This window comes from Schistocerca piceifrons, chromosome 9 (genome assembly GCF_021461385.2).
Source record: "Schistocerca piceifrons isolate TAMUIC-IGC-003096 chromosome 9, iqSchPice1.1, whole genome shotgun sequence".
Taxonomy (NCBI): Eukaryota; Metazoa; Arthropoda; class Insecta; order Orthoptera; family Acrididae; genus Schistocerca; species Schistocerca piceifrons.
Genome location: NC_060146.1, coordinates 177,046,465 through 177,182,904, shown reverse-complemented (window position 1 = coordinate 177,182,904; position 136,440 = coordinate 177,046,465). Strand labels below are relative to the sequence as shown.

General features: G+C 41.4%; 1 protein-coding gene across 1 annotated transcript; it reads left to right on the top strand.

The window, feature by feature from the left end:
* The first annotated feature begins 30,614 nt into the window (after positions 1 to 30,614).
* Positions 30,615 to 117,110, top strand: LOC124717061 (BTB/POZ and MATH domain-containing protein 4-like). The gene is made up of 3 exons (XM_047243744.1): positions 30,615 to 30,710; positions 74,379 to 75,469; positions 114,979 to 117,110. The coding sequence occupies exons 2-3, from the start codon at positions 74,451 to 74,453 to the stop codon at positions 116,042 to 116,044; spliced, it is 2,085 nt and encodes a 694-aa protein (XP_047099700.1). The 5' UTR covers positions 30,615 to 30,710; positions 74,379 to 74,450; the 3' UTR covers positions 116,045 to 117,110.
* The last annotated feature ends 19,330 nt before the right edge of the window (positions 117,111 to 136,440 follow it).

Here is a 136,440-nt window from a genome sequence, read left to right as displayed (position 1 = left end):
AATGATCATCATAATAAAGTAAGAGAAGTCAGAGCTCGAACGGAATGATTTAGGTGTTCCTTTTTCCCACGCGCCATTCTAGAATGGAATGGTAGAGAAGTAGTATGAAAATGGTTCGATGAACCCTCTGCCAGGCACTTAAGTGTGAATTGCAGAGTAACCATGTAGATGTAGATAGGGACGGTTAGTGCTGTTTCTGGATGACTCTGGAGTTGTTGTCCGATGATGTCTGTATGTGCTCCATTGGAGACAGATCTAGTGATCGAGCAGGAGAAGGCAACATATCGACGCTATACAAAGCAAGTTGGGTTATAACAGCAGTATGCGGACGAGCGTTATACTGTTGGAAAACACCAGTAGGAATACTGTTCATGAATGGCAGCACGACAGGTCTAATCACCAGACTGGCGTACAAGTTTGCGGTCAGGGTGTGTGGGATAGCCACGAGTGTGTCTAAGTTGTCATATAAAATCGCACACCAGACCTTAACTCCAGGTGTAGGTAATATGTATATAGCACGCGTACAGGTGGTTGCAGGCCATCAACTGGCCTCCTAACCAACACACGGCCATCACTGGCACCGAAGCACAACCAGCTTTCGTCAGAAAACGTAACAGAGCTGCCCTCCAATGAGTTTCCGCTTGACGCCACTCAAGTGGCGGCGGTTTGGCGTCAGTGGAATGCATGTTACAGGGCGTCTGGCTCGAGCTATTCTCGAAGTAACGGATACGTGACAGTTCGTTGTGTCACTGTGGTGCCAGCTGCTGCTCAGACTGCTACTGCAGATGTACGCTACTGGCCATTAAAATTGCAACACCAAGAAGAAATGCAGATGATAAACGGGTATTCATTGGACAGATATTTTATACTAGAACTGACACGTGATAACATTTTCACGCAATTTGGGTGCATAGTTCCTGAGAAATCAGTACCCAGAACAACCACCTCTGGCCGTAATAACAGCCTTCATACGTCTGGGCATTGAGTCAAACAGAGCTTGGATGGTGTGTACAGGTGCAGCTGCCCATGCAGCTTGAACACGATACCACAGTTCATCAGGAGTAGTGACTGGCGTATTGTTACGAGCCAGTTGCTCGGCCACCATTGAGACCAGACGTTTTCAATTGGTGAGAGATCTGCAGAATGTGCTGGCCAGGGCAGCAGTCGAACATTTTCTGTATCCAGAAGGCCCGTACAGGACCTGCAACATGCGGTCGTGCACTATCCTGCTGAAATGTAGGGTTTCGCAGGGATCGAATGAAGGGTAGAGCCACGGGTCGTAACACATCTGAAATGTAACGTCCACTGTTCAAAGTGCCGTCAATGCGAACAAGAGGTGACCGAGACGTGTAACCAATGGCACCCCATACCATCAAGCCAGGTGATACACCAGTATGGCGATGACAAATACACTCTTCCAATGTGCGTTCACTGCTATGTCACCAAACACGGAAGCGACCATCATGATGCTGTAAACAGAACCTGGAGTCATCCGAATCAATGACGTTTTGCCATTCGTGCACCCAGGTTCGTCGTTGAGTACACCATCGCAGGCGCTCCTGTCTGTGATGCAGCATCAAGGGTAACCACAGCCACGGTCTCCTAGCTGATAGTCCATGCTGCTGTAAACTTCATCGAACTGTTCGTCTCGCGGTTCTAGGCGCGCAGTCCGGAACCGTGCGACTGCTACGGTCGCAGGTTCGCATCCTGCCTCGGGCATGGATGTGTGTGATGTCTTTAGGTCAGTTAGGTTTAAGTAGTTCTAAGTTCTAGGGGACTGATGACCACAGCAGTTGAGTCCCATAGTGCTCAGAGCCATTTGAACCATTTGAACTGTTCGTGCAGACGGTTATTGTCTTGCAAACGTCGTCATCTGTTGACTCGGGGATCGAGACGTAGCTGCACGATCCATTACAGCCATGCGGATAAGATGCCTGTCATCTCGACTGCTAGAGATGCGAGGCCGTTGGGATCCAGCACGGCGTTCCTTATTACCCTCCTGAACCCATCCATTCCATATTCTGCTAACAGTCATTGGATCTCGACCAACGCGAGCAGCAATGTCGCGATACGATAAACCGCAATCGCGATAGGCTACAATTCGACCTTTATCAAAGTCGGAAACGTGATGGTTCGCATTTCTTTTCCTTACACGAGGCATCACAACAACGTTTCACCAGGAAACGCCGGTCAACTGCTGTTTGTGTATGAGCAATCTGTTGGAAACTTTCCTCATGTCAATACGTTGTAGGTGTCCCCACCGGCGTCAACCTTGTGTGAATGCTCTGAAAAAGTAATCATTTTCATATCACAGCATCTTCTTCCTGTCGGTTAAATTTCGCGTCTGTAGCACGTCACCTTCGTGGTGTAACAATTTTAATGGCCAGTAGTGTGGTACAGTGCGCCACAGCCTTACGCCGAACACGGTGGTCTTCCCTTTCGTCCAAACATGGTGGTCTTGCGACCGTACGTTCTCCTGACACAGCTTCCAGTAATCGTGTACACGGACTATATTCCTGAAAGGCTTTTCTGCATATTGCAGAAGGAAAATCCGCTTCTCGTAGCCCTATTACACCGCTTTTTTCTTGCTCATTGGGGCGTTGATAAAGGCGCCTTTGCCGCCTTAAAAGCATTCTTGAGTAACGTCTACTCACCACGTCCAATCTCAAAAGTCTCTAATACTAACGACCGTTACAGCGTGTATTTAAAGCAAATCTGATTTGCCACACTTATGCGACTGGCGCGAAATTTGAATAGATATCTTTCTCAAGTAGAAACACGCCTACCAACTTTCATTCATGTCGCACAACTCCTGCTAGCTGTTGCAATTTTTCTTTTACCAAAAACTATTCGCTTACACCATTGGCGACGAATCACAGGAAACAGTTACTGCCTTAAAGTGGCTAGAAGTAACCATGCGAAGTGATCTAAAGTGGAGCGACCACATAAAAGAAATAGTAGGAAATGCAAATGCCAGACAGATTCATTGGGAGAACCGTAAAAACAAACACCACTCACAAGGGAACATTTCCAAGTGGCAATAAATCATCTATTATTAAAGATGGTGGGTGTATAGAGGGGAAAAATATTGCAATACGTATTTTTTTTTATTTTGTCCAATTTCACTTTTAAGGGGTAAATCACACACAGAAAGGTACTCGTAATTTGGCAATTAGATTCAGAGGGAATGGCTTCGAAGCCATGGAATATAAAAGAATGTGTTTCATTTAAAAGTTAAAATGTAACTGATTTTCAGGAAAACTGCGCAATTAACTTCTGAAAAAAACTGGAAATTTGCAAATTATCCTCACAATTAATTAATTTTGTAAAATAGAAACTTTTGTCACACGTAAATTAAATAAGCTTTCGTGCTACATACATTCATGAGCAATAAAGCTGTTTTTTTCGAAAATAAGTTATACAAGATATGCTGTCAGAGCATGTGCAACATACCTGATTATTCTGATTATTTGTTTTACTTTGGTTCAAATGGCTCTGAGCACTATGGGACTTAACATCTGAGGTCATCAGTCCCCTAGAACTTAGAACTACTTAAACATAACTAACCTAAGGACATCACACACATCCGTGCCCAAGGCAGGATTCGAACCTGCGACCGTAGCGGTCGCGTGGTTCCAGACTGAAGCGCCTAGAACCGCTCGGCCACTTCGGCCGGCCCACCGTTCAGAACTTATCATTCGATCACAACCCTGTCGTCAGCTGCATTAGCTAGGCACTAGACCAAACCCACCACACCACCCAGTAAGTACTATTATCAACTGGCATCCGTCTAATTCCTGGCTGAACAACAATGTTCAACCGACAGAATATGTATCAGCCCCGGCATCCATCGATGACGCCATTTCAAACCTGACTGCCAAGATCAGGAGAGCATTTCAGTAGGCATCGCTTAGAACGATACACACACTAAACATTTTCTCCACTGTTGTAGGATCTCAAGTCGCTCAAAAGTATAGCTCAGAGTTGCTAAAAATCCTCTGGGCAAGTTTTTGCGGCAACATATGAGACTCAAAACACCTTAGACCTGGATAATGGTGAAGACTCAATGTCTCGAACTAAACACTAAGCACATGCACTCCGAGATGAAGTGTAACAGCTAGAACCAGGCCTTACTACCCTGGCAGAAGTAAGAAAAATCATCGCTCACTTTGAAAATCACACAGCGCCAGATCCAGACGGAATTACCAGTGAACACCTTAAACATCCTCCGAGGAAGCCAACTGTGCTCTTAACGCGCATCTGAAATAACTGTATGCTGGAAAGATATTTCCCTACTACATGCAAGGTAGCCCAGTTGACGCCAGTACCAAAACCAGGAAAGGACTTAACACGCCCGGAAAATTACCAGCCAATAAGTTTACTCTCGACCGTTTCCAATATCCTCGAAAGGCTATTATTGAAGACAACGATATTTTACCTCCAGACCAATTTCTCTTTCAACCTTCATTGTCTGCAGAACTGCAACCAATCTGGGTCTGCGAATTTATCACATACAATCTTAATATGTCCATTTATACAGCGGCAGTTTTCTGGACTCGAAAAGACATACGATCGAGTCTGGTGGGAGAAATTACTATTCAAACTAGCGAACTTGGAACTACTCCTGGACTACAGCCTCAAGACTATCGACACATTTTTGCACAACAGGCAGGTACTAGTGAAGATCGAGGGGCAGTAGTCTAGCCCCAGACTCCTCACAGACGGCATCCCTCAAGGTTCTGTATTGTCCCCACTGCTCTTTATCATCTATGTCAATTGCATTCCGCTATTGCCTCGGGTGGTGCTTGCTCAGTTCGCGGATGACGCCATCTTGGTGACAGGTGGATGGAGGGTCAAAGCGGTCATCACTCACCTACAACGTTAGCTCACGGTGGTAGGAGATTGGGCCAAGGAAAACAATTACTGTCAATGCACACAAGACGAGAGCTGCGATGTTTACCCGATGCCACTCCGATATGAGAGACAGGCTGATTCTCCACTACCAGGAAATCCTGTAGGGCAACAGTGTGAAGTACCTTAGGGTCATATTCGACAGTAAATTACTTGTCAAGCGGCACGTATGGGATAAGAGGATCAAGATTTCACAACTCATCTACCAACTGGCCAGCTCGCAGAGGAAGGTCAATATGAAACTTTGTTTCACAGGGTAACAGTGCTCCCAGACGTTTTATATGGTTGTTCCACGCGGGAGACAACCAGCCGTTCTAATTTGAAAACCATCCAGACTTTACAAAATTGATGTCTTTATGGACAAAACAGAATCCATACCACACACGTCACATCACGTCGAATGTGTTGCATGAATAGCTCCTGACCAGTGATACTGGCTCCAGGTGCCTGGGGCGATTATCAAAGTCCGACAGCAACTAACCACCTCACCTTTCACCTACACGCTCTAAGGGCTAAAAGACAAATCCCAGTGTGCTTATCAAGATTATAATAAAGATAAAGTTACACTTTGACCATCCACAGGGGAAGTCCAACCATTAATTTGGTAGTGTTTCGTCACAACCATAAGAAAAGCCCTTGCTGCTGCTGCTACTACCACAGAACTGCACATCGCTGCACGATCTATGGACCTCGCTGCACGCCTCAGGACTTCTCTCTCACGAAACGCTCTTTGGATTACTACGCATCGCACGGATTTCTGGACGTGGCCATCAACAAGAAAGTTTCTGCAGATTCTTCTTCGGACGGCCGGTACTTGTCAGTTTTCTCTTTACCTGTGATGTTGAACAAACTTGTTGCCGAACTGACATGAGTCATTTTACTGTCTATAAAGTACATCTGTTTACCAAAAGGGAATATGGTTCAAATGGCTCTGAGCACTATGGGACTTAACTTCTAAGGTCATCAGTCCCCTAGAACTTAAAACTACTTAAAGCTAACTAACATAAGGACATTAAACACATCCATGCCCGAGACAAGATTCGAACCTGTGACCGTAGCGGTCGCGGGGTTCTACACTGTAGCGCCTAGAACCGCTCGGTCACCCCGGCCGGCTCAAATTTCGAACATAAGAACTATACAGTTGAATTTTAGAGAAACAGAAAGCAGGGCAAAAGGTCACATTCATTTATGCAGCATAACCAATACAAAGTTACGTCAATGAAATAGCTGTATCACTGGGTAAAGTATGTTCCTCATGATGGTTCGGTACGTTGTAAGATTAAAGTAACGCAGCGCTGGACGTTACAAAACTGGAGGCTATGGATCATCGACTGGTTATCCATGATACTGACCTTCAAAAGTGGGCCTTGAAATAAGCAGGGAAGTAAAGTGGCATAATTTCAAGGCAAGCCCCAAATGGCTATTGAATTTTAAAAAGAAGCACGAAATTATATCTTTGAAAGCAGCAAATTTTATAACCAGACTCAAACGATAAAAAGTATCCCTACGAGGTAATTTTACCAGTTATAGTCCAAGTTAAGGAGCATATCAGCGTTTTTGTGGCTGAGAATTTGTACGACTCTGTATTATTGGTAAATTTTTAGGGTAGTCAATGTCAAAGAACTGTTTCGAGTGTTGTAACTGAGGACATAAAACTTGCTCATCTGGTGACCCCAAAAGGCACGTCTGCGCAGGTACAGCCACTGGACGTATACGGCTTTCCATGAGGGAAGAAATGTATAAGAAAATTTTCAGATCTACAATACTGGCCATTAAAATTGCTACATCACGAAGATGACGTGCTACAGACGCGAAATTTAACCGATAGGAAGAAGATGCTGTGATATGCAAATGATTAGCTTTTCAGAGCATTCACACAAGGTTGGTGCCGGTGGTGACACCTACAGCGTGCTGACATGAGGGAAGTTTCCAACCGATTTCTCATACACAAACAGCAGTTGACCGGCGTTGCCTGGTGAAACGTTGTTGTGATGCCTCGTGTAAGGAGGAGAGATGCGGACCGTCTCGTTTCCGAATTTGATAAAGGTCGGATTGTAGCCTATCGCGATTGCGGTTTATCGTAACGCGACAATGCTGCTCGCGTTGGTCGAGATGCAATGTCTGTTAGCAGAATATGGACTCAGTGGGTCAGGAGGGTAACACAGAACGCCGTGCTGGATCCCAACGACCTCGTATCACTAGCAGTCTAGATGACAGGCATCTTATCTGCATGACTGTAACGGATCGTGCAGCCACGTCTCGATCCCTGAGTCAACAGATGGGGACGTTTGCAAGACAACAACCATCTGCACTAACACTTCGACGACGTTTGCAGCAGCATCGACTATCAGCTCGGAGACGATGGCTGCGGTTACCCTTGACGCTGCATCACAGAGAGGAGCGCCTGCGATGGTGTACTCAACGATGAACCTGGGTGCACGAATGGCAAAACGTCATTTTTTCGGATGAATCCAGGTTCTGTTTACAGCATCATGATGGTCGCATCCGTGTTTGTCGACATCGCGGTGAACGCACATTGGAAGCGTGTATTCGTCATCGCCATACTGGCGTATCACCCGGCGTGATGGTATGGGGTGCCATTGGTTACACGTCTCGGTCGCCTCCTGTTCGCATTGACGACACTTTAAACAGTGGACGTTACGTTTCAGATGTGTCACGACCCGTGCCTCTAGCCTTCATTCGATCCCTGCGAAACCCTACGTTTCAGCAGGATAATGCACGACTGCATGTTGCAGGTCCTGTACGGGCCTTTCTGGATACAGAAAACGTTCGACTGCTGCCCTGGCCAGCACATTCTCCAGATCTGTCATCAATTGAGAAAGTCTGGTCAATGGTGGCCGAGCAACTGGCTCGTCACAATACGCCAGTTACTACTGTTGATGAACTGTGGTATCGTGTTGAAGCTGCATGGGCAGCTGTACCTGTTCACGCCATCCAAGCTCTGTTTGACTCAATGCCCAGGTGTATCAAAGCTGTTGCACCCAAACTGCGGGAAAATGTAATCACATGTCAGTTTAGTATAATACATTTGTCCAATGAATACCCATTTATCATCTTCATTTCTTCTTGGTGTGGCAATTCTAATGGCCAGTAGTGTAGTTCTGATGCATGATTTGATATCAATCACTCCTTGAGAAACAGTAGAATAAAGCTGCAGTTACTAGTACCTAGCCCATTCTCTTCACCGAGGTTTTCCAGTGTATTGAAATACGTTTGGTACAAATCAGGATGTTTAGAGTATCGCCTGCCATAATTTGCGACTCCTGCTGAATTTAGTTGTCATTGACTTGTACATCGTGTGTTTTATGTGAAGAAATGTCGCTCATTTTGTGTGCATGACGTACAAAAATTTTATCTTATAAGAATTTCTTTCCAGATTATCATTACTGTAACGAATTTGTATCATAATAATGACTTACCTATTATTTTAAATTAACAGAATACACATTTGTGAAACAGTAAAATAAAGAAACAGACGCATAAATAGAAAACGTAAAGTAAGAATTACCACAATACAACAAAAATATGCGCAACAAATAAGTAGAATAATAATGAAAGTTTAGATGTTTTAATTAGGTATGTTGCACCTACTCCAACACAACCTATTTCCATAAAGTGCTATTACAGTAACCATCTTTACTGCACATGAATAAGTGTGGCGCAAAACCTTCTTACATTTACGTTGTAACAAAGTTTCTATTTTGAAAAATTCATTTATGGTGGTGAGATAAATTGCAATTTTTACTTTTTTTTTCAAAAGTTGATTATACTGTTTTCAAGAACATTAGTTACATTTCAGCTTTCATATGAAATACAATTTTCGTACAGTGCCGGAAAAAAATCGCAACAATAACAGTTGTGTGATATAAACAAAAGTTGGTAGGCCTGTTTCTGCATCTGAAAGATGTGTCTTCAGATTTCGCACCAGTCATGTGAGAGTGACGCTATACTATGAGGAAGCAGATCAGGTTTGCTGTAAACGGTCGTGAGCTTTAGTTATCTTTTGAAACTGGACGTTAGTCAACAACGCCTCTAAGGCCACAAAGACGCCATTATGAACACCTCACTGAGTTTGAACGAGGTCGTGTAATAAAGGCTACGTGAAGCTGGGTGTCCCTTCTGCGACACTGCAGAAAGACTTGGCAGGAACGCAGCCACTGTACATGATTGCTGGCAGCGGTGGCCACGGGAATGTACAGTCGCAAGAAGCCCGGGCTCCGGACGGCTACGTGTTGCTACCGAGAGAGAAGATCATCGTTTTCGCTGTTTGGTTGTGGCGCATCGTACTGCATCTACAGCAGAAATTTCAGCAGCAATTGGTTCAAAAATGGTACAAATGGCTCTGAGGACTATTGGACTTAACTTCTACACCTACATCTATATTTATACTCCGCGAACCACCCAACGCTGTGTGGCGGAGGGCAGTTTACGTGCCACTGTCATTACCTCCCTTTTCTGTTCCAGTCGCGTATGGTTCGCGGGAAGAACGACTGTCTGAAAGCCTCCGTACGCGCTCGAATCTCTCTAATTTTACATTCGTGATCTCCTCGGGAGGTATAAGTAGGGGGAAGCAATATATTCGATACCTCATCCAGAAACGCACCCTCTCGAGAACTGGCGAGCAAGCTACACCGCGATGCAGAGCGCCTCTCTTGCAGAGTCTGCCAATTGAGTTTGCTAAACATCTCCGTAACGCTATCACGGTTACCAAATAACCCTGTGACGAAACGCGCCGCTCTTCTTTGAATCTTCTCTATCTCCTCCGTCAACCCGATCTGGTACGGATCCCACACTGATGAGCAATACTTAAGTATAGGTCGAACGAGTGTTTTGTAAGCCACCTCCTTTGTTGATGGACTACATTTTCTAAGGACTCTCCCAATGAATCTCAACCTGGCACCCACCTTACCAACAATTAATTTTATATGATCATTCCACTTCAAATCGTTCCGCACGCATACTCCCAGATATTTTACAGAAGTAACTGCTTCCAGTGTTTGCTCCGCTATCATATAATCATACAATAAAGGATCCTTCTTTCTATGTATTCGCAATACATTACATTTGTCTATGTTAAGGGTCAGTTGCCACTCCCTGCACCAAGTGCCTATCCGCTGCAGATCTTCCTGCATTTCGCTGCAATTTTCTAATGCTGCAACTTCTCTGTATACTACAGCATCATCCGCGAAAAGCCGCATGGAAATTCCGACAATATCTACTAGGCCATTTATATATATTGTGAAAAGCAATGGTCCCATAACACTCCCCTGTGACACGCCAGAGGTTACTTTAACGTCTGTAGACGTCTCCCCATTGATAACAACATGCTGTGTTCTGTTTGCTAAAAACTCTTCAATCCAGCCACACAGCTGGTCTGATATTCCTTAGGCTCTTACTTTGTTCATCAGGCGACAGTGCGGAACTGTATCGAACGCCTTCCGGAAGTCAAGGAAAATAGCATCTACCTGGGAGCCTGTATCTAATATTATCTGGGTCTCATGAACAAATAAAGCGAGTTGGGTCTCACACGATCGCTGTTTCCGGAATCCATGTTGATTCCTACAGAGTAGATTCTGGGTTTCCAAAAACTGCATGATACGCGAGCAAAAAACATGTTCTAAAATTCTACAACAGATCGACGTCAGAGATATAGGTCTATACTTTTGCGCATCTGCTCGACGACCCTTCTTGTAGACTGACTACCTGTGCTCTTTTCGAATCATTTGGAATCTTCCGTTCCTCTAGAGACTTGCGGTACACGGCTTTTAGAAGGGGGGCAAGTTCTTTCGCGTACTCTGTGTAGAATCGAATTGGTATCCCGTCAGGTCCAGTGGACTTTCCTCTGTTGAGTCATTCCAGTTGCTTCTGAGGTCATCAGTCCCCTGGAACTTAGAACTACAGTAAAAACTCGATTAACCGTCACTCTTTAAACCGTCAGTTTGCGTTAACCGTCACTGCTGTAACAGCATAATAATACTGTAATAACAGAATGCTCTAAGGTGCGGTGACGCGTTCACTTTGTTTATTTACTCTATTTTAGTGGGGAGTGAACGTACCCGCCCGCCGTAGAATGGTACATAAAATATACCTTCAGTTGACGTGCTAACACATCTCCCCCTTTTCTTGTCTTTGTCTCACTTGTGAGTCAGCGATCACCACTGGATCGGTTTCCAGTTGTGGCGAGAAGACAAATTGTCGTAGTGTATCTAGCGGGCTGTGCCGTGTTACAAAAAAACGTGTTTTCCACTTGAATAAGCTTTATTGACTAATATTTTACACTACCGTATTTAGTGCAGGTGTGTGTGATACAGTGACTTGATAAAATATCTGAAAAACGTAAACGTGTTGTTTTAGGACTTAATCAAAAACTTGAAATTATATAACGCTTAATAAATGGCGAAATTGCGACAAGTGTAGCGCTGGTTTATGGTACTGGACAGTTAACGATATAAAACGTGATGCTGATAAAATAGAACAACATGTGTCAACAATGCAGAGCATGCATGGAGATGTGCGAACAAGAAAGACAATGGAACCTGCAAAATATGATGAATTGGACACTGCAATGTACCGATGGTTTATACAAGGAAGAAGTCAGGGGATTCCACTTTCAGGGCCTATAATAATGGCCAAGGCTGTTGAAATGAACAACAAACTTGATGGTGACTCGTGTTTTAAAGCAAGTATCGGATGGCTCGACAAGTTTAAATTTCGTCATGGCATTAGCCAACTTGATATCAGTGGAGAAAACCTCAGCGCGGATAGCTCTGTAATTGCTGAGTTCCGGGAACAATTTAAAGAAAAAATGGCTGAATTGAATCTTGTTAGGAAGCAATTTTACAATTGTGATGAAACTGGGCTTCATTGGAAGGCTTTACCACAAAAGACATTAGCATCACTGTCTGAAAAAGCTGCTCCAGGTTTCAAAGTACAAAAAGATCGCATCACTGCTATGGTTCGCGCAAATGTGACCGGCAATCATAGGCTACCCCTACTTGTGATTGGGAAATCAAGAAAACCTCGTGCATTCAAGAATTTGAATTTGAATGCTCTCCCTGCTCAATACTACGCCCAGAAGAGTGCTTGGATGGATCAATCCATTTTTTCTGACTGTTTTCACAAATCATTTGTACCTCAAGTTAGAGCACATTTGGCTGAAAAAAAGTTGCAACAGAAAGTGCTATTGCTATTAGACAATGCCCCAACGCAACCTACTTGTGAAATGAAAAGTGATGACGGCAACATAACATGTCTCTTCCTTCCAGCAAACACAACTTCACTTATACAGCCCATGGATCAGGAAATCATCGAAAACATGAAACGATATAGAAAAATATTTATCGAAAGTTTGCTCTCATCTGATGAATCAACATCCATAAAACAGTTTTGGAGGTCTTACAGTATTAACGATGCCATTTTTAATGTTGCCAGTGCATGGAGTGATTTGTCAGTGTCAAATCTCAAGAACGGCTGGAATAAACTTTAGCCTCAACGGAGAGGTGAAGAATCGGAGGAACCTGAGTGTGTGACAATTGACGAGGTGGTCAATTTGTGCCCTAATTTACAAATCAGCACAAATTTGACGTCAGAAGAAGTATCAGAGTGGTTAGAGTGTGACAAAGTGGACGGGGGTTCTCAAATTTTGAGTGATGACGAAATTGTTGCCAGCATAAGTGCCACCAAAGAAGAAGAAGAAGAAGAAGGGGCTGATGAAGACGAGTGTTCAAACCATGAAGAAAAACAAACTGTTAGCCATTCAGAGGCCGAAACAATGCTGTCCAAGTGTATAGAATGGTTTGAAAGTCAAGTAGAGGCTAATGCAACGCAGGCACTACTGCTCCGAAAAATACGAAATATTGCCGCGGTGAAAGCTCGAACATCAAAAAGGCAGAAGAAATTGACTGACTATTTCCAAGCTAGATAAACTATTTCACCTGTAAGTTTATAGTACAGTACAGTACTGTACATTACGTATTTTGCAACTTTTGTAGCTACTGTACGGATGTTTTTATCACGTAATAAATAGTTTTATTTGCTATTATAATCGTGTTTAATTTGTTTTCGCTCCGAAATATTATTATATTACTGTGAGAGTGATGTGTGTATACATAAAATAATTGATTGAGGTTATGTTTTGGAGGAATACAGTGTTTCTGTTATCCGTCTATTCGCTCAACCGTCACGACCACGGTCCCGAAGATGACGGTTAATCGAGTTTCCACTGTACTTAGACCTAACTAACCTAAGGACATCACACACATCCATGCCCGAGGCAGGATTCGAACCTGCGACCGTAGCGTCGCGCGGTTCCGGACTGTAGCGCCTAGAACCACTCGGCCACCCCGGCCGGCAGCAATTGGTACCACAGTGACACTAGGAACTGTTACAAATCGGTTATTTCGAGGACAGCTTAGTACCAGACGTCCTGTAGCGTGCATTCCGCTGACATCAAACCACCGCGGTTTTCAACTTCAGTGTCGTCAAGCGAGAGGTCATCGGAGAGCAGAGTGAGGGTCTTGTGTTTTCTGGTGGAAGCTGCTTCTGCCTCGGCCGTTTTTTTTCGGTTAGAAGGAGGCCAAGTGAACGCCTGAAACGAAACTGTCTGCGTGATAGACACACTGGATCTACACCTGGAATTATGGTTTTGTATGACATCAGAAGCACTCTCCTGGTTATCCCAGGCATCCTGACTGCAAAATTGTACGCCAGGCTGTTGATTCGACCTGTTGCGTTGGCATTCACGAACAGTATAGCTGGGCGTTTTTTCCAACAGGATAACGCTCGCCCTTCTGCCGCTGTTGTAAGGCGACATCCTCTACAGAGTCCCGACAAGTTGCTTTGGCCTGCTCGAGCACCAGCTCTGTCTCCATTCGAGCACATATGGAACATCATCGGACGACAATTCCAGCGTCATCCACAAATCGTCCCTGTATTGACCAACCAAGTGCAACAGGCATGGTATTCCATCCCACAAACAGTCAACCGGCACCTGTACAATACGATGCATGCAAGTTTGCATGCTTGCATTCAACATTTTGTGGACTACATCTGTTATTATTGCCAACGGCCTTGCCGCAGAGGTAACACCGGTTCCCGTCAGATCACTTTAGTTAAGCGGTGTCGGACTGGGCTAGCACTTGGATGGGTGACCATCCGGTCTGCCGAGCGCTGTTGGCAAGCAGGGTGCACTCAGCCCTTGTGAGACAAACTGAGGAGCTACTTGATTGAGAAGTAGCGGCTCCGGTCTCGGAAACTGACATACGGCCGGGACAGCGGTGTGCTGACCACATGCCCCTCCATATCCGCATCCAGTGACGCCTGAGGGCTGAGGATGACACGGCGGCCGGTCGGTACCTTTGGGCTTTCATGGCCTGTTCGGGAGGAGTTTTTTTTTACATCTGTTATTATTGTACCAGTAGTTCACTTCTGCAATGGCTTATCTCGCGGTTACATTAACCTGTGATCTTGCAATGTCAATCATTTAAATATGTTTCCTGGAAAAATGTATTCCCGAAATTACATTCGACTGGCCAACTGCTGCCTGTAAGGCAGTACAAGGAGCGATCTGTGATCATGGGATATGTGATCAGCATGTCGTCAGTCCCTTCAGCCATTATTGTCAGGAGGTGAATCCTGGTAATGTCGCTGATTCTATATTCAAGCCTCTGAGCTTCAAGAAGTCTGAGTAGACATGGTGCAAGACCTCCCTATCTTAGGGGACGTACCAGGTATCGAAACCGGCTCCTTGCGCACGAAAGGCAGCTACGCTATTCATTTTCTCTTTTATGGTCTTTCTTTCTATCTATTTCTTTGTCGTTTTTCTTTAGTGGGTCTGTGAAGATGTCACGTGAGAGCTTTCAATTCTGTAGATGAGAAGGTCACTCAGTTTTCTTTTTGTTTTTTTTTCTGCAGAAAGTGTCCAGTTCCTTGACCAACCACGCTGATCTACCGTTCGGCTTACTCTTGGCTGTCAGTTCTTAACCCGTTACCAAAATTCGTAAATAAAGTGGGATCTGAGCTATGATACTGTAGCGAATAAGCACGATACCACTGCTCTTCACATCCTTGGTCAACTTCAGTTCTGGTATCAAGTTGTTAAGATGGCTGTAAAACGCTTCTTCAAAGTTTCGCGGAAACCTGAACGTATTTGTAGCAGCGAAGTAATAATCAAAATACACTAAGCGCTGTGCGGGCTAAAATACGGCGTCCCAAAATCTATTTACTTTAGCTACAGGAGATGCTGCGGACAGAATTCTAGTTCTGCGCTCCCGAATGGTCAGTCCATAGATATACAGATTGAGCACAAAGTCTCGCCCTGATTATAACAATATAACAGAGAATAACCGTTTGACATAATAATTTACATTTGATGCCATTACATAGGTTAGTGTTACCAGTTTTTTTTTTAAACCACTTACGTTAGTAAACCTCAACGTGTGCCCAGTTGGGAGGGGGGGGGGGGGGGGGACGCTCCATCTTGCTAGAAAATTATCCATGGTTGATATTCTTCTAACTGCGGGGCTTTGATAATGCTTGATTTCCTGGATGAAACATTTCCGGATCGGTGGATTGGAAGGAACGGTCCAACACCCTGGCCACCCAGCTCTCCAGACATTACGCCCCTTCACTTTTTTTTCTGGGGCTATATTGAGGACAGAGTCTTCGTCACACCAGTTGCTGACCTCGACGAACTGAAAGCTAGGATACAAGCTGCTGTGGGTACTGTGACAGAACACATGTTACGAAACACCTGGCAGGATCTAGAATACCGCCTCGACATTTTCCGAGCTACAAAGGGAGCACATGTTGAGGTTTACTAACGTAAGTGGTCTTAAAAAAAAAACTAGTAACACTAACTTATGTAACGGCATCAAATGTAAATTATTATGTCAAACAATTATTCTGTAATAAATTGTTATCATGAGGGCAAGACTTTGTGCTCACCCTGTGTATACTGTATGGTCATAGCAGCAGTTGTTTATTGTTCGAAAGTGTTATGTCTTTTCGTCGTTCTCTGAGTTATTCAAATAAAGTATGCCGCATCTAATCCGTGAATGAATGGGTGCGTGCAGTTGAAGTTTACATCTGTACTGGTTCATTTAAGGAAAACTCCTGAAATTTTTTTTCTTGAAAAAATCTTGATCTCCATTACTCCTCCTAAAAGAAATGCTCAGACGTTATAACGAAATGGTGGTCCAGTGGTTGATACCTGTAATTCTAAACGTAACCGTTAGCCTTCAGTTCCAATAGCGGAAGTTGTTGCAAAAATTACGTAGAAAATTATTGGCAATGGGAAAGAAAGAATCCGTCATGAGGGTTTCGATACTAGCCGATGTCAAACGTACATCTTGTCACCCGTAGATAAGTTCTTAAATCTGACACCTTCCAACCATTCAGGTGTTACGTCTGCTAGAGAAAGAAAGAGGGTTAAGCGTTGCAAGTCGTTGTTTAAAGATTATTTATGTCGAACATCTGCTATTTCACTTGCACTGGCAGAAGTGCAAAGTTTGTAGCCTATCAGTCCCTTTTCTGATAAACCAGGTACCGAAATGTTTGGAAATACTAACAGACGGTTCAAGGGAAAATGGTTACCATCAAATTACGATAAGCCACAGTACACACGATTCAGTACTTTCATATAACTCCAGAACCGATAAAAATAGTCACCTCAAGCACTGAAATAATAAACAGAAAGTGTTTACGTCTTTGATGCTATAGATAGATCACAACCTTAATTCAAAAACCTATTTCCTAGAGTTAATAAAGCGTTTTAGTTCAGCTGCACAATTGCTACTGATGACTTAAAAAGTGAGAAGCTAGTTTATTCTTCATTTCTCCATTCACTAGTGACTTTCAGAATTATTCTTTGGGGAAACTCAATTTACAGGGATAATATTTTCAGAATATAAAAGCGTTTTGTTAGAACTGTATCTGGTTTTACTTCCAGAACATCCTTTTAAGGCCATATTACATCTGTCCACTGTAGTTATAAGCTACCATTTGCTGCTTTAAGGTGATAGCACTGGTAACCTTTTTCGGAAAACTAATCGTAAAAAACACGAAAATCTATGCCTTGTCCTTTGTGTTGTATGAAACTTTGTACATTCATGTGTAAATTACATAGCAGGGAGCATGCAATGCAAGGAATATGTATGGAAAGAGCCTAGTGGACTGCACATTGTAGGCATGTAGGATCCATAATCTCATTTCTTAGTATATTCCTTCTACTTTTGTTGGCCTAAACACATAGTCTCAATTTTTAGCGAAGTTTGTTTACTGCATCTACTGTAAATTCGATTTAGAATTTTATTTTCTCGTAATTCTCATGTTCTGTATAAAAATATACACTACTGGCAATTAAAATTGCTACACCAAGAGGAAATGCAGATGATAAACGGGTATTCATTGGACAAATATATTATACTAGAACTGACATGTGATTACATTTTCACCCAATTTGGGTGCATAGATCCTGAGAAATCAGTACCAAGAATCACCACTTCTGGTCGTAATAACAGCCTTGATACGCCTGGGCATTGAGTCAAACACAGCTTGGATGGCGTGTACAGGTACAGCTGCCCATGCAGCTTCAACGCGATACCACAGTTCATCAAGAGTAGTGACTGGTGTATTGTGACGAGCCAGTTGCTCGGCCACCATTATCCAGACGTTTTCAGTTGGTGAGAGATCTGGAGAATGTGCTGGCCAGGGCAGCAGTCGAACATTTTCTGTATCCAGAAAGGCCCGTACAGGACCTGCAACATGCGGTCGTGCATCATCCTGCTGAAATGTAGGGTTTCGCAGAGTCGATTGAAGGGTAGAGCCACGGGTCGTAACACATCTGAAATGTAACGTCCACTGTTCAAAGTGCCGTCAATGCGAACAAGAGGTGACCGAGACGTGTAACCAATGGCATCCCATACCATCAATCCGGGTGATACGCCAGTATGGCGATGACGAATACACACTTCCAATGTGCGTTCACCGCGATGTCGCCAAACACGGGTGCAGCCATCATGATGCTGTAAACAGAACCTGGATTCATCCGAAAAAAATACGTTTTGCCATTCGTGCACCCAAGTTCGTCGTTGAGTACACCATCACAGGCACTCCTGTCTGTGATGCAGCGTCAAGGGTAACCGCAGCCATGGCCTTCGAGCTGATAGTCCATGCTGCTGCAAACGTCATCGAACTGTTCGTGCAGACGGTTATTGTCTTGCAAACGTCCCCATGTGTTGACTCGGGGATCGAGACGTGGCTGCACGATCCGTTACAGTCATGCGGATAAGATGCCTGTCATCTCGACTGTTAGTGATACGAGGCCGTTGGGATCCAACACGGCGTTCCATATTACCCTCCTGAATCCACCGATTCCATATTCTGCTAACAGTCATTGGGTCTAGACCAACGCGAGCAGCATTGTCGCGATATGATAAAGCGCAATCACCATAGGCTACAATCCGACCTTTATCAAAGTCGGAAACGTGATGGTACGCATTTCTCCACCTTACACGAGGCATCACGACAACGTTTCACCAGGCAACGCCGGTCAACTGCTGTTTGTATATGAGAAATCGTTAGGAATCTTTCCTCATGTCTGCACGTTGTAGGGGTCGCCACCGGCGCCAACCTTGTGTGAATGCTCCGAAAAGCTAATCATTTGCATATCACAGCATCTTCGTCCTGTCGGTTAAATTTCGCGTCTGTAGCACGCTATCTTCGTGGTGTAGCAATTTTGATGGCCAGTTGTGTATCTAGCTTCTTAACCGAAAAAGCTTCCATTGCTATAAATAGAATTTATGAGACCACCCATATCAACATTAAACTGCCACGCAACATTTAGCGCCTCTAATTGCGTCTTGGCCTTAAATTACGCACAGTGTGTCTCGCTTTACGTGAGACGCGTTACACAATTTTATCTGAATAAATGGAGCACTAAAAAGATTTAAGGTCCGGATTTGGCGAGTGTTCCACACAGACTGAGAGGTATATAGCTATCCCTCAAAACTTGGCTCACTAATCTGTAATGTGCTTGACCTTAGAAGTGATGACCAGTTGCTTCTCCTGCAAGTTCTGTTACCATTACTTGCAAACTGATGACGATCACATGTTGGTGAGAGAGCACACCATCAAACTCTTTAGTGTCCATCATTATTAACAAATTATACCAATTTTTGCAGGCATCTTAGCCCACTTGCAGTTCAAACAATTATGTAAACGAAGTGTCCACAGCCAACACAGAACATGCAGTATTTTGTTTTTCATACTCAACAGAAATTATCGAAATAATTTGTTTCCGAAGAAGCGAACATCCCAGTTGCAGATTGTCTGTCGAACGTCTTCCAGTGACAACGAAGGTTTGATTTCCAGCATTTCGAATAACTACTGGCCGAATTTAAAATGGCAAATGCTGTTATAATCTACTCATTAAGAGGTATAAGTCAAAGATTTAACACAGTAAGTCAAATACTAAAGTTACGGATTGTGTATATGTCACGAAGACTGACCACGGCCGAAAGAACGGTAAGCTGACCACATGCCCTTCCATATGCGCTTTCAGTTACGTCTCTCGCTTGAGGATGACACGGTGGTCGGTCGGCGCCACTGGACCCTCTGGAGCCTGTTCTGACGGAGTCAGTCACTCACACTCATTTCAAGTATTCGAGAGTGAGCGCACTTAGCGACTTCCAACAAACTTCACCCATAATTTCAAATCTTAACTAAACTGTTTCCTGTTGGCCTACCCTTGAAAATGATTTACTATATTGTTGCTGTTCATGCGGTAAAACTCAGCATCAGACATAACGTTTCAATTTATTACTGCTGTACTACTATATTCGCCAGCATTTTGCACACAGTATCCCAATGTACTACTGTTTGTACCTACAAAATTATATCATTGAACGACACACAGTCTTGAAGACTGAGATGCATGAAAAACTAGCCTTTGCTTAAAATGGAGCGCAAATTACCCCGACTGCTCTCATCCAGTGTTTCATAATGACAGCATTAGCGATTTCCAGCAAACTTTAAACAATTTCAACCTGTTTAACAGAAATTTCCACCATTTCTCTGTAAATTACTAACTTAATGACTCAATCACAACAAATGAGAGGTAGACGTAGTTGTAGAAATCGGTTGACATATGGACGTGACGAATAAGGTCACAGTAATGTGATAGCTGTCTAATACGCAACACAGCTTGTCAATGATTATTCGCCGTGCACATTGTTAGCCATATTGGGTAATTTCCAAGAATGATTGCCTATCGAAGTCGCTGGGTCCAAATGATACATATCGAACGTGCGATCGGAAATCGATCATGCGACTCCGATGACGGGCGTTGTGATCAATTATTTGTGATCATTTTCATATGTTTTCCATCGTTCCCTTACTTGCTCTAAATTACATACCTCCGCGATTTATTTGTGAGTTACTAGGGAAACCCAGGCTATTTATGTCGTTAGTGAGTGGAATGTTTGGTGTTCTTGACGTTTCTTCGGCAGATTCTCTCACATGGAAGAATCTAATTCCATGTTTAACCAGCGTAGAAAATTGCTCGACTTTTTGTCGTAAATATGGAGTACTACCGGACGAGGAAAGAAGGGACTGTGTAGAGCGTCGTGATGCGAAGTGTGTAAAACTTCGTAAGAACTGTTTCGATGCTGAAATACCGTTACAATTTCATTGCGGAGAAAGAGTATCAGGAAGAATGCATAGTTCGACTCTTCCAAATTATCCATCCAGACCACCATAATGGGCTTTCACATGGCGACAACGACGACGACGAGTAAGGTAAGTCGTCTCCTTTGCAATTACAAGTATTTTTGTAACTCTCTTCTTATGTCGTAGTTGTAGTGACCAACATAAATATACTCATAACGCTCGCCATTAGAGTCTCATGATCGATTTCCGATAGCACGTTCGTTATGTATCGTTTGGACCTAGCGACTTCAATAAACAATCATTCTTGGAAATTACCCCATATTGTGTGTCTTTGATTCGTACTCAGACCCTGTAATATGAAGACTGGATTATCAGACCAAGTATATGTTATTTCGACGATACATGTTATTCAGGCAAATTGAACATATTAGGCCATTTCAAACTTCTATAAAGCCGAAATCATGATTGTATGAAATAAATTAACAGTAACTTACAGTTAAACGGCGGAAATTTCTTTCAAAAGTTTTTCTCGCTTACATGCAAAACGTCAAATATTTAACAAAAATGGTTCGAATGGCTCTGAGCACTATGGGACTTAACTTCTGAGGTCATGTCCCCTAGAACTTAGAACTACTTAAATCTAACTAACCTAAGAACATCACATACATCCATACCCGAGGCAGGATTTGAACCTGAGACCGTAGCGGTCGCGCGGTTCCAGATTGTCGCCTAGAACCGCTAGTGCAGCAGGGGATACAACCCTTCGGCTTTGACCAACGACGTCATACATTAGTCATAGATAGTAATGTCTTCACTTCGAGGCATAGATAATAAAACAGTTCTGTGTTCCGGATAAGCACTATCATTGTACATTAAAATTATTCGCAATGATATTGAGGTAATTTGAAGTATTAGTTTGTTATTGTAGAACAATTTATACTGTCTTATTTTCGTTTTTAGGAATGGATTTGTCTGTTTGTGGGTATGTAATTCTCGTTACTGTGTGTCTAGGCGAGCTTCGGTTATTCCTCGATATTTCCGTGTGGTAAGTTCAATTTTCCATTTGCTTCTTTCACTGTATTTCACTATTTTGACATATTTCACTGGTTTATTCCACCAATATGAGTATTTTCGTGTAGTGAAGTACGTAATAGAAATTTCTCAGCTGTCGATCTTCTTTCGTTTCCCAGCACTAGTATCAGTACGACATTTTCGAATGCCAAATAAAATTTGTATCCCGTCCTTCACTTCGCCTTTACACTGACGACACAACTAAAATTTGTATCCCGCCCTTCACTTCGCCTTTACACTGACACCATATATGTAATTGGCGAGCAAGATACAAATGTTGCGTATAGCTATATAGCTCAAGTAACGAATGGGATACTATTAGTGTCCGAGGCAACAAGAAAACTGTACCCCATAGTGAAGTACGGGATACAAATACTACATGTGTCGTCGTCTTGTCTCCGTGTAGTTCAGTTGTGGTGTAGATTGCAAATGTAACTTACGCCTATTTCCATCTTTTCGTTACCAGTGTACATATATAGAGGTCAACGGAAGTCTGGTATACATATATTACATACGTAGGTCCTTCTGTCATCAGTAGTACTGATTTGTACGTAAGAAAGGACTGTTAGTAATAGCGGAGACGAAATAAACAACTCATCTACAATTTGTATCCCGTGTTCCACTTAGGGTTTACTGAAGCGGAGGAGGAGGAGAAGAAGGAGATTAGTGTTTAACGTCCCGTCGACAACGAGGTCATTAGAGACGGAGCGCAAACTCGGGTTAGGGAAGGACGGGGAAGGAAATCGGCCGTGCCCTTTGAAAGGAACCATCCCGGCATTTGCCTGAATCGAATTAGGGAAATCACGGAAAACCTAAATCAGGATGGCCGGAGACGGGATTGAACTGTCGTCCTCCCGAATGCGAGTCCAGTGTACTGAAGCGGAGGATACATCGTTCAAGTGAAGAACAGGACAGTAATGCTAGTGATAACTACGAAATCTACTTACGACAAACTCTTATTCCGTACTGTACTTAAGCAACACACTTCGAGTGAGCTTTTAATTTGTATCCGGTGTTTCATTTACGGTTTAGTGAAGCTGGGGATGCATAGTTCATGTGAACAACGGGACAGCAATGCTAGTTGAAACTAAGAAATCGACGTACGCTGAACTTGTGTCCCGTACTGCACTTAAGCAATACAGTTCTAAAGAGTTTCGAGATACAACTGACATACATGTAACGTGATGTATTCTTTGCTAGTAATATATTTCGTTCATTTCTTTCCGTTGTATTTTTCGGAGAACAACCATCGCACCCCCCTCAGATTTAGTTATAAGTTGGCACAGTGGATAGGCCTTAAAAAACTGAACACAGATCAATCGAGAAAACAGGAAGAAGTTGTGTGGAACTATTAAAAAAATAAGCAAAATATACACACTGAGTAGTCCATGCGCAAGATAGGCAACATCAAGGATAGTGTTAACTAAGCAGTGCCGTGGTCCCGTGGTTAGCGTGAGCAGCTGCTGAATGAGAGGTCCTTGCTTCAAGTCTTTTCTCGAGTGAAAAGTTTATTTTTATTTTCGCAAAGTTATGATCTGTCCGTTCGTTCATTGACGTTTCTGTTCACTGTAATAAGTTTAGTGTCTGTGTTTTGCGACCGCACCGCAAAACCGTGCGATTAGTAGACGAAAGGACGTGCCTCTCCAATGGGAACCGAAAACATTTGATCGCAAGGTCATAGGTCAACCGACTCCTCCACAGGAAAACACGTCTGATATATTCTACACGACACTGGTGACGGCATGTGCGTCACATGACAGGAATATGTTGTCGACCCACCAAACTTGTATACTTGGCGAATGGGTAAAAAGATTCTTCTACCTTGCCCGATTTAGGTTTTCTTGTGTATGTTTTAATCACTCCCAAAAAAGTGATGAAAACATGAGTTGTCGCATAAACTGCAACAAATGAATGCAACAGTTTCACATTCGCACAGTTTTCCCTGTGCTCTGTCAAAACATATGTTTTTAACGTTTTCAAATTTTTCCGTTTGTAGACCGTCAAGTTCTGCATATGTCCAAGCAAATCTGAACATGTCCTGGAATTTTGGAGAGCGAAGTTAATTAAGTGTGAGTGCGTGAACTTCGATAATTGTCCGAAAATAAAAAATTAAACTTTTCACTCGAGAGAAGACTTGAACCAAGGACCTCTCGTCTCGCAGCTGATCGCGGTAACCACAGGACTATTTTTTTTTTTTTTAATCTCATTTTGTTCGCTTTTGTTCGTCGCAACTGCTCGGGACGGACGTCGTAAAACACCCTTTTAAGTTCGTTATTGATCGATTAACTCAGTTTTTTTTTTTTTTTTTTTTTTTTTTTTTTTTTTTTTTTTTTTACAGAGGGCAGCTACCCCTCTGACCGAACACGCTGAGCTACCGTGCACGGCGCTCCTGAGCTAACAAGATCCTTGATGTTGCCTGTCTTGCGCATGGACTACTCAGTTTGTATATTTCGCTTATTTTTTAAATAGTTCAACACAAACTTCTTCCTGTTTTCTCGATTGATCTGTGTTCAGTTTTACAAAGCCTATCCACTGTGCCAACTTATAACTAAATCTGAGGGCGGTGCGATGGGGAGGTTCCCTTGTAAGATACAAACACGCGATATCGTTAACGTGAAAATAGTTCTGGCCCTTATATATGTGAAGTACAGTTTTTGTCTCTTGCATTCCTTTGTTTCTGAACATTCTTCTCAGCTCTTTCATCTTTGTAATACATGCTCTCTGGCCAATTCTGACGTCATTGGTCAAAGCTGACGGGTTGTATCCCCTGCTAAACTAGACCCCGGCCGGAAAATATTTAACACTTTAGCCCATTTCTAAAGTAGGTAATCAGAAGTTTGAAGCTTTGCGTTCGACTCTGTAAGGAATCTGGGGTTTGCACAATAACAAAAACCACTGTTTAGGCAGAAAATCAAAAACAAATACCATGACGTGACGTCACAGTGAACACACCCACTACGCCGCTGCTTAACCTCTCGAGTTCCAGGCCATCAGCATCCTATTTATCCCTCAAATAACCTTGCAGAAGGTAAGGAAAGTATTGGCGCCTGTCTCTTGAGTCTTCCATATTTCACTTTGGAGTTACAAAGGTCCTGTAATAAGATTAATGACCAGTTCCACGTCTCGTATTTACGACACGCTGAAAGCGAAGAGGTTCAGAGCGACGAACAGTATTGCGAATTATCCCAGGGCGTTAGCTACAACGGTCCTTTCTATGTAATATGTGAAAAAATGTTGTTGGCTGTAGTTTTTAGATCACTGCCACTTACCTTCATGATATCTGGTAGTGTCGCCTGGGACACACGAAGCAGCCGTTAGTACGTATCGCCTCGCCACAATGGTCCCACTACATACGGTCCCCACCGCGTCCGATTTGATTATGGTTAGCACTGCATAAGTGTGTTCGCCCAATGGCACCGTCGTATAGTTCTTATTGTCGACTACCCTTCCATAATCACATGGTAGTTGTTTCTCGTCGACGTCTCGGAGGAACTGAATCGCTTTCCCGACCTCGTATTCAGTATTTAGCGCGAGAGATAACGCTGCGGAGCACGTCAGCAATTGCCAAAACATTGTCACGGCATTCCAAGCGCCCGGCCCGAAATGGAGGACGAAAATGGGTCCGCATGTCACACCAACCTGACGGCTCCCCGAGAACAGACTACGCTGCACCGCACAAACAACACTTGGCGCTTGGGATGCGCGTCAGAGAACTTACATTCTTTAATACACCGGCAGTTGTTTCTATATGCAGTAGCGATCCCTGGTGTGAAAATTGTTAAGGAAACGCTCGTTTCGCACTAGTTCCCGCGAAAAAGACGTCATTTTGACGTCGCACCCAATATCGAAGTCCGCATGGTCGTCTATCGAATTTCGTTAGATTACATTAGATTAGATTAATACTAGTTCCATGGATCATGAATACGATATTTCGTAATGATGTGGAACGAGTCAAAATTTCCAATACATGACATAATTAAGTTAATTTAACAACATAATTTAATATAACAACTTTTTTACTTTTTGTTTTTTTTTAATTTTTTTATAATTTTTTGTTCGGGTTTTTTTTTTCTTTTTTCTTAATTTATGTCTAAAAATTCCTCTATGGAGTAGAAGGCGTTGTCATTCAGAAATTCTTTTAATTTCTTCTTAAATACTTGTTGGTTATCTGTCAGACTTTTGATACTATTTGGTAAGTGACCAAAGACTTTAGTGCCAGTATAATTCACCCCTTTCTGTTAGATTTAATCTTGAATAATGAAGATCATCCTTTCTCCTAGTATTGTAGTTATGGACACTGCTATTACTTTTGAATTGGGTTTGGTTGTTCATAACAAATTTCATACGATAGTATATACACTGAGAAGCTACTGTGAATATCCCTAGATCCTTAAATAAATGTCTGCAGGATGGTCTTGGGAGGACTCCAGCTATTATACTGATTACACGCTTTTGTGCAATAAATACTTTATTCCTCAGTGACGAATTACCCCAAAATATGATACCATATGCAAGCAATGAGTGAAAATAGGCGTAGTAAGCTAATTTACTAAGATGTTTTTCACCAAAATTTGCAATGACCCTTATTGCATAAGTAGCTGAACTCAAACGTTTCAGCAGATCATCAATGTATTTCTTCCAATTTAATCTCTCATCAACGGACACACCTACAAATTTTGAATATTCTACCTTAGCTATATGCTTCTGATTAAGGTATATATTTATTAATGGCGTCATACCATTTACTGTACAGAACTATATGTACTGTGTCTTATCATAATTCAGTGAGAGTCCGTTTACAAGGAACCACTTAGTAATTTTCTGAAAGACATTATTGACAATTTCATCAGTTAATTCTTGTTTGTCCGGTGTGATTACTATACTTGTATCATCAGCAAAGAGAACTAACTTTGCCTCTTCATGAATATAGAATGGCAAGTCATTGATATATATTAAGAACAACAAAGGACCCAAGACCGACCCTTGTGGAACCCCATTCTGGATAGTTCCCCAGTTTGAGGAATGTGCTGATCTTTGCATATTAGGAGAACTGCTTATTTCAACTTTCTGCACTCTTCCAGTTAGGTACGAATTCAACCATTTGTGCACTGTCCCACTCATGGCGCAATACTTGAGCTTGTCTAGCAGAATTTCAAAATTTACACAATCAAAAGCCTAAATATTGACATGTGAGAGACTTTGCGCTTTTTTATGGTTCAAATGGCTCTGAGCACTATGGGATTTAACATCTGAGGTCATCAGTCCCCTAGAATTTAGAACTTCTTAAACCTAACTAACCTAATGACATCCCACACATCCATGCCCTAGGCAGGATTCGAACCTGCGACCGTAGCGGTCGCGCGGTTCCAGACTGACGCACTTAGAACCGCTCGGCCACATCGGCCGGCCCAGCCTAACGATCGATACGGGTCTTTCACAAGACCTTACTGAAGATTTACAAAAGAACGTTAATCCTGAAATGATTTGTTATTGCCATATTGAAATGCCACATAATGATTTATCCACGGTTAATGCTATCATGTAAGAGTGCTCTCTCAGCAGTGAGTTATTACCGTCTATAATATACCAATTAAGCATGAAACGCGCTTGTTTTATAATTTGCAGTACGCTGTTACGAGTTAACGTAATATTGAAAATATATCACAAACACGTCACCATTATCATTAAATGTCACTTAAAAATGCATCAACGATATAGCCTTCCACATTATTAAGTGCTATCGTAATAGAGAACTTTGTGGTTACTGGGTTCGCATCGCATCGCTTTTTTTTTTCCACAAACTGACAACCGGCACCTGTATGACACAAAGCATGCAAGTTTGCAAGTTTGCATGCGTGCATTCAATGTTCTGGCGGCTAAACCGGTTGTTAATGTACCAGCAATAGCCTGTCTCACACATACATTAACCTGTGATCTTGCAATATTAATCACGTATGTAACCACAAATATATTACCGAAGTATCACTACTCTACATCAATTATTTTTTGGTGATGCGATTTTTTTTTCAACAATGTAGTTGGTGACGACTTTAACCTACGGAGAATATGTGGACCGGGAAGTTTATGAATTCATTGCAAGGGGTGCAGTACATACACTACTGGCCATTAAAATTGCTACACTACGAAGATGATGTGCTACAGACGCGAAATTTAACCGACAGGAAGAAGATGCTGTGATATGCAAATGATTAGCTTTTCAGGGCATTCACACAAGGTTGGCGCCGGTGGCGACACCTACAAAGTGCTGACATGAGGAAAGTTTCCAACCTATTTCTCATACACAAACAGCAGTTGACCATTGTGGCCTGGTGAAACATTGTTGTGATACCTAGTGTAAGGAGGAGAAATGTTACCATCACGTTTCCGACTTTGATAAAGGTCGGATTGTAGCCTAAATCGATTGCGGTTTATCGTATCGCGACACTGCTGCTCGCGTTGGTCGAGATCCAATGACTGTTAGCAGAATATGGAATCGGTGGGTTCAGGGGGGTAATACGGAACGCCGTTCTGGATCCCAACAGCCTCCTATCACTAGCAGTCGAGATGACAGGCATCTTATCCGCATGGCTGTAACGGATCGTGCAGCCACGTCTCGATCCCTGAGTCAACAGATGGGGACGTTTACAAGACAACAACCATCTGCACGAACAGTTCGACGACGTTTGCAGCGGCATGAACTATCAGCTCGGAGACCATGGCTGCGGTTACTCTTGACGCTGCGGTTGATAAGATCTTAATAAGTCGGCGGTAACAGAGCACTGTTTGTCCGGGAAACACTAGATGGATCCCGGCTCAGACCTCTAAATATTGGGACAGCGTTATAAGGGAGGCTATCCAAATTCGCACCAGGGAAGATCTTATCAACCGAGATTGAGGCTACAATCTCAGCAAGGCTTGGGACCCGGCATTGAATGTAATTAAGAAGACTCTCAGCAAGAAGTACGAACTGGCGACTAGGGCGGACGTAGCAAGCACATCGACCCTACGGCAGACTCCGACGCCCACGTCTTCGCGACCGCCGGCGCGCGGGCGCGGACGGCGAAGAGAGCGGCCCGCGGGGGGGAAAGCATTTAAATCGGCCGCCAGCCCTCAGGAACTCATTTCGTCAGCGCACCTGGCGATGGCGCCATGTCTGATCGCCGAAATATTGTGCCCGTTGGACACTATGAACCGGCAGTATACCCATGGACTGTTCGAGCGACATGTTTCCTGTCATCAACAGTCCAATGCAATGTCGGTGTTGACGGGCCCAGGCGAGGCGTAAAGCTTTGTATCGTGCAATCATCAGGGGTATACGATTGGGCCTTCGGCTCCGAAAGCCCACGTCGATGACGTTTCGTCGAATGGTTCCCACGGTGGCAGTTCTTGATAGTCCAGCATTTTTATCTGCAACAGTTTGCGGAAGGGTTGGACTTCTGCCACGTTGAACGATTCTCTTCAGTCGTCGTTGGTCCCGCACTTGCATGATCTTTCTCCGGCCGCTGCGATGTCGGAGATTTGATCTTTTACCAGGTTCCTGATATTCACAGCACACTCGTGAAATGGTTGTGCAGGAAAATCCCGACTTCATCGCTGCCTCGGAGACGCTGTGTCCCATCGCTCGTGCGCCGACTATAACACCACGTTCAATCTCACTTACAGCTTGATACCCTGCCATTGTAGGAGCAGTAACCGATCTAACTGCGCCAGACGCTTGTCGATTTATAAAGTCGTTACCGACCACAGCGCCTGCCTGTTTACATATTTCAGTATTTGAATACGCGTGCCTGTACCAGTTTCTTTGGCGCTTCAGTGTATAAAAGGCAGTGTCCTGACTTAACTGATTGACTCTCCGTCACCCAGCACAAAACGCTAAGAACAGAAACTTGAAATTTGAATAAGGTGTGGATCTTATATTGTAGGCGTCGTTTAAGAAAATATTTTTCGAAATTCCAACCCTAAGGGGGTGAAATAGGGGATGAAGGGATTGTTGAAAAATGTCGCTATTAAGGCAATTTTGAAGCTAGACCTATAAAAACTGGTATTTGGTTTCTCGGTCAGCAGTAAATAAATAGATGCGAAATGAGAGTGCTTTTGCCGGCTGAGGTGGCCGAGCGGTTCTGGGAGCTATAGTCTGGAACCGCGCGACTGCTACGGTCGCAGGTTCGAATTCTGCTTCGGGCATGGATGTGTGTGATGTCCTTAGGATAGTTAGGTTTAAGTAGTTCTAAGTTCTAGAGGATTGATGACCTCAGCAGTTAAGTCCCATAGTGCTCAGAGCCATTAGAACCATTTTTTGATAGTGTTTTTAAAGTGACAGTGATTGTTTGAAGTTGCATGATAGGGCAATATTGCAACCGATTGAAATATCGATAACAGTTTCCATTCCGCAGATTTATAAAGCCAATTATGTTGTGAATATCGCATGGTAAATAATAAGTTATCAAAAGATTTTTTTACTTTTGGTGTGCTATAATAATGAAAACTTACCGGTACTCCTTTACTCCTGCCTCCGTCACACTGTTGATGTGTGACATATTCAGCACAAATGTGGAAAACGTCTCGTCATAGTTCAAATGGCACTAAGCAATATAGGACTTCACATCTTAAATCACCAGTCCGCTAGACTTAGAACTACTTAAACCTACTGGGCCGGCTTCAGTGGCAGAGCGGTTCTAGGCGCTACAGTCTCGAACCGCGGTCGCAGGTTCGAATCCTGCCTCGGGCATGGATGTGTATGATGTCCTTAAGTAAGTTAGATTTAAGTAGTTCTAAGTCCTAGGGGACTGATGACCTTAGCAGTTAAGTCCCATTTCACACACATTTGAACATTTTGAAGATGAAACAAGGAAAATCGGAGCTCTGGGCGTACGGGGAAGTACGTGCTTCTCTGGCAGCGAGAACTGCGACGTTTCCTGTATGGCGAGATTAGTTCAGCTATCATATTTCCTGGTTGGCGTTACATGTTCTCAGTCGTCCTGCTAGTGAGTCTCTCTTCATCTCTGTCTCTTTACACGTGTGCAAAACACGCCTACAATTCGGTAAGTGCAAACAAAAAGCTCTCATGAGTTCATTACGGTAATTACATTGTTTCACATTTCGATAGACGTTTATACGTACCATGTTCTCGTAAGTACGATACAAATATGGCATTTATCGAAACGCCTCGAAACAATGACGCATTTACTACTACCCTGTAAAACAAAGAATTTTGTTGTATACGCCCACAATGTGATCTTCATTATTACAGATGTAAGTCTGACATTTGGGCCTTGGCGTTGTCTTGAGGTTTCTGTTCAGCTTTAGATGTCTACTGAAATAATAAGTGGTCTAGCCAACTGCTAATAATGCCACTAGCCTGTTTACACTCTTGTACGATTGTGAGTGTTGTTTTAACTTCGTATGCGCGTGCCTAGCGACATAAACTGCTCTTTTGAAACATTAGCATTAGCGAAACATTGTACGATAAACCCACGTCAAGTAGTCTAGTTCCAGAGATGGTCCACGTTAAGGTTTTCCGATTTTGTGTGAATGTTTTCTAAACGACCCGAAAAAGATGCATTTCTAGCGCATAAATTTTAATACCGGTATCGCAGTTTCCCAAAACTGTGGTTCAGTGTGTATTATACTTTTGTGGGACAATATGTAATTACAATACAGGTCATTAAAATTGCTACACCAAGAAGAAATGCAGATGATAAACGGGTATTCATTGCACAAATATATTATACTAGAACTGAAATGTGAATACATTTTCGCGCAATTTGGGTGCATAGATCCTGAGAAATCAGTACCCAGAACAACCACCTCTGGCCGTAATAACGGCCTTCATACGCCTGGGCATTGAGTCAAACAGAGCTTGGATGACGTGTACGGGTACAGCTGCCCATTCAGCTTCAACACGATACCACAGTTCATCAAGAGTAGTGACTGGCGTATTGTGACGAGCCAGTTGCTCGGCCACCATTGACCAGACGTTTTCAATTGGTGAGGGATCTGGAAAATGTGCTGGCCAGGGCAACAGTCGAACATTTTCTGTATCCAGAAAGGCCCGTACAGGACCTGTAACATGCGGTCGTGCATTATCGTGCTGAAACGTAGGGATTCGCAGGGATCGAATGAAGGGTAGAGCCACAGGTCGTAACACATCTGAAACATAACGTCCACTGTTCAACGTGCCGTCAATGCGAACAAGAGGTGACCGAGACATGTAACCAATGGCCCCCATACCATCACGCCGGGTGATATGCCAGTATGGCGATGACGAATACACGCTTTCAATGTGCGTTCACCGCGATGTCGCCAAATACGGATGCGACCATTGTGATGCTGTAAACAGAACTTGGATTCATCCGAAAAAATACCTTTTGCCATCCGTGCACCCAGGTTCGTCGTCGAGTACACCATCGCAGGCGCTCCTGTCTGTGATGCAGCGTCAAGGGTAACCGCAGCCACGCTCTCCGAGCTGATAGTCCATGCTCCTGCAAACGTCGTCGAACTGTTCTTGCAGATGGTAGTTGTCTTGCAAACGTCACCATCTGTCCACTCAGGGATCGAGATGTGGCTGCATGATCCGTTACAGTCATGCGGATAATATGCCTGTGTTCGCGACTGCTAGTGATACGAGGCCGTTGGGATCCAGCACGGCATTCCGTATTACCCTCCTGAACCCACCAATTGCATATTCTGCTAACAGTCATTGGATCTCGACCAACCCGAGCAGCAATGCCGCGATACGATAAACCGCAATCGCGATAGGCTACAATCCGACCTTTATCAAAGTCGGAAACGTGATGGTACGCATTCCTCCTCCTTACACGAGGCATCACAACAACGTTTCACCAGGAAACGCCGGTCAAATCATGATAAATCGGTTGGAAACTTTCCTCATGTCAGCACGTTGTAGGTGTCGCCAGCGGCGCCAACCTTGTGTGAATGGTCTGAAAAGCTAATCATTTGCATATCACAGCATCTTCTTCCAGTCGGTGAAATTTCGCGTCTGTAGCACGTCATCGTCGTGGTGTAGCAATTGCAATGGCCGGTAGTATATACGTGTCGGCGGGTTGCGCGGCGCCTTCGCCGGCTGTTGCCGCTGCATCTGCCGGCTATCGCTATAGTTCTCGGACACAAATACTTCGCGTATGCCTCCTACTCTGAGAGACTGAGTGTACTGGTGTTCTCTTTTGAGTTTATCTGTGAGGTTAATCGCTTCAAATATTGTTGCTAGACGTCATTATTGCAAATGCTAATATTGCCACTAGCTTGTTACATTACGCTGCTCTTGTATGAATGTGATACCGTTATTTTAACTTCGTATGCTTTCCCTGCCCGGATGTCGCTGGGCCGGGTCCTCAGACAGATACACCCTGCTCGTAAGACCTGAGTTTCTCCTGGCGTATACAATATTCAGATACCTTACGTTGCAGTTTGTGCCTTGAAAATGGTGGAGTGTACTTCCCCAGAAATATCGGCGGTCGCTGTAAATACACTACTGGCCATTAAAATTGCTACACCACGAAGATGACGTGCTACAGACGCGAAATTTAACCGACAGGAAGAAGATGCTGTGATATGCAAAAGATTAGCTCTTCAGAGCATTCACACACGGTTGGCGCCAGTGGCGACACCTACAACGTGCTGGCATGAGCAAAGTTTCCAACCGATTTCTCATACACAAACAGCAGTTGACCGGCGTTGCCTGGTGAAACGTTGTTGTGATGCCTCGTGTAAGGAGGAGAAATGCGTACCATCACGTTTCCGACTTTGATAAAGGTCGGATTGTAGCCTAAATCGATTGCGGTTTATCGTATCGCGACACTGCTGCTCGCGTTGGTCGAGATCCAACGACTGTTACCAGAATATGGAACGCCGTGCTGGATCCCAACGGCCTCGTATCACTAGTAGTCGAGATGACAGGCATCTCATCCGCATGACTGTAACGGATCGTGCAGCCACGTCTCGATCCCTGAGTCAACAGATGGGGACGTTTGCAAGACAACAACCATCTGCACTAACACTTCGACGACGTTTGCAGCAGCATCGACTATCAGCTCGGAGACGATGGCTGCGGTTACCCTTGACGCTGCATCACAGAGAGGAGCGCCTGCGATGGTGTACTCAACGATGAACCTGGGTGCACGAATGGCAAAACGTCATTTTTTCGGATGAATCCAGGTTCTGTTTACAGCATCATGATGGTCGCATCCGTGTTTGTCGACATCGCGGTGAACGCACATTGGAAGCGTGTATTCGTCATCGCCATACTGGCGTATCACCCGGCGTGATGGTATGGGGTGCCATTGGTTACACGTCTAGGTCACCTCTTGTTCGCATTGACGGCACGTTGAACAGTGGACGCTACAGTTCAGATGTGTTACGACCCGTGGCTCTACCCTTCAAAATGGTGCAAATGGCTCTGAGCACTATGGGACTTAACAGCTGTCCCCTATAACTACTTAAACCTAACTAACCTAAGGACATCACACACATCCATGACCGAAGCAGGATTCGAACCTGCGACCGTAGCGGTCTCGCGGTTCCAGACTGAAGCGCCTAGAACTGCTCGGTGACAAAGGCCGGCTCTACCCTTCATTCGATCCCTGCGAATCCGTACATTTCAGTAGGTTAATGCACGACCGCACGTTGTAGGTCCTGTACGGGCCTTTCTGGATACAGAAAATGTTCGACTGCTGCCCTGGCCAGCACATTCTCCAGATCTCTCACCAACTGAAAACGTCTGGTCAATGGTTGCCGAGCAACTGGCTCGTCACAATACGCCAGTCACTACTCTTGATGAACTGTGGTATCGTGCTGAAGCTGCATGGGCAGCTGTACCTGTACACGCCATTCAAGCTCTGTTTGACTCAATGCCCAGGCGTATCAAGGCCGTTATTACGGCAAGAGGTGGTTGTTCTGGGTACTGATTTCTCAGGATCTATGCACCCAAATTGCGTGAAAATGTATTCACATTTCAGTTCTAGTATAATATATTTGTCCAATGAATACCCGTTTATCATATGCATTTCTTCTTGGTGTAGCAATTGTAATGGCCAGTAGTGTATTACCTGGCTTAATTCCCTTAAGTTGTTGGAAAACCGAGCGCGTGTCTTCTGTACTGTGCGACGTAGTGTTTAGGTGCTTCGTTATGTTTCCTGTCGAATTTCCATTCAGTATGGAATACACGAAGTATTAACAAGTGTTTATTGCGTTGAACTACGCAAAAACAGAATCGTGTGTGGAATGTAGGCTTGAATTCATACGAGAATTTCCTGGTGTGCATATTCCCGATGATTCGACGATACGTAGATTAGTGAAGAAACTTAAAGAGATTGAATCTGTGTTACAGAAACGATGGACTAGAGAACCTAGTGTTTTAACCGAAAATAAATTAGACGAGATAGAGGAGGCCTCGGAAAGAAGTCAACTAACTCTCTGCGCCGTTTAGACTTCAGACTGGTGTGTCAAGAGCAACTCCTCACAGAGCTGTGTACAGACTGAAATTGAAACTATACAAAATAACGGTAGTTCATCAACTGAGGAACTCAGATACTGTTGCTCGGGGTCGATATTGCAACTGGCTGTTACAGTCTGTGCACGATAGGGAAGTTGATCCCGAGATGCTTTTTTTCTCGTGAATCATGACTGTGTAAGCTTATTTTGACCGTCGCTGACACATGAGACCGCAAACCTTCTTTCCTTCCCGCCTGGGCAAGCTGTGCAGTGACTAGAGTACATGTAAAGCTTACTGGGACATGGTAAATGCTAGCTACAATGAAGTCGATAATTCGATTGTAATATTGGCATTTTAATTTGATATCGCCCACAACTGACAAAATTTACAAAAAAAATGGGAATTTCTTTGTCCACCCACACACTCCTGAGAATGGCACATTAACAATTTGCAATTACGCGCCCCTATTACCGGCAGCTGCGTTGATAAATACTCGGCACCTCTCAAGGATAACTACCAGATCAAGAATATTAGTGGAAGTGGTTAAGCGTTGGTGAAAATCTCGCCTCTGAGCACACAAAGAGCTCTAACTGCAAAACTCTACACGGAACACGCGTTGGTGCAGTGCTGCGATACAGACCGTATATCTCCCTTCGAAGACGACGGCCAAGACGCCGTCTCCAAGTCTGTACCGCTCGATGGCTGAAGGCGAAGTCCCCTCTCACCACAATTCTCCCGTCTCACACGCATACGAAAACGCGGCGAAACAATACCCCGTTTCGGCCAATGTCGAACGCTCTATCATCGCCGAAATCCCTCCAACGGCATTTCTGAGATCTACCCAATGATCGAGTAGGTTATATCGCCCCCAGGCAAACGAAATTCCCGTCTTCGCCTCGTGCTGCCCAGCACAGGTGGCTCCGGATGCCGGGCCATCCCCAAAAGCGCCGTATTGTCCCGCGTTTCCGGTGACCGCTACCTGCCGCCCACGGCAGCCCGGCGAGCTACGGCCAGCTGCAGACTTTATATTCCACAATTCTCAACTTCCGACACTTATCACCAACCCTTTAAGTTTGCGACTTAATCATGAAGACATGCAGGGAATACTGCTCGAGGGTGCCTCACATTTATCATAATTCAATAGAGTCATGATCTGATGCCCTTGCCAGTCCCTTTATTATTAATACTAATGTTGGTAAGATAACGTTTAAGTGCCCATGTCCTGGCACCTTACAACTGCGTCAGTCAGAGTACGTTGGAGCTCCGAAAATCCTCACGAATTACATCAACAACCTCGGCATGATGTGGAAACAGGAGTGTGATGAGCAATTAGTGCAAGAGGAATTATTTGCCCAGTCTTTTACCACGAAACAGTACTTTCTGACAAGTATCTGAACAATTCACTGCATCACAGAGTGAAACTTTCGCTCTGCAGCAGAGTGTGCGCTGATATGAAACTTCCTGGCAGATTAAAACTCTGTGCCAGACCGAGACTCGAACTCGGGACCTTTGCCTTTCGTGGTCAAGTGCTCTACCACCTGAACTACCAAAGATAGTAGAGTGCTTGTACGCGAAAGGCAAAGGTCACGAGTTCAAGTCTCGCCCCCACACACAGTTTTAATGTGCCAGGAAGTTTCATATCAGTGCACACTCCGCTGCAGAGTGAAAATTTCATTCTGGAAACATCCTCCAGGCTGCGACTAAACCATGTCTCCGCAATATCCTTTCTTCCAGAAGTGCTAGTCTTACAAGTTTCGTAGGAGAGCTTTTGTGAAGTCTGGAACGTAGAAGACGAGGTACTGGCCGAAGTACAGCTGTGAGGAGGGGTCATGAGTCGTGCGTGGTTAGCTCAGATGGAAGAGCACTTGCCCGCAAAAGGCAATGGTCCCGAATTTTAGTCTTGGTCCGGCACACAGTTTTAGGCCGCCAGGAATTTTCAATACACTGCATCCTTTTTTTTTTTTTTTTTTTTTTTTTTTAAAGAAAAAAAACTAAGGCTGTGTTCACAGTGGCACCGACAACAGTTATCAGATCCGATAACATCAGCCGACAGCGTAGTCATAGTGTGTTCGATCTCCTTCATCAGTTTTTGGCAGGATCAAGGAGGTTAGGTGAGGTTAGAATCTATTCACCTCGTCGTCGGAGCTGAATCACTTTCCGGCCAAATGTTCTTTTAACCTAGGGAACAGGAGATAGCCACTGGGCACCAAGTCAGGACTATAGGGTGGGTGGGTGATTATGTTCCACTGAAACTGTTGCAGGAGAGCAACGGTTTGCCAAGCGATGTGTAGGCGAGCGTTGTCATGGAGAATGTGTACACCCTTGATCAACATTCCTGTTTTCAGGCTCTGAAATGCCCATTTAAGTTTTTTCAGAGTCTCACAGTAACTGTCAGCATTAATTGCGGTCCCAGTGATTCAGCTCTGACTACGAGGTCAAAGAGAAGGGGTTCATAACTTTCTGAACAGCGTGGCGGCGAGCTGGTATGACATGGGCACACAAAAACTGCCACAGCATCTACAAAAATGCATCAACAGAAATGGTGATTATGTCGAAAACTAGCTAAATGTTCAAGCTGTAAACTTATGTAAACCATTGCAGAAATAAACAGGTCTATGTACTTATAAAAAAAATAGGAGACCTTACCTTTGGGATTACCCTCGTAGTTCGTTTAGGAAGGTCATCTTTCATGCCCCTGATGCCTACTAGCTTGCTTACAAAGTATGCAAGTTTGATCCCTTCTATTTTTATATAGTTGCAGGTTACCAAGAATACTCTTGTATCTCATAAGGAACAACTGACCCCTAGTTGCAAGAAAGTTATTATCAGCTGAGAATATAAATAGCCATTAGCTGTGTAATGGAATGACAGTAGCGAAAATTTGTGACGGACTCAAATCCAAATTTCCCGCTTATCGTGCAGTCGCCTTACCATTATGCTATCCGAGCACATCTCACAAACAGACCCAGACTTTCATATGTTGTCAACTGTGTGTCTACAACCTGCACTCGTACAATCATCGTGTATGTTTCCGTACAGGGGAGACATTTTAATTGAAAGTCACTTGCTCGGTGTCGGTGGATAAATACTATATTGCAGTGCGTGTGTTGTTCAGAAGTATGATGCACTGTGACAACTACAGGCATCGTGAAATACATAAAAAGTAAGACGACCAAGCGAGAAATATGGGTTTGAGTCCCAGTCCGACACAATTTTCATTGTTGTCATTCCCTTATACAGCTGATGGTTGTCCATATTTGCAGCTGTGGATATATTTCACTTGTTTATTTGTTTCATAATGGCTGAAGTAGCTGCAGAAGAAACATTGCATCATACTTCTGAACAATACTGGCACAGCAATATATCAGATCCATACTTACACCGGCCACCATTTGAAAGACTTTTCTTTGCATTACAAAATAATTAAGGCTTTATTAAATATTGCCTTCTTCCCTGAAGGTACACGATTATAAAGCAAAATTTCTGAGGCAAAACAGTACTTCAGAGAATAATATTATAAGATTAAGTAATTTGCTGCAAATCAGTAGTAAATGTGTGCGCCTACTAAGTGTGCATTTAATGAAAAATGATGCACGAGGTTCCTTTAATTTCTTTAGAACACTGTTACATAAGAAGAAAGTGATAAACTGTCAAAAGATACATGTGTACTGAGTCTTAAGCATAAAATAATTGTTACTGTAAGAGAAAGTTTTCAAAATAAATTTTTATATGGATTTATCTTTCGTTAGAGTAATATGAAATTAGCAAGGTGTAAGATTCATTCTGCAATACTGCAAGAACTAAAGAATCTTCTGTGCATCATTACAAGGTGTTCATTATTACTGTAACAAAGGAATATGTTGTTAGTTAGGTAAAGCCACAGGACACAGTCTTGTTCAGAAACCCCAAAGAAAAGGGAGTTACACTTGACATTGAGAGTATATTGTCCCAGGAATACTGTCTTTGTAGTATTTTCCTGTGTGTGATATTATAGCTCTCGTTTGGGTTTTGTGTTGTCATGCAAACATTTTCACAAGAGATCCCTGTATACAGGTCTTATAATCTCCATCGCAGCAATGTCAGCTATATAGCTTTCGCTGAAGTCACTCAGCAATCTATAAAAGTGGCTAAGAGTAAGTTGAAGATTGTCACCAGTTAAAATCTGGGGGTCACACTGCTCTCCTCATAGTTTCCACACTCTTCTCAGCATTCCTTACAGTGACAAAACCATAAGCAAACTGCAGCTGATCAATTGCACTGTCAGTAAGTCTACCCTTTCATGTTGCTGTTTTGCAGTACTCCACTTTTTCTCTTTCAAGGTTCTTTCATTTCTGAATGTATGCACAACACTCCAGTTCCTTAATTTCAGTATTTCCTTACTCCCTTGTGTGAGTTACTCTTTGGATAGCACTGGAATCCTGTTACATGTTGTAAATGCTGTGAATGTATCTCTCTAAAATTTTTAATATTAGTTCACTCTCCAAGCTTTCAGTGAACCCACTAACACTCATGTAGAGGTAAACCAGCCATAGGCTTCACAGAATTATATGAGCTATTACACCTAAAATGTCTCTCTTGGTATTCTGCTTTTGCCAGTATAATTACATCAGTTCATACACAAGCCTCAAATTTACTTCATGTCATCTATTACTGGTGGATATTGACTAATAGCACATGGTGCAAAAGCTAATTTGGAGCAAGCCCTTTTCAGCTACTGCTTCAGTGGCAGGTGCAGTGTTACGTGGCTTTATGCTTAATTACAGACTTACTATTTTATCAGTTGATTTGTTTTCACCACGTAACACCCGCTGTCTACGTCCTTCTGCATTGCTGAGCGATGTATCACTTTTCCTTCTGACGCCGCAACTCTTCCTTTCCTATATCTTTACTACTTTTTATCTATAAAAATGATGAACTATTGGTTTTTGCCATTTAACAACTTTTTAATAACTGTGGAAGTATTACAGGCATGGGGTCCCACCTAATGTGTCACCCATCTATACGTTTTACATGAACCTTTCAAGATTCGATCGATCTGTTTACAAAAGAAAGCAGAATATCTCTTCCTTTGATGTTGTCCAACAACGGCCTAGGAAGCCATTCGTTTTATTCCTTGCCCACTTGCCGCTACGTTGAACTTTCGTGGTGATCGTTGGGCGACGTCTTCCACATTATCTGCAACATAAATAAACCTTCTTCCCACAGTATTTCTGAAAACCCAAAAACAAACTTAAAGAACATAATAATAATAACTGTTCTTACAATTATTCGTATAAGTCTTGGTCGATTTAATGAGGGGTGGGACAGGCCTAAGCCTCGTGACACCACACAGGATACTGAGAAAATGCAGTCAGTTTACACTGAGGTGACAAGTCATGGGATAGCGATATGCACATATACAAATGGTAGTAAAATCACATACACAAGGCATAAAATGGCAGTTCAAAGGTGAGCTGTCATTTGTATACGTGTCATTAGTGTGAAATGACTTCCTACGTGATTATGGCCACACGACGGGAAGGGTTTGAATGTGGAATGGTAGTTGGAGCAAGACACATGGGACATTCATTTTTGGAAATAAGTAGGTAATTGAAACTTCCTGGCAGATTAAAACTGTGTGCCGGACCGAGACTCGAATTTGGGACCTTTGCCTTTCGCGGGCAAGTGCTCTACCAACTGAGCTACCCTAGCACAACTCACACCCCGTCCTCACAGCTTTACTTCTGTCAGTACCTCATCTCCTACCTTCCAAACTTTACAGAATCTCTCCTGCTAACCTTGCAGAACTAGCACAGCCTGCGGGATGTTTCCAGAATGAGATTTTCACAGTTTTAATCTGCCAGGAAGTTTCATATCAGCGCACACTCCGCTGCAGAGTGAAAATCTCATTCTGGAAACATCCCCCAGGCTGTGGTTAAGCCATGTCTCCGCAATATCCTTTTTTTCAGGAGTGCTAGTTCTGCAAGGTTAGCAGGAGAGCTTCTGTAAAGTTTGGGAGATAGGACACGAGGTACTGGCAGAAGTAAAGCTGGGAGGACGGGGCGTGAGTCATGCTAGGGTAGCACAGTTGGTAGAGCACTTGCCCGAGTTTGGGTCTTGGTCCAGCACACAGTTTTAATCTGCCAGGAAGTTTCATATCGGCACACACTCCACTGCAGAGTGAAAATCTCATTCAAGTAGGTAATTCAGAATTCTGAGATCCACAGTGTCAAGAGTGTGCCAAGAATACCAAATTTCAGGCATTATGTCTTACCACGGACAACGCAGTGGGCAATGGCCTTCGCTTAATAACCGAGAGAGTTGTCAGTGCTAACAAACAAGCAACACTGCATGAAATAGCTGCAGAAATCAACGTGGGACATGCAACAAATGTATCTGTTCTGACAGTATGGTGAAATTTGGCATTAGAGGACTCTGGCAGCAGACAACCAATGTGAGTGCCTTTAATAACAGCACAATACCTGCAGCACCTCTCCTTGATTCGTGGCTGTATCGGTCGGATCCTGACTGGAAAACTGTGCCCTGCTCAGTTTCAGTTGAGAAGAGCATATGGTAGGGTTTCGAGTGTGGCGCAGACCCCATGAAGCGATGGACCCAAGTTGTCAACAAGGCACTGGGCCAGCTGGTGGTGGCTCCATAATGGTGTGGGCTGTGCTTACGTGGTATGGATTGGTCATCTGGTCCAACTGAACTGATTGTTGACTGAAAATTGTTATGTTTGGCTACTAGGAGACCATTTGCTGTGATTCTTGGACTTCATTTTTTCAAACAGCAATGAAATTTTTATGGATGACAGTACACCATGTCACTGGACCACAATTGCTCATGATCAGCTTGAAGAGTGTTCTGGAAAATGTGAGCAAATGATTTAGCTACCTGGATTGCCTGACACAAATCCCATTGCACATTTATGGAACATATCGAGAGCTCACTCTGGAAACAAAATCCTGCACTAGTGACACTTTCGCAACTGTGGACAGCTATAGAGGCAGCAGGGCCCCACTTCCAATAACTCAGCGAGTCCTTGCCACTTCGAGTTGCTGCGCTACACCTGGCAAAAGGAGGTCTGACACGGTATTAGGAGGTATATCGTGAGTTCTGTCACCTCAGCATACAAAGGAGATTGCTTAAAAAAATACTTACGTGACCCGTATTAGAATATTCCTCATGTTTATGACTCATACCATATGGACCTAAAAGGGGACATTGAACATATACAAAAAAAGGGCAGCACAAATGGTCAGAGGGTTGTGTGACCCACTTAAGAGTGCTCAGGAAGTGCTGCAAAAGCTGACTGGGAGACACCTGAAGATATATACCAACTATTCCCAAATAGCTGATTTACAATGTTTCAAAAAACGTCATTGAGGTTGAAGAGTGCACACAGAGACAGTTAAGCCATCATTTTCTGTGCTTCATGTTGAAGCAGAATGGGATTTAATCCTAATACATAGTGCAGTGGGAAGTGCACTCTGCCACACACTTCAGAGGCTTACAGAATACTGACATAAATTTGATACGGTTTTCTGTTTGCAGCAAAGTTGTATCTACAAACTTTGCACATCATGATGTGCTGAGCCATAAAATCAACAATGGTAAAGCTTTTTGATGCTCACTCACAATACTGAAACTGTTGTTGTCCTCTTATTGTGAACATGAAAATTTTATGACTCAAGCCAAGAGGTTACTGCTTTCCGGTAAGATATGCTTGTAGCTGTATCACTTTTGTGGATATTTCTTAAAAAGTACAGGTTCCCAATTTGCCAAATGGTCTCATCCTGTACATGCTATTAGGAGAATGCAAATGCCTCTAAAATAATGAAATAAAAATAGATATATAACAAGCTACACCACAGTCACTGTAAACATAAAACCAAATAAACTGCTATATGTAGGTAGTGTTCCAAAGATAGATTGCATACGGCTCTCCATCCTAGTCTTCCTATTCTGTGCAACCCTACTTCCTTTTATACTGCTTGCTCTACTGAAGCCTAATGTCTTCCATCTAATATTTACTCCAGCTGCACATGTGCACCCACGCGCATGCACATGCGTACACTCACCCGCACATTACCCAAGTGCGCACGCACTCACCTGCCGGCGCATGCACCCAACCTCCCAGGTGCACATGTCCTCACGTGCACAGACATGCACATGTGTGCCCAAGTGCATGCGCGCGTGCGTGCACTCACTCACACTCACACTCACACACACATACACACACACACACACACACACACACACACACACACACACACACACACACTACCAAATAGACTTTTTCTTGATGCCTCAGAATGAGTCTTACCAACTGATTCCCATTTTTAGTCAACATGTGTCATAAATTTCCTATATCTGCTGTTTAGTTCTGCACCTTTTTGTGAGTCATTCAGTTTACCCACCTAATCTTCCATCATTTTTCTGTGGCACCACATTTCAAAATCTGCTTTTCTTGTTTGTTGTCCACATTTCACCTCCATAGAAGGGTGCAATCCAGATAAATATTTTCAGAAAAGACTTCCTAATAGCAACATTCACCTTGAAACCACCTTTTCAAGATACTATCACTTCCTTACAAGCAATCTTCCAAATGCTTTGCCACCTCTGATGAATAAAATGTAATTTGCAAACTTCCAAGTTTTTCTTTCTTCTCACCGAGGTCACCAAACTTCTTAATTGCTGTAGGGAATATCAGACATCCTAATGTGGCCACATTGACAGTAGATGTACAAATTACAGAAGTAAACAATGGAAAATGCAGGATGGAATAACAACAGTGTTATGAAAAAGATAGATTATGTAATTTGACTGATAAAAAGTGCAGCGGCAGAAGAATGTACATATAAAGCCATTAAATTTTGCAAGCTTTCAGAGCCAGTGGCCCGTTCTTCTGGTAAAAGAGCTGACAGGAAAGAAAGAGGGGTGAAGGAAAATGAGGCGAGATTTAGAAATAGAGTTCACAAAGGACTGTTGAGGTTTAGGAAAAAGGGTAGAGTTCGAAAAATTTACCCGGAACTCCAGGTCAGAGGAGACATACTGGATGGGATGAGAAAGAAAGACTGATTGTTGTCGACGGCACTGTATGGTATTTGAAAACCTGAAAGCTTAAAGACTGAAGATAAAATGCAATACAGAGATTACTCCCAAAACATCATTTATGAGTTAATAACAGTGGAAAGCTAAGTACATAGTATCTGATGGAGCTGGGAGGGGAGCGGCAAAAATAGAAGGGTCAGAAAACGAAAAATGAAGTAAACTAAAAGGGAGTGAAGAAAGGAATAGTTACTGTGAAGAAATGCTGAGACCAAAGAAATTATCGTGAATTAAGGTGAGGTGGTTGGCGAGAATCAAGGACATGTTGTAGCGCCAGTACCCACCTGCTGAGTTCTGAAAAATGTGTGACTGGGGGAAGTATCCAGATGGCATGTGTGGTGAAACATGCACCAAGGTTTTACAGCATGCTCTGCAACAAGATATTGTATGTTACCAGTATACACCCTCTGCCTACTCAGTGTTATCGTGGTCTCGAATGTATTAATCGACCAGAATAGGGGAGAGTTACCGGACAGGATGAGAAAGAAAGATTGATTGATGGGGACTGCACTGGTCAAGCTTTGAAAACCTGAGAGCTTAAAGGTGGAAGATAGGGAATACACAAGACAGAGATTACTGCCAAAACATTGTGCATGAGTTAGTGACTGTGGAAAGCTAAGGGCATTGTATGTGGTACAGTTGGGAGGGGTGGGGTGCATGAACAAATAGGCAGGTCAGAAAATGAGAGATATAAAAAACTATAAGAGAGTTAAGAAATGAGTATTTACCGTGAAGAAATGCTGAGACTGAAGAAATTAACATAAAATAAGCGCAGGTGGGTGACATGAACTGAGGGCATGTTGTAGTGCCAGTTTCCACCTGCAGTGTTCTGAGAAACTGATATCTTGAAGAAGAAACCAAATGTCACGTGCAATAAAAACAGGCACCACAGTCATGACTGTCATGTTGTACAGCGTGCTCTGCAACAGGATATTGTGTACTGCTATTATACACATTCTGCCTATGCCTATTCATCCTAGCTGATAACTTGGCAGCAGTCATGCCAATGTAAAATGCTGAACAATGTTTACATAATGGCTGGTATACGACATGATGCCTCTCCCTTTCATATTATACGATTTTCCAATTATAGGGCTGGTATAGTTGTAGCAGGAGGTTGCATACGACAGGTCTTACAGTGAGCAGCCATTATGTAAACATTGTTCAGCATTTTACATTGGCATGACTGCTGCTTTGAGAAGGCTGTGACTTCCTAAAATCATGCCCTGAAATGTGGGCCATTCTGTCTGTCATTTTGCCACCACACATAGAATAGCTTTTCATCACCTTTCCAGTACCCGCAATATCCTTGTCAGACTCTATGTTCCTTCTACATTCATCTGCCTACCATATGGCTCCTAACACTGTGATAATCTCACTGTAAGACCTGTCGTATGCAACCTCCTGCTACAACCAGACCAGCCCTATAATTGGAAAATCGTATAATATGAAAGGGAGAGGCATCATGTCATATACCAGCCATTATGTAAACATTGTTCAGCATTTTACATTGGCATGACTGCTGCCAAGTTATCAGCTAGGATGAATAGGCATAGGCAGAATGTGTATAATAGCAGTACACAATATCCTGTTGCAGAGCACGCTGTACAACATGACAGTCATCACTGTGGTGCCTGTTTTTATTGCACGTGATATTTGGTTTCTTCTCCAAGATATCAGTTTCTCAGAACACTACAGGTGGAAACTGGCACTACAACATGCCCTCAGTTCATGTCACCCACCTGCGCTTATTTTATGTTAATTTCTTCAGTCTCAGCATTTCTTCACGGTAAATACTCATTTCTTAACTCTCTTATAGTTTTTTATATCTCTCATTTTCTGACCTGCCTATTTGTTCATGCACCCTGCCCCTCCCAACTGTGCCACATACAATGCCCTTAGCTTTCCACAGTCACTAACTCATGCACAATGTTTTGGCAGTAATCTCTGTCTTGCGTATTCCCTATCTTCCACCTTTAAGCTCTCAGGTTTTCAAAGCTTGACCAGTGCAGTCCCCATCAATAAATCTTTCTTTCTCATCCTGTCCGGTAAGTCTCCTCTATTCTGGTCGACTTTTCCGAACTCTGACCCTTTTCCTTAGCCTCACTAGTCATTTTCCTTCACCCCCTCTTTCTTCCCCTTCAATCTTTCTGTCAGAAGAAGGATCCATTGGATACAAAAGCTTGCAAACTTCAATACTTTTATATGGGCCTGCAATCACTTGTTGGATAGATTTTTTATCCATCCAATTTCATTATATTTTCAAAAATTGAATATTTTCATCTAAAAAGATAGGTAGTTATTCTCCATGTAGAGGAAATGGGTCACAGGTAGGCACCCATCACAGTCACATCTGCCAGAGACAGTATTTTTTTTTTTTTTGGGGGGGGGGGGGGGGGGGGGGGGGTTCGTGCGCGCTTAAAAGAAGGCCTTTTGGCTGAAAGCTCAACATTATAGCAGTCTTTTTGTTGTGCCCATCTGTGTTTCAACCTCTGTATGGTGAGTAGCTATCTATCCTTTATTCATAATTGCAGAAACAAAACACACACCTCGTCAGTACAATGAAACAAGTGACAAACTAGACACTGTCATTTCAAGTTGGACTGGCTGCACACACTCTGTTTTTAAATTGCAGTTTTATGAACTTCAAAAAAATCTTGACATGTGAGGTCATGAATATGACATTTAAATAACAGATTAAACAAATTCATTTCTTTACTGCATTTTCATGGCCCATTTGCCTACCCTAATCAGATTTTATACTTTCAAGCTAGTTTTCATACTGTTGCTTAGAAAATCTGCTGAATCCAGCAAATGGAGATGATTGTCAAAGTGTACCTTTGGTGAGTTTGTTGCTTCATGTTGCAGTTAGCTGATCTATAACTCCATTGAAAATCTGTAATATATGGGAGACTTTTCTCCTGAACCACAGCAACTGTTAATGATTCATTATATGTCTACATACATATTCTGCAAGCAAATGTAAAATGTGTGGCAAGAGGGTATGATGTACCACTGCTAGTCATTTCCTTTCCTGTTCCACTCTGATAGAATATAGGAAAAATGACTGTCTATATGTCTCCATATACTAATTACTCATTTCTTATTTTTGTGGTCCTTATGAGAAATGTCTGTTGGCTGCAGTATGATCATTATGCAGTCAGCTTCAAATGCTGGTTCTCTATTTTTTTTTTCACTAGTGTTCCTTGAAAAGAACATCACCTTCCCTCCAGGGAATCTGGTTTGAGTTCCCAAAGCATCTGCATAACATTTGCATCTTGTTCGAACCAACTGGTAACAAATATAACAGACCATCTCTGAATTGCTTCAGTTCCTTCCTTTGATCCAACCTGGTGAGGATCCCAAATACTCAAGCACTATTCAAGAATAGGTCACACTTGCATCCTATATGCAGTCACCTTTACATCACACTTTCATAGAATTCTACCAGTAAACTGAAGTTGACCATTCATGTTCCCTACCGTAATCCTTCCATGCTCCTTCCATTTCATGTAGCTAATGCAAAGTTACTCAATCAAAGTGACTGTGTCAAGTAAGATACTACTAATGCTGTACACAAACAGTACAGATTCGGTTATCCTACTCATCTGAATTAACGTACATTTTTCTACATTTAAATGTAGCTGCAGTTTATCATATCAACTAGAAATTTTGTCTAAGTAATCTAGTACCTAGTACCTACCATCTCTCAGTGGCAACATCTTCCTTTATACCACAGCATCAACAGCAAACACCTGCAGATTGCTGCTCACCCTTTCTGCCAGATTGTTTATCTAACTAGAAAATAACAGTAGTCCTGTCACACTTCCCTGGGGCGCCCCTGATGATACCTTTGTCTCTGATGAACACTCACTGTTGGGGACTACTTGTTGTTGTTGTTGTTGTTGTTGTTGCTGTTATTGTAGTTGTTGCTGTTGTGGTCTTCAGTCCGGAACTGGTGTGATGCAGCTCTCCATGCTGCTCTATCCTGTACAAGCTGCTTCATCTCTGAGTAACTACTGCAACCTATATCCTTCTGAATCTGCTTAGTGTATTCAACTCTTGGTCTCCCTCTACAATTTTTACCCTCCACGGTTCCCTCCAATACTAAATTGGTTATCCCTTGCTTCCTCAGAATGTGTCCTACCAATTGATCCCATCTTTTAGTCAAGTTGTGCCACAAATTCTCTTCTCCTCAATTCTGTTCAGTACCTCTTCATTAGTTACGTGATCTACCCATTTAATCTTCAGCATTCTTCTGTAGCTTCTACTCTCTTCTTGTCTAAACTATTTCTCATCCATGTTTCACTTCCATACATGGGTACACTCCGTACAAATACTTTCAGAAAAGACTTCCTGGCACTTAAACCTATACTCAATGTTAACAGGTTTCTCATCTTCAGAAACGCTTTCCTTGCCATAGCCAGTCTACGTTTTATATCCTCTCTACTTCAACCATCATTAGTTATTTTGCCCCCCAAATATCAAAACTCTTCTACTACTTTAAGTGTCTCATTTCCTAATCTAATTCCTTCAGCATTACCTGATTTAATTTGTCTGCATTCCATTATCCTCATTTTGCTTTGGTTGCTGTTCATCTTATATCCTCCTTTCCAAACACTGTCCATTCTGTTCAACTGCTCTGCCAGGTCCTTTGCTGTCCCTGAGAGAATTACAATCTCATTGGCAAACCTCAAAGTTTTTATTTCCTCTCCTTGGATTCTGTTTCTTACACCAAATTTTTCTTTTGTTTCCTCTACTGCTTGCTCAATATACAGATTGAATAACATTGGGGATAGGCTACAACCTTGTCTCACTCCGTGTTCGACGACGGCTAACCTTTCATACCTCTCGACTCTTATAACTGCCATCTGGTTTCTGTACAAATTGTAAATAGCCATTCTCTCCTTGTATTTTATCCCTGCCACCTTCAGAATTTGAAAGATAGTATTTTGATCAACATTGTCAAAAGCTTTCTCTAAGTCTACAAATGCTAGAAATGTAGGTTTGCCTTCATAGGGTCAGTACTGCCTCACGTGTTCCATCATTTCTATGGAATCCAAACTGGTCTTCCCCAAGGTCGGCTTCTACCCATTTTTTCATTTGTCTGTGAAGAATTTTTGTTAGTATTTTGCAGCTGTGACTTATTAAACTGATAGTTTGGTAATTTTCACACCTGTCAGCACCTGTTTTCTTTGGGATTGGAATTATTATGTTCTTCTTGAAGTCTGAGGGTATTTTGCCTGTCTCACACATCTTACTCACCAGATGGTACAGTTTTGTCATGGAGCCTGTCCCAAGGCTATCAGTAGTTCTCCTGCGGCCTTGTTTCAACTTAGGTCTTTCAGTGTACTGTCACATTCTTCATGCACTATCATATCTCCCATTTCATCTTCATCTACATCTTGTTCCATTTCCATAATATTGCCCTCAAGTGCATCGCCCTTGTATAGATCCTCTATATTCTCCTTGTGGTGTCACCGCCAGACACCACACTTACTAGGTGGTAGCTTTAAATCGGCCGCGGTCCATTAGTACACGTCGGACCCGCGTGTCGCCACTGTGTGATCGCAGACCGAGCGCCACCACAAGGCAGGTCTCGAGATACGGACCAGCACTCGCCCCAGTTGTACGGACGACGTTGCTAGCGATGCACACTGACGAAGCCTCGCTCATTTGCAGAGCAGATAGTTAGAATAGCCTTCAGCTAAGTCAATGGCTACGACCTAGCAAGGCGCCATTAGTAACATTGCCTGTATCTAAAGAGTCTCACTTGTATCGCCACAATCTCCAGATGTACCAAAAGGATGGATTAAAGTTAAGTACTCCAGAAGCTACGTACTTTTCTTTATAGCATTCATTACGTATCCTGTTTCAGACCTCACGCCCATCTGCGTGAGCGTAGCGCGTACCTTTCGGCTTCCTCTCATTGTGTCTAGGCTGTCTTGTCTAGACACAACACTCCTTCTACGTTTCTGCTTTCCCTTCTTTGCTTAGAACTGGTTTTCCATCTGAGTTCTTGATATTCATATAGATGGTTCTCTTTTCTCCAAATAAAAAGGACTACTTACTAGCTTTTATTACTTAATAAGTCTTTGAGCTCCTCTGAGACCCTATTCCATATGCCTGTACCTCCATTAACAGTCTTCAGTGGGATACCATGTCAAATGCTTTTCAGAAATCTAGAAACATGGAATATGCCTGTTTCTCTTCATATGTAGTTTGCAGGATATCTTGTGAAAAAAGTGCGGTGGGAGTTTCACATGAACAATGTTTTCTAAACCTGTGCTGATTTGTGGACGTATGCTTTTTGGTCTATAGGAAATTTACTATATACCAACTCAGAATGTATTCAAGAATTTTGCAGAAAATCAGTGTTAAGGATATTGTCTCTAATTTTCTGGGCCCTTTCTTGTACTGTTCCTGTATACAGGGGTCACTTGTGTATTTTTCCAGTTGCTTGGGACTTTGCACTGGGCAAGAGATTTATGATAAATGGGAGCTAAGAAAGGGGCCAGTCCTATTGAGCGCTCTTTTTAAAACCGAATTTGGATCTCATCCAGACGTGGCTAGTTAGTCGCTTTCAACTCTTTGAGTCATTTCTGTACGCCAGCGATTCCAATTACTATGTCACCCATATGGAACTCTTGTTGATGGTCAAAGGATGGTATGTTTGTACAATTCTTGTGTGTGAACAATTTCGTAAATGCAGAGTTTAAGACTTCAGTTTTCATTTTGTTATTTTCAACTGCCACTCCAGACTGGTCAATGAGTGACTGGATGGAAGCCTTAGACCCACTTCATGATTTTACATAGAACCACAGTTTTTTTGGGCTCCTGGCCAGATCTTTCACTAAGGTATTACGGTGGCTGTTGTTGTGTTCTTTGCTCATAGATCTTTTCTCAGATTCACAAATCTCTAACTTTTGCCCGTCAATTTAGCTGCTAAACCATGGTGGGTCTTTAAGGTACATATTTGTCAAAAGCATGATTTACAATCTGTTTAAACTTTGCCCAAATTCGTATATGACCATCCTACTGGAACTAAATGATTACACTACATTCTTTAAGTGAGATGCTAATAACTGCTTATCTCCTCTTCCTAAGAAACAATCTCTTAGTCTTCTTGCCTGCTTTATTAACTTTAGTAACCATTGTTGCTATGCTATCATAGTCACCTGAGGTTCACTGGTGAATGTAATTGTCATCTTCATGACTCAAAATTAGAATATCAGCAAAGAACATGCTGTAAACCTTTTTCAAAGCTGAATCAACATATTAAAAAAATGTGGTGGGGTTATCAAACTCAGCTGCTTAGCAAAAGGAAGATTAAGTTCTGTTTAAACTGTCACATGCTACTTTGTAACTAACTGGCCTCTGGTACAGAAAGGAAGTGTGTGAAAAGTCCACCACTAGTTTGTGTTCTTTCGGAACTTCACCTCTTGACTATGGAGGGTCAGTAATTGTAATTTAAAAGACTGCATCAGACACAATGTTAATCAGGGACAAATCTGCATAAGCAGTGAAGTGACATCTGCATGTGGCTTTAACCCCAACAGCAGCAGTCTCAGGCAAGTAAGAATGCACAAACTCTTCTGATATACTCAGCTATTGTCAGATGTGCAAGAAAAAATTGCACACTTCTACTCATGCTGAGAAAATTTAGATTTTCACGCTGACACAACAGCAGTTGGCACTCTTTCTATCATCATCATTTTGGGGGGGTGAGGGAGAGGGAGATGGAGATGGATGAAGAGAGAGAGAGAGAATTTTTACTCTTAGAGGGTGGTTAAAAACAGCTAGAAAGTTGAATTGTGGAAATAAAGGTGTGCTAGTACCAATAGGGATAAACCAGAGCAATGTTCTGTCTGACCAAATAAAGATTGGAGTACTTGAATTTTTTGAGGATGATCAGCTCAGTAGACTCTGCACTAGTGGAATAAAAGTTCAGAAACAGTAACATCTACTGCTAAGCAGTTAGAAAGAAATGTAATTGCCTGTCAAAACAAATGTGGGCAAGACATTTGCTTTTTTAGATTCTTTAAGCTCTGAACAAAATGTTGTGCCACAGCACGAATATGAGAGAAGTACTGCATCAACGTTGGAGCCGCCTGGAAAGAATAAAATGCATACGAATCACACATCTGATTTGCACAAGGGTGTGAATCCTGATGAAAGAGAAGTACAGCAGTTTATACAAATGAGTTCGGCATTACTCAGAACTAAGCAACTGCCAATGAATGATTTTGTCACAGACATGGCATCAAAAACCACTAACCTGACCATCCATCACTTATTTCCAAAAATTAGATGTTGTCTCTCAAAAGTTAACCAAATCGTGCACTGTTTGATCATCTAGAGAGTTATATCTTTCTCATCCAGGATTCTGTCCAAGGGTTTCATTGGAAAAACAGTCAAGATACTGTGCACACCACTGCGGTCAACTTTGTGAGAAATGAGCAGATACACAGCAAAAGCTTTTGTTCAATTAGTGACAGCCCTACTGCATTAGATGATTGCACGTCATGTTTTTCTGACTAAATGTCTGCAACAAAAAGTGACAAAACTGTAGTAAATCATATACTTTAGTGATGGGTGTGCAGCCCATTACAAAACTGTCAAGAATTCCAGCAACCTATGCTGTTGCCTCTAAGACATGAATGTTAAATGCCGAGTGAAACATTTCTGGGACTAGCAAGGGAAAATTTATGTGTGGTGGGACTAGAGGCATCATGAAATGATTGGCTGCATGAGCTAGCTTACACTGCCTGAATGAAAATGAATTCCACACACTTTTGGGTTTGTGCACTTTATGAGCAAATCTTGGAAGAGAAATTTAATTTCTTTTTGTCAAGAAGGCCCAATTCAGAGAAAGATTTACCATTATGTTGTATGTGAGTTGGGGGCAGGGGGGAAATGAAAGTAAATTACAATTGCCGGGGGGGAACTTGTGATTTGTTGGCAAAATATCCAAACTAACTGACAATCCCTTATAATGTATGGTTTTGACACTGCAACCAACAATGCATGTATGACAATACGTGATGGTCAACTGGTTTTACAAAATCTCATTTGGGGGGAATGACACAGTGATAAAAATGATGCATCCTCATGGCCCTTCAAAACTTTTACACTGATAAGTTTGAAATTATATGAACAGAATCCCTGATCAAAATATCATGACAAATCTGCTCATTCCTTCCACATCATCATTGGGCAAGTAGTAGCACAGTTTTCCAGACACAATCAAAAAGTCTCTCATCCATGGCCAGTTTTATGTAGTTACCGCCCATGAGCCTTGGGTGAATGGGGTATCTGGTTTTTGGTACTAGTGGAAAAAGCTACCATAGACTAACACAAACTTTTAATCTTAACGTAACTGACAACTAATTTAAGAATCCTTTGTCTTAAGATACTCTGAAATATCGATCTAAATGAGAAACTTTACTGGATAGTTGTTTAATTTCAAGTAAAAAGCAGTTGTGGGAATTTGATACTTTGTTGAAAAAGAAAACTAATTCAAATTGTGATTAATGCAAATATAAGTGGATGTTTAAAAGGCACTTATTTTTCCAGAAGTTTTATTTGGTCAACTGCACCCCCACATATATAAAAAGGTGTTTTTAATGAGCTATATGACAACAAGCTCATGAAAGAGCAGCTTCCTAATCCAAACTAAAGAAGTCAAAGTACTAAATTAGAAAAATTTTGTCGCAACATAATTTATTGTCAGCTTTGAATGCTGCTTGGAGCAAAAATAGTTAATGAAAGGATGAAACCTACAGAACAAACCATTGTTTCTATTTGCAAACACAATCTGAATGAAAACAGAGATATTACAGAGGGAGTCTCTAGAGCATGTCACGTGGAATCACCCAAGTGTTATTTAATACTAGCCAAAACTCAAAAATGCATTTCAGTTTTTGCAATCACAATGAGGAATGCAAATTCTACAAGAAGAGTAGTAGAAATTATCCACAGAACTACCATTTGATATCCATGACATAGATTTGTTGTAGAATCTTGGAAGACAGTCTAAGCTGAAACATAATGAGGTATCACAAACAGAATGATCTAGATGGTAACCAGCAAGGATTCTGAAAACATCAGTCATGTTCTTTTCTCAGGTGATGTACTGAAAGCTTTGGATGAAGGGACTCAGGTACATGCAGTATTTCTTGATTTTCAAAAGGCATTTGACTCTTTACCACCACTACACTTATTATCAAAATTATGATCATATGGTGTATAAAGCAAAATTTGTGACTAGACTGAGACATTTTTGTTAGGTAGGATGCATCAAGTTATCTTAAATGAAGAGTCATGGACAGATATGGAGAAGTAACTTTGGTTGTGTAATGCAGAAATGTGTTGGGACCCTTACTGTTCTTGTTTGAAATTAATGATCTTGCAGTAACCTCAGACTGCGTAAATATCCAGTCAGATTTGATAAGATCTCACAGTGGTGCAAAGATTGGTAACTTGCTTCAAATGTTCAGAAATGTAAAATTGTGCATTTCACAGAATGACAAAACATAGTGTCCTGTGACTGTAGTATCAATGAGGCACAGTTGAAATTGATCAACTCATACAGATGCCTAGGTGTAACATTTTGTAGCAATATGAAATTGAATGAGCATGTGGGCTCAGTCATAGGAAAAGCAGTTTGCAGACTTCAGTTTACTGGCAGAACACTGGAGAAATGCAATCAGTCTACAAAGGAGATTGCTCACAAACCACCCTTGGAACACAGTCTAGAATATTGCTCAAGTGTGTGGTACCCATACTAAATAGTAACTAACAGGATATTGATTGTGTACAGAGAAGAGCAGCACAAATGGTCACAGGTTTGGTTGATCCAAGGGAGTGTGTCAGAGAAATACTGAAGAAACTAACTGGCAGACTTTGGAAGAGAAACATAAACTACCCCAGAAAGCATATCTTCAGCATCCCAAGAACCAGGTTTAAATGATGAACTTAGGAACATACTGGAACCCCCTACATATTGCTCAGCATTTAAACAAGCTTCTCCTTGCACTCCATATGTGAATGGAATGAGGAAGAAATCATAATACCTGGTACAATTTGACATACCCTTCTCCCATGCACTTCTCAGTGGTTTTCAGAGTATAGATGTAGATGTAGATTAATGTTATGTGTCAAGTGATGAACAAACAGCTTGTTATTGTTATGAAGAACAGAAAATGCTGCCAGGATGAAATAGTTGTTCAAAGATAAATTTCCATTTAGTTATGTTGGTCAAGAATGTAAAGATGCATAAAAAGATGTGTGTGCAACTGACAGTGAAATATACCTGAGTGGTACATACATCTCACTGGAGGAAAGTTCACTTGTTGTAATTGATCTTCTTAATAGATAGGTGTCGGACATATTCACCTCTGAAAGCCATCAATGTTTGGTTTTTCAAAATTTTGAATATTAATATTCAGTGCTAAGAATTATTCTTCAGAATAACAGCTGCCAACTACATAATTTCTAACTTGATGCAATTGTACTTATGTGATTGCCTTTGAATACACTCAGCTATGATTTGTGTGGCCCACTTTTGTAATTTATGGGTCTGTTATTACTCCAGAAGAGTTCCCCATCTTGCAGTAAATATTGTATGAAAGAAAAATAAGTGTTCAAGCATTTCTGCATTGCAATAATTTGTATGTATACTTAAAATTTTACATCATATTTTTATCTGGTCTTTATACATGGTTTTCCATCTTAAATTACTCTCAAACAATGTAAAATCCAAGATGTGAAAATGGCAATAGTATGAAAATGATAGACTGATACTCACTACATAGTGGAGATGTTGAGTCGCAGAGAGCACTGCAAAAAGACTGACAGACAGCTGTCTCCAGTCACCAAGACCAGACCTCAGCAGCCAGAGACGTTGGCCAAAAGCTAACTCTTTTAGCATTGTTTCTGTTGTGCCCATGTGCAACTTGAATTACTCTTAGGTCATACAACTAAGAATTTTCTGAGGGAGAGACCTCATGAATGGTATGGCTCCTAAACTACAGTTCTATGGATTCTTCTCTGCATCTTAATTGGCAGAAGTTCATCATTACTGTTTTCTGGCCAATTATTAACAAACACATATTACTAATGAAGTAACAAATTTTAAATGCCAATCTAAAATTATGTTGGCACTTCAATTAATAAATTCTGTAAACACCACACAGAATTTCACCATATCATGTTTCATCTGTTATCATGATCAAACATACAATAAAGTATTAAATAATAAATTGTGGAAAATCTTTTTGTGATGCAGTGTGTTGGTATCTACCTGATATATCGTAGTAGAGTTGTGACTGCTACTATTGCTCCCAGATTAGAAAGACATAGAAGCAGTGGTTGTAAGGCAGTTGCTAAAGGTACCCATTTACACTGTTCAAATTAAAGTATTGTAGCATATGTTATATATCTAATGTGAAAACAAAGTATCTACTCCTACAAACAACAAGGGTTGGAACTTGAGTAATGGCAACTATTTATTTACAGCTCATACAAAATAGATACATGTTTCAAAGTTTTACTGACCTTCAAAGTAGTCACCAGCATTGTGTATAACCGGTTGCCAGCGATGTGGAAGTCATAGGATACTCTTAGCAGTGCCAGTTGTGTTGACAGTTCGAGCCCGACAAATTTGTAGCAGTTCTGAAGCGAATGCCATGAAGTGTTTCCTTCAGTTTAGAAATCAAGTTGAAGTCATGAGGGCTTAAGTCAGGAGAGTGCAGTAGGTGGTATAGCACTTAGCAGCCCCATCAGTCAAACAAATCAGTAACAGCTTGCACTGTACATGCTTCAGCATTGTCCTGCAAAATTAAGGTCAGGTCCTGCAGAAAGTGTCATCATTTCTGTCTCTGTGCTGTTCATTTTTGGAACACAACCTACTACCAGCTTAGAGAAAGAAGTGATGACACTTTCTGAAGGACCTGAATATCATTTTGCAGGAGAATGTCAAGCATGTACAGTGCAAATTTGAACGAGATAGGCTGAAGGGGAAAAAGATGGTTGGAACTGTGTAAAGATAACAAGCAATGTGTGAAAGGGGAACAGCTCTTCAACTTCATCTGCATTTGAACTTGCAGTAGTGAATAAACTTGACTTGTTACCTGGAGTAGGAGAGGAAGAGCCTCATCCAGTTGTAGGTCATAGTAGGTTGTTGCAGACTTCTAGCAAAGAAACTAAGTGTAAGTCGGTACCAAAAGGGAGTAGGAAGGAAAGAGTCCTGCTGCTAGGCAGTAGACCTGGGAGGGATGTAGGCCATTGTGCAGAACAAATTAGGAACAGGGACACCAGGTCACAAGTATTGTGAAGCAAAGTGCTAGCCTTACTCAGGTGACAGAGGACATAGAGAATTTGTTCAAAGACATTGGCAAAGAGGATCAGGTTATTCTAGTAGGTGGAGTGGGGAACAGCATGGCTAAGGACAGAAATTACTACATTAGGAGTGATATGGATGAAATAGGAGAAGCAACTACACACACAAATGGGAGTTTTGTGGAGCTCCTGCAGTATCATGACCAGCCCTGGATTAACACGGTTGTGAGCCATGTGAACACAGAGCTGAGCAGGCTGCTGCTGACTGAAATGAAAACTCATATGAGTACAGTGCCTGTTGCTAAAGTCAGGAGATGGATATATATTAGGAACGACCTAGAGCTGATTAGGAAAGACAGGTGGGCTAAGCTTCTTGCAGAAAATATACAGGGGGACTGGCACCATCACACAAGATAATTAACAGAAAATGTTAACATTTTCATAATAAAAAGAAGGTGTGGATTTAATGAATATGGTTCCAATGGTCGCAATAAGACACATTGGCAAAATATTTGTGTTCGATATACAACAATCTACATACAAATTTGAGTAGATCATTGTAGTAAATTACATTGTTATTATTATTGTTGTTGTTACTAATTTTTTGTAAACTTTGGAGAAGCTTTATCTATTGTATTATGCTGCATATTAATTGAAGTTGTTCTACTTTGAAACCTGTTTTTTTACTTTAAAATTCTACTTTTCCCACTTTTTTGGTGAAAAAATTGCTTTGACATCTGTAGATAGTAACAGTTCACATATTAATAGTCTACATATTTCTGTTGTTCAAACTGCCAAATTGTTTTCCATGAGAATGAAGTCTTTTGAGATGGCCCTGTTGTATAAAACATTCTCGGATCTTTTGCCACATCAGTTTAGGGTAAAACCTTGAGCTCTCAATGATTTCCACCATTGTCTTCATCAGTAATGACTGACAGCTGTTTCTGTCAGAAGAAATGGTGGAAATTGTCAAAAGCTTGAGGTTTTATCCTGAACTGACATTGCAAGAAGTTCAAGAATGTCTTTCATGAATTCTTCAATGATGTAGTAACATTTTTCTACTAAAATGCTATAGAATAATCTTTCCAAAGAGCCAAGGACTATGTTTTATATATTCCTACCTTGTAGTTTGTTATTTATATTTTAGCATCTTGTACAGCTGGGTCTGAGGATAAAGCCTTAAATGATGTGAGGGAAGTTTGAAGTTCTTGTGATGTGTAGGCCTACCATAGCTACAGTTAAAGCAGTACTTTTTTAAGTTTGCATAGGTGACATGACTCATTTTTATGGGTAGCCACGTTTATAATGATTTTCTTCTGAAGAATTAATATCCTTGTGCTGTTTGTAGAATTTCTCCAGAAAATCATCCCATACCGAATAAATGATTCAAAATAACTGCGACTAAGAGTTTTCTTGTTTCCAAACGGGTGATACCAGATAAGAAAAACATTACAAAAGCTAGAGTATTCAATATATTTTTTAAGAAATCTGTATGAAAGTTTAGACTTTTGTGAAGGATTAGGCTCAAGAATTTCACATGGTTAACTTACGTCATCTATTGGTTATTATGAGCTATTTTTACAGGATGCATTGCTGATTATTTAGATACAAACTGCTTTATCTGGGTCTTTGTCACATTGGGACTGATGACCAAGCAGTTTGATTCCTTCCCCCCTCCCTTTAAACCAACCAAGCATCTTTGTGACATTGTTTTAGTCTATTTTTATGGAACCAAGTTTCAAGTTTTCGTAGAGCATCTCGTGCGTTATCGGGAATCTTTTGAGCAGTGTCATTTTCTATCAGGACCAAGGTGTCATCTGCAAACAAGACTGAGTGAGCATCAATATTTAAATCATTTACACACAACAAGAACAGTTGTGGACCTGGTACTCAACCCTGTGGGACCCCTGGAGAAACTGTTTTCCATTTGAGTGGTAGTTAACTGAGTATGATGTTAAAATTACTCTTTGGTTCCTTTCTGTCAGATGAGAATGCAGTATCCTTCATTCCCTAGCTCTTAAGTCAGTTTTATATATTTGACAAAACTCCAACAACTAGTGACCGATAAGAAACTATAGTGCAGTGATTGCTGCAAGAGACATTGTTGCAGACATTAGTATGACAAAGCTGCTGCTCTATTTGCCTGTAAAAGAAAATAAGCCTGTGATATAGGGTAATCAATCTGCTGTCTTATCACTGCTATTTCAGCACAGTTGAATTGTGAAGTGTATTTGCAGTTTGTGAATAAAGTACCAGCATAGCTATACAGTTTATTGGAAATAAATGAAAATTGGTGCTGGATCATGACTTGAACACATATTTCGCAGTTTTCCATGACCAGCTGCCTTAACCATTTCAGTTATCCAAGCAAGCTTCACAAACAGATAAAAATTTCATATACCAGTGTTGCTATCCATAGTGCTCACACAGTTATGTGATTCCCACACAGGGAGGGATTTAGTTTTCTCTCAGGTTGCCTTGGCTTTGACATGAAATACTGGACAGTCCAAATAAAAGTGGCCTGGATGGGTGGATATGACTGGATGTGAACGTATACCTACACTACTGGCCATTAAAATCGCTACACCATGAAGACGACGTGATACAGACGCAAAATTTAACCGACGGGAAGCAGATGCTGTGATATGCAAATGATTACCTTTTCAGAGCATTCACACAAGGTTGGCACCGGTGGCAACACCTACAACGTGCTGACATGAGGAAAGTTTCCAACCGAGTTCTCATACACAAACAGCAGTTGACCGGCGTTGCCTGGTGAAACCTTGTTGTGATGCCTAGTGGAAGGAGGAGAAATGCGTACCGTCACGTTTCCGACTCTGATAAAGGTCGGATTGTAGCCTATCGCGATTGCGGTTTATCGTATAGCAACACTGCTGCTCACGTTGGTCGAGATTCAATGACTGTTAGCAGAATATGGAATCAGTGGGTTCAGGAGGGTAATACAGAATGCCGTGCTGGATCCCAACAGCCTCATATCACTAGCAGTCGAGATGAGAGGCATCTTATTCGCATGGCTGTAACGGATTGTGCAGCCACGTCTCGATCCCTGAGTCAACAGATGGGGACGTTTGCGAGACAACAACCATCTGCACGAACAGTTCGACGACGTTTGCAGCAACATGGACTATCAGCTCGGAGACCATGGCTGCAGTTACCCTTGATGCTACATCACAGACAGGAGCGCATGGGATGGTGTACTCAACGATGAACCTTGGTGCACAAATGGCAAAACCTCATTTTCTCAGATGAATCCAGGTTCTGTTTACAGCATCATGAAGGTCGCATCCATGTTTGGTGACATCGTGGTGAACTCACATTGGAAGCATGTATTCATCATCGCCATACTGGCATATCACCCGGCGCGATGGTATGGGGTGCCATTGACTACACATCTCAGTCACATCTTGTTCACATTGACGGCACTTTGAACAGTGGACGTTACATTTCAGATGTGTTATGACCCGTGGCTCCACCCTTCATTCGATCCCTGCGAAATCCTACATTTCAGCAGGATAATGCATGACCACATGTTGCAGGTCCTGTATAGGCCTTTCTGGATATGAAGCTGTTTGACTCAATGCCCAGGCGTATCAAGGCCGTTATTATGGCCAGAGGTGGTTGTTCCGGGTACTGATTCCTCAGGATCTATGCACCCAAATTGAGTGAAAATGTAATCACATGTCAGTTCTAGTATAATATATTTGTCCAATGAATACCTGTTTATCATCTGCATTTCTATTAGCTGTAGCAGTTTTAATGGCTAGTAGTGTATAATCACACCCCATGATGTGCACACTCTGTGTATGCCTGCCACGTATTTCACACCAGTTCAGAGTGTAGTATAGGCTGTGTCAGTGTGAGTGGAGCAGTTTAAAGAGAATGATGGTATGCACAATGAAGCAGCAAGTGTTTATTGTGGAAAGTTACATGACAACAAAGTCATGGAAACAGTGCGGTCAGTTGTTTACTGAGAAGTTTAGTGCTGTCAATGTGCCAGCAAAGAATCCTGCACAACACTTAGTCTGAAAATGTCATCAAACAGGATCTGTTTTGAACAAGTCAAAAAACATTCCAAAACAAGCCCACACACCAGAAACTGTGGCTGCAGTTCAGAGTCCTACCAAATCACCCCTGTGCCTGTCGCAAGAGATCAACATATCACAAGAGATCACTATATCATGTCGAACATGTGGATGAATACTCCACCTGGACCTGCACCTGCTTCCCTACTGAGTGTCTGTTATTCATGCATTAAAACCAGCAGATGCTCCTCTGCCTCCAGTTTTGTGAGTGACTGTTTGCTGAGGTAACAATGAATGGCTTGGACATGGATCTGTTCTTTGTGGCTGATGAAGCCTGGTTTCACCTGAGTGGTTATATCAGTTCACAGAATCACAGGTTCTGGATAGAGGAGAATAAACACAACTTCCACTAAACACCAATGTGTGATCAGAAGATTGGGGTTTAAAGTGCAGTGTCTGCACACTGCATTATTGGTGCCATCTTCTTTCATTACATGCTGACTTTGGCACATTACATTGCCAACATTTTGAAACCATTTGTGGCAGCATTAATGGAGGAGGAAAAGACCTGTAGTTACTTCCAACTGGATGGAGCAACTGCCCATATAGTGACCAAACCTTGGAGCACATTTACACAATCTTCACAGCTAACAGAGTTGTTACCAGAGGTCACTCTAGCCACCCAGATCGCCTGACCTTAGGTGTTTGATTACTTTGTGTGGGGAGCCCTCGAGTCTAAGGTGTATTGCAACAGCCCTCATAGTCCTCAAGAACTGAAGCAGAACATGTTGGATGAGACTGCAGCAATTCCAGCAGTCCAGCTTTGATCCGCCTTCGGCAGCTTGGTGACCAGAGCACAGAAGTGCCAAGGAATGAAAGATGGCCACTTTCAACATCTGCTGTAGCACCTGTATTTCCTTTCCTCTGCTGCATTTCTTTGTACCCTGGAACTCTATTTTCCAGGCCACTTTCATTTTCCCCAGCCTGTACTTTAGTGCAATGTCTTTATTTCGTATTGTCTGTAAAGTTTGTGTTATAACTTCAAGCTGAACAAATATATTTCAAGGAAGACGCAATACATGAAAGTCACAGATCAAGTAAACAGAGTAAGATGTGTGTACACTTTAACAGTCAAATCATAACTGAGTCCAAGTCTAGAGGCCGCTGGCAGGCTGGCCGCTTAGGTGGTACAGCTGCTGCATGGCTGGCAGACAGCGCCGCATGTAGTGGATGCGCGTAACTGCACAGCGGCACTTTGAAAGATCGGCGAGTCACAACACTTTTCCCCCCTTTGAAGTTTTTGCACGGGTCTTGATGGAGGTGGCCTGTAGATTGCTAATGTCCATAGGTGTTGTTTGACTGGCCGTAAAGTCTCGAGGAGGAGGCTTCCCGTACGGATGGAAGTGTCCCCGATGATAACAGGTCGAGATGACAGGAGACGTGGGGGTCAAATCGGCTGGGGGCCCGTGCACCAATCTGCCCATTGTGGCAAGTCCACTTGTTATAACAGGAGACATGGGTGATGTGTCCGCATCCGTAGGAGAAGGAGGCGAGTAGAGTTGCTCCGACAGATGATGGTCATCTGGTTCCTGCATGGGCACGTCTCCTGGTGGTGTCAGTTCTTGTGCTCACACTGATATGATTGTGAGAGGACTGCGTTGCAAGTAATGAGAGATTCCAGTATCCCAAGCGTCAGGTAGAGCCAAAGGTGGTGTAGCGGCATCCGGAACAGGTGTTGCCGGCACACGAGGCCGAAGCTGGTCTGAATGACGCACTGCAAACCCGTGTCCATCTGGATTTCATACAGGCGTTGGCCATGGTGTCGTAAGATGCGGCCAGGACTCCATTTTGGCCGCCTGCCATATCCCCGTACCCATACAAGGTCGTTGGCGGTGAACAGGCCAAGTGAAGGCACCCGCGGCCATGAGGTGGAAGGCCGCAGAAGATGAAGTAGCGTGCAGGGCTGTCGGCCATGTAAGAGCTCAGCTGGGCTGTGGTCGCCCATGGGGATGAAACAGTAAGAAGCCAGAAATTGGAGAAGCGTATCATCAGCAGAAGAAGTCAGGAGTTTCCTCATCTGAGCCTTAAATATACGGACCAGTCGTTCAGCCTCACCGTTTCACTGTGGATGGAACGGAGGGGCCGTGACGTGCATGACACTGTGACGGGCACAAAAATCCGCAAAATTGGAAGAGGAAAATTGCGGACCATTACCAGTAACAAGAGTAGAGGGAAGGCCTTCCAAAGAGAAAATGCGAGCTAGAGCATTGGTTGTTGCCGTGGTGGTAGGCGACGTGCAATGGACAATGAAAGGAAAGTTAGACTAGGTGTTAATAACGAGAAGTGAATAAGTACCTAAAAAAGGTCCCATGAAGTCAGCAAGAATACGCCCACAGGGCTTCTCAGGTGAAGGCCACGGTGACAAAGATGTCTTCAGGGTGGCAGCCTGTGGCCCACAAGGGCCGCAGGCAGTGACCATGTGTGCGATTTCAGAGTCGATGCTGGGCCAGTACACATGACCTGTGCCTTTGGTGAAGGAGGTGCAAGACCAAAGCATACTAAGACGCAGGTACCACAACATGTGGCGAAGCATTTTCAGTGGAAAGGAGGATAACACCATCCCTAGCCGTGAGGCGGTAACGCAAAGCTGAGTAGTTCGACAACGGATCAGAAGTCTTAGCGGACGGACAATCTGGCCAACCCTTCTGAATACAGCATAAAACCTGGGAGAGGGTAGGGTCAGAACCCGTAGCAGCTGCCAGCCGGTCCCCGGTGATGGGTAACCTGTCCACAACCCGCGGCTCGGCAACATCCAGGTGGAAACACAAAAGTTCATCCCTATTGCATGCCAGATCAGGACCCATGGGAAGGCGAGACAGTGCATCAGCATTTGCATGTTGAGCTGTCAGCTGGAAATGAATCTCATAATTGAAACGAGACAAGTAAAGAGCCCAACGCTGGAGGCAGTGTGCAGCCTTGTCGGGAAGTGACGTTGATGGATGAAATGAGGAAACAACTGGTTTGTGATCCGTAACAAGATGAAATTTGGATACATAGAGAAAAACAGCAAAGTTATGAAGAGCATAAATAATGGCCAAAGCTTCTTTTTCAATTTGAGAATACTTTTGTTGGGCATCCGTGAGCATTTTGGAGGCATAAGCAATGGGTTGTTCAGAACCATCAGAAAAACAGTGCGCAAGGACTGCACCGACCCCGTATTGAGAGGCATCTGTGGCAAGAACAAGATGTTGGCCAGGTTGATAAGTAGCCAGGCACAGGGCCTGTTTCAGCATAGTCTTCAGTTTCTGGAAAGCCACATCACATGATGCGGACCAGTGAAAAGGCACATTTTTATGCAACAGGTGATGCAATGCCCAAGCCACCAAAGCAGCAGATGGTAAAAACTTGTGATAGTATGCTATTTTCCCCAAGAAGGCCTGCAGTTCCTTAACAGATGTAGAGTGAGGAAGGGCATCGATCACAGCAACAGTTTGCTGAAGCGGACGAATACCATCCCGAGAGAGTTGAAACCCCAAGTACGTGATGGATGCCTGAAAAATTTTGCTTTCTGAAGATTACATTTAAGACTGGCAGTCTGTAAGACATGAAAAAGAGTGCTGAGATTTTGAAGATGTTCGTCAGTGGTGGAGCCAGTGACAACAATATCGTCATGGTAATTTATACACCCAGGGACAGTGAGCAATAATTGTTCCAAGAATCGCTGAAAGAAAGCAGGGGTGCTGGCAACCCTGAATGGCAATCATTGGTATTGATAGAGGCCGAAAGGCATGTTAAGGACCAGAAACTGCCGGGAAGCAGCATCGAGAGGAAGTTGATGATAAGCTTCTGACAGGTCAAGTTTAGAAAAATACTGGCCTCCAGCAAGTTTAGTGAACAATTCTTCAGGTCGAGGCATAGGGTAAGTGTCGATAAGGCATTGAGCTTTTACAGTGGCTTTGAAATCACCACAGAGATGAATATCACCATTTGGCTTAGCAACGACGACGACAGGAGGGGACCACTCACTGGAAGTGACAGGAAGCAATGCCCCTGAAGCAGTGAGACAATCCAGCTCCCGTTTGACCTGATCACAAAGCGGCACAGGAATGGGCCATGCCTGAAAAACTTAGGCCGAGCAGTGGGTTTGAGCATGATATGGGCTTCAAAGTCGTTTGTACGGCCTAACCCAGGAGAAAAAAGGGACAAAAATGTCATCGACAAGGAATCCGATTGAGCATATGGAATGGCATCAGAGACGATATTGACAAAGTCATCTATGGAGAACCCAAAAATGCAAAAGGCATCGAAACCAAAAAGATTCTCCGCATTACCATGGTCGACCACAAATATGGGAACAGTGCAAACGACAGATTTGTAAGATACCTCAACATCAAATTGTCCCAAGAGAGAAATCTTCTGTTTGTTGTAAGTCCGTAATTGCCTAGTGACAGGTGACAGGATTGGAGAACCCAACTGAAGATGCATCTGAGAATTGATGATAGTGGCAGCAGAACCAGTATCCAACTGCATGCGAACATCTCGACCAAGTATTTGGACAGTGAGGAATAACTTCCCTGAAAGGGAAGAAGTACAATTGACAGACAACACAGAATCAGAATCAGCGTCTTGTTCATCAACATCATGTATGCAGTTGGATTTGCAAACAGATGAACATGACCCTTTTTTTTTGCATTTGTGACACACGGCCCAAGGTTGTGGATGATCTTTTTGTGAATGTTTCGTAAAACACCGCGACATGAAGGAAGTTGCCGTGGGTTTTGCTGCAGTTTCTTAGAGGTTTGTTTACGGTTAGGTCGAGGCTGTGCTTGGAAGCGTATTGCAGCTACGTCGGCCGGTGGGGACATGCCACACGCTTCATCAACATCGCACAGAGGTTGTATTTCCCTGACGTTGCCCCATGCCTCTATTTGCATTCCAGCGGCACGAGAAATTTCAAAAAATACTGAGCAATGGATAGGACTTCATCTAGAGTCAGATTTGCCAACTGAAGGGCACGTTGCCTAACTACTTTGTCAGGCACCGATCGGATAAAAGCATCCCGTACCATGGAGTCGACATAGGATTCTTTGTGAACTTCAGTAACAAATTGACACTTTCTACTGAGGCCGTGAAGTTCAGCAGTCCAAGCGCAATAGGATTAATTTGGTTGTTTTTGACAATGATAAAAGGCAACACGAGAGGCTACCACATGAAATGTATTAGCAAAATGTGAATACAGTACCACCATGACTGTACTATTAACTGGAAATATTAAAATTTGTGCCAGACCAATTAAGTGACCACTCATGGAAATCTAGGTTTGAGTCCTGATTTGACATAAATTTTCATTTGTTTCCAGTAAATTGGGCAGCTATGGTGGTACCACATTCACATACATTTCATGGTTTAATACAGATATCATCATCAGAAGTGTCTGTTTCCAAACGAACATTACATCAAACTTCACAGACACAGACAATTACACACACTGCACTAATGTAACCAACTGAATTGGTTTGGAGTGATGTTAACACCTACATTAAAAATAATAACAAGTCTTTTAACATAACAGAATTGGAAAATTTATTATTTGAATGTCTTGCTACTATAGATACCACCTCTTTGAGGAAGAAAATAAATCATGCTGGTAAGATTAATATTGAAACACAAACTATAGATGGCACTATAAATGTAATATAGTAATGATGATGACAATGGTTTTGGTGTCAATTTGAATGATAGTGAGTTTGGAGAACTGGATGGAACTGTGCCATTGAACCATAAATTGGTTAGTGTAAGTGTATCTGGAATTAATTCCTTCACTCTGCTACTGGTTATTCACCTGTTTCTTTATTTTGCTCTACAAATGTTGATAGCGAGTTCTTTGTTGTATTTAGGTTTACATTATCATACCAAGTTTTATGTGCTGCCACTATGGTAACAATCAGAATGACTTCTCAAAGACAATGACATTAACTTCAGTTGTTATTTATTTATTTTGTGGTTTTATTTACTATTAGACACTTTTTCTTTGTATTGTTTTTGCCATTGTCAGAAAATGTTCTTCAATGTACTCACATACATGTTATTATGCGACAGCTTATATATGTGGTGACTGTAACCCACATTTACAAAATGTACTTGGGTAGTACCAGCGGTGAGTGTGTATTATGGCATGTATTACAGTCTCACAATTGCAGTATAGCCAAATACACGTGAGCTGTCGAATGATTCATTTCACCAGCCTGGGTATAGTGTGCCAGTTTTGTTTTTTTGACAAATACCTGTCCATAGATCTGAATGGGGGACTATTTTGCCTTTAGAATATCTTACCCTGGAAATTAAACAATGGAAAGTCTAGGATGGAATGTAACAATATTATGAAAAGGATAGTTGCTACTCGCCATTTAGCAGAGATGCTGAGTTGCATACAGGCACAACATAAAGACTGTTGGAAACCGAGCCTTTGGCTGAGAAGGCTTCCTCCAAAATTAGACAAAACACACACACACACACACACACACACACACACACACACACACACACACACACACGACCTCAGTCTCTGGCAGTTGAGGCCAGTCAGCTGCCAGAGACTGCGGTCATTTGTGTGTGAGTTGTGTTTGCCATTGGGTGCGTGTGTGTATGTTGTTTAATTTCAAAGATGACTTTGTTGGCTGGAAACTCACTTTGCAACAGTCTTTATGTTGTGCCTATTTGTGACTTAGCATCTCCACTATATGGTGAGTAGCAACTATCCTTTTATAATATTGTTATCCTGGGAATCTTTACTCTATGATAGAATGGAGCTGCATGTTATCAGGGGGAAAAAAGACATCTGAAGTTTCCCCTTTCTTTCAATCATTCACCTCTCCAGTATAGTGAGACCATGTTGGCTAATGTTACAGAGCCAGTTGAGTCAGTCATCAGACTATTCCCTCTGCAACTACTGAGAAAGTTGCTGGCACTCTTCAGGAGCCCCAGGGTAGTCTGGCCTCTCCCTTGATACTCCTCCAACATGGTTGTGCCTACAGCACAGCTATATGTATCATTAAGGTGCACAAGCCACCCCCATCTAAGCATGGGTCATGGTTCATTGGGAGAGGGGAGTGAACAATGTCCAGCAATATACTGGCAGGTTGATGGAAAAAGTCGGTTTTGCGTGTGAGAGCAACAATTATTAAACTCATTTACATACATTTAACCTCTTCCAGAAGAAAGCAATAGGCAGAAATGCACAGATTTAAGGCCCATGTCAGAACGAGGAAATGCTTTTTTTGTATCATAATATGTTTTATCAAACATGAATGAATGAATAGTTCTAGTATTGGGAAGTTTCTGCCATCTAGTTCCAGTTATACTGTTGTTGTTGTTGTGGTGGTGGTCTTCAGTCCTGAGACTGGTTTGATGCAGCTCTCCATGCTATTCTATCCTGTGCAAGCTTCTTCATCTCCCAGTACCTAGTGCAGCCTACATCCTTCTGAATCTGTTTAGTGTATTCATCTCTTGGTCTCCCTCTACGATGTTTACCCTCCACACTGCCCTCCAGTACTAAATTGGTGATCCCTTGATGCCTCAGAACATGTCCTACCAACCGATCCCTTCTTCTAGTCAAGTTGTGCCACAAACTCCTCTTCTCCCCAATTCTGTTCAATACCTCCTCATTAGTTATGTGATCTACCCATCTAATCTTCAGCATTCTTCTGTAGCACCACATTTCGAAAGCTTCTATTCTCTTCTTGTCTAAACTATTTATCGTCCATGTTTCACTTCCATACATGGCTACACTCCATACAAATACTTTCAGAAATGACTTCCTGACACTTAAATCTATACTCGATGTTAACAAATTTCTCTTCTTCGGAAACGCTTTCCTTGCCATTACCAGTCTACATTTTATATCCTCTCCACTTCGACCAGCATCAGTTATTTTGCCCCCCAAATAGCAAAACTCCTTTACTACTTTAAGTGTCTCATTTCCTAATCTAATTCCCGCAGCATCACCCGACTTAATTTGACTACATTCCGTTATCCTCGTTTTACTTTTGTTGATGTTCATCTTATACCCTCCTTTCAAGACAGTGTCCAGTCTGTTCAACTTCTCTTCCAAGTCGTTTGCTGTCTCTGACAGAATTACAATGTCATCGGCAAACTTCAAAGTTTTTATTTCTTCTCCATGGATTGTAATATCTACTCCAAACTTTTCTTTTGTTTCTTTTACTGCTTGCTCAGTATACACATTGAATAGCATCAGGGAGAGGCTACAACCCTGTCTCACTCCCTTCCCAACCACTGCTTCCCTTTCATGTCCCTTGACTCTTATAACTGCCATCTGCTTTCTGTACAAATTGTAAATAGCCTTTCGCTCCCTGTATTTTACCCCTCCCACCTTCAGAATTTGAAAGAGAGTATTCCAGTCAACATTATCAAAAGCTTTCTCTAAGTCTACAAATGCTAGAAATGTAGGTTTGCCTTTCCTTAATCTTTCTTCTAAGATAAGTCATAGGGTCAGTTATACTGAGGTGACAAAAGTCATGGGATACCTCCTAACATCTTGTCAGACGTCCTTTCACTTGGTACAGTGCAAGATCTCAACATGGCATGGACTCAACAAATCATTGGAAGTCCCCAGCAGAAATGCTGAGCCACACTACCTCTGTAGCCACAAAATGAAATTTTTGAAAAAGATAGGAGGATTTTTCTGTTTAGCAAAAGTGACAAAAAGCAGATTTCAGAGTACTTGACAGCTCAACACAAAAGTTTTATCTCAAGTACAGATAGTGTTGAGGATCAGTGGACAAAGTTCAAAACCATCGTACAATATCATTAGATGAGTATGTGCCAAGCAAGATCATAAGAGATGGAAAAGAACCACCGTGGTACAACAACCGAGTTAGAAAAGTGCTATGGAAGCAAAGGGAACCTCACAGCAAAAATAAACATAGCCAAAGCCTTGCAGACAAGCAAAAATTACATGAAGCGAAATGTAGTGTGAGGAGGGCTATGCGAGAGGTGTTCAATGAATTTGAAAGTAAAGTTCTATGTATGGACTTGGCAGAAAATCCTAAGAAATTTTGGTCTTATTTCAAAGTGGTAGGTGGTTCAAAACAAAATGTCCAGACACTCTGTGACCAAAATGGTACTGAAACAGAGGATGACAGACTAAAGGCTGAAATACTAAATGTCTTTTTCCAAAGATGTTTCACAGAGGAAGAATGCACTGTAGTTCCTTCTCTAGATTGTCGCATAGATGTCAAAATGGTAGATATCAAAATAGATGACAGAGGGGTAGAAAAACAATTAAAGTCGCTCAAAAGAGGATGGGCTGCTGGACCTGATGGGATACCTGTTCGATTTTATACAGAGTATGTGAAGGAACTTGCCCCCTTCTTGCAGCAGTGTACCGTAGGTCTCTAGAAGAGTGTAGCATTCCAAGAGATTGGAAAAAGGCACAGACCATCCCCGTTTTCAAGAAGGGACGTCGAACAGATGTGCAGAACTATAGACCTACATCTCTAATGTCAATCAGTTGTAGAATTTTGGAACACATATTATGTTCGAGTATAATGACTTTTCTGGAGACTAGAAATCTACTCTGTAGGAATCAGCATGGGTTTCGAAAAAGATGATCGTGTGAAACCCAGTTCGCATTATTCGTCCACGAGACTCAGAGGGCCATAGACATGGGTTCCCAGGTAGATGCAATGTTTCTTGACTTCCGCAAGGCATTTGATACAGTTCCACACAGTCATTTAATGAACAAAGTGAGAGCATATGGACTATCAGACCAATTGTGTGATTGGATTAAAGAGTTCATAGATAACAGCAGCATGTCATTTTCAATGGGGAGAAGTCTTCTGAAGTAAGAGTGATTTCAAGTGTGCCGCAGGGGAGTGTTGTAGGACCATCGCTATTCACAATATATATAAATGACCTGGTAGATAACATCGGAAGTTCACTGAGGCTTTTTGCGGATGATGCTGTAGTATATCGAGAAGTTGTAACAATGGAAAATTGTACGGAAATACAGGAGAATCTGCAACAAATTGACACATGTTGCAGGGAATGGCAATTGAATCTCAATGTAGACCAGTGAAATGTGCTGCAAATACATAGAAAGAAAGATCCCTTATCATTTAGCTACAATATAGCAAGTCAGCAACTGGAAGCAGTTAATTCCATAAATTATCTGGGAGTAGGCATTAGGAGTGATTTAAAATGGAATGACCATATAAAATTAATCGTCGGTAAAGCAGATGCCAGACTGAGATTCATTGGAAGAATCCTAAGGAAATGCAGTCCGAAAACAAAGGAAGTAGGATACAGTACACTTGTTCGCCTACTGCTCGAATACTACTCACTGGTGTGGGATCTGTACCAGATAGGGTTGATAGAAGAAATAGAGAAGATCTGACAGAGAGCAGCACACTTCATTACAGGATCATTTAGTAATTGCAAAAGCGTTACAGAGATGATAGATAAACTCCAGTGGAAGACTCTGCAAGAGAGACACTCAGTGGCTCGGTACGGGCTTTTGTTGAAGTTTCGAGAACATACCTTCACCGAGCAGTCAAGCAGTATATTGCTTCCTCCTACGTATATCTCATGAAAAGACCATGAGGATAAAATCAGAGAGATTAGAGCCCACACAGAGGCATACCGACAATCTTTCTTTCCACAAACAATACGAGACTGGAATAGAAGGGAGAACCGATAGAGGTACTCATGGTACCCTCCGCCACACACCGTCAGGTGGCTTGCGGAGTATGGATGTAGATGTAGATGTTGCCAGTGCAGGATTTTGTGTATGATCTGATGTCTTGATTATGCCCCATAAATGTTCAGTGGGTTTCATGTTGGGCAATCTGGGTAGTCAGATCATTCACAGTTGTGACCCAGTGAGATGGCACATTGTCAGCCATAAAAATTCCATCATTGTTAGGGAACATGATGGCCTGAATGGCTGCAAATTGTCTCCAACTAGCCAAACATATCCAGGACCCAGTCCATTTCACGTAAACACAGCCCACACCATTACGGAGCCACCACCAATTTGCACAGTGTCTTGTTGACTACTTGGTCCAATGGCTTCATTGGTTCTGGGCACAGCAGGCAATGTCATGGTGTTAGCAGAGGCACTCCCATTGTTTGTCTGCCACCATAGCCCATTCACACCACATATCCGTTAGGACAGTGTCACCACACTGTCCTAATGGATATGTTCACTGTTCATCCCACATTGGTTTCTGCAGTTCAGTGTTGCTTGTCTGTTAGCACTAGATTAGATTAGATTAGATTTACTTTCATTCCAATTGATCCGTAGTGAGGAGGTCCTCCAGGATGTGGAACATGTCAGAAAAACAACAATACATGACAAATATTTACAACTAAAACAAATAAGCTAATGTACCATTCCACAGGTCCCAAGTGGAATGATCGTCATTTTTTAATGAACACTAAGAGTCATTTTACAAATACTAATGCACTGAATTTAAAATAAAAAAGTTTTTTATTTATTTATAAGGTAATAAACATGTAATACAACTACTGTAAAACTTATTTACAATGAACACATTACTGCACTGAAATGGTGCAGAAGTTAGATTATACTTACACACACACACACACACACACACACACACACACACAAACACACACACACAGACACACACAAATAGACACACAAATTTTCAATGAACACATTACTGCACTGAAATTGTGCAGAAGTTATGTAGTACTTATATACAAATCAGTTGGTTTTACTAAGAAATTCATCAATGGAGTAGAAGGAGTTGGCTGCCAATAAATCCTTTAGGCTTCTCTTAAACTGAATTTTATTGGTTGTTAAGCTTTTTATGGCTGCTGGCAAGTTATTGAAAATGTGTATTCCTGAATAATGCACACGTTTTTGTACAAGACTAAGTGACTTTAAATCCTTGTGAAGATTATTCTTATTTCTAGTATTGATTCCATGAATTGAGCTGTTGGTTTGAAAAAGTGATATATTTTTAATGACAAATTTCATTAAGGAATAAATATATTGGGAAGCAGTAGTTAGTATCCCTAGTTCCCTAAACAGGCTTCTGCAGGATGTTCTTGAGTTCACACCACATATAATTCTTATTGCACGTTTTTGTGCCCCGAAAACTTAAGCTTGGCTTGATGAATTACCCCACTGAAAACTTTACATAATTGGCACTGCTCTCAACCATTAAGTGATGGCACCAGTCACTGCATTGCCCATGGTGAGAGGTAATGCCTGAAATTTGATATTGACAGCACACTCTCGACACTGAATGTCAGAGTATTGAATTCCCTAACGATTTCCAAAATGCAAAGTCCCACGCGTCTAGCTCCAACAACCATTCCATGTTCAGAGTCTGTTATTCCCGTCCTGCACCCATAATTGTGTTGGAGACTTTTGCATACGAATCACTGAATACAAATGTCAGTTCCGCCAATGCACTGTCCTTTTACACCTCGTGTTCATGATACTACCAGCCTCTGCATGTGTGCATAGCACTATCCCAAGATTTTTGTCACCTCAGGGTATGTGTTTAAGCTCGTCTAGAAAAAAGCAGTTAGCAGGAATGTACAGATTTTAAGACTTTTAACAGAATGAGGAGATATTTTTCACTGAATAGTAATGTGTTCTATGAAACATGAATGAATAATTCGCTTACAAGTATTGAAATGTTTCTGTTATCTAGTTCTAATTATACATTTCTAAGATGTCCATAGTTCCCTTTTCATTAATTTATTTGTATTTTCTTTCTTAACAGGACATCAACTGCTAGTGGGCATATTTTGCTAACAGTGTCAATTCACAGCTGGACACTATTGCAGAAATTACAATGCCCTGTCTGCCTTTAGTTCACGTTAGTAGACCTGAAACAGTGCAACTGTCAGGAAGCACAACACTGAAAGCAGTGAAAGCTGTCTACAACTGGACAGTTTCCGGCTTTGATATTTGTCCCGAGGGTGCTGATAACATTAGATCTCCTGTATTCTCTCACCCAAATTCGAGTAAATGGTACGTGCAACTTGAAAAGAGTGAAGGCAACCCGATGATGTGCTTCCGCCTTGTGAGTAGCAGCAATTCTGAGCCTGTAAATGCAACCCTTAAAGCTACCGTGTTGGATCAGGAAGGATCAAAACACTGTGTGTATCCACCTGTATTCTGCAGTCTCGAAATATATGGGATATCTAGTTTAGTATGTGTGAAGGACAACTTTGATGTGAAAGAACTGGGTGAGCAGTGGACTTTTGAATGCGAAGTGTGCACTGTAGAAGTGGTAACGGGGAACACTAGTGATGCAGATGGAGAAGAATTGCATTCGGCCTTAGCCGAGGATCTGGAGCAGTTGCTGAAATCGAAAAACCTCACAGATATCAAGCTGAGTGCTGGAGGAGTCCAGCTGGATGCGCACAGAGCGGTACTGTGTGCACGTAGCCCCGTGTTCAGAGCCATGCTGAGTCACGACACCAAGGAGGCTCTGGAAGGGCTTGTGGAGATCTCTGATGCTGAACCACAGGTTGTGTCAGAGATGCTGCGCTACATGTACACAGACAGAATACAGGTACCGAGTGACATGACAGAGCAACTCTTGGTGGTCTTCGATAAGTACGGGCTCCAGGATCCCAAGTTGAAGTGTGAGTTGGAGCTAGCGAGGAATCTTACAATAGACAGTGCTGCTGATATTGCTGTCTATGCCGTCATTCACTCGTGCAGCTTCCTGCAGAAGGTGTGTGTGGCTTTCATTAAGCAGAATCTCGAGCAGGTGGTCGGAAGCAGAGGCTGGGCAAACATCATTGACAGGTATCCTGCAGCTGTGGAGACAATCAGTGAATTGCTCACTGAAGGATCAGAGAGGTAAATGAGTGCAACACTCTGTGAAATTTAAATGTAAATTAGCTTGTTAAATTTTCGAGGGGCTGTGCGTACCCTAAAACCTTGAAGTATATGTTGTTAACACCTGTCACAAATGATTGTGGGAAGTTGCAGTGACAGAGCAACTGATTTGTGTAACTAATTTGTGACAATATATTCATTTTGGAGGTGAGGAAATGTTCAGTATATTACGTGAAAACCACCTTAATGTTCTAGGTGTTAAGAATATGATCAACTGTAGTTTTGGAGCTAACACTTCATTTTTGGAGGTAAATACACACAATGGTCTAACAAATAATTTATTAGGTTGGTGCATAAGTTTGTAGCATTTTTCAATGAGTTTAATAAACACAACAGATACATGTACCAGAGACTTTAATCGTCGGGGTAATATTTCAGTTGTACAACTGTAGAAATCGTGGTTTCGAGGCAAAGAACTCATTGAGCCATGTTGGGAGCACATTTTGGTGCAGAAAAGGTTGTTTGATAGAGAGCAGAAAAGGTGACAATGTGAGGGTGCAAGATAAAGTGAATAAGCTGAGTGCAGAATGACTTCCAACCCACTTCCTGTATAGTGTTTTTTGTCAGTCTAGCAGAATGTTGGTGGGTGTTATCGTGGAGTAGCGTCATTTCACTCAGTCTTCCTAGTCGTTGTTCTCAGAATGTTTATGTGAGACATCTCAGTTGTTGACATTCAGTGTCAGCACTAACAGTTGCATATAGGCCTACCACGGGGAAGCAGTTTGCAGTACACCTCGCTGTCGCCATTCCACCATATACCGGTACATAACATTATCTTCTGTGGGTGTGTGCAGGTCATTGTGTGGGTTGTTGGTTTGTTTGGGCTCTACTATTTCTTTATTTCTTTATGTTACCAATTTTCTTTGTCATCAGTCATCTGACTGGTTTGATGCAGCTCGCCACGAATTCCTCTCCTGTGCCAACCTCTTCATCTCAGAGTAGCACTTGCAACCTACCTCCTCAGTTATTTGCTGGATGTAATCCAATCTCCATCTTCCTCTACAGTTTTGGTCCTCTACAGCTCCCTCTAGTACCATGGAAGCCATTCCCTCATGTCTTAACAGATGTCCTATCACCCTGGCCCTTCTCCTTATCAGTGTTTTCCACGTATTCCTTCCCTCTCTGATTTTGCACAGAACTTCCTCATTTCTTACTTTATCAGTCCACCTAATTTTCAACATTCGTCTGTAGCACCACATCTCAAATGCTTTGATTCTCTACTGTTCTGATTTTCCCACTGTCCATATTTCACTACCGTACAATGCTGTACACCAGACGTACATTCTCAGAAATTTCTTCCTCAAATTAAGCCCTATATTTGATACTAGTAGACTTCTCTTGGCCAGGAATGCTCTTTTTGCAAGTGCCAGTCTGCTTTTGATGTCCTCCTTGCTCCGTCCATCATTGGTTATTTTACAGCCTAGGCAGCAGAATTCCTTAACTTCATCTACTTCCTGACCATCAACCCTGATGTTAAGTTTCTTGCTGTTCTCATTTCTACTACTTCTCATTGCCTTTGTCTTTCTTCAATTTACTCTCAATCCATACTCTGTACTCATTAGACCGTTCATTCCATTCAGCAGATCATGTCATTCTTCTTTACTTTCACTCAGGATAGAGATGTCATCAGCGAATCGTATCATTGATATCCTTTGAACTTGAATTTTAATTCCACTCCTGAACTTTTCTTTTATTTCAGTCATTGCTTCCTTGATGTACAGATTGAACAGTAGGGGCAAAAGACTACATCCTTGTCTGACACCATTTTTAATACAAGCACTTTGCTCTTGATCATCTACTCTTATTATTTCGTCTTGGCTGTTGTACATATTGTATATGACCTGTCTCTCCCTATAGCTTACCCCTACTTTTCTCAGAATTTCGAACATCTTGCACCATTTTACATTGTCAGACGCTTTTTCCAGGTCGACAAATTCCATAAACAGTGTGAATAGTCGTTTTGTTGCCACTTTCCCCAACAATTTTAGAAACTCTCATGTAATGTTATCTGTCCCTTCTGTCTTATTTTATCTTAAGTCCTCCAATGCTCTTTTAAATTATGATTCTAATACTGGATCTCCTATCTCTTCCAAATCGACTCCTGTTTCTTCTTCTATCACGTCAGACAAATCTTCCCCCTCATAGAGGCTTTCAATGTATTCTTTCCACCCATCCACACTCTCCTCTGCATTTAACAGTGGAATTGCACTCATAATTTTATCACCCTTGCTTTTAATGTCACCGAAGGTTGTCTGACTTCCCTATAAGCTGAGTCTCTCCTTTCGACAATCATATCTTCGTCAATGTCTTCACATTTTTCCTGCAGCCATTTCATCTTGCCTTTCCTGCACTTCCTATTTATTTCATTCCTCAGCGACCTGTATTTTTTTTTTGTTCTTGAGTTTCCCGGAACATTTTTATACTTCCTCCTTTCATCAATCAATTGAAGTATATCTTCTTTTATCCATGGTTTCTTCACAGTTACCTTCTTTGTACCTATGTTTTCCTTCCCAACTTCTGTGATGGCCCTTTTTAGAAATGTCCATTCCTTCCATTCCTCTTCAACTGTACTGCCTACTGAGCTATTCCTTATTGCTGTATCTGTAGTCTTAGAGCACTTCAACCATATCTTATCATTCTTTGGTACTTCCTCATCCCACTTTGTTGTGTATTGATTCTTCCTGACTTATGTCTTAAACTTCAGCCAACTCTTCATCAGTACTATATTGTGATCTGAATCTATGTCTGCTCCTGGGTATGCCTTAAAATCCAGTATCTGCTTTCAGAATCTCTGTCTGACCATGATGTAATCTAACTGAAATCTTCCCTTATCATGGGGTCTTTTCCAAGTATACCTCCTCCTCTTCTGATTCTTGAAGAGAGTATTTGCTATTACTGGCTGAAACTTGTTGCAGGACTCAATTAGTCTTTCTCCTCTCTCATTCCTTGTCTTTCCCAAGCCCACATTCTCCTGTGACCTTTTCTTCTACTCTTTCCCCTACAACTGCTTCCAGTCTCCCATGACTATTAGATTTTTATATCCCTTTATGTACTGAATTACCCTTTTGATGTCCTCATATGCTTTCTCTATCTCTTCGTCTTCAGCTTGTGACATCGGCATGTATACCTGAACTATCGTTGTCGGTGTTGGTTTGCTGGCGATTCTGATACGAACACCCCTATTACTGAACTGTTCACAGTAACACACTCCCTGCCCTACCTTCCTATTCATAACGAATCCTACTCCCGTTATACTATTTCCAGCTGTTGTCGATATTACCCTATACTCATTTGACCAGAAATCCTTGTCTTCTTTCCACCTCACTTCACTGACCCAAATGTATCTAGATTGAGCCTTTGTATTTCCTTTTCCAGGTTTTCTAGTTTCCCTACCACATTCAAGCTTCTGACATTCCACACCCCGACTCATAGAACATTATCCTTCCATTGATTATTCAATCTTTTTCTCGTGGTAACCTCCCGCTGAGCACTCCCCTCCCAGAGATCCGAATGGGGGCTATTCCGGAATCTTTTGCCAATGGAGAGTTCATCATGACACTTCTTCAATTACAGGCCACACGTCCTGTGGATATATGTTACATGTCTTTAATGCAGTGGTTTCCATTGCTTTTTGCATCCTCATGTCATTGAGTATTTCTGAGTCTTCCACCTTTAGGGGCAGTTTCCCACCCCTAGGGCAAGAGAACCTCTGTCCACTCCTCCGCCCTCTTTGACAAGGTCGTTGGCAGAACAAGGGGTGCACATACGGCCACCCTCTGACTTTATTTATTTTGGCGTAAGGTGTGCAGTACCTGTACACCCAATTTTTTAACCTACTTCATTGCAGACAAATGTGCTGGAAATCTTTGGTCGCCAAAGCTAACTATTAATAAAAATTTAAGCAGCGGTGATATTCAAACCCGGGACCAAAGACGTTTTGATGATTAGGAATCAAAGATGGTACCCTTAGATCACAGGTTAGTATAAAGACACCATTTCTCATCACCAGTAACCATACAGGATAGGAATGGTCAGTGTTATTCATGAGCCAATTGATGACAAGCAAGCAGAGGTGCACATACGGCCACCCCCTGACTTTATTGATTTTGGCGTAAGGTGTGCAGTACCTGTACACCCAATTTTTTAACCTACTTCATTGCAGACAAATGTGATATTAAAGTGGAATGATCACAGTTCATCACATTTTACAGTTCTCAAATACACTGACACAGATGACACCAATGTATTGATTGAAGGTGGAAATAGAAAGGCACTTAGGCTGTATGCTGAAGTCACAAATGAAAAGATTTCAGAGTGGTTTGTGATGAATAAGGTACTGATTAGCCCTTTTTTTTAAAAAAAAAAAAAAAAAACGCCACTATACAGTTCCACACAAAGCAAAATTAAAAATCCATTAAAACCAAATATTTCTTTGGAAAACCAAAAAATTGTCATTGAAACAAAATTGCTTTGTTTACTTACAAGACAATCTGAAATGGAATTCCCACATCACATTCTTAAATTCTAAGCTATCTAAAATGACCTATGCAATGAGAATTATGTGGAACACCACAAGTGCTGAAGGAGAGAGGTGTATTATGCACGCGTACTTTCCCTTTTGAGTTATGACATCATATTCTTGGGAAATTCCGCTCACAGCATAACAACTTTCAAGAAACAAAAAAAGATTGTGAGGATAATGAAAAATGCAAACAGTTGAAAATCATGCAAAGTACGATTGGCTGGTGACTAGCCCCTACCCCTCGACTCGCAGAAACGTCAATCACAATGTCATTTCAGTTGGAGTTTAGGTCAGTAGTTGTAGCAAACAAATAGATAAATAAAGTTGAAGAAACATACCTTAATTTTTGATGGCAAATGTACTCCTCCTCAGATCATTCCTGCATATGAACTCATCACATATGGCATCAAGGTCGAGTTTCATCGATTCATCTCTATGGGCGCTGAGAAGGGCGATGGCCTTAAGACGATCCTGCCTCATTATAGAATGAAGATACATTTTCACCCTCCACAGACAAGAAAACGATCGCTCAGTGGTACAGGACGTTACCGGAATCATCAGCACTACACGTATGAATGTCACTAGTTCAGGCAGTAGGTCAAACAGGTGGTTTTCCTGTTTTAGGTATTTCACCATGTCATCCGACGAAGTAATATTTGCAGAATCACTACTTTGGATAATCTCATGAAATATGCTTCGGTGGAGAAGCAAGCGTTCTTTGTCTATATCTGATTCGTAGAAAGATAAAATATCGAATGAATGTTTGTTATCACCAAGAAGAAATTGTTCAATTTGATTTACAAACGTGAATGATTGAGTTTTGAACCGTGATTCCAAGAAGCTGATGGATGTATCCATTGTTTCATAATACAATCTGCTATGTTTGTCACATACTTCAGTGAATGTTTCTACAGACGAATTGATGGAGTCATTGTATTTCTTAGGGACTTTTCTTCTACTGGGTAATTTTGGGGAATCAATATCCGTATCTTGACATTTTGAAGTTACTTCACCCCAGAATGATTCAAAATTGTTTCTCATAAATTTAATAGCAGTTACAAGAGTGGAAATCATCTTATTGGCCTCCTCTAAGTGTAGGGATTTCCTCTGTAGTGCTATGTTTACGGTATCTATGTGACCAAACAGTTTTACCAAAAGTGATAACATGAAAAAGAAATCATATGTCTGCATATTAATCAAAAAGCCGTTTTCTTTGGTCCCAGTGTCTGAATTGTCATTTCTTGAAACATTTAGAAAAAATTCCTGAAGTTATGTATAGTTGGACAAAACTGAAAAAATTTCCAAGTATCTTATGGCCCACCTTGTAGGACAGAGTGGTTTCAAATTTGTAGAGGCATCTGCCTTCGGGTGAGCAAAAAGATCTAATCTTTTAGGTGAGTCTCTCACAAAATGTATTAAGTCCTTCATAATATCCAATGCATTTCGACATTCTGGAACTGCTTTCACAGTGTCTTGTAATGTTAGATTTAAACCGTGTGCAAGGCAGTGCACAAACATAGCTCTCTTCTCCATTTCCATAAACTTTGCCTGGACACCACTATATAATCCGGCCATGTTAGCTTAACCATCAAAGCATTAGCCCCTACAATTAGATGTAGGCAAATCAAATCATCTTAAAATGTCGATAATAATATCAAACAGAGCCTTAGCTGTGGTACTTTGTATGGAGTGTAGCCCTAAAAAAAATTCTTCTATTTCTAGCGAAGCAGCAACAAATCTTATACAGATACTAAATTGCTCTTTGGTGGCTATGTCTGTTGTTTTGTCTGCTATTACTGCAAAATACACTACACTCTTGATATCCTCCAATAATTTTCTAAGAAGTGTATGACTTAAAATGGCCAAAATTTCGTTTTGCTCATCATGGGATGTCCATTTGTAAGTTTCGCGCTGTAGCCATATTAAAAGTAGCTGGTTATCTTCACATCGAAGGTGTAATAAATTGTCAAGGTTACTTGTTTCATTAGTATGCCCATGTATTGTAAGCCCCTGCACTGCTAAATAACAGAGGGAAGGTATGATTTTTAGTAAACAAGCTCGGTTTTCTTTCATTTGTGTCAGTTTTTCTTTGGAAATCTGCCTCTATACATTGACATTCAATTTTAAGGGTTTGAATTTCAGTACAGCTTCTCTGTGGCAGTCCGATGCTTCATGTGCATTCTACTTTTCTACCCCTTTCTTCCAGTTTGAAAAACCAGTTTACATGAAAGTTGTTTCCATTTTGTGAGAAAACTGAAAAAGATTTTCTTCAAACATTTGTCTGCAAATTTTGCAAAAAATAACATTTTTTACCTTATTGTAATTGATCCATGCAAATTGCTGTTTCCAAGAGGGCTGATAACAGCATTGTTTTTTCCAGGAACAGTGTTTTTTGTCACCACCACAGTTCCGTCACTATCTGTGTCTTTGCTGTCACATACAGCACCACCAATACTGGGTCTAGCTTCACCATCGCTAACACATGCCACATTGTCACATTTCTTCCTAATTATAAACTTTTCCATTTTAAACTGGACAGTAAGGGACGAAAGATTAACAACTGAACCAAGTCACAGTAAGACTAACTGACCACTGGCAATGCCCAGCTCTGGAATATTTATGTTCGCTGCCAACATTAGCTGCGGCCTGTGTAACAGTACTGTGCACCTAACAAGAAGTAGCCATGTATCAATAGTGTTGATTATTGTCAGGGCTGGCTCTAGGGAGGGGGCACTTGACATGTTCGCGTGGGGCGGCAAAATCCCTGGAGCCGGTGCTGATTTGTGTGGTGTTGTACCTACTGATTGTCAATAGAATTTACAAAAATGAATGAAGAGTCTTTAACGTTACCTAATCCTTCTAGCGATCGTCATCAAATTCAGTGTCAGTATTGCTCATTAGTTTCTTTTTTAAGCTTCCAGCAGACTGCTGTGGGAGGAAGTGGAGCTCGTCCTAGCAGCCAAAGCGCTGCGAGCTCATGGTGAGATTTCGTTCCCGCATACCCCCGTACAGTAAAAGTGTGCAAATAGTACAGATGCAGGGGACATTATGCAAAAATGTATGTGCAAGTTTTAACAAATTTGAAACTTCCCGGCATATTAAAACTGTGTACCCGACCGAGACTCGAACTCGGGACCTTTGCCTTTCGCGGGCAAGTGCTCTACCATCTGAGCTACCGAAGCACGACTCACGCCCGGTCCTCACAGCTTCACTTCTGCCAGTATCTCGTCTCCTACCTTAAAAACTTGCCCGTGAAAGGCAAAGGTCCCGAGTTCGAGTCTCGGTCAGGCACATAGTTTTAATCTGCCAGGAAGTTTCATATCAGCACACACTCCGCTGCTGAGTGAAAATCTCATTCTTTTAACAAATTTCCCAGTTAAAGATGAGGAAGGGGGCAGAGCAGTGAGAAATGCATGTTTGAATATTGTGGGGGATGGGGTCCAAGGACCCTACTTTTAACTATTGGGGGCGGCCCAAAGTACCTTGCCCCCCCCTCCCCCCCAAGTCGGCGCCACTGCACTGACATGATCATAGTGGATTAATGCATCTTAAATGATCTTCAGAAAGCCCCAACGGTCTTCCTGAATGTGGAGAGTCACTAATATCAAAATGATCCTCCTTAAAATGAGAAAACCATTTTCTTGCTGTGCTCTGTCCAGTGGCATTATCCCCATATACAGTGTACATATTTATGGCCGGCTCTGCAACTGTCACCCCTCTATTGAACTCAAACAAGAAAAGATGTTGGAAATGTTTAGATTTCTCCACTAGACACTCCAGTGTCCAACATCCACAGCTACTCATTACCTCCAAATAACAACATTTAAACTCACATAGCAATAATAAATTACAAATAAAAAATGACAATCAATAAATAAATCCATAGGAACTGGAATACCATCATGCAAAACAAAAACACTACGAACTTACGCATCAACCTGATAGTGCTGAATTTTCATTTTCTGCTTTTGCCATATCTTGGCATTTCTGTTGGATACATGTAATATACAGGGTGATTTACTGAAGTTACAAGCTTTCTGGGATGATGAAAGATAACTGTATCATTTTGAATCAATGACCCCAAGTTGAAAGCTAAAAGCGAAACTCTTTTCTGATATCTGTGACTGTAGAATACATCTAGCGGTACTGTTATTGCTAACACTGCAGCATAGATCACTTTCAGCAGTGGTAGTATGGACCAAAACAAGAAAAGAATGTCTGGCAAAAAAGAACTCTAAAATACATACCTTAACACATTCCAGTCAGTCCACAGTGACTGCTGCAGTCCCCCAGAAGTCGTAAACTTCTTCCACATCTTTGTGTGGCTCCTGCTTGTAAGGTGAAAGAGAAAGTGGATACCGTACATCTCAGAAATACTGTCATTGATTTCAAAACCACCCTCATCAATTTCAGTACCAGACTCTTTGAACAGCCAAAGAATTTCTTTACGAGTCAATCTGTCTCCTATTTTCTGACAGACTTTTGTGATCAAAACAACTACGAAAGAACACTGTAACAACAAATGTGCAGGAACTGATCATGCCTGTTATATGTTTTTCAAATCATGTAGCACTTTGTAGAAGGGAGAACATCCGTGTAACAGCTCTCCGAAGTGCTAAAAGAGTGAACATCTGACTTCGAGCCATCACTGCCCCAAAATAATGTATCTACATCTACATCCATACTCCGCAAGCCACCTGACAGTGTGTGGTGGAGGGTACCTTGAGTAACTCTATCAGTTCTCCCTTCTATTCCAGTGACGTATTGTTCGAGGAAAGAAGGATTGTCGGTATGCCTCTGTGTGGGCTCTAATCTCTCTGATTTTATCCTCATGGTCTCTTCACGAGATATATGTAGGAGGGAGCAATATATTGCTTGACTCCTCAGTGAAGGTAGCTAAATGATAAAGGATATTTCTTTCTATGTATTTGCAGCACATTTCACTGGTCTACATTGAGATTCAATTGCCATTCCCTGCACCATGTGTCAATTCACTACAGATCCTCCTGTATTTCAGTACAATTTTCCATTGTTACAACCTCTCGATACACCACAGCATCATCCGCAAAAAGCCTCAGTGAACTTCCGGTGTCATCCACAAGGTCATTTATGTATATTGTGAATAGCAATGGTCCTACGACACTCCTCTGAGGCAGACCTGAAATCACTCTTACTCTGGAAGACTTCTCTCCATTGAGAATGACATGCTGCATTCTGTTATCTAGGAACTCTTCAATCCAATCACACAATTGGTCTGATAGTCCATATGCTCTTACTTTGTTCATTAAACGACTGTGGGGAACTTTATCGAACGCCTTACAGAAGTCAAGAAAAAAGGCATCTACCTGGGAATCCGTGTCTATGGCCCTCTGAGTCTCATGGACGAATAGCAGGAACTGGGTTTCACACTATCATCTTTTTCGAAACCCATGCTGATTCCTACAGAGTAGATTTCCAGTCCTCGGAAAAGTCATTATACTCGAACATAATATGTGTTCCAAAATTCTACAACTACTGTAGGGTAACAGTCAGAGAAACCTTTTTCAGAGATTCTTCGAGCATTGATTTTTAGGGAGATCATAATGCACCAATAACTTCTGCAGGCAGTGAGTGGAATGTGTTAAGAGAAAAGGGCACTTATACAGTAGGAGAGATGTTCCCCAGTATCAAAGACATAAAAGTGCTAATAGCTCTTAAGGTATACATTTTAGTGCCCACATTTAAAAGACTTTTGCTGTTGGTTTTGTCCATACTATCACCAGTGAAAATTGCCTATTCTGTAATTGTAGCAGCAATGGTACTGGTACATGCATTCCACTGTCAGAGATATCAGAGCAATTTTCTCTTATAACTTGCAACTCAGTCACATTCGGGCAAGGGTCCCTCACCTCAAATTGATACCTTTACACTTCTCCATCACTGTCGAAGTTTGTAACATCACAGAATCACCATTTACACACAGCAGAAATCTGGACACAAGAAGGGATAATGGAACTATTGCCTCTCTGCTGGAGACCAGTCTATCACAATAGTGTAGATACTGCCTTTAAGATGAAATGCACTAGTAGCCATTAAATTGCTACACCACGAAGATGACATGCTACAGACACAAAATTTATCCGACAGGAAGAAGATGGTGTGATATGCAAATGATTAGCTTTTCAGAGCATTCACACAAGGTTGGCGCCGGTGGTGACACCTACAACGTGCTGACATGAGGAAAGTTTTCAACCGATTTCTCATACACAAACAGCAGTTGACCGGTGTTGCCTAGTGAAACGTTGTTGTGATGTCTCGTGTAAGGAGGAGAAATGCGTACTATCACATTTCCGACTTTGATAAAGGTCGCATTGTAGCCTATCGTGATTTTGGTTTATCGTATCATGACATTGCTGCTCGCCTTGCTCGAGATCCAATGACTGATAGCAGAATATGGAATCGGTGGTTTCAGGAGGGTATACGGAATGCCGTGCTGGATCCCAATGGCCTCGTATCACTAGCAGTCAAGACCACAGGCATCTTATCCACATGGCTGTAACAGATCGTGCAGCCACATCTTGATCCCTAAGTCAACAGATGAGAATGTTTGCAAGACAACAACCATCTGCATGAAGAGTTCAACGACGTTTGCAGCAGCATGGACTATCAGCTTGGAGATGACGGCTGCAGTTACCCTTGACGCTGCATCACAGACAGGAGCACCTGTGATGGTGTACTCAATGACGAACCTGGTTGCAGGAATGGCAAAAAGTCATTTTTTCAGATGAATCCAGGTTCTGTTTACAGAATCATGATGGTCGCATCTGTGTTTGGCGACATCATGGTGAACGCACATTGGAAGCGTGTATTCGTCATCACCATACTGGCATATCACCTGGCGTGATGGTATGGGGTGCCATTGGTTACACATCTCAGTCACCTCTTGTTCACATTGATGGCACTTTGAACAGTGGACATTACATTTCAGATGAGTTACGACACGTGGCTCTACCCTTCATTCAATCCCTGCGAAACCCTACATTTCAGCAGCATAATACACGACCACATGTTGCAGGTCCTGTACAGGCCTTTCTGGATACAGAAAATGTTTGATTGCTGCCCTGGCCAACACATTCTCCAGATCTCTCACCAATTGAAAACATCTGTTCAATGGTGACCGAGCAACTAGCTCGTCACAATACGCCAGTCACTACTCTCGATGAACTGTGGTATCGTGTTGAGGCTGCATGGGCGGCTGTACCTGTACACACCATCCAAGCTCTGTTTGACTCAATGCCCAGGCATATCAAGGCTGTTATTATGGCCAGAGGTGGTTGTTCCGGGTACTGATTTCTCAGGATCTATGCACCCAAATTGCGTGAAAATGTAATCACATGTCAGTTCTAGTATAATATATTTGTCCAATGAATACCTGTTTATCATCTGCATTTCTGCTTGGTGTAGCAACTTTAATGGCCAATAGTGTAATTAATAGAATTTCAAGACAGTCAGTGCAAAAGGTGTCATACATCTCATTAAAAAGAATGGTTGTAAGTGTGGTTGAAGCAGAATATAAAGAAGGACTGTCCACACAATATGAGTAATTTGTACCACTTTGTCACTACAACATAAAATTTTTTGTCAGATGAAATCATTAATAATGTTCTTGCATGCATGCACATGTGTGTGTGTGTGTGTGTGTGTGTGTGTGTGTGTGTGTGTGTGCTATTACATGCTGTCCTCCCATTGGGTGCCTGTAACTTCACAAGGAGATGCATTACCACCATCTGATCTATGATGTGAACAAACACGAATGAATGACCCTTTGTAAATTTTAGCCATATTTTATACACATATTTTGACCAGCAGATCTTAATAATGTGGAGTGATTAAAAGGTTATTGAGATCCATAATTTTTGTTTAGGAACATATAGCATCCCCAGTGCCAAATTTTTTATCATGTAGCCGTAAAATAATAATTTCTCTGTGTAGGTTTAGATTGCAAAGAAATAATTTATGACAGAATGATCTAAAGAGACGACAAGATACGCTCTTTTGTTAATTTTTTTAGTCGACTTCACTTCTTCTTTTGTCTTGAATGTGTCTAGAGGGACATCTTGCGTGTGCTGACAAATGTAAGCATATTTGTATGAGTTAAACATATAATATAACGATTTAATATTATTGTGCACTTTTAATTTGTAAGAGGTGATCCCGATTTCATGTCCGCCTTCCTTGAATTAACCTGCATTCAAGTAATTTACAGCTCAACAATCGCAGCGGCCGATGCAGCCAACGACGCCATTACGTGGCGATATTAACTTACGAAAAATTAGCGGAAGCGGAAAACTCGCCAGCTATTAACATAATATTAATTTTTCTCCACAGCCGCTCGAAGTTGCAGAAATATTTAGCTTTAAGATTCTTATTTTCAGTACCATAGCTGAGAGCCAGAGCCAGGACTCCGACTACAATACAATGGTCAACGGAGGTAAGAAAAATACTCTCGCGCGTGTGTGGGCCGCAATTTTAATTAATAACTAAAGATTTCCTGCTTTAAAGTGAACTGACTAGCCGAGTTTATTACATTGTTCAACTTAAATATCATTTTTATTAAGGCCCACCACGTAAGTCGGCAACAATCAAAAAATAATAATAACAATTATAATATATACATTAAATTACGACGGCCGACGGATGCGAGAAACACATGCTCTGTCTGAAGTAGGGGAGAATGGGGGACATTTCATTAAGTTTTGGGCTATAATTTTTCCCTACAGAACATTACTATTATTACTATTATTATTATTATTATTACTACTACTATTAGTTATTACTGTTAGTTTCCATGGTATGTAGAATAACTTGTAAATGTTTATGTTGGTTCCTAATAACAAACAAACTGCCATATTCTACATTTCAGTTGAAGCATATTTTCATTCAAATGTACCCTAATGATGAGACTTTCTTCTGTTATTGTCTAAATAACACCTGCTCTTTTTGGTTTGAAATCAATCAGACGTACACCTTATTGGTTTAATAGGCCAATAATATAACCATGGATACAAATTCAGCCAAACTACTGTTACAGAAAGCAAGAAACAGTAATAGGATTGGCCACAGGAATTTTAATTTGTAATGTTGGTCTTTCTCTCATTTCTACTTGCTTCACAAATAGGTCTTTGTTGAGCATTCCATTAAATGTAAAAGATTCAGAATCAGCTATTTGTAGTCTCTATATCATAATTTTTAGACCCATATTTTCACCAGTGGGTCTGTGAAATAATTCAGCCAAGTTTTCTTCCACCTTTACAATTAATTTTTCTTTTTTTAATATTTAATTTTCTTTCAACATACTCTTATCTTTTCCCTGATTTTGTAAAGGTTTGCAGTTCAATTCAGTTTTTTTAAGTGTAAACTGATCATTCCACTCACTTTCTCCTCAAATTTTACTATCTACTGCTACCTTCAGAAAAGGCCAGACATCTTCATCTTCATGTGTCCTTCACTTGTATTTACTTTACAGTTCTTTGCTTTTTCTGTTGTAGGTTTAAGAGTTCTGCTCAAAAAATCTGGATTTTTCTCTGCTTGTGCTAGGGTCATGCTCCATTGTGTGATTCATATCAGCATGGAGAGAACCCAACTACAATGTGTGGGTTGAATACTCTGTCTTCTGTGAAATCATCTGAATGAACAGCTTATTCATTGTAGTAAAGAAAAATAATGTGGCATCTGCTTTATTAAAATCTGTTGCCTTAGGTAAGCTAGTATTTTCATGTCTAATTATGATGAGTTATTGATACCAGCTCACAAAACGCTTGACCCATTTAACATGAATTATTTTATTTACATTGTAATTACCCTGTGTACTTAAGCCCAGCTGTTCTACATACTTGTATGTGAGCTGCAACATTTGTTTGTTAGTCAGTTTGTAGTTCATATTTGTAGCTCTTAATAGTATAATCAGGATGATTACATTCTTCACCTGCAGCAAACACATGTTGACTTCTATACTTCGATCAATAACAATTGGGTGACATTGGTTTATTATTACTGTCACTCAGTTTAATATCCACTTCATTACTGTTTCTTAATCTGTCACGTAAAGCAGAATAATCATAGAATTTTAGCAGTTCTAAGTGACATGGCATCTACCACTGTTTCCATAGCCTTCGAAGCTTTTTCTTCACTTTCTTGTGGTCTAATTACCTTCTTTTTGTTACTTTCCACCATGTTACCCAAGTATAAAACAGAACTTTGCACCTTTCATGCCATGTAATGGTATATTATTGCCAGAATAAATTATTTAGATGGACTGGAGGTACATTTCAACTGCATTGAAAATTATTCTCAACGGTTGATTGAAATGTGCCGCACATGTAACCATAAAGGTAAGAAAACGTTAAAATGTGTAAGCCTTCAGACAGTTCTTCTACTGCAGTGGAAAACCGCACACTCATTCACACAAGCGCAACTCACACTCACATGGCCACAGTCTGTGGGCACTGTGGCCGAACTGGAACAGTGTCTGACATGAGCAGCAATCTGCTCTGTTGGGTGGTGGGGATTAGAAGATGGCATGGAGTGGGGAGGGGGAGCAGTAGCAGGGTAGGGTGTAGTGGTGAGGGAAGGAGCTGTGGTGCCTGTAGGAATGCACAGGGACATGGTTGGGATTGGATAGGGCTGCTAGCTGTTAGGCGTAGTGTCAGGAAGCTGTGCTTTGGGGTGGGGGGGGGGGGGGCTTGAGAGGGGGGAGAGAGAGAGAAGTAGAGCAGGAGAAAAGACTAGTAGATGTCTTGGTGAGTAGTGCTGGAGGGGGAGCAAGGAGAAGGGGATAGATAGGTGGAAGACAGGACAGGGACTAGCAGATGTTGAGGCAAGGAGGTTATGGGAACAAAGGATATGTTGTACACACCCTCCCCCCCCCCCCCCCCCCTCCCGGGGCTCTCATCTCTTTGTGAGTATGTGAGTACATGCTTGGCCTCCAAGGGGCTGCAGCCCTTGCAGTGCCATATCCCTTTCATGCTGAAAGTCTGTTCTTCTAGTCTTCTTTTCCCCTCTGCCTTTCCTTTGGGTAGTCTTCTTGGTGCTGATTGTGCTTGGATCTGGTTTGTGATTTTGGACACCCATTTTCTTCTCTTACATCATTCTGCCACTTTTCATTCTTAGCTAAATGTTGGGGATAATTTGCTACTCCTTTTCCAAATTGTAAAGAAGTGCAGATCATGCAGGGAGAGTCAACCAGTGCAGCATTTATTCCATCTCTTGTGCATTTCTCTCTTTGCACTCTTCCATTCTTGCACAGGTACTATGGGCAGAAACCAGCACAGTAGCCATTCTGTTGTGGAAGGGGGGGGGGGGTTAAAAGTACCTACATGGTTCTAACCCCCTGACTACAAAGGGATCACACTGTTGGTGCCTGAGCTGGAAACTCACCATGCAAGCCCAGGAGTATGAACCTGTCATGGCTGGGGAACAGGGACTCTGGGCAACAGTTTACTGGCCAGGCAACTGTTGCTGTGGCTGGGTGGCACAAGTGGGGAGAGCCCCCATTTGGAGTGGGTATTACTATGGCAGAAGATTCACATAGGAAGTGAATTAAAGTTCAGTTGGCTGGTTGCTTCAAAGCCCAGCAGTCTCTTCAGATGGGAGATATGACCCCATTATGTTTCCTGCCCTGGCTATGCCATGGGAGGAGGGACAGGGTATGTCTGGGAGTGATATACTTCACATAGTGCCTGGTCTGTACTCAGACTGACTGCATGTTTTTACTGCAATGAAGTCATTATTTTCTGTCGGAAACATTGATGACAAATTTGGGGAAGTTGAGTCTCTGTGGAAAATAAGAAATGATTTATTATTGATTAAAACTTAATCTGCTGCCCAATCTACAGCTCTTCAGGCATGTGATCATCTAGGTGACAAACCTGGGACCATTACCCCACACAAAACTTTGAACATGGTCCAAGGAATCATCTTCCACAGAGATCTTATGTTCCAAACAGATGAGCTCTGGAATAACCTCCAGCAGTGAGGTCTACATTTTATCGGGCTTGTACAACAAGGGCCCAAGGATGATTGTACATTTCCATGCACCTTTATCTTAACTTTTGAAGGGAAGTCCTTCTGGAGAAGACTAAGGTGGTGGTGTACATATGTGATGTGAAACTGTTTGTCCCACATCATTTGAGGTGCTTCAGATGTTTACAGTTTGGGCATATGCCATTCTGTTGCATGCCAGACCCAAAATACAACTGTGGACAATCACTCCACAAAGACAGTCGTGGTGAACATGTGCCTTTGTGTGACAACTGTGCATAACATCACCCTCAGTATTCACCAGATTGCCTAGTTTTTGAAAAAGAGCAGGTGATCCAGGAATACAAATCTATTGACCATCTGTCATTTACTGAGGCATGGAGGAAATATGAAAACCATACCCTGTGGACATGATGATCCATTATGCTAGTGTCATAGTCATCACCCTACCCTGCCTCAGCCCTCCCAAACCAGATCTCACACCACCCTCCTCTCCCATGGTTCTTGCAGTACCTTCATTGCTTCTTCAGGAACCACTTTCCACACCCGATCAGGAAAGCATTCTTCTTTGTCATCTACTGGTGACAGGGCTTGCTCTCAGGATCACTCTCCCTGGCAACCCACGGACCAGAGACCCAGTGTCAAACAATGGCTGAAAGGAAACTTCCTGGTAGATTAAAACTGTGTGCCGGACCGAGACTCGAACTCAGGACCTTTGCCTTTCGCGGGCATGTGCTCTACCGACTGAGCTACCCGAGCACGACTCACGCCCCGTCCTCACAGCTTTACTTCTGCCAGTACCTCGTCTCCTACCTTCCAAACTTAACAGAAGCTCTCCTGTGAAACTTGCAGAACTAGCACTCCTGAAAGAAAGGATACTGCGGAGACATGCTGAAAGAACCATGTTTTCTCATGCTCTCCCCTTGGATGGTTCCCAGGCTATGGATTAGGATTGATCTCTTCCAAGGTCTGAAAGTGTTAGTCACCCCTATGACTTTTTGGTGACTGTTACATCCACTTCTTTCAGAATTCCAGGGCGTTACCACCATTTACACCAATAGCTCCAAACCTGTGGATCAGACAGGAAATGCTTTTACATCCCGTGCCATTATGGAATGTTATTCACTGCTGGGAGCATGTAGAGTATTTATGGCAGAGCTGACTGCCAATAGCAAAACCCTCCTTTATATTAAACGGGGCTCCATTGACAGTGTTTTTATTGTGTACTAAGTAGATTCCATGCTACTGACCAGTCCCCACCCCCAAGCACAACCTCCCAAAACTGCACCTAGCAGCCCTATTCTGTCACCAGCACATCCCTCCACAGTTCCACAGGCTGCACAGCATCTTTCCCCTCCGCTACCTTGCTATCGCTTCCCCTCCCTGCTGCATGCCTCCACCTTTCCCACTATTTGATGCAGTTCATTGCTGCTCACAATGCCCAGAGATGGTGGCTCTTTGTGTGTGTGTGTGTGTGTGTGTGTGTGTGTGTGTGTGTGTGTGTGTGTTTTCTATTTATGTAGAACAACTCTGGCCAAAAGCTTAAACATTTTAGCACTCTTTTTCATGTCTGTCTCCACTATGTAAGTTGTAATCCATCCTTTCCATACTATTGTTATTCCACCCTGGACGTTCTATTGTTTATAAAGGCTAAAGAATTTTACTTCTTTTAGGAAAGGTGTACAAATGGTTTACAATATATTTAGATACAGAAACTTGTAATTAATTAGCCCGTCAAACAGAGCTTCGAGTGGTGAGAAATTAAAATACTGAATGATTGAATGAGGAATTCAGGCATTGAAAGGTGCCTGAAGTTAAATTAACAACCCCCCCCCCCCCCCTACACACACACACACACACACACACACACACACACCTTCCTCTATGCATTTATAAGCATATCTCCTCTGTGTTGACCTAAATAAGAGGGTGTTGGTACTCTGCATGTCTGATGGAAATACGTGGTATCCATAAGTACAGCTCCAGTTTCAAAATGCTGTAGAAAGTGAACACCACTGCTCTGAGGTCAAATTTCAATGTCATATTATTGATGCAGGAGAAACATCCAGGAGGGAAAAAAAAAAAAAAGAGAGAGAGAGAGAGAGAGAGAGAGACAGACAGACAGACAGAAAATTTGTTTACCGATGGCATTGTACGCATCAGCATATGCATACCAACTGGCATGTGGCACACTGTTCTCAGTCTGTATCTGAGATACCCAAAATGAGGGTCTCTGTGAAGGATTGTGCATTGCTGGCGAAGCTCTTTTACAAGAATGGTGACTGTGCCAGTAGCCCTGCAGAGATTCCGGACATTCCAATACGAAAAGAGGAACTGGTCCAATGTCTACTGTGGGTCTGGAGAAAATGATTACAAAATTCACATAGACAGATTCTTTTGAAGCGCATTGTGGTAGAGGGAAGATAGAGTTTATCTGACATCTGGTAAAGATATTGTCACAGCATTACAGGAGGGGTTGAGTGGTGGTCTGCAAAGATGCAGTGCATGGGGAATTGCCTGAATGTTGGACATGCCTGTGACTATGGTGCATAAAATCCTACAAAACATCCTGCATTGCCTTACATACAAAATCACCCGTGTTCTGGAGTTGCTTCCTGGTGACCTGCCAGCAAGACAAATGTTCTCTCTGGAATTTCTTGCTCACATGGAAGTCGATAATGAGTGGTCACAGACCATTCTGTGGACAGACAAAATCCATTTCCATCTCTGAGGACATGTTAATACACAGAATTGCACAATATGGCCACAGAATATCCACACGAACATCACCCAGTACCACTTCATTCTGCAAAGGTGATTGTGTCATGCGGTTTGACGGCATCTTTATCGTAGGACCTGTTACTGTGTAGTCAGTGCTGCCATTCCAGTCAGGAACAACAGAGAAGAGAAGGCTGTGAGAAGAGGTCAGCCAATCGCATGCTGACCGGCCCAACGTGACAGCAGCAGCCCCTAGGTGAAGACGACATAAGTGCTGCGCCCAACTGGTGGCACCCACTTTGTTTGCAGCTTCAATGTTAGCCACTTTGGTAGCCAACACATCATAGCCTCTACCATTAGCAATCTCTACATAGCACAGTCTTGTGTTTGTCTATCCTGAGGAAGATTGATTATTTTGTATGTCGCCCTTTGCTTGTGACACATCTATCAAAGTTAAGTATTTGTACTTGTCTTGTTGTAATAGAACTCATTAATACGAGTTGTTTGATTGTTTGTCTAGCGACCTGAGTATGCAGGATTCCTAGACACAACAGGGCTGTATTTCTTTTCTTTTCTTTTTTTTTATGGGTCCTGTGATTCCTCTTATCTGTGCCATCACTTGTAACTGCTATGAGGGTCTTTTGCACACCATCATTCCAATCTTTCAACAGAGTTGATGTATGAGTAGGATCATTTTTATACAAAATGGTGGTCCTCCGCATACTGTACAACCAATAAAGCAGCTGCTGCTGAGGCATTTCAGAAATGCTGGAATTATCAGCCATCATTTCCCTACAGTCTGACCATTGAGATCACCTGATCTTAATCTTTGTCACTTCTGGCACTGGGGTTATCTGAAAGATGTTGTGTTCAGTGCTCCAATTACAAATTTAGCTGAACTGGATGAATCAAAAATAAATGAGATTTTATTTTTAAAAAAATAAATTCATTTGCTGAAAAGCAAAATGCAGTTACAACTTATTTTTCCGCATAATTCCCCACTTTAGAGATACATTTTTCCTGTTGAGAAGGAAGGTCTCTAATCACAGCATGATAGAATGAAGCTGGTCGCATTAGGAGCCAGTGGCACGTGAATTCATCTGCACCCTCATCGCCTTCAAATTGGCAACCTGCTGGAAGTTCTTTAAGTGATCCAAACAAGTGAAAATTGCAGGCTGATAAGTCCAAGCTGTAAGGAGGATGAACAAGTTGAGTCCATTGCATTTCCTGTAGTTTGGAGACAGTTAGAGCTGCAGTATGGGGCATGACATTTTCCTGGAGGAGGATGGCTTGTCAAATCAGTTGGTCTAGTCTTTTGCTGTGATGTGCATCCCTCACCTTCTTCAACAGCTTGTAGTAGTACACAGCATTGATTGTGGTATGTTGCTTATGCCAAAAAAAAAGAGCAAAATGCCTTACCAGCTGAAAAAGTATGGTTGAAAGAACCTTTCCAGTAGACAGTTGAGCCTTGGCTTTCACTGGGGCTCCCTCCTCTTTCCTCCACCATTCCTTACTGGCTTCTTTGGATTTGAGAGTGAAGTGATAGACCCATGTTTCGTTGCAGGTGACAATGTGACTCAAAAATGCATCACTTTTTTTCACATATCTTCCTGTAAGCCTCTGAAAGAACTCCAAGCATTCAGACAAAATGTGAGGACCTACCTGGAACACACTTTATGGAACTGCTGGTCATTCGTGATTATCGCTTGACAGCTCCCATAAGTTATTCCAAAGTATTCTGCAATTTCTGATACTCTTGCCCATTGATTGCCCTCAAGTATGTCTCAAACCACACAAATGTGTTTGTCTGTAATGCTGGTCTGAGGTCAGTGGTCATGTTGCTGATTTTCCAGATGTTCTTATCCTTCCTTGAACATTTTATACCAGGCAAACACACATGCTCTTGACAATGTGTGATCACTGAACTGTGCAATCAAGCTCTGGAAAATTTCCATCACTCGAATTTATTCATGAGAAATAAATTTTACAGTTATGCATTGCATAGCGGAGGGGTGCACCTGTTGCTCCAACACAGTAAGCATTACTGACAAAGCTGTTATAATTACATAATGGTCAGCTCTCCCAACTCGAATGGCACCACCCAACAATACTAGAAGAGCCTGTCTGGTACAACCAACTGCTGATGCTCAAGAACAAAAATTTCATTTAAATTTGATTCGTCCTCGTACATATCTAGCCAGTACAGTACGTAAGGACTGCTTGTGATGAGTTATAGCAAAACACAATAAGTGAATTTTTTCAAGAAGCTGACATTCCAAGACATCTCAAAAAATGAAATTGAAGCTGAGTCCAAAAATGTTGGTGATTTTGACGTAGATTTCAGTCTACCAGAAGGCAATGACTGGGCTCGTATTTCAAACGGAACTGATCTTGATTATTTTGTTGATTGTGATGCTGATACTGCTGCGTGTTTGTTCAAAATGATGATGAAATAATTAAAGGGAAAAACAGTTCTGAGGCATCAAAGAATTGGCTGGTGAATCTGTCTACCATTTCAATCTGTCAGAAGCACTTACTGCATTGGAAGTGATAACATTACATAAGAGTTAGAAACAGTAGTTATGAGAAGATATGCATGGTAACTGCACCTGACCTATGAATACAGTGTTTCTTTCAGAAAAAAACCACAATTGACTCATTTTTTAAGCCTAAGTAACTTTAACTGTCCATAAGTTAACCATAAGACTATTTGAACTACCTTACTGTACTTACTACGGTACAGTATATTACATATCTTCTGTTTGCATGCATTTGAAGTTAATACAAATTTTATGAAGTTTCCTCTTTGATGTTAATATGCTTGTACATTTATTTTTCATCTCCCTTCAGAAATGTATAAAAGAGGTACTACTGTGTGTGTGTGTGTGTGTGTGTGTGTGTGTGTGTGTGTGTGTGTGTGTGTGTGTACACATTTATCCACTTGGGTAACTAAAAAGATTGTATTGATAATGTTGAAGGGTGTATAGCACCTGTCCCACCTCTGTAACCGTCATTAATTGAATTTTTATAGTTAAAAATGTTAATTAACTTACCTCATAGTTTTCTGCTGTTACAAAGGTTTGTCTTGGAATGTCAGCCTTTAACAAAAATGTCAAAATCTTTTCTCTTTTTTAGGAGAAGAACCACTCTTCACTTTAGTTCCTGATGAGAAGCTGACCTCAGATTCTTGACTTACTTTTTTATTTCATCTACTGAACATTTGTACTTGTTAGCAAGTAGTTTTAATTTCTCACTTTTTACATTCCTGTCTTTATATGAATCACTTTTATTGTTCAACCATTTAATGAGGTATGGTAGGCTTCAATAAATAAGGCTTTTTTTCTTCGTATTCCACTCCATGTCACCTGTTCACTCTTTGGTGGCTATGTGCTTGGCTACCGTGGGGCTCCAGCCTTTCCACCATTACTTCCTCTTTCTGTGCTGCTTCGGTTCTTTCTTATGTCCTCTGATTTTCCATTGGATGGCTCTTTTGATGCAGACCCTACTTGGGCTGGATTCACAGTTTTGGTCTTGATTTCCAGTTTTACTCCCGGCATTATCTTCACCTTCCATTAATGATTATATGGTCTGCATTATTGAGTTTGACTTGCAATCTTTTCCAAATTATACAGAAGTGCATGTTGTGCAGGGAAGGCCGCCCACTGTGGTGTATGCTCTGCCTCTGTGCCCTTCCACCATGGCACCCATCCTTTCTGTTGTTGTAGAATGCCCGAAACCTAGCACGGTAGCCGTCCTATTTTTAGGATGCGGGTTAAAGTATCTGCCCACTGACCGTGCAGGGATCGCACTGTTGGTGCCTGCTCTGCACACTCCCATGTATGCCATGAAGTATGTGCCCTTCATGACTGGGGTATAGGGACTCGTGGCAACTGATTACTAGCCAGATAGCCATTGCTGAGGCTGGATGAGCCCCAAAGGGAGAGCCTCTGTTGGATTGGGTGGCACCATGGCGAACAGTTTGCACATGAAATGACTTAAACTTTCTCCCACAGGTGGTCACATGACCCCAGCAGTCTCATCAAATGGAAAACCCTCGTATGATGCAATTAAATGTGATCCCAATGTATTTTCTTCCCTGGTGATGCTGTGGAAGGAATGTAGGGCTAGACAAAAGGAGAAGAATACTCCCACCAATACCTGGTCTGTACCATGATCGACAGGGACACCTTTTTGGCCATAAAGCCATAATTTTTTTACATTTAAAACAAGTACAGGGAAACTGTAACTATCTTTAAGATGAAGAACAGTTCCTCCTGATTAAAATGTAATCTCTTGCCTAGTCACAGGCGCTGCTCTGCTGTGAATGGGTGACATTCCCATGATTGTCATTCCCCACAAGAGCCTCAATATGGTCCAGGGTGTCCTGGGGCCTTCATCTTGACTTTCGAGGGTGATACATTGGCTGAGATGATGCTCTACCGGTGTGACATGAAACCTCCTCCTATGAGATGCTTGAAGTGTATGAAGTTCAGAAATGTATCTTCCCATTGCACCACTACCCCTTGCTTGAAGTGTATGAAGTTCAGAAATGTATCTTCCCATTGCACCACTACCCCTGTCTGCCGGGATTATGGATGTCAGCTGCCTAAAAACATTCCTTGTGCCTCTCTCCCCATTGGTGTAAACTGCTATGAGCTCCATTTTGTCTACTCACCGATTGCTCTATTTTCAAGTGTGACAAAAAAATCCAGAAGTAAAGGACCCTGGAGAAGCTCACATGTCAAGAGGCCAGAAAAAGGTATTGAGTGTCTTTATCCTGTACAAATGACACAATCTTACACTACAGTCACAACATTGTTACTTTCCCTGTCAACAGTACTTTCCTCTGTTGCATTCTGTGGGCACTCAGATCATCCCACTACTGCCTGCCCCCCCCCCTCCCCCAAGGCGGTTGGGGGTCCTTCCAGTGCATCCACCACACACTTCAGGTGCATTGGCTCCCAAGCTGCTGGGGACACAAGTCCCTATGCTGCATCCGCAGCCCAAGGCACCTCACCCTTGTCTGGCTTCTCAAGCTAGGAAGAGGTACCTCGGGACTCTCCCCTTCATGTTTTCTACTGGTCCACAGCGAGATGCCAGTCGGTGGCTGAAGGAACAGCAGGCCCATCGGACTCCTCATTCTTCCTCTGTTCCTGAAACCAATTCAGGGAAACCTCCCTGCTCCTCATCTTCTAAGGAGAAGAAGGACAAAAGGAAGTCCTCTATGATAAAGGTAACTTTGGTGGTCCTCATACCACCAGACTCTACATGTACTCCTTCTGTGCTCAAGGTGGGTATCCCTCTGGCCCCTAATGAACCAGATCTCCCCAGGCAATGTGCCGAACCTATGTCAGTGGATCCCCTGACATCTCAACCGGTGGCAGCACACAACTCTGGGTCATAAGCTGCCCCCACAGGTCAATTCATGCCTCCCTAATATTCAGACAGTCTGATCTTCCAGTAAAAATGTAACAGATTTTTCCACCACCTGGCTGAGCTATGGCAGCTTTTAAGCACTTACCCTGCATTCTGTATTACCATCCAGGCAACATGGTTTCCAGCAACTCGGACCCCTGCCTTTTATGGCTACTTAGATTATTTTAAGAACTGTACCGAGTATGAGAGGGCATTGGGTGGAGATTGTATATATGTCTGGACTCTAAGTATAGCAACATTGTGCCTCTCGATGCACCTTTGCAGGCTGTGCCTTTTCGGGTAAGGGCACATCAGGATTTTACAATCTGTAGTGGTTATCCCCCTCCTGATGATGTCATGTTCCAGGATGTACTGTCTGCATTACTCTCTAAGTTGCCCCCACCTTTCCTAGTCTTGGGCGACTTCAATGCCCGTAACCCTTTGTAGGATGGAACAATGATCACTGGCCACGGCAAAGACATCGAAACTTTAGCGGTGCAACTCAATCTTTGCCTCTAGCACTCGGTGCACCCACACACTTCAGTGTGGCACAGAGAACTTATTTGGCCATTGATCTTTCCTTTTGCAGCCCTGGTCTTCTATCATCTATCACTGGAGAGTCCACAATGACCTGTGCGGTAGTGACCACTTTCCGATCTTCCTGTCCCTACCTTTGCTGTAGTCCTTAGCTCCCCATTGCAAGGCAGTATCGATGCAGTTGTTCAGTATACAATGGCAGCCTTACTTGTAGCATCCAACCAAGCCATCCTCTCTTCCCTAGTTGAAAGACGGTATCCTGGTGGACCCCAGTGATCGCTGTGGCCATTAGAGATTGTAGACGGGCTCTCCAACACCATGAGTGGCACTCTTCACTAGAGCATCTCATTGACTCTGTGCTTGCATCTGCAAGTTCAAAAAGTACTGGGAATGGTATGTTTCCACCATTGAATCACATACCTCTCAATCACAGGTATGGGCAAAGATCAGAGCCCTCTATGTTTCCAGTCCCGTGCAGGTGTACCAAGTATTTCCTTAGATGGTGCCATTTATACTGATCCAGACCATTGTTGAACATTTTGCTGACATTATGTTCATGCATCTGCATCTGAGGGCTACCACCCTGCCTTTCAGCTCATAAAATAGTGGGTGGAGTGAATGCGCATGTCTTTTACTACCCACCATCTGGAGCCATGTCATGTTCCATTCAGTGAATGGGAACTCTCCAGTGCACTAGCCCATCATCCTGATATGGCCCTAGGGCCATACTGCATCCACAAACAAGTGCTGAAACGTCTCTCAGTGGATTGTCACTATCACATTCTTGCCCTCTTTAAGCAGATCTGGAATGAGGGTCAGTTCCCATCCCAAGGCAACAAAGCACAATAGTTTCTCGTACTGAGACTGGGTAAGGACCTCCTAGAGATGGACAGCTATCACCTAATCAGCCTTAATGACATTCTCTATAAGTTACTCATATGCATGGTGAGCAAGGAGCTGTGTTGCTTCCTTGTGTCTCGGGGCCTTTGGCTGGCATTCACAAGGGCTGCTCCAATGCTGATAATTTGGTTGGCGTGGAGTCCACCATCTGGACAGCCTTTGCACATCATCAGCACCTCATTGCTGTCTTTTTCAACCTACAGAATATATGACATGACATGGCATCACCACATCCTTACTTCATTACGTGAGTGGGTTTCTGGGGTCTGCTCCCAAGTTTTGGCAAGAACTTCTTGTTGCATCACATATTACAGGTTCAAATGGATGCTACCCTCAGTACCCCCCATATCCAAGAGAATGGGGTTCTGCAGGGCTCTGTACTGAGCATCCCCTTTTTTCTGGTAGGCATCAATGGTCTAGTGGCAGCTGTAGAGTCTTCAGTATCACCTTTATACAATATTTTTGTTGGTACATTGTTTTCATGATGATTGCTGAAAAGTTGTTTTTAAACATTATTTGGGTAATGTAATGTGGACATATGTTTTAATACAGCATCGCTAACAAAAATCTGGCCCCATTTACAGACTGCTTGCCAATTATGCATAAATTTTTGCCTACCAAAATAAACTATAAACATATAATAATTAGATAATAAAGAAATAACAAATAAGCTAATTCTGTTGCTGTGTCTGCTAGTAGCAGGCAACAATTTATGCAAAATTGGTGAGCAGTCTGTACCCGGGTCCAGTTTTTCGTGCTTCGCGCTGTAATAAAAGTGTATACGTATCACCAGCCCAGATCCTGAAAAAAAATTAAGATTGCTTAAGACAAACTAGGTACCAGGCCCTGACAGAATGTTAGTCAACTTTTACATTGTGTATGTCATGCAATTAGCTCCTGTCCTAGCTCATATTTTTTGAGAATCACTTGCACAGCAAATAGCCCCAAATGGACTGAGAGAGAGTGCAGGCCACTCCTGTTCATAGAAGTCATAATAGGGCATGTAACTTTCATCTTTGAACATTCATAAAGTAATAAGCATCATAATAATAGCAAATTGTAAACTTTGAAACATTAAGATGATTTTATTGGAACAATTGAAAGTGTACTTCAATGAAATGTAAAGGTTCAAATGGCAAAGTTAGTTGGTTAGTTAGTCAGTCGGTCATGTGTTCCACAGATCGTTTGAATGATTCTTTTATCAGCTTGATGTGGAATCGGTTATGAACATATTAGCTAATGAATATATTACTTTTTTAGTTGTACTCATTTAACTGCACTTCAAAACAAGTTTGTTTTTTCTTGTAGGCAATCAGTTTTTAAATAGAAATTTGTCCATGGAATAGGGGGACTTCTACAGGAGAAATAATTGTAAGTCAAATTTAAAATTAGCTCTGCTACTTGTTGGACTTTTGTGTTATTGGCCTAATGAGCAAAGATTTTTGTTGCTGCACATTGAACTCCTTTCAGAGCTATGACACATTTAATAATGGTCATTTTACCTCTAATGTTGTGGATATTGACCTCACTGTTCTTCTCAAATTGTGATGGATTATTTATGATGAATTTTGTTAGTGAACATATGTATTGCGATGGTGCAGTTAAAGTGCTTAGCTGTTCAAAAGGTACCTACCCAATGTCCCTGGGTGAAAACCATATTTTATTCATACTGCTCACTTTTGTGCAGTTATTACTTTCTTCCTAAGTGATGAGTTAGCCCAGAAAAATACTCCACAAGATGATATTGAATGGAAATATCCAAAAATGTCAGGAGGTTGATTCATTTGTTCCAAGGACTAGCAGTTACCTGAAGAACGAAAATAGTTGAACTTCATTGTTTGAGAAGCTAAGTAATGTTCTTATTCCAGCTCAAGTTTTCATCTGTTTGTACACCCAAAAATTTGGAGCATTCTTCCCTAATTTTTTTCCCCCAAGAGTTAGGGCGAATCAATTTTCTGAGAACCACTTGAATAATTCCGTGGAAAACATCATTTACAATCTCTTCTGTTGCTTTCTCTCTAATGGGTTTTATTATGACATTGGTACTGTGTGGTATAGGGATAGGAGTGGATCAAAAATTGAACCCTGTGGGATCCTCTTTGTGATTTCTCCCCAGTCATTAAAATTTTTTAACCTTATGACATTGATTAAACTATTCTGCACAACTTTTTGCATTCTGTTTGTTAATCATGATTCAAAGCAGCTGTATGTAAAGCCCTCCTTTCCATCGAACCTGAGTTTTTCTAAGAGTGTAACTTGATCTTCACAAACACATTGAAAATATCAGAAAAAATATGAACTGGCAGAATTTTATTATTTAGGGCTTTCACTATTTGATGAGTGAATGTATAAATAGCATTCTCAGTTGAGCTACTATTTTGGAAGCCACACTGTGATATGCTAAGTAAACTGTTTGTACTTAAGTGAGAGACTACTATGCAGTACATTAGTTTTTCACATAGGTTGGAAAAAGATGTCAGTAGGGAAATCTGATGATATCTAAATGAGTCTTTCTTGTCACCTTTCTTATGAAGAAGTTTAACAATTGCATATTTTAACCTGCCTGGAAAAAAATTTGCTATTCCAGTGAAGCATTACATAATCACTAAGGACATTACATATTAAGTTGCAACAAATTCTCAGAATTCTGTTTGAAATTCCATCAACACTGCTCAATCTTTTGTATGTTAGAATTTGTATAGTTCTATTAATTTCAGTGAAGGATGTTGGTGGTACGTCTAGTTTCTTAAAGTTTTGTTGAATGACATTTGTAATATAGTCTCTTGCTTCTTCAACTGAACCATTTAATGCTGTTGTTTCTGCTGCATTTAGAAAGCGATTATTAGAAATACTCGCAACATGTGAATTTTCAGTCCCAACATTGTCATTTAGTTTAATTGTTATGGTATCCGGTACATGGACTGGCTGTCCTGTCTCCCATTTAACAACATCCCGTATAGCTTTAAACTTATCTGCATTATTAATTTTTGTAATGGTGTACATACTTCTTGACATTTTAATGACTTTCCTTAAAATAATACCTAATTTTTTTTAGTACATAAATAATGTTGGATCTTGATGTTTTCCAGCTTTTATATAAATTTCCCCTCCCCTCTTATGTGAGATTATAATTCCCTTCGTTATTCATAGCTTACTGATTTTTCTAATGGATCTTCTGGAGAACTTTCAAGGAAATCAACTTTCAAATATTGACACAAATTTTCTTTGTAATAAACTGGATTTAATGTTAATATTTCTTTCTTTCTCTCCCCATAATACCTCTTTTAACTTGCTCTTAAGACATTGTATCCTGTTCCTATTAATAAGCCTCACTGCTCTGTATGAAGCTGCCTCAGGGCTGTAAGGTACTATATTGAGTAAGTCCATTAACTATGCATCATAATCAAATAGTCCATTAGCAGTTGGGTATACGTTGTTTCAGCTTGAGCACCATCTATAGCAATGTTATAATGTTATCAATCAGTGTTCTACAAACTTTCTACACACGAGTTGAAAAACAGACTACTGAAATTTGATTGAAATATCCAAACATCCAATCCAGTAGTTCATTGTTCCCGTCCATATCTTTTAACAAATCTATGTTGAAATCTCCACAAACTACTGTTTCTTCTTGCATGACTGTTAACTGAATAACACCTATAGATTTCTCATAAATAGCTGAAAGTTTCCCCACAAGGGATTTATATACTGTTAAAATTATCAGAGGAGTATTGTTTAGTAACAACTCACAAGCACATGCTTCTAGATTGTGTTTCAATATTTTTGATTTTGTATCCAATTTTTATATATGTTGCAATGCCTTCTTTTTCCATGTTAACTCCACACAAAAATGGTGCTCGTCTGTAATCTTTGATATTTAATTTCTCCATTCCTGCAGTTACATGATGTTCAGTGAGACACAGAACATCTATCATTTCAGAATTTTGCACATTTTCTAGGCATACAAGAGGCTCATCTATCTTGTTTTTCAATCTTTTAACGTTCTGATGAATGAAATTAACTTTGTTTTTCTAGAATCTGCTGCATATATTACGATCTTGTTCTACTCAAATTTCTTTCAATACTGACTCTCCGTAACCTAACTCTAACCTTAAAAATGTTCCCCTTTGAATTTAATAATGACAAGAATTTTGTCTTGTATGTTTGACTCCATCCCCCACTCATTTGTGGGAAGTAAAACTCAATTATGTGCCAGGTTGTGTGGTAAATATATTAATTAACCCAACACTGTTTGAAATTACCTTTTATTTATTGCTTTAAATGTCACCAGACAAAGAAATACATTATTTTGCAACAACTAACTACCCCCCCAAACACACACACACACACCTCACAGAACTGTGCTGAACTGGCAGGTGTTGCTGTCAGAGTATAAATAACACATTACAATTTCCATAGTAAATAGCAATGTTTAATTATTGCATAATTAGAATTAATAATTATAAACTTTTGACAATTTTAGTATAGCCTGGTATTTGTTATTGTAAAGCAGAATTTCAACACCGATGCATTTCTAGATCTAGAATCAAAGAAATACATTTCATAAACAGTTAGTATGGGAAAAGATAATTTTCATTTAATTGCACAGTTATTTTTCTTACTAGTGTTCTTCCTGCTCTTTGACATAATATGAACAAATTTATACAGTTAAATGTTTGACAGAATTTTCATAAATAAGCTTAAGTTAATTTTAGACTTTGAACACAAAATGGTAGTTGGAACTAGACACGAGACATTCTGCTTTGGAAATCGTTAAAGAATTCAGTATTCTGAGATCTCCAGTGTCAAGAGTGTGCTGAGAATACCTGATTTCAGGCATTACCTCCCACCACAGACAATGCAGTGGCTGACGGCCTCCAATTAATGGCTGAGAGTTGCAGTGTTTGCATAGAGCTGCCAATGTTAACAGACAAGCAACACTATGTGAAATAACTGCAGAAATCAATGTGGGACATATGACAAGCATATCCATTAGGACAGTGCAATGAAATTTGGTGTTAAAGAGCTATGGCAGCAGACAAACAGTGCGAGTGCCTTTGCTAACAGCAAACACCACCTGCACTGTCTCTCCTGAGCTTGTAACCATATTGGTTGGACCTTGTAAGACAGGAAACACGTGGCCTGATCAGATGAGACACAATTTCATTTGGTAAGAGCAGACCGCATGAAGCAAGGGATGCAAGCTGTCAACAAGGCACTGTGCAAGCTGGTGGTTGCTCCATAACGGTGTCAGCTGTGGTTATGTGGAATGGACCATGTCCTTTGCTCCAGCTAAACTGAAAATTGACTGGAATCGTTATGTTCAGCTACTTGGAGACCATTTGCAGCTGTTCAAGAATTTAATGTCCCCAAACAATAATGGAACTTTTATGGATGACAATGCACCACGTCTCCGGGCCACAATGGTTTGCAATTGGTTAGAAGAACAGTCTGGACAATTCGAGCGAATGATTTGGCCACCAGACTGCCCAACGTGAATCCCATCAAACATCTAAGGCAGTTTGTGCACAAAATCCTGCACTGGCAATACTTTTGAAATTATGGACTGCTACAGAGGCAGCATAGCTCAATATTTCTACATGGATCTTCCAGTGATGTATTGAGTCAGTGCCACATCAAGTGGCTGCACAATGGCAGGCAAAAGGAGGACCAACATGGTATCTGGATGTATCCCATGACTTTCATCACATCAACATATACTGTACAGAAATGAAAGTAACACTAAAACTGGATGTGTTCAGGTAAGCATATAAGACCTCTGATATTCCCATATTTTCAGTACACATAAATGTTTTGTCAAATAGGATCAGCAGCAATGCAATTGTTCACTTGATGGTGCAATTGTGTATAGTAAAGCATTAACTTTGATGACTGTAAGGGACTGCAGAAAGAATTTGACACAGTTACCCCTTGATGTAATGAGTGGCAGTTCTCACTGAAATGTTGGTAACTGCAAGATAATACCCTTAATTGAGAGGAAGAACTCAGTAGCTTCCAATTAAAATATTGACACACCAAACTGTGTAAATATTTAGGGATAATTCTAAGAAGTGCTGTGAAAACTTCACACCACATTTATATGATTTGAAGTGAAGTTTCCACATGACTTCTTAGAATTACCCCTAAATACTTATACAGGACTCCAAATATATATTATTCCAGTATTTGGAGTCCTTATCAAGGATGCATGACAACAGACATCAGAAGAATTCAGAGACAGAGGATTGTAACATATTGGCATAACCCATATGAAAGAGTAATGGAAATGCTATGGAAACTTTCATGGGAATCCTTGGTAGAAAGATGATATAGTTCTGATGAATCTCTGGTGGGTAGAAGAATATGAGAGAGATTAGAGTACGTACTTTTTGTAAAGGGTTGCCAGTGCTCTGATTGTCTTCATGCAGCTTGTCACGAATTTCTCTTCTGTGCCTTCTTCTTTATCTTAGAGTAGCATTTTCACCCAACATCCTCAATTATTTGTTGAATATATACTAATCTCTGTCTTTCCCTGCAGTTTTTACCTACTGCAGCTCCCTCAAGTTTGATAGAAGTTAGGTCATAAAAGTCAATACCTTGGTCACATAATATTTGACCAAAATTTATCATTTGTTTCAGCTTTGCAGCCAACATCAAAGCTAAAAAATTTAGCAGTGACACACAACAAAAAGAGATTCAATTCTTAATCAAGTGATGCTATCAGTTCATAAGATGTGCAAATTTTTTCACTTAATAATTTACAAAATATCAGATAATAAGTATTTCATATTGTCACAAATGCTGTCTCTTGGCACAGTCACCAGCATTTGGTGAGCAGTACAGCCATAACTAATGCAGTCTCAGTGTGGAATGCAAACAGCTCATCTGTAGCAGTGAAAGGGAAAATGTTCACACCTGATTTCCAGTTCAAACAGTTTACTTGCACTTAGACGTTGAAATGAACTACTGTTTATGACCAGATCGAGCCTCATCTGCTTAAATTATTCGCAGATAAACAGGTCACATACTACACTCAGTAAGTGTCCTATAATGTGGTTGTTCAATTGCAATAACCTAACACTGAAGTGACACAAAAGTATATATGTGGCAAACACAGTCACTAATTAAAGTTTTTAAATCAATGTCTAACAGCCATATCAGTACAAAAATTATGTGCCCAGTAACTGTCATTTATAAATAACACAGTTTACAGTCTGATACTATTGCCACAATAGATGATCAGTACTGAAAGATCAACACAGTTCATGAAATTAATTACAACCTCACAGTGAATGATTCAAAACAGTCAATTAATCATGGACTGAACTCCTAGATACAAAATTTTGATGAATCAAAGTACATTTTCTGATTTGTAATTTTTTTAAAACCAAAGTTAACTATTGTTGTTTTCTGGCTTTTCATAAATTACAATAAAGATGTACAGTTCAGAGTAACTGAATAGTGGAAGAAGATTTGTTTGAATGAGGACTTTTAGGTACAGACATGACTATTACTGAATTATACTGGTTAGTTTGTCTAAATTTTGGCTTCTATCCTAGTAACAATGTTTTTTGCCTGCTGGGTTGGTCATGCGGTCTAACACATGTCTTTCCAGGTGGGAAGGGGCGCCTGGTCCCCGGCACGAATCTACCCAGTGGATTTGTGTTGAGGTCCAGTGAACCGGCCAGTCTGTGGATGGTTTTTAGGAGGTTTTCCATCTGTCTTGGCGAATGCGGGTTGGTTCCCCTTATTCCGCCTCAATTACACTACGTCGGTGATTGCTGCGCATGTACGCGGATTCCACCATTACTCTAGCACGCAAACATAGGGGTTACTTTCGTCTGGTGTGGGATGTTCCCTGGAGGATCCACCGGCGCCGAACCGTACAATAACCCTGGATTCGGTGTGGGGCAACGGGGGGGTGAAGTGGACTGCAGTAGTCGTCGTGGGGCTGTGGACCACTGCGGCTGTGGCAGGGATGGAGCCTCTCCGTCGTTTCTAGGTCCCCAGTTAACATACAATACAATACAATACAACAATGTTTTTACTAAGGAAGCTAATTACTCTGAAACTAAATGAGTGCAAGAGTTGCTAACATAGTTTTGTCATTGGTTGTTGCACTACGTCCTTTATTTATATGTCTTTCTCATCTACTTTATCTGGAAGTCAGTAATCAGGTACATGTTTACAAATGAAGTTATAATGAAATTACCAATGTTTTGTAATTAGTGTGGTTTTTAAGTAAACTAATTACACTTATGGATTCTAAGTAACCAAAAAATTGAAATGGGTACTAAAGTGAAATTGGATAAGCCCAGAGTCAATATTTGAGATTTTTATATACTGTGCACATGACATATAGATGAGCATATTGAAGATTTCACTAAATTTGAAAAAATTAATACTAATTTTGGGGGGAAGCAAAACAAAAAGGTCCATCTGCTCTGTTACAAAGTCAATGGGTCTTTCTCTTGTCCTATTCTGTCTACTGAGCCTGTACTCACATGTAACTCTATCTCAGTGGTTTGCAACCTTTCTTAGACCATTACCCCTGAGTGTAATTAGACATTAACTAGTACCCTCCCCCTCCCCTCTCCCAAATTATTAGCACCTAACTAAACTGTAGAATGAAAGACTTTTCTTGGAACGCTTTTTATTTTTAAAATGATGAATGATATGTAGTTTGTGATGCATCACTAGTGCTACAGGTCCTTCTCAGATAAGAAAGCTAAGTATCCACAGTGAGGGTAGACACATGTTACAAAACATACTCCCCCTGCTCTTCATTGTAGCACTTGATGACCTGCACATTGCAATCTTATTTAAAATCAGCCAAGTTAAAATGTGTGTGCTATACCTAATGTTCGTAAATCACTTGATTGCTGCACTTCTTATTTCTGAACTAGCAGAAATTGGAAGACTTCAGGTTGTTAATGCTTTGTGTCTGACTGCAGGCACTAATAGTAACAGTAATAGTAATAATAATAATAATAATAATAATGTGTACAGCACTATAATGATGATGATGATGATGATGATGATAATACTGTGTATGCCACTATAGTAGCCCTTCTGTAGTTACTGCTGTGTCATGCTGTCAATTAATTCATTTATCTGTTTCAAAATGAGTAATGAAGCAATATTCGGACTACTGCAGGTACTATCTACAACTTGGAGAAGACATTTTCTTGAGATATTTATCAGTTGTTACATACGTGTCTCACTTTTACCATCAGTGATGTTCAGGACAAAGCCCAACATATGTGTGTAGTGGATGGACTACTTGACGAATCTGTAACCTCTGCCACATTAATGCTACTAATTGAGAAAAAGTAACTATTGTTGACTTATATAATCAGTATTACAGTATTACATATGTGTCTCACTTTTACCATCAGCGATGTTCAGGACAAAGCCCAACATATGCGTGTAGTGGATGGACTACTTGAGGAATCTGTAACCTCTGCCACATTAATGCTACAAATTGAGAAAAAGTAACTATTGTTAACTTATATAATCAGTATTACAGTATTACAAAATTGTGGTAATGGTAATTTATTTTTGTGGCTGAAACAGAATCAAATCATTTAGTTTTTACCCCTCAGAAAATTTCATTTTACCCCTCAAGTGATAATTAACCTCAGGTTGGCAACCACTGCTCTATCCCCTATATCCTAAAGCTTCCCAAACAGCCATGATTATTAAAATTTCATCTCTCTTCACATACTGAATTACCCATTGAGTTAACCATTCAGTATCCTCACATACTATCTCAATATGTTCATCTTCTGTACGTAATATCTGTGTGCATAAGTAAACTATTGTTGTTGACATTAGTTTCCTGTTGATTCTGATGAGGATAATCCTATCACTAAACTATTCACAGTAACACTTTCTCTGCCCCAACTTCCTATTAATGACAAATCGTACTCACATTGCACCATTTTCTGCTGCAGTTGATTTACCCTTACAGTCATCTGACCAGTATTTCTTACCTTCTTTTCATTCTACTTCACATGCCCCTACTGAGAAACAATACCTCTGAATTTTTGTGGGAGAACTCTTAAAGCTGTTTAAATACAACAAATGTTATTAACATTTTGCTTCTTTATGCTTCATGTCTATGTATTTATTTATCTATCAGCATAGTCACACTGGCAATGAACACATCTCTCCCAATGAGAGCCCAGTTTGCTCACACTGTCACTGTAGAATGCCTGACTTTGTTGGTGGAGTCACAATCTTATTTATGCTTGCACCACTTCCTCATTATCAAACTGAAATCCTTGAAGGCGTTCATCAAGTTTTGGAAACAGATGAATAGTGGATGGGGCCAAGTCAGGACTGTACAGAGGATGATCGATGACAGTGAAACAAAGGCATAGGATTGTCATAGATATCACAGCGCCTTTGTGTGGTCTGATATTGTCATGCTGAAAGAGAAGGAACTCCATACGTGGATGAAGTTTACTGCAGTTAGAAATTCAATTACAGCTTGATGTTCATCACACACTGACATAGATATGTTACATGCCACCATGTTACATGCTACAATTTGGAGCCCTGCAAATAGAGGGCTGCAGAATGTAGACTGTCAACACCATTTGTTTTATTTAATAAGCTTTTCAAGTTTTCACATAAAAAGTTTGGAGGCATTACTTTACAGCATGCCCTTTGTAGTGGTACAAATTGCTACAAAGTAGAGCAACATGTCTCACTTCCCTTTTACTAGACTGAAGAAAGCTGTGTGTGAAAAGTGTGACATTAATTAGTAGTAGCATAGAGAGTGCCTACTGTGCCTGGGTTTGTTGGAATTTATGTGCAGATATGAGTACGAAAAATGCAGGTACAACACAGAAAGCGATGGTGGATATGTAATTTGGTCTGGGGAGTGAGGGGTCACTTGTATTTTGCAGTTGTGCTTTGGGGGTGCTGTGGACTCCAAAGAAGAAAGGGACCTGATGGCAGTTGTTGAGCACTAAAGAAAAATGAATGATGTTATACAGGGTGAAAAGTATTTAAACACAAACACTGGGAGGTTGTAGGGGACATCAAAACAAATATTTTTCCCTAATGTCATCTTTTCCTATGAGGAGTATTTAAACCGGTAGAGGAAGATTTCTCTGGCGACAAATTAATTAAACCAACAAAAAAGTCTAGAGGGGACATATCTGAGGATCGAGCAGGCCACGGTATAGGACCACCTCTGCCAATCCATGTTTCTGGGAACCGTCGGTCCAGGAATCGACGACTGAAATTTGATGGTGCCCCATCATGTTGGAACCACATGCATTGTCTTGTAGGAAGCAGGACATTTTCCAGCAATTCTGGCAATGCTCTGGTGAGAAAATTGTAATAGGGCCTGCCATTTAATGGCCTAGGTAGGTGATACGGTCCAGTTAAACAGTCCCCAACAACACCGGCCCACACATTAATGAATAAACGCACTTGATGAGTGCTAGTAACTGTGGCATGTGGGTTATCCTCACTCCAAACATGCGAATTGTGCATGTTGAAGACTCCATCACACCCGAACGTTACTTCATCGGTAAACAACAGAGAGGATAGAAATGTGGGGTGCATTTCACAGTGTCCGAGGTACCACTGCGAAAACTGTGCTCTGGGTGGATAATCAATTGGTTCTAGGTTGTGGACATGCTGTAAGTGAAATGGACGTAACAATTGCTCTCAAAGGACTGTTCTTACGTTCATCTGATTCGTCACCACGTAACGTGCAATTGCACGAGTGCTGGTTGAAGGATCCCGCTCCACATGCTGCAGGACAGCTTCCTCAAATTGCAATGTTCTTACCATGCGACGGCATCCCTGTCCAGGTAATCTGCTAAATGACCCGGTCTCACGCAGATGTTGGTACACAGCAGCAAAGGTCGTACGATGCAGGATACGGCAATTAGGATATTGTTGTTGATAAAGCTGCTGTGCAGCTCGTCTGTTGTGGTGCACTACATAGTATGGACCAACCATATCAGTGTACTCACTCCAGGTGTATCACTCCATTAGTAAACAGAGACAATGCACTACTACACTGGTGGACAGCAGTTGCCTACAACTGAAGAGTATAATATGCCCTCTAACAACTGAAGAGTGTAATACAGCCTCCACTGGTTTAAATACTCCTCATAGGAAAAAATGACATTAGGGAAAAACATTTGTTTTGATGCCCCCTACAACCTCCCAGAGTTTGTCGGTTTAAATACTTTTCACCCTGTATAGACTCTATGCTATGCTATCTCAAGTAAGTATGAACTCGTAGTTTTGGTGAAGCATTGAGGCATCATGTATGAACATGTTGTCTGAAAAGCTTTGTTAATTAGCAGTTGCAAGTTGAGAACTTATTTGAATATAGAAGAATTACAGAAACTGTCTTTTGTGATTTCATAGTGAGTTGTTTAAATGTAGACTCTCTCCTATAGCCCTTGCCCTCTACAGTCAGAAAAGGAGTCTGCAGTCAAATATGTGGCACTGCATAGCAGGACCACATCATCAAGAGAAAACAAGACAGTGGCCAGAAATTTCGGAAAGTAACTGTTGTTATAGGGAACTAGTGTAGACTTGGCACCCCACTATATATCAACCATTTAAAATCAACCCACAACTGACTGAGACCTTGCATTTCCCTTTTGAAAGTTTCTCACTTTTATACATGCTTTTAATATTCCATGCTTCAACTTGTAGAATGTTCCCCTCCTGTTGATTGCTAAATATTTTTCTTATCCTCACCTCTCACTTTGCAGTCCCATCCCAGACATGCAAATGGGGAACAAATCCAAATTCTTTTGCCAATGGAGACATCTCAGCATGGTACACATTGTGCCTTTTATGCAGCGGTTTCCATGCCTTCTGCATCCACACTCCGTTGATTGTTTCTCATTCTTCTGCCTTTTAGGGTTAGTTTCCCACCCCAAGGGCAGTAGGGTACCCCCCGCCCCCCAGCCTTCTTTGATAAAAGTCTGAAACCTCTATTGTAGATGGTTTTTATTCAAAATGTAAGCAATGACCGGTTGGGCATATGGCATCATGTTAACCTCACATTTGATGCAAATGGCATAGGAATGAAAATTGATAATATTCGTACAGTGCACCATCCATTGCACCCTCTACATTGACTTGCAGCCTGTTTACATAGTTGTAGACAAGTTTGGAGAGTGAAATACATTTTTGTTTGTTTATTGTTTTTGTTAACTGTGGTAAATATCAATAACAATTCAGTCATATGTTATTGGAAAGTTGCTCGGTCTTATGTTGAATTTACAAACTGCCTCAGTTTGATAATTCCTCTGTTATGTGTGTGGTATCACTGGGCCACAAAGTTAGGTTGCTTATTTATCTTTCTATACAGGTGTTCCTCACAGCCTGCTACATCTGGGTCACAATCAGATTCCACTACAGTGAATTCTCCAGTCACAGAGTCCACATCAGCATGTGCTGGAAGTTCAGATACTGTGTGGGACTTGGGCTACACAAGCTGTGAAAGAAAGAAAGTGGTCTATGTCTGGACCATTTCAGGCTTAACAAACTGGCCCGAGAACAGAGATTTTGTCGCATCACCTCGTTTCTGCCATCCTGAGTCAATTCAGTGGGAGGTAAGGCTCTATAAATTGGGAACAGAATACAATATGCGCTTCCAACTGTTGGAAAATAATGATGGTGGGAGTGTAATGGTGGATTTGAGTGTTTCTGTAATTTCCCCAGAAGGAGAGAGATGCGGAATCAAAACATCACCGAGCTACTTGTTTCAGGAAGGTTCAGAGTCAGATAAATTTGAATGTGGGTGTTTAACTAATGACATGTTGAAAGTAGAGTGTGAAATCGGTACAGTGTGTGTCGTGCAGCAGTGTGTTGTGGCAGTTAAGCCAGTGCTGCAGTCTCGTCTTAGACAGGATCTGCATTCCCTACTAGAGTCAGGAAATTTTGCAGATTTTAAACTGAGTGCCGGGACTGTCGAGATGAGAGTACACAGAGCAATACTGGCAGCCCGTAGTCCCTTCTTCGCCCGTAACCTACGGCCGGGATCAAAGGTGTTCAAGAAGGGCCAGTTGGAAGTTCTGGATGTGAAGCCTGAAGTGTTGGCTGATGTTCTGCACTACGTATACACTGGGGGAGTGAAAAATCTGAGTGACTCCACAGTGGAGCTGCTGGCAGCAGCCCACAGATTTGAACTGTGTGACCTGAAGAGGGAGTGCCTTGCACATCTGTCCAACAGGCAGCTCACTGTGGGTAATGCCGTCACAACAGCTGTCTGTGCTGTGGAAAACCAGTGTGATGCATTGTTAAACTCATCTGTGGAGTTCATCCGATCACATTTCAAGCAGGTGATGGGGACTACCGAGTGGATTGAAGCCATTCGCAGGCACCCTGAAGCTATCAAGAAAATCAGTCAAATGGTAGCAAAAGCTGGAAAGTAGACTCTGGTATTAAAAGTGTTTTGGATTCACTACATGTGTGAACATGTGTTTTTCCCATAGTGTATGTATATTTATGGAGTAAGTATAGTCTACTGTGTATTTTCTCAACATCAAACCTGGCTAGTCACATGATTTAGGGATGATGCTGCTTGTCTACAATTTGAGGTAATAGTGAAACTTGAATGTTATATGTATTCGCTTTGTGTTATATACATTTCTGCACATTTGAGTTTTAGTAACAGCTGTGCTGCGGTATTGTTGAAGCTATGGATGTAAAGAGATGTACATCAAAGGTGAATCAGTTTCTTTCAGATATATGTGAAACAAATGTATAAATATAAATGTCATATTGATATGAAATAATTTATATTTTGAAAAATATCGAGACTTGGTATGATAAAGTCTTGTATTGTAGAGATAATTTCTGCGATTTTATGGCCAGGTGTTTACAAGACAAGTGCTAGATAAATTTGCAAGTGTTTTTGAGTAAACTGCCAGTCAGTGTATACACATAGGTGCTATGTTAATATGCAGATAAAGTTTTTGCACAAGTCTGTTTAATTTCTTCCTATTTATGCAGGTTTTCAAACCCTTGTATGTATCTAAGTATTTCTGCGTGAGAAGGTTTCCTATAGAGTCTCACTGGAACGTAATTAATTGGAACAGAATCAACAATATTAAAACCTAAAAAAAAAGCTATCACTTGTTTTATTTCTCCAAAATTTGAACTTTTTTTCATGTTGTATGGTGTTATTTTGCTGATGAGATGGTGAAAAAATGTCATAGATATTTTACTTGTCTGTAAAAAGCAGAACGGTAAATAAAGAAAAATTGAAAATAATTATGTACAAGCAGGTAGTTCAGATCACTTACCATATTTACTGTAACAGTTTTGTAGTTTCAAGTTTGTAGTTTCTTCATGACACATCAAAGCCTTCTACATTGTCATTATAACATAATTAATTAGAGCACAGATTTGACAATATGAATAAGTGCAATAGAAAATGTAAAAGTTATTGTGTTTGCTGTCACTTCTTATCACGTTACCAAAAAAAAAAAAAAAATAGTAGAATCTGAAGTAACACTGTAACGAAAAAGCACAGTACCATTGCACTTTAAATCTTGAAGCCAGCTTCAGTTCCTGGTATCAAATTGTTAAGATGTCTATAAAATAGTTATACAAAGTTTCACAGTACTTTTAACATGATCTGTGCGTAGCAGCAAAGCAGCAACACTCAAAATACACTAAGTGCTATACAGGCTGAAATACGCCATCCCAAACTCAAGTGATTTGAGCTGCAGGAGATGTTGTGGACAGAATTCTTGTTCTGCATGTCTGATATTTATACCGTATGGTTTTGCACCTCTGTGCATGCTGAAACTTAGAGATATAGTGCAACATTGATTTTCTTGAAAATTGTGGACATGAATTTTCTTTTCTTTTTTTTTTTTTTTTAATTGTAAATGAATTTTAGATGAACATTTAAGGAACATCTGAGAAATTAATATTATATTCAAACCCAGTAATTAGGAAAAAATATTGTTGAATATAGCAATGAAAACTGAAAATGTGTCTAGTATTTTGTTATGTTGGACCAATTCAATGTCCTGAAAAATGTTAGTATTGTCATTATGTTGCATATTCAGATAAATTTGTCACATATGAAACAAATGTTTGTTTGTTTAGTGAAGTAAATGTTTAAAACACCTTTTTCAGTTATTGCAACCAGTTATAAAGCTGTACACATTAGTCCCAGCTGTTGGATAACAAAATTGTCACACCTTGCCTTTATTTATTCTATTTTCTGCTTTTTTTTAGTTGAATGGTACAGAAGTCTGCCTTACTACATCCATTTTAACTTATAATGTAGCATTAATAATTTAGTATTGAAAAGATTGGTTCTTCACATTTTAATGAAAAATATCATGACACTTTGGCAACAAACCTTCTATATGACTTCATTTTTCCTAGATATAATGTTAAACACAGATGAATAGGGAAGAATATTTTGGCAGTGTGCACTGTGGCCATTCAGATCCAATGAGAGTAAGTGTTTTGAGGTGTCTGTCATTTGTTTGACCTACCTCGTCTTCAAGGTAATTTTGGCATATACTCTGTGGTTCTTAGAGCAAATAGTTTTTTTAAACTGCGAAAACCAGATGCCAGAAATGCTACTTAAACTTCTATATGAACACTTTGTGTTTCATGTTGTCAGACAGACTTCATGACACATTTTTTAAACTATGACTGCAAAATTTTACTGGGGCAATCCTAGTTAAATAAATTCTTCTTCTGAATCAGCTGAGAAAAGGTCTTACCTGTTTTATAGTAGCCTCATTGCAATGTTGCATTCACACTTTTTCCAAGTGGAAGAAGAGTCCACTTAGAATTAAAATTCCAAATGAACTTCACACAAACAAAATCTCCAAAAATACAGACTGAGCTACAGTCCTCACTTAGTGCAAACATTTGCTATTACACAATGAAGTAAGTGCAAAAAGGATGCATCCAAAGCCTCAAATCTGACTTCAGAATGTGAAAAGTAATGTAAGCACATTGGGCATCAGTTTTATTGGTTGGAGATATGGCAAACAGTTCCTGTCATTCAATAGAATACTTTATAAAATCAGACCAATTCCTGTCTCATTGAAGTCAGTTTTGTGGACTTATGCCTGGAGTACATTGTTTTACCACTATCACTGTTGCAATGCTTGTGAGATCTTTTAAATTTTTTGAAGATTTTCCAGGGAACCATTGTTGTAGGTGAGCAGTGGACAGCTGTTTCTCCCCTTGCATTTTCGAAATCTGCTTGTATCTGACAACAAAATGATGTAGAAGGACTTTCCAATTTGCCAGACTACCACCATTTGCTGACTGACTGCATTAGTGCCATTCTTGCTCCTTAAAACAATACCTGAAGACCCTTGACATTAAAGTCATTAACTGTGTTTCTGGTTTCACAATATTTTACTTGTGTGTTTGATTGTTATTCACAGAAGAACAATTAGTGCATTACGTGGTTGAGTTACTAAATGCATTACAACAGCCCTTCGTTTCTTCATAAAAATTGGAATTGAGAAAGAGAGAGGGACTGTTTCAGTTATATTACCGCATAACTCCACACACATCGATTGTATAATAGAATGAGACTGGCTGCAAACTCATCAAAGTGAAATATAATTGAAGGTACACTATTTTAACAGTGTAAGCTACAGCAAAAGTGTCTGTCTCTCTCTCTCAGGATATCAACAAACATGTCATTTGTATTCATGCAACTTAAAGTCCCTTTTTTTCTGACAATAAACAAGTTTTAGTCATACTCTTCAAATGGCTTTCCCCACTTGGACATTCTCTACTTATTGTAGGGGTAGCATTAAGCATCTTCCTCCTGCGTATCACAATAGACTCAAAATGCACATACATTATTCAGAAATGAAGAGCAAAAATATTGCATGTCAGGTTCTCTTGTTAATGACATCCTAAGTTATTCACTTAAAATGAAAATTTATGCAAGTATGAGAAGCAATGCACGCTTACTTCCTGGGGAATATCTCAGGCATTGCTAAATACTGTACAAATTACTTTTCAAACCATACATAGGCCAGATAACTGTCCAGGATTTCTCTATAACAATGCAGGGCCTTTTTTTGGGGAGGGGGATCTTTCTGTTCTCAATTTTTTATAAAACTGTTTCAAACCTCATCTTCATTTCATCATGAAAACATAGAATTACTTCATCATGAAATCATTGCCAGAGTTGAAAAAAGGCGATAGGTAACAAAAAAAACTCTAGGATCAAACCCTACATCTTTGGATTCATAGGGTCATTTACCCACTGAGCTCCTCTGTTTTGATGTAACAAGAAATAATTTATTTTGAGATGAAAAAAATGGTATTGTTTGAAAATGCTTCTCTATGTAACACACAAAGTACAAGGAATGTTCAGTGACTAATGCAACACATCCTTTTTCTTGGCCAATTTGCATTTAAAAAAAAAAAATTGTGGAATTTGTTGTGGGGCATTCTGCCGCTATAGTTTCATGGCATTCCAGTAGGTGGCAGCACTATACATAGCCTTCAGAATAATGTCTGTAACGGAGCTGAGTTCCAAGCAGACAGCTGTCATCGAGTTTGTTTTGGTGAATACCCAGAACATCAAACATTCATAGGTGCTTGCAGAATCTCTGTGCAGACTGGGCAGTGAACAAAAGCACAGCAAGTCATTGCGTGAGGTGTCTGTCATCATCACACCCGCCTCAGCCAGACCTGTTAGATCTTCCCACATGCTGGCCGAACACACACAGCTCTGACTCCTGCAATGTCGGAATGTATGGACACACTCATTTGAGGTGATTGACTGATCACAATCAAACTCCTTGCTGTACAACTGGATGTCTATTGGTAGTGCTGGCACACTCATCCACAAGTTGGGGTACTCAGTGGTGTGTACCCACTCGGTTCTTCGCTGCCTAACAGAAGACAATAAATAGCCAATGACAGACAATCTGTGCTGAATTGCTTGCAAATTACAAGGTTAATAGTGACATTTTTTTCAATTTTTTGTCTAACATCATCACAGGCATTGAAATATCGGTTCGTCACTTCGTCCAGAAACAAAACAGCAATCCAGAGATTGGTGCACACCGCTTCTTCTCCAAATAAAATGTTCAAAGCCACACCCCCACTTGGTAAAGTCATGGAAAACATCTTCTGAAGGGATTATTCTGTTTGATGTCCTCCCTTAAAGTGCAACGATCAACTGCGAAGTATATTGTGCTGACCTCAGGAAACTGAAGAAATGCATTCAGCATGTTGGTTGTCACAAAAATGCAAATGATCTTCTCCTTCTCCATGAGAACACAAGGCCTCACACAAGTCTACACTCCCAAGGGGAGCTCACAGAACTACACTGAACTGTTTTTCCTCAACCATTTTACAGCCCGGATCTTGTACCTTCCAACTTCCATCTGTCTGGCCCAATGAAGAATGAACTTTGCAGGAATCAGTGCGTGGATAAGGTAATTGATGCAGTTGTTCTGATGTTGACCAGTAGAGTGCCGACATACAGACATACAGGCTCTTGCAGTAACATGGTATACGGTCATCAAATTGAACAGAGATTATGTTGAAAATTAGGGTTTTGTAGCCAAAAGACTGGGGAATAATGTGGTGTGCTAGAATCCAGAATAAAACCAAATTATTTTCAGAAAAAAAAGTGTTCCATCGCTTATTGAATGCCCCTCATACATCACAACACACGGTATGAAAGACCATTCTCACTGCGACATGAAGTGCGTTCACAGTTGTGAGTATGGACAACTATCAGCTGAATGATGAAATGACAACAATGAATATTTGTGCCGCACTAGGACCCAAATGTGGATTTCCTGCTTATCACTTGGCTATCCAAGCATGACTCACAGCCAGACTGAAACTTCCACATGTCATCAACCAAGTGTCTACAACTTGTACTTTTACATCCATTACATATATTCCTGTACAGGTGAGGTATTTTATTTGTAAGTCGCTTGCCTAGTGTTGGCAGATAAATACAATATTGCAGTGCCTGCGTTATTACGGATTATAATCAATGTTCTTTCAGACACACATGCATGTCCATAGGAACCTTGCATTGTAATTCAGAATAATGCAGGGACTGCAGTATTGTATTATATTCTCAGTTTTCACCAAATTTTCTTTAATGTGCAACCTGCCTTGAGTCTGGAAGTATTTAAATTTATTATTATTGCACCCTGATATTACCCAACTATACATGAAAATAATTATTAGCCAAAACATTAAAAAACAGCTGTAACTACGTAATGAACATAAATTCAACACAAATATACTCATTAATATTAACATAAATTTAAGATATAATGACACCATCAATACCAAAGTTAACAACAAAAAATCTTAATTATATTGAATAAAATTCAATACATCAGTAAATCCTAGTTCTTCACTGAAAATGGTGCTACAGAGCTGCAAGAAGAATTCAGAAAAACCTTTTAAGCAAAACTTAAATCATGGCTCAATAGCATACATTTCTATAGTTGGCAAAGTAAACTGCAGTAAAACAACATTAATTTCAGTATGTTCCCCTTCATATACCATCATGAAATTTGATACACAAATTAACAAACAGCACATGACTGACATGTCAGTAGGCTATATTTTTCAAAACAAAAATAATTTTCGATTGTGAAATTTCAAGAATTAAATCTTATAAGAAACTGAATAAAATGGTACAAACTTCAGGTCTGTAAAGGCCAATTCACACTGTCCATTATATTATGGCACAATCCTGTCAAGGTGTATTCACACTGTAAATCATGTCAAGTCATGTGATCACAATTCGCACGCCTCGTTTCAACTGTGTTGTTTCATCGGAACTGTGGAGTTTGCAGAATGATTCTCAACTGTTTTTGTGAGTGAACTGCAGACAAGACACAGTTGCTATGTGTGTGTTTGGTCCACATTTGCAATAAAATGGCATTTATCGGACTCAACAGGGTGCAGCTTGTGGCAATAGCTTATATACTGGAGGAGGAAGAAAGAAATGTGAAACAACGCAAAAGAAGAGAGTGGAAGTGAAAAATGATGTCATTATGTGGTACAGAAGGGGAATTTCATGTGTTCTATAAGGAGCTCGAGGAAGAATGAATATTTATAAATAACATTTTATAAATATTTAAGAATGTCAAAACACTTCCATTTGTTATGTGAAACTGAACACTGAACTATCAAAATGGACACAGTATTATGAGGTGCCATCACACCTCGTGAGAAATTGATCATTTGTTTAAGGTAAGTTTGGTCACCAGTCCATAGCAATTCATTACTTAACAGTCATGTCTCCCTCAGTAACATTCAAGTGGCTCACCTGTGGTGGCTTCAGCTAGTGAAACCACATATTGACCTCTGATGTGTGAAAAACTGTTTCACACACAATGCAGAGAGCTGCTTAGTAATAAATAAGCTTGCTACTGTGTAATGTACATATTCATTTCCTTTCAAGTTTTGTTTGTACTTGATAAATGTTGCAAATGTCTCACATGTACTTGGATTATCTCTTGAAAACACAGGTTTACCACAGAAGTTTGAAAAACTGTTCCACACAGAATTCAGATAACTGCTTAACAAATAAGCTTGGTACTATGTAGCTGTGTGTTTGGCTGCTAAATGTTGCAAGTGATTTTCCTGTATTGGAATTAGCTAGTCAAAACACACATTGACAACTGATTTTTTAAAACTGTTCCACAGATAATGCAAAGAGCTAATTAACAATAAATTGGGCTGCTTCTGTGCACTGTACATATTATGTTCCCTTCAAGCATTTGTTTGCCAGATAAATGTTATAAATGCTTTATCCGCATTAGGGATAATTAGTGAAACCACATAAAAATTGACCACATGCTGGCAATTACACCTTGATATTACATTGTACAGTTAAATATGGTTGTTATATTATACACACACAAAATTACTGTCTAGATTCAGAGTACGAAAATTTGAATCAACTATTGTCCCTGTTTTTCACACTACACTATAACTGATAATGCAGTATGTGGTTCTGAGAGCATACAAAGTATAACACAGGTTTCTCTTACACCTTCTTCCACAAATGAAAGTTCTTATTATAACTGGTCTGAGACCTGCAAGCAATAAGCAACTTTTATTTACAGTAATCACTCTCAGAGTAACAGAATATGTGATGCTATGTACACCATGACTGCATGGGGAAAAATGCTACTGTTGCACTGTCTGGAGGTTTCAGTTCATTTCAGTATCCAGTATTACAAACGACTGATAATATACAAACAGAATCCACTTACTGATCACTCTGATTTGACCCATGGTACTTTTTTCACTTATATTGCAGCCATACTGCAATCCATTTCATTGTGAAATTAAATATGTATAGAAAGCCACTGAATGCCTGTTGTAGAGGACAAGTAGGCCTAATTTCAAAGTGCTTTGGAAAATTCTTTACATGTACATAAGTACAACACAAATGTGAAGAGGTTTAAGATGTTCATGAATCAGAATACTTACTTTCTTTGAAGTTATTTATTACAAAAAATAAAAAAATACATCAAGGAGATTCACTTGGATTTAAATTTGAAATGTAACTCATGAGCTCAGCTTCTTCTCTCTCTAATCTCTTAACATTTTAGAATACCTCATCCCTGGCAGCTCTCTGCCCTGGGGTGAGAGTGTCTGTACAGTAGTTGCCATGCTCATAAAGAATTACGTGATAGGGCACTGCATTCCATGGTGCAGCAATTCCTTAACAAGCTCAGAAGTGCTCGATGATGTTTCCCTCTTCCAGCTGAGCCAGATGTGGAGTTTACAATGGGAACTGAAAAGCAGCTGATCTCTAGATATGGTGTAGATGATTAATTGTCTTTGTCTTCTACTTCTTCTTCAAAAATTGGCTTATCATCTGTATTGCTTTGGATTTTCTCTCTCCCTCTCCTTCTCCCTAAAACATGGCTTTATGTAGTTCATTGTATTCTCATATTTCCATTCCCTTTTGTTGCTTGCTGCCTGTCCAGTTTTGATTTTTTTGTTCAGTATTTATCTGTATTGGTCCCTTAGTTAAGTCCACCTCAACGTGCATCAGAACCTGAAATAAAAGCAAGGAATTGTAATTTTATTCACCACAAGTACACAAGCGCAGGATGGAAAAATTGTTTCTTGCTACCAAATACCATAACACACTTAAGATAATTACTGAAATGTACAATTCAGTCTCAGATACTTTTCAAAACTGCAGTAAGCATAGGAAACTATAAGAGAAAATGGAAGCTACTTGAAACCTACTGCATTTCCTAATATAGTTTATATAAACCAAATGGTAACTTATTTCTTAATACATTTTGTAAGAATCCATGTTAATAAATAGTATGTCTTAATGCCATTTCTTCAAAATTTGCAGGTATCTCACAACTGGCAAACATTGCACAATATTGTCAAGGAAATTTGCCAAGCTATCACTGATATTATAATGACTAAAATAATGCCCAAACCAACTGAGAAGGGCTGGACATGAGCTACAGAAGAATTCTTCCACATGTGACATTTTCCGAACTGGTTGGGTGCCATAGATTGCAAACATACAGAAATTGTGGCGCCGCCACACAGTGGATTACTATTTTACATCTACAAACAAACATTTTTGGTTGTGGTACTAGCACTGGGTGGTAGAGGGTCAACTGAAGAATGGGATACAACCTGTTGGCTTTGACCAATGATGTCATAAGTTACTCATAGATATTGATGTCTTTACTTTACAGCCAAAGATCATAAATCAGTTATCTGCTGTGGATAAGCACCACCATTGTAAATTGAAATAAATGAGCGTGTTTCTAAAAGACAGCAGTAGAGGTTACATAAGATTTTTTTTGTTTGAATTAATATAAATAATTGGTTCTTTCCAATTCACTTGGTTCTTAATTTCATTCTTGGTGAGTGTGAGATAATTTGGGAGAATAGTTTTTCATTTAGAAGTTTTTGGTTTTTTACTTTTGTTTGTAGGTATGAATTTATCTATTCCCATGAATAAGGCAGACTTAAAGCAGGCTTTCTGCGAATGGCAACCATTCGATTTTTGCAAATATCTGGTCTTCTTGCTAATTACATTTGATATCATGAGTGTGCTGAACATATGCCCGTTATAAGCTTGTCTACTCATTGTATTCATGGCTTATTCATATCAAGGTGTAGCAAGGAGCAACTGTGGCACTCAATTAGACGAGGAACATGATTTGAGAAATCGAAGCTGGCCTTGAGGGATATAATAAAAATTACATACTGTCAGTGGTTGAGGTATCCTGTGTGGTTGTGTGTGCAAAATCAAGTACAACAGAGAGGAGCCTGCAGTGGGATTATGGGTTCAGTGGGATTATGGGTTTGGTGGGCTGTAATTTCAGGACCAGAATGCGATGATGTAGTTTCTGAAGTATTTCCTAACTGAACAAAGGAAGTGTTGGTGAAATTAATTGCAGGTCATGTTGCAGAGGGTTCTGTAGTTATTTCCGATATTTTTCTTCATGTACGGATTTGGGGAATAGGGGTTTTCAGCGTCTTGTCGTCAGTCATAATTGAATTCAGATCTTCAACAGGGGATTGTACCAATAGTATAGAAGGTTATTGGTCAGCCATAAAATCTGTTGTACGGAGGGGGCAATGACACATTTCAACACTACACAGCCATTAAGATGAATATTCATGGAGACATTGAGTACCCAATATAAATTGCCTGTTTAAAAGTTTCCTTAAACATGTTAGGCAAATGTATCCTCCAAAATTTGTTAGTTAATTTCAGGTTGGGGGGGTGGGGGGCAATTGATAATTAACGAAAGGGTGGGTTTGGTCGGGATGGTTACAATATTGATTTGGATTTCCTGGTTCTACTATTTCATATGCACTGTCACAATTGTCTAAAAACCCCGAGAGTTGTTCTCGGTCTCCATCAAACTTTTGTAGCTGTAATTTTGTGCCTTCACTAGAGCTTAAATATATTTAGTCATTTTTACTGTTAGGGGTTGAGTTAGCAGTAGAAGTCATGTTCACTAACTTTCTTACACTCTTGTTCTTCTTGCTGTGGTGTTGTGAGCCTTGTGCTCACATCCGCTGTTGATGTTGATGCCTTGCTGGAGTTCGCAAGCCTCCTTCTCGCAGTCGCAGCTGGTGATGCCTTTGGTACGGTGGGCCTCTCATCCAAGTCGGCAGCTGATGTCACCTTTCGGAATGGCGGGCCTCTACCGACGTCTGCTGCCGCTGTTACCTAGGGAACGGTGGGCCTTTTCTCACATCTGCTGTTGCTGGTACTTCTCGAACTGTGGACCCCTTGGCCCATGTCTGCAGATACTCTCTGTTCTAAGCCTCTCGTACTCTGTTACTCCTTCCCTCGCACCTATTCCAGTAGCCTGGGTGTATTTCCCTTAGACAAGCACCTAGCTAACCCAGCACCTGGCACCAAATTTTCTTCTGCCAATGTCGTGTCCCGAGAGGGAGTGAGATTGGCACTAATTGTATTCAGGGATCTTACCTTGTTTGGTCTTCTCAAAAAGTAGAAGTAGTCACGGGCAGCTTCTGCAACTCCGACAGCCAGAAGGAGCAAGCTAATGCTAAGGTGCAGGATATGGAACTCGGTGAGGAGTGGTTACTGCTGCAGGATAGAATTCATAAGATCCCTTATAGTTTGACAACTGAGAATCCCTACTGACACTATCTTGCACTAATTTCTGTCAGTTGAATCTCTTACTCTGGAATCTATCTCCCTGGTTGTTGTAGAGCTGAGGCTAGCGAACTGTACATCTGCCGTAGAACGACACAGGTTCCATGTCGGTATGCTCAGCAGATCTCGACTGACTATAGGGTCCTCCTGACCCCCTATTTATACTACCTTCATGCATCACGTAAAGCTTGCAGGCTGACCATGTACTTGGTATATTTCCATCATAATGTGATGTGAGAAAGCTACTTTGATCCCTGTTATGCATCTGGCTGCAGCGTCTAGCTAGTCACGTAATGCTATTCGTCTCCTGGCGCCGCTTCGTCGGTGCTGGTCCGCATCATCGACAAATACTGTCGCACTGCTTCGTCCTGGAGATTACACCTAGCTGCCTTTCCCGCTGAATAAGTCCTAATACATTTAATTTGTACTCGTCGCTGATTGAGATTTGACATTCGTATTGAGCGTGCTTTCGTGTGGGTTGAGTCACACTTGTCTCCAATTGTGTGCGGGTTTCTTTGATTCAATCTTGTTCTGTTTTGCTTCTCCTCTCAGTTCCGCATAGAGCTTTTTGGTCATCCTCATTCTTGGGTCTTCTGCTGTGTCTAGTACATAACCTTTTTGGATGAAATATTCTTTGAGGTACACTACTGGCCATTAAAATTGCTACACCAAGAAGAAATGCAGACTATAAATGGGTATTCATTGGACAAATATATTATACTAGAACTGACATGTGGTTACATTTTCACGCGATTTGGGTGCATAGATCCTGAGAAATCTGTACCCTGAACAACTACCTCTGGCCGTAATAACGGCCTTGATACACCTGGGCATTGAGTCAAACAGAGCTTGGATGGCGTGCACAGGTACAGCTGCCCATGCAGCTTCAACACAATACTGCAGTTCATCAAGAGTGTAGTGACTGGCATATTGTGATGAGCCAGTTGCTCGGCCACCATTGACCAGACGTTTTCAATTGGCGATAGATCTGGAGATTGTGCTGGCCACGGCAGCAGTCGAACATTTTCTGTATCCAAAAAGGCCCATACAGGACCTGAAACATGCGGTCATCAAACAGAGCTTGGATGGCGTGTACAGGTACAGCTGCCCATGCAGCTTCAACACGATACCACAGTTCATCAAGAGTAGTGACTGGCATATTGTGATGAGCCAGTTGCTCGGCCACCATTGACCACACGTTTTCAATTGGTGAGTGATCTGGAGATTGTGCTGGCCAGGGCAGCAGTCAAACATTTTCTGTACCCAAAAAGGCCCGCACAGGACCAGCAACATGCGGTCGTGCATTATCCTACTGAAATGGAGGGTTTCGCAGGGATCGAATGAAGGGTAGAGCCATGAGTCGTAACACAGCTGAAATGAAACGTCCACTGTTCAAAGCGCCGTCAACGCTAACAAGAGGTGACCAAGACGTGTAACAAAAGGCACCTCATACCATCACGCCAGCTGATACGCCAGTATGTCGATGACGAATACACGCTTCCAATGTGCGTTCACCGAGATGTCGCCAAACACGGATGCGACCATCATGATGCTGTAAACAGACTCAGGGATCGAGACGTGGCTGCACGACCCGTTACAGCCATGCGGAGAAGATGCCTGTCATCTCGACTGCTAGTGATACGAGGCTGTTGGGATCCAGCACGGCGTTCCGTATTACCCTCCTGAACCCACCAATTCCATATTCTGCTAACAGTCATTGGATGTCGACCAATGCAAGCAGCAATGTCGCGATATGACAAACTGCAATCGCGATAGGTTACAATTCGACCTTTATCAAAGTCAGAAACGTGATGATACGCATTTCTCCTCCTTACACGAGGCATCACAACAACGTTTCGCCGGCCGAAGTGGCCGTGCGGTTAAAGGCGCTGCAGTCTGGAACCGCAAGACCGCTACGGTCGCAGGTTCGATCCTGCCTCAGGCATGGATGTTTGTGATGTCCTTAGGTTAGTTAGGTTTAACTAGTTCTAGGGGACTAATGACCTCAGCAGTTGAGTCCCATAGTGCTCAGAGCCATTTGAACCACAACAACGTTTCACCAGGCAACGCCAGTCAACTGCTGTCTGTGTATGAGAAATCGATTGGAAAGTTTCGTTATGTCAGCACGTTGTAGGTGTCGCCACCGGCGCCAACCTTGTGTGAATGCTCTGAAAAGCTGGTCATTTGCATATCACAACATCTTCTTCCTGTCGGTTAAATTTCGCGTCTGTAGCAAGTTATCTTCGTGGTGTAGCAATTTTAATGGCCAGTAGTGTATTTTAATTTGTATGCTACTGCTGATACGTTTACTGGTGCTTCTTCTCATGCTGGTCGATACCTATTTATCAGGGCGGCTGTGAGGCTGTTTGGGTTATTCTCTGCTATGGTGTTGGGGCGGTGTCAGCAGTGCGGCGTATTTTCTCTGCAGGTCAGTCAGGCCCGCTCCACCTTTGTGGATGCCTAGCATGCATGTGGAGTGCTGCACTTTGAAAATTTCTCGGCGCCAGTGGAGGTAATGTATTGCACCTTCAGTGGACCTTACTATTTCCTTGACGGGTAGGACACTTGCGCTATGAACCATACATTGAACAGGAGTTGCTCGTTAATGAGCCTCGCCTTCTGGAACAAGTCCAGCTCTCTATTGCCATTCGTTCTGGCGAGACCTCTTATCTTGTGCAACACTTCCCTCCAATTGGCTCTGAGCACTATGGGACTTAACTTCTGTGGTCATCAGTCCCCTAGAACTTAGAACTACTTAAACCTAACTAACCTAAGGACATCACACACATCCATGCCCGAAGCAGGATTCGAACCTGCGACCGTAGCGGCCACGCGGTTCCAGACTGAAGCGCCTTTAACCGCACGGCCACACCGGCCGGTTCCCTCCAATTTTGTGCCACCATTTTCATAGGGCACGAGTGTAGTTTCAGCCCTAGGCAATTGTGTGTTTCGACAATTTTGTACCAGGTACTTCTGTCTTGTATCTTTTTGTTGCCAATCGGTAGTAGGGCGGTTTTGTTATTGTGTATTCTGGCTCCTGCTGCTTGAGCGAATGTTTGAAGGACTTGGTTTATTTTGTTGAGGTCTTCTCTGTCTCCCACGAAGAAACCAACGTCGTCAGCGTACGCTTTGCATTTCAGTGTGCTGCCAAGCAACGTGATTCCTGCTATGGTGTCTTCTATTTTTCTTAGCAGAGGGTCCAGTGCAATGGCGAACAAACTCATTGAGAGGGGACATCCTTGTCTTGCTGATCTCTGTGTTTTAATGGTTTTCGTATTTCGGCTATTTACTCCTTAGGATGTTCTTAACGATTTTAATGAATGGTTCGCGGGGTCCGTATTTTTCCATCGTTTTGAATGGGAAATCGTGGTCTACGCGGTCGAGCGCTTTATGGAAGTCTATCGATATTATCGCAGCTTCTGATTTATTTACTGCAGTAATGCCAATGAAGTCTCTGTATTCGCCTATGGTCTCGGATATTGTTCTCCCCGGTAAGGCACATGTCTGGTGATGGCTTATTATTTTTGCAATGACTGTTTTTAGTTTCCGCCAAGCATCGCGCTGCTATTTTGTAATCTGCGTTTAGCAGCGTGATGGGGCGGTAATCTTCCACTTTCCTGGGCGCATCTTTCTTCGGGATTAGTATTATGTTTCCCACTGTGAAGTCTTCTAGCAGTTTCTCTCCCTCTATTATATCGTTGACGACCTCGGTGATCGTGTCGCCGATTATGTCCCAGTACTATTCGGTTGGAATTCAGTCCATTCCTGGGGCTTTTATAACTGCACTGGATTTGACAATGTTGTGTACGTCGTCTTTTCCATGTTTGCCACCAGCTCCGCCTTATCAGTGTCTGTCGGGACGTCCTGCAAGTTGTGGAGCAGGGTGTCTGTTGCTGCTTCGCTCGTTTCTACTCGCTTGAAGAGTTGGCTGAAATACTCGTGTACAAGCTTCAGGATCTCTGCTAGCGCTCCTGTGGTGGTTCTGTCTTCTTTCTGCAGGTGTTTGATCCGTTTCAGTTATGTTCTTCGGATTATTCTGTGTATATGGTAAAATGTGACCGGTTCTTCTTCCACTGTCCATAAGGGCTGGCTTCTTCTCTTTATTGCTTCAGTTTGTTCTTCCTGCATGTTTACTAGTTTTGTTTTTATGCGCCTTAGTTCTGTCAAGAGGGTTGTGTGATCGTTCGTCTGGGCATTTATTACATCTTTCATGCACAGTGTGTAGAACTCTGCTGTCTATTTCTTCCACATTGCTTTTTCTGCACTGTACTTTATGATCGTTTTTCGTAACGACGGTTTTGCGTGTTTTACCCACCATTCTATGGATGATTGTGTGTTTGATTTTTTTCTCAAACATTCTGCCCACATGTCGGTGATTTCTTTGCGTAGTGTTATGTCTTTTAAATCGTTGGTGGACATTTTCCAGAAGCTTTTGCGTTGATCTTTCTTCCGTTCTGGGAGGAGTATTTTTGTAATTTGGCAGTTATGATCCGAAAAGGCTATGAGCTTAATTTCTACTGTATCTATAGCTTTTGCTAAATTTTTGGAAACGTATATCCTGTCGAGCCTACTCTTTCCGTTTCTGTAGAAAAAGGTAAACTCTGTTGCGTGTGGATATTTCATTGTCCACACGTCTCTGAGTTTCGTTTTCTGATTATTTCGTCTAATTCTACGCACATATTGGTTGTTGGTATCTGATCTTCCTTCGCCACGATGCAATTGAAGTCACCTCCGAGCAATAGGTTATCGAAGTTTTCGTTAATTAGAGTACAGACGTCTTGTTGGAAAAATCTCGCTCTAGTTGTTTTATTTTCCGTTCCTGAAGGGCCGTATATGTTCGTGAAAAGCGTACCTTGTATTTTGATACTTTGCCTCGACCGTATGGTGTTGTACGTACGTCATCAAATTCGATGTTTTCTTTTATTAACATAGCTGTTCTACATTTTGCTTCAGGGTCTACGTTTGTGATGATATTGTACGCAGCAATGCCTTCCATGGTCGTTTTGGTAATTTCTTGTATAAGCTCTATGTCTACTTTGTTGTAGCGAAGGAAGTCAGTTAACATTTTTATTTTTCCGGCAGATGAGATTTTGTTCACATTTAAGGTTGCGACCGCGTACGTGTGCATTGCAGGGTCCGTCCTCGGAGCTGGATTCGGCATCCATGGTTGGTTCGGGTGGCCAGTTTTGTTTGCTTGCACCTGTTTCTAGTGAGTGAGAGGAGTTGTTTCTTCTCCTTTCACTTTTGCTTCCTCCTTTTTTGCTTGTGTTTGATTCCTCTGTGCCGTTTTGGTTCGTGTTCTTATCGGTGTCCTTTTACGATTTCGATTTTTCGCCACTTATTTTTGTGGATGTTTTTGCTTTGTTTTTGCTGTCCTGCCTTAAGCTGGATTTACACTAACAAGTCGCTTGCAGAAGTTATTGCTGCAAGCTATTGCGAGCCGCTTGCAGTTGTGTTTACACAGCAGCGCAAGAATCAAGCAAGATTTTTCCGCAAGTTGTTTGGCAAGAAACTTGCGTCAACTTGCTGATACTGTTTACATATGCTTTCAGTACAATTACGAGTGTCAGCCGAAGTATACAATGACAAGTAGGCGGGTGAGATACGCTGTAGCTTTTGTAATTGTAATGAAAAACGTGAAAAAGAAAAGGAGGAGTATTTGGGTTAGAGAGTGGATAATGAGATGATCGCAAAATGGTGCCTATAATAAACTTTTGCAGGAACTTAGTATCGAGAGCATGGATACGTTTGAAAACTTTTGCAGAATGTCCTCGACTGATTTGGAGTGTTTGTTGACGTTAATAGCGCCCGTCATATCGAAACGAAACACAAACTTCCGTATTGCTATTTCAGCAAAGGAACGTTTGCTAGTCACTCTACGATTAATAGCTGCAAGTGAGCTACGAATAAAATAGGCCTTTTCATTTATTTATGTGAAACATACAACCAAAAAAAGTTTGAATTTTGAAATCTTTTCTTTGTAGGAGACTCATACAAGTCCCTAATGTACTTGTTCCCTAATGTACTTGTTTCACATTCCCGTCAGCACGATTTCTCTGACCGTGCCCGATGTATGTAAAGCCATGTTTTACGTCCTGAAAAGGGAAAATTATTTTAAGGTATGTGAAAACACAACAATGAAATTTATTGAAATAAACTGCATTTTACAGAATGATATGCTTACAAAAAAGGTTTTTTTTCTAATGCTCATAAAATGAAAAGTGACAAGCTAATTAAATAGAACATGTAATAACTACACATCGTCTTTTTTTAGACTCCTAAAACAACAAGCTAGTGGATGCAGGTGGCAAAGGGGTTATGTCTTAAAGTTATGCTAATTTCTGTGTATTTCTTTCACAGATGTGTCGAATATCGACGAGATTTCATTTAATGCGCTCATCTTCTTCACTCTATCCCTAAAGTCCCAGTTATGCACGTTCCATATTTCGGGATAGCTCTCCACGGCTTCAATAAAATGTTATGTATCCTGTTTCATCCATTCCCGTTTCTCCTCCATTTCTGAAATTTGTTTGCATATAATACGTAAGATGGTTGCATAAAATTAAGTCACCACATTAAGTAAAATGTTAAATATGAGTGTTATGCAGACGACGTACTTACTATAACTTGCGATTGCTACTTGCAGGAAATAGGAATAAATCCTAAAAGCTGCAAGTTACTTGCAGATACTCCTTGCGTGGTGTTCACACTGGAAGCGGAAAACGTGCAACAAGTCACTTCCGCAATAAATTACTATTGTCGCAAGTCGACTTGGCCTTGGCGAAATGTTTACACTAGCAACTCGCGCAGCAAGTTCCTCCGCACAAGTAAATGGCTGCAATAGCTTGCTAGTGTAAACCGAGCATAGAATCAGGATCTTTTTCAATTGGTTTGTTCTTTCTTTTATTATTTGCTCACGTGTTGTCTCGTGTGTCATTTTCCAGTGCTTTCCGTCTCGCTCTCGCATTTCTTCTTTTCTTGAGTTGGTGCGGTTTTCGCGTGCTTCGGATGCATGCGGGCCGGCCGCTGCTGGGTTTCACTTTCTTCGGAGCTGTCCTCGCTAAGCAGCCTTTTGTAAGCGCTGGCGACTTCCGCCGCAGGTGTCGTTCGTTATGTCCTCCGTTGGGGTGGGAGTGTCTCCCGACAGTACGCACTTGGCTGTTTTGACGTTTACTGACCGGAAGTTGGTCTCACGTGACGAGGCATCCTGTTCGAAGACGGCATTCATGTTGATGTATATTGTGCTGATAACCAATGTTTACACAGACACAGTAAAATTGGCTTCACTTCTATAAAGAGTGATAACACACTTAGTTCTAAGACAGAGGCACTGCTTGCGATTATGGGAGTAACTTTCTGAGCAGTATGTGATCCGTTTACACTTAATTCTTCTTTCTGTTTGTCACAGAAAAGATTATTTCACTGAAATAAAAAAACGATAGAACGATAGATCACAGTATTTTTGGGCCATGTAGCATTATCCATTACGTTATATCTAAGCTGAGAGTAAACACTTTCAAGCTTTTCAGCTGTCAAGTTGTAATGTTTACGGAAGTTTTTTTTTGTTTTGCTGGAAGCTAATGACTGTTCATGTGTAGCCATGATCTTTTTTCACCATACAGCATTCCTTATGCAGGTTCTCAACAGGGCTGGAACTATACTATGGCTACTTAAAAGCCGCTTTTCGTCATCCAAAGTATTAAAAATACTTCATATTCCCCGGTTTGGTCCCCCTACATGTGAATGCGAAATAAACCGAGGTAGCAAACTTACGAGCAGTATAGCCTTGTGTTAACTTTTTAACCACATTTATTTTCCATATTTAACGCACATTTCGTTATAACAACTAAGATCCACAGAAAAAAAACCGACACTAATCGACTGAATATTTCGGCGTATCTGTACGCACATATATCAATTACGTAAATTTCAATATGGGCCTACTGCGGAACTTTTATACTATTCTGTTTATTGAACATGAAGGACTAAAACATAAGATAGAAATTACTTCAAGCTTAACTAATTCCTTCAGTCTTCATGGTTGCAACTGCATGAAAACCGTCCTCGCAGCCAAGTCACGTGACTTCCGGCAGCCAAACGTAAAAACAGCCAAGTGCGTACTGTCGGGAGACACTCCCCCGCTGGGGTGGGTTCAGGCGCTACCACGGCTGCAGCCGCCATGTTGGCCTGCTCACCCTGCTGGATTCCCATGGCGATTCCATCGTGCTGTTCGTCCTGGAGTGGCGCGTCCGTTTCTCTCGGAGAAAGTGCGGGGAATCCTGCATTCAGATTCATCATTGCTCCTGCGTAGGTGTTTTCCCTGGGCAGTTGTGTCGGCCGTTTCCTCGGACAGTTGTTCCACATGTGATCCTCAGCGTGACAGATTGAGCACATTTGCGGTTGTCAGCTATAAGTCACGAATCCGCGGTGTCCACATACAGTGATAAATGACAGAATGTGCTTACGGAGGTCCACTTTAACCGTCCGCACACCCAAATCCACCTGAATCCTGTAAGCACTCGACCATTTCTCCCTGGTGAGACCGAAAACGTTCCCATACGTTCTGATCGTATTGATGATCTCTTCATCAGGCACCTCAAAAGGCAGATTGTACACTTTAATATTCCTGATGCCGTATCCTGAATGTTGAATCAAAACGTTACTAATTGTTTCGTCCCTATGTCGGAACTTCCATATCTCGTTGTCATTGCACGAATGTCGTGAGAGTGAGCGCACCATTTTAGACTGGTATTCGTTTCTTTGGGGAGTTTGTGGGGAATACATAAAGTATTGGAGGCCTATGGGGGGGGGGGGGGGGGGGTGTTATAGTCGCAATTGATGAGTCTCATTTTGGCAAAATCAAGTAGCCTACAACAGAGGGGAACCTGCAGTGGGATTATGGGTTCAGTGGGATTATGGGTTTGGTGGGCTGTAATTTCAGGACCAGAATGTGATGATGTAGTTTTTGAAGTATTTCCTAACTGAACGATGGAAGTGATGGTGAAATTAATTGAAGGTCATGTTGCAGAGGGTTCTGTAGTTATTTCCGATATTTTTCTTCATGTACGGATTTGGGGAATAGGGGTTTTCAGCATCTTGTCGTCAGTCATAATTGAATTCAGATCTTCAACTGGGCATTGTACCAGT

Excerpts from the sequence above, each read along its gene's own strand:
- LOC124717061 (XM_047243744.1), top strand. The coding sequence starts at position 74,451 with ATGCCCTGTCTGCCTTTAGTTCACGTTAGTAGACCTGAAACAGTGCAA. Across the intron at positions 75,470-114,978 it reads CTCACTGAAGGATCAGAGAG|GTGTTCCTCACAGCCTGCTA; the intron begins GTAAATGAGTGC and ends CTTTCTATACAG.